The sequence below is a fragment of the Solea solea genome, chromosome 1 (assembly GCF_958295425.1).
Source record: "Solea solea chromosome 1, fSolSol10.1, whole genome shotgun sequence".
Lineage (NCBI taxonomy): Eukaryota > Metazoa > Chordata > Actinopteri > Pleuronectiformes > Soleidae > Solea > Solea solea.
The window spans coordinates 12451562-12554516 of record NC_081134.1 but is presented as its reverse complement, the minus strand read 5'-3'; the positions used below and the strand labels follow the sequence as shown (position 1 = coordinate 12554516).

The 102955-nt window shown below is 39.9% G+C and overlaps 11 protein-coding genes across 22 annotated transcripts; 7 read left to right on the top strand and 4 right to left on the bottom strand.

Moving 5' to 3' along the window:
- Nucleotides 1–822: 822 nt before the first annotated feature.
- LOC131455442 (uncharacterized) lies at nucleotides 823–5429 on the top strand. Its single transcript, XM_058623109.1, has 6 exons — nucleotides 823–1248; nucleotides 2886–3068; nucleotides 3164–3421; nucleotides 4249–4347; nucleotides 4605–4622; nucleotides 4875–5429. Exons 1-6 carry the CDS (start codon nucleotides 1182–1184, stop codon nucleotides 4958–4960), a joined length of 711 nt encoding a protein of 236 aa, XP_058479092.1. The 5' UTR covers nucleotides 823–1181; the 3' UTR covers nucleotides 4961–5429.
- A 1598-nt stretch (nucleotides 5430–7027) lies between these two features.
- On the top strand, nucleotides 7028–12020 carry cdc20 (cell division cycle 20 homolog). Its single transcript, XM_058626384.1, has 11 exons — nucleotides 7028–7125; nucleotides 7569–7767; nucleotides 8924–9057; nucleotides 9179–9275; nucleotides 9651–9776; nucleotides 9949–10145; nucleotides 10565–10659; nucleotides 10758–10995; nucleotides 11106–11231; nucleotides 11341–11458; nucleotides 11559–12020. The coding sequence occupies exons 2-11, from the start codon at nucleotides 7578–7580 to the stop codon at nucleotides 11732–11734; spliced, it is 1497 nt and encodes a 498-aa protein (XP_058482367.1). The 5' UTR covers nucleotides 7028–7125; nucleotides 7569–7577; the 3' UTR covers nucleotides 11735–12020.
- A 1665-nt stretch (nucleotides 12021–13685) lies between these two features.
- elovl1a (ELOVL fatty acid elongase 1a) lies at nucleotides 13686–18540 on the bottom strand. The gene is made up of 8 exons (XM_058650898.1): nucleotides 17973–18540; nucleotides 16723–16817; nucleotides 16023–16213; nucleotides 15841–15921; nucleotides 15660–15716; nucleotides 15424–15529; nucleotides 14924–15063; nucleotides 13686–14815 (listed from the first exon to the last, which is right to left on the bottom strand). Exons 2-8 carry the CDS (start codon nucleotides 16781–16783, stop codon nucleotides 14507–14509), a joined length of 945 nt encoding a protein of 314 aa, XP_058506881.1. The 5' UTR covers nucleotides 16784–16817; nucleotides 17973–18540; the 3' UTR covers nucleotides 13686–14506.
- A 4489-nt stretch (nucleotides 18541–23029) lies between these two features.
- On the top strand, nucleotides 23030–32016 carry LOC131472283 (bcl-2-related ovarian killer protein homolog B-like). 2 transcript variants are annotated; one of them, XM_058649287.1, is made up of 5 exons: nucleotides 23030–23391; nucleotides 24207–24513; nucleotides 25464–25592; nucleotides 28888–29051; nucleotides 30434–32016. In XM_058649287.1, exons 2-5 carry the CDS (start codon nucleotides 24291–24293, stop codon nucleotides 30557–30559), a joined length of 642 nt encoding a protein of 213 aa, XP_058505270.1. In that variant the 5' UTR covers nucleotides 23030–23391; nucleotides 24207–24290; the 3' UTR covers nucleotides 30560–32016. The 2 variants fall into 2 exon arrangements, with proteins under 2 accessions (XP_058505270.1, XP_058505279.1); XM_058649296.1 differs by having other exon boundaries at nucleotides 24177–24513.
- A 644-nt stretch (nucleotides 32017–32660) lies between these two features.
- thap4 (THAP domain containing 4) lies at nucleotides 32661–35487 on the bottom strand. Its single transcript, XM_058638725.1, is given in 6 exon segments — nucleotides 32661–32863; nucleotides 32865–32906; nucleotides 33062–33165; nucleotides 33285–33394; nucleotides 34480–34636; nucleotides 35346–35487. Coding segments are annotated over 6 exon segments (516 nt in total). The 5' UTR covers nucleotides 35371–35487; the 3' UTR covers nucleotides 32661–32785.
- Nucleotides 35488–37000: 1513 nt separating this feature from the next.
- On the bottom strand, nucleotides 37001–39671 carry LOC131445782 (peroxynitrite isomerase THAP4-like). Its single transcript, XM_058616481.1, has 5 exons — nucleotides 39544–39671; nucleotides 38663–38819; nucleotides 37817–37926; nucleotides 37592–37695; nucleotides 37001–37436 (listed from the first exon to the last, which is right to left on the bottom strand). The coding sequence occupies exons 1-5, from the start codon at nucleotides 39566–39568 to the stop codon at nucleotides 37320–37322; spliced, it is 513 nt and encodes a 170-aa protein (XP_058472464.1). The 5' UTR covers nucleotides 39569–39671; the 3' UTR covers nucleotides 37001–37319.
- Nucleotides 39672–40255: 584 nt separating this feature from the next.
- agxtb (alanine--glyoxylate and serine--pyruvate aminotransferase b) lies at nucleotides 40256–43568 on the bottom strand. The gene is made up of 11 exons (XM_058633658.1): nucleotides 43276–43568; nucleotides 42622–42814; nucleotides 42465–42529; nucleotides 42263–42363; nucleotides 42088–42158; nucleotides 41913–41997; nucleotides 41692–41790; nucleotides 41539–41608; nucleotides 41305–41400; nucleotides 40973–41101; nucleotides 40256–40635 (listed from the first exon to the last, which is right to left on the bottom strand). Exons 1-11 carry the CDS (start codon nucleotides 43534–43536, stop codon nucleotides 40528–40530), a joined length of 1278 nt encoding a protein of 425 aa, XP_058489641.1. The 5' UTR covers nucleotides 43537–43568; the 3' UTR covers nucleotides 40256–40527.
- A 3028-nt stretch (nucleotides 43569–46596) lies between these two features.
- On the top strand, nucleotides 46597–71612 carry kif1ab (kinesin family member 1Ab). 11 transcript variants are annotated; one of them, XM_058626625.1, is made up of 51 exons: nucleotides 46599–47009; nucleotides 47427–47520; nucleotides 47652–48028; nucleotides 49151–49339; nucleotides 51235–51308; nucleotides 51525–51704; nucleotides 51840–51908; nucleotides 52409–52587; nucleotides 52722–52833; nucleotides 53036–53113; nucleotides 53226–53291; nucleotides 53382–53399; nucleotides 53499–53577; nucleotides 53888–53966; nucleotides 54194–54336; nucleotides 54489–54527; nucleotides 55665–55795; nucleotides 55941–56020; nucleotides 56715–56790; nucleotides 56880–56959; nucleotides 57055–57161; nucleotides 57281–57364; nucleotides 57495–57675; nucleotides 57759–57831; nucleotides 57925–58033; nucleotides 58148–58296; nucleotides 58752–58930; nucleotides 59447–59584; nucleotides 59687–59805; nucleotides 59980–60065; nucleotides 60416–60551; nucleotides 60901–61084; nucleotides 61268–61358; nucleotides 61483–61601; nucleotides 61701–61756; nucleotides 62511–62619; nucleotides 62703–62769; nucleotides 63400–63484; nucleotides 63575–63680; nucleotides 63831–63854; nucleotides 64014–64128; nucleotides 64213–64346; nucleotides 64508–64569; nucleotides 64682–64827; nucleotides 65374–65562; nucleotides 65676–65747; nucleotides 66451–66560; nucleotides 67195–67314; nucleotides 67399–67591; nucleotides 67711–67829; nucleotides 69227–71612. In XM_058626625.1, the coding sequence occupies exons 4-51, from the start codon at nucleotides 49234–49236 to the stop codon at nucleotides 69282–69284; spliced, it is 5109 nt and encodes a 1702-aa protein (XP_058482608.1). In that variant the 5' UTR covers nucleotides 46599–47009; nucleotides 47427–47520; nucleotides 47652–48028; nucleotides 49151–49233; the 3' UTR covers nucleotides 69285–71612. The 11 variants fall into 11 exon arrangements, with proteins under 11 accessions (XP_058482599.1, XP_058482589.1, XP_058482564.1 ...); XM_058626665.1 differs by having other exon boundaries at nucleotides 46601–47009; nucleotides 55596–55795; nucleotides 57925–58015; XM_058626641.1 differs by having other exon boundaries at nucleotides 46605–47009; nucleotides 57925–58015.
- Nucleotides 71613–75994: 4382 nt separating this feature from the next.
- Nucleotides 75995–80065, top strand: LOC131472411 (espin-like protein). Its single transcript, XM_058649558.1, has 6 exons — nucleotides 75995–76009; nucleotides 76396–76510; nucleotides 77068–77186; nucleotides 77661–77827; nucleotides 78457–78841; nucleotides 78959–80065. The coding sequence occupies exons 1-6, from the start codon at nucleotides 75995–75997 to the stop codon at nucleotides 80063–80065; spliced, it is 1908 nt and encodes a 635-aa protein (XP_058505541.1).
- Nucleotides 80066–80894: 829 nt separating this feature from the next.
- LOC131462817 (ras-related protein Rab-6B-like) lies at nucleotides 80895–87649 on the top strand. The gene is made up of 8 exons (XM_058634355.1): nucleotides 80895–81096; nucleotides 83050–83108; nucleotides 83481–83534; nucleotides 83989–84094; nucleotides 84193–84304; nucleotides 84457–84550; nucleotides 85568–85634; nucleotides 86469–87649. Exons 1-8 carry the CDS (start codon nucleotides 81027–81029, stop codon nucleotides 86531–86533), a joined length of 627 nt encoding a protein of 208 aa, XP_058490338.1. The 5' UTR covers nucleotides 80895–81026; the 3' UTR covers nucleotides 86534–87649.
- A 1355-nt stretch (nucleotides 87650–89004) lies between these two features.
- Nucleotides 89005–93654, top strand: aire (autoimmune regulator). The gene is given in 13 exon segments (XM_058641801.1): nucleotides 89005–89151; nucleotides 89228–89402; nucleotides 89744–89887; nucleotides 90200–90265; nucleotides 90350–90478; nucleotides 90560–90656; nucleotides 90692–90919; nucleotides 91012–91081; nucleotides 91355–91480; nucleotides 91578–91699; nucleotides 92051–92129; nucleotides 92527–92625; nucleotides 93201–93654. Coding segments are annotated over 13 exon segments (1563 nt in total). The 3' UTR covers nucleotides 93282–93654.
- The last annotated feature ends 9301 nt before the right edge of the window (nucleotides 93655–102955 follow it).

The following is a 102955-nucleotide window of genomic DNA, read 5'->3' as shown; positions in this document are numbered from 1 at the left end:
TGTTGTGGTCTGCGTTGTGAAGAATTCGCCATGCGATGAATATCTATCCATTATTTCTGACACAATTTGACAAACAAGCATACATACAACAGCTTCCTCACCAGTATATCATTATACAAAGATTATGAACCCAAACACTTTCTAACAACATAAATTTAAAAAAGGGAAAATAAATAAATAAATATAAAAAAGACAAAAAAAGAAAAGAATATAAAAATAATTTAAAAAGAAAAAAGAAACATAATATATAAAGTAAGTCACATACAAAAATTATACAAGGGGAGTTTTACAGATCTAATAATTGTAATAAATGATACAAACTTATTGCATGACATTTTCAATTTTTTTTAAACATCGTTGAAGCAAGGAAACCTTAAAGCTAACCATGGTGTGTGTGTGTGTGTGTGTGTGTGCATAGCTGCACTTGATTATATTACTTTGTTATTATAATAATTGATTGGCCTACCTTTTTTTTGGAATATAATTTATTTTTTATTTGGAACACACCAACTTGAATAAATAACACAAGCACACATCACGTACCTCTCCAGACACACCCTTAAAACCAGGTGGTCACCCCAAAAGTGAACAACTTGACAACATGACAACTTAAACTCCCGTGTCAGGGCAAAGATATAAAAATAAAAACTTTTAAGGAAACGTAAAATAAATATCAGTTGTGTAATAAAATGCAGTACATTACAAATATGCTGCAGTCACTGAACCTGTTACACACACACATACACACACATCTGACCAGTATGTTTCTTGTTTCTTGGTAAATAAACCCTTCTTGTTTCAGTTAAAACCCCCTGAAGCAGTCACCGCAAACCTCAGGAGGAGCTGCTGGATCCACCTTCCTACACAGGAAAACAGGATTATAATATCCGCGCCATCAGCCAATCAGAGATGAGAAGGATGTACATTTAAAGACAACTTCGTCGACGCGAAGAGAGAGAGAGAAGCTTCAGCACCGACTGTTCCGTCATTGTCACGGTCTTTACTGTTGTCCAAGCTTTCGCCTTCTTCTCTTCTCATGTCATTTACTCGTGCACTAGTCCCGTTTAAATGGCTTAAAATAATCCCGGCTATTTCTGCAAACTGAGACGGAGGCGTTGGTCTTTTACCTTCCTTTGACGGCGGAACATTGGCTGGAGTAGAGACGACAAAAGACCCTGGAAATGCATTTTCCTTTCACTTTTGTGCTTATTTTGTGCCAGTTATCAAGGGCTTTTCTCGCACCACTGGGTAAGAAGCTCGCCTCTGTGCCTGTGCATGACTACGTCGCTTTCAACTTAGTCCTAGAGTAAAAACAACGTAAACAAACACACATTGACATAATGTATGTTATTTAGATGGTGACTTCTTGTTTCAACATATGTTTATATTTCAGTTACGTATTTTACCCTTGCTTTACTATTTTAATACTTACTTGTTTTAAAGACATGACACTGAATTCTTTCGAAAGTTTTGTATTTGTTGTTATGGAAAGTGGTTTAAACTGCACTGTCTTGTTCATACTGTTCCTTCACTGTATAGCTTCTGTCATATTCAAATGTATCCTTTTTTTTATACCTTATTAAAACTTTAGTATTCAGTATTTCTTTTATGTGTAACCGTTTATACAGGAACACTAACAAGAGAGTGGAACCCTAACCCCAGTCTTTGTTGACACTATCTTACATTTGTTGTGTGAGGAAAAAAAAGGGAATGATTTACTGTTTTTACATGAGATCTCATGGGTGTGGCAAAGCTGGGACTGTTTTTTAAATATTTATTTAGCTGCATTTATTTGACAAATGCCATGATCGCATGCTACAACAGTTAATTCATTAGTTATTGACTACTGAATGAATTGTTAGCTATACTGTAATTGATTAATCGGTTTAAGTTTTGTTATGAAAACACCTTAAATGTGAAGATTTTCGAGTTTCTTTGCTCCTCTGTGACAATCAATGGAGTGTTTCTCATGCCCTTATCTTATCATAATCATGAGCATCTACAAATACTGATACAGCCTTTTTTTAATTACTTAAAACTATTCAACTGTTGATGAATTTATCACGTATGTGGCAGATGTACTTCTGGTCCCATAAAGATGGTGGCACACGTCTCTCTTTACAGCATGTTGCTTTGTGCTTAAAGGTTTAGAGATCATATGTGGTTCTTACTTTTTTCTGTTTGTGATCGAGTGATGTTGACCAGTATTAGACTGATACCGATTTTGAGTATCAGATCTGCTCATGCCTACAGACAACTAATTGATTAATTGAGAAAATAACTGACTAATTATCATCTATAGCTCTGTGTTGGACGTGGCCTTTTAGAAGTAACATCTTCTAAGGATCTTGTTAGTATGGCCTGTATACTTCTGCACTTTCCTTTATTATATCTCTAAAAGGAGTTTATTAAAAGATAGCAAAAAAAGCTATCTTTTTAATAATCTCCTTTTAACTTTTATATCTGAAATTGTCTTGTTTCTGTAACTATTTTTACTATCTATGCTGCTATCTTGAGAGCTTGTATCTCAATGGGACCTTCCTGGCTAAATAAAGGATAAATAAAAACTGCATTCAAGTTGCACCATGTAAAGCATGAACAACCTTTTCAATAATGTTATGTAAAGACAGGAACATTGGGTAAAGGGACAGCTTGTACTTTTGGCTCTCCGGTTGTATATTTACCTTTCCTTAAGTGCCATGTTAAAATAGAGCAACTTAACACCGTGCCAGACCCACAGCCTCTTTTACTGAACTTTCATGTGACTAAAAATTCAGATTCATGTCTCAAAAGCATTCCAACACAGACTCAAAGTCTAGTGCTGCATTTTGAGTCTCCATTCTATTTCGTTCCTCACAGTCTGTGTTTTGTTTTTCTCCCATTAGAAGCTGTCATAGTTCAGGCCCAGCGATGGGGAATGCTGGGTTCTCAGCGTTTTGAGGAACAGGTTCTTCTTAATGGAGTCTCTCTTACTGCCACAAGCCAGGAATTTAATAGCATAATCCAATCCATTTCAGCTGATGTACACCTTCCAACTCCTAACAGCGTCGGCCAGACTTCAGTGCTGAGTAAGAAAATCATAATGTGCTAAAAATGAATATGAAATGATCGAGGTCAGATGTTGTCAGAGCTGAATGCTTCTTGTTCATATCTTGCTCCACAGGGAACCACACTATTCTTCGTTCCCGTGAATGCATACTGGAGGGGACTCAGCTGCAGTGGAAAGACCGCGTCTTTTGTGACGGAAAGGTCTGTCTCACTCTGGACCACACCGACACATGGACGGCTCATGTACCTGAGGCCGTGGACCTCAAAGTGTTGTGGGACCAGGAAGAGCAGCGCATCAGGGCAGAGAGGCTCCGTCTTCAAGAGGGTTGCATCAACTTAATGAGAGAACTGAAGCTGACGGAGGATCAATCAGGTTTGTGTACTTGGTGGCATTGAGAGTAAACGCAATTTCTGTAATCGAGTTGTAAGAGCAACTTGTGCAAATAATGTTTTTGAAATGTAATGATTTATTAACTGTAGATTATGTATAGTGCTGCAGTTGTACAAATGTGCAGAACAGTACACCCGTTGTCTCTTATAATGGTATATTTGTATTTTTTGATCAAATATCATGGTGTGTAATAGCAACTTTCAAACTGTTTTAAGAGCATATACAGTACTTATGCCCAACACGTTTTAAGTGCTCTTGCCAACATACAACTTAAATATGTTCAATACTTTAAACATATTATCTGAACTCATCAACAACAGCAACTGTACACAAACTGAACTAAGGGTTCACCCCTAGAATACCCGTGTTTATTCACAAAATCTGGATCATTATTTGAGCCGTGCCTAATTTTACCCATTCATATATTTTATCACTCTACATAAGCCTGATTTTTTTTCATAATGATTTCTGCAGTATTTCTTAAGAAATTCACTGCTCTTTATTCTCACTTGAGCTTCAGTGATTAAAGAACCACTATGTGTTGGGTTATGTATTTCACAGGTCGAGTCCTGTAGCTTTCTGGTAACTCGGGCTCTGAAAGGAAAATGCTTGAATGCCACTGCTGGCTGAGGATTGTGGCAGCAGCTGATAACATTTGACTGTTAGTCACATGACAAAATGCACGCTTTAAAAATTTAAATGGCCTGCTCCAATGATTTTAGTCCATCACCACACACAGTCCTACATGTTTGACAGTTACCAGTTTTTCTTACAAGCAGATAGTTTACATATTTGTAATGTTTTCTTAGTTTCAGGGATTCCTGTGCCTCAGATTCTGATTCCACTCTTGGCAGTACTGGCTTTTAGTGGCCTAATCTTAATCAGCCTCCTTCTTACCAAACACCGGGGTAAGTAAAAAGGAATTGTTCATTTGAAAACTGAAAGTGAAGTTGTACAGTTTCATTTTCAAAAGCACTCTGCAGGATGCAGTTTTATTTTGATAAAGGTTTGCCTTTCACTGCAATTCCCCAGATGTCCCCATAAAATGCAGTATAGTTTGCCGTTATAAAACATGTCACATGATGTATTTGGTATAAAGCCTCACAGTTTTATGGGGAAATATGAAGCATGGTCATGAGTTTTGTCTTTCTCACCCTCTGCCTAGGTTTGAGGCACCCTGGAGGTAAGAAAACAGCACCGCCTGTGTTTTATTTATAGTCTGTGTGGACTTGGTTTGAAAGGACAGAATAAAAGATTGACTGAATTGAACGCAACATGCCCTTTTGATTAGCATGATTTTAAAGCAGTTTTTGTGTGTCGGTTATGTGGTTTTGTCCATCTTGATTAGCTAAATGATAATAAACCATTTAATATACAGTATACATAAATAGAACATTGAAACTGATCTGATCTCTTTTCTTTGATTTCTTTGTAGGTGTTGTTGGCTCACTTATACATTACCCCAAGGACATGGCTGAAATGGGTCCAGAGCAGAAAGGCAATGGTTATCAAACCTTGTGATTCAAAGCTCCAGATTAAAAGCAGCCTTATATTTGAGCTACATCCATGTACTGAATTGATCGTATTTGTTTCTCTGCGAGGACAATGTCACTAAATGAATGTAACCAAAACCCTTGCCACACCAGCAACTGTCTACCACTGTAATGAACCAGTCTGATTTTCGGACCACATCATTACATGCACTTTAATATGCATGTTTCCCACTGATCCTTTTGCTGTTTATGTAATTTGTTCTGTACATATATAGACCCACAGAGAAAGAGAGGGAGATAAATGTATGTCCACTGCCTGCTGTAAATACATTTTGCACACTTATTGTATTGTACAGGCAGATGTCTTCACTTGTCCGAGACATTCAAGTGCAAAAAATGTGTGGAAATATACAGGGAAAATGAAACTCTGGGATTACGTCCAGTTCTCCAAAGAAGCTGTTGTTCTTGAGAATAAAATTAAAGATTTCCAAAATGTACCTGTTTTCAGTTACCTCAATATGCTGTGTGACAACACATTTGAGAAAACGAATAAATCCACAATTCACACTGTTCATGATCATATATTGGGATGTTAATCTTCTCTCATAGCCAGTTATAGAACATTAACTGTATTATATGTCGCTATTCATTAGAGATATGGGTCATTTAAGTTATCGGTGAGTAAAAGTTAGTCTTTTCAGTGGGCTATTGTAAAAACGTGGTCTGTGGAGCTGATCAGGTCCCTGATCATGTGTTAATGAAAACCAATCAGGTTATTGTACTTTTCCAAGTCTGCCAAATTAAAATAATTCCACTTATATTTCACACACTGGACTGTCACATGCACTTTCATTGTAAGGTTTTTGTTACTCCAGTGTCTAAACTTATATATTTTCACCTCATTGAAGAGTTTTGTTACCTGTTGAAATACCTCTGGGTTCAGTTTTTAAGATTTTCATTTTCATAATTTCCTCTCAGGTTTCCATAATAAAAGGAGGGGGATGTCTATAGATGAAAGTGACATTTTCTTTTTGAACACAAGCAAACCCAGCTCTTTCATTTGACTATCTTCTATTTGAAGGTAGCATTAGCATAAGCACCAAATGTATGTGGATTAATGTGGGATTAAACTTTTTTTTTGTTATTTTTTTTGCTTAATTTCCCAGTTTATTTTTGCTACTTGCATTAAAAAAGCAGCTCAGAAAAGCAGTGGCCATTCTTATTCATTGGGCTTTTATTATGTTTTGCACCACATTGATCAACAATTAAATCACAATCCATACATCTACACCTCTTTAATTAACCTCTGCAGGTGCTTGGACTATGGGAGGAAACCCACACACACTCTGAGAACAGGCCCCTGGTCGAACCAGGATTTGACCCTCTTGCTGTCAGGCCACAGTGCTAGCCACCATTCCCCTGTGTGGCCCCTACAATCACAACTTAATAGTTAATCACTATTTAGCCTTCATTTGGCTCGCAAATGAATGAATCCATCATCATTATCTAGATAAGATTGCAAAAGTGTTCAATAATATCAACGGAATAATTGAAAACAAATAAAAGAAACAAACATTTTATGATGCTCTGCTGAAATCTCAGATATACCTTTGTATTACATTATTCAGGATCTCTGATCATTGGCTGTGAACCCTGAAACTTGCAATGAACAAAAAAAGGTGAAAGTTTTGCTGAGGACAAGCCAGGTTTGTGGACATGATTCCCCACTATATGGAATGTATCTGTGATATATAAATGGACAACCTGCAATAAAGGACAATTCTATTTACACTGCACTATAGCGGCAATTTAGTACAGCAACGCACTCACTCACTGACTCACTCACCAAAAATCATAATATTGATCAAATGTTCATAATTTTAAGGTGGACCAACAATGTGTGTCAGAAAAAGGTTAAGAAAAAAAAAAGGGTTGGCTATAGAAAATAAGAAAATACTGTAGATTTCTAGTTTGTTGACATGAAGACCTACTATCATGTTTTTCCTCTAGATGGCGATGTTTATTTTTGTGGCAGAAGAAAAGTTGTTTTCAATCCACCAATCACGCCGACGCACACGCAGCGTTACCATAGCAATGCGGCAGTTCCTTAAATCAACCAATCACAGTACGAGATACAAGCATTTAAACTGTGTGGCGTTGTTTCTCACCAGATTCAAACTGTTGCATATTGAGGTAAGTGTAAATTCGGCGTTCTCCTTATTTTCTGGAAAATGTGACCGTACGTGTTCGTTTTGAGACAACAGCAGAGTCACTTTCCATTTAAATATGACGAATTAAATGGAGGAATGTCCGCGTAGTTAAATTTTATTTTTCGACTCGACGTAGACTTAGCCGTTGACGATTTAGAGCTACAAACTGCGATGTAGATTTGCGCTCAGGTGACTTTAATTAGTATTAAATACAGTCGCTTTAACTAATGGGTTGTGTGATTACAGCACATTTTGTTTTAGCTGCAGCGTTTTTGTCCTCGACTGAAACATTTACTGGCTCTAACCAGCTGCTAAAGTAGTGCTAACGCTAGTGTTAAGCTAACAGTGCGCAGCCGTAACTAGCTTGTGTTGTAAGTAAACACTGTAGAATAAAGTTTACAGTTTTATTTTCTTTCGTGTAAACAGTTGGACAAAATGGCGCAGTTTGGGTTAGAGAACGATATCCACAGTATCTTGAAGCTGGACATGCCCATCACAAACGCTCCTGTGGCGAGGTGGCAGAGGAAGACCAGCTCCTCCAACAACTCTGGGCTTAGCTGTTTGACTCCGGGAAAATCTTCCAATGTGTCGCTGAGTTCCTCCAAAACACCGAGCAAAACTCCAGGTAATGTACTTCACACAAGAGCAATGTTACCCAAACTTTAATATAATTGTCATGTAAAATGTAACAGATCTGTGTGATTATTGCAGCTCTTCAAAAGACCGTATAAGACAGATTTATTCTAAATCTCCATCCCCACCCAGAGTCTGAACAACAGATCAAGAAAGCAGTTGTGAACAGGGAAACTATTGTACATTAAATTGATGAATTACAAGCATGCACACTGTACATAGTGCTTTTGTGGTCATTTGTTTATAACAGTCTCTTTTGTTCTTGAGTAAACCTATCAATCTTAATATTAATTATTTGATCTTGATGCTTGTAATTGTTCAACAGTATGTACAACAGTTAATTTGATTTTTTGATAATTTGTTGTTGACTGTGGGTTGGATGGAGATTTACAGTGGCCATTTGTAAAGCTGTATTACTCTGTATAGTGGGATTTAGGAGAGAACAGGCTTTTTTCCCTGATGTAAATGCCCCTTTTAGACATTGCAGATTGGTCCCATATCAGTTGCAGGGTTTCCCCCAGGAAACCTGCTAAACCTGGTGCAGGCAACCCGCTGTGTTTTTATTTAAAAAAAAAAAAAAAAAAAAAAAATGTTGACAGGAACCATGAAATTACGACTTGTGTTATTATAAGACATGTATTAACAATACACTAACTATACAAAAAGGCACACTCTTGAAATACTGTTTTGACAAACACAGAAAAATACAATTGTTTTTAGTTAAGTTAAACCGTAAGGCCCTCTTGTCAATCTAAAAAAAGAGGGTAACATAACACATACCAAGTATAGCCTCTTTTTTTTTTTTTTTTTTCTTTAGATAATTTAACTGAAGTTTGGTGAAGTAGTCACAGCCAAGTAATTTTGGCAAGATCAAGCAAGGCAATTTCATGTTTTAGTGACCAGTAAAGGCATTTAAACCCATCAATTACTGCCATGTGCTCAATGTTGATCACTGGCTGAAAGGCTTCAGTGATTGACAAACCTAGAACATGAAAAACGTGAAATCTATTGGATATTTCAGCTGGTCAGCTGCCTTCACCACAGGTCCTTCCTACCGTATGCAGAACAGTTTCCCATTCTATCACACTGCACCCATAGGTCGCCAATCTCTCTGTACAGTCTTATAAATATGTTTTTTTGTTTCATAGGCAAAGGAAAAAAAACACCTTCCAAGGTTGGTGCTGACCGCTTCATTCCCACCAGAAACAGTAACCAAATGGATGTGGCAAGTTTCCTGCTCACAAAGGAGAATGAGCCTGTGGACCCAAACAATACAACATCAGTAAGCTTTACGTGTTGTAGTTTTTCAGTGTGTCGTCCAGAACAAGTGGTCTTTTTTAGATGCTGTCTATGATTCATTTTGCAAGTTCAGGACTTTATTGTTGCTTGTATATCACTAACAGGAAAACCAGAAAGCCTGGTCCGTCTCGTTAAATGGGTTCAACATTGAAGACGCAAAGATCCTGCACCTTGGAGGGAAACCACTGAATGCACCAGAAGGTAAGGATGTTGGGGATAGGACAATATCACTTTTTTGTGTCTGATATATCACAAACTTGTATCTACCGATACTGTCATTTTAGATCAACTATGAAGCCCGTATTTCATTTGTGCTGAGTCATTTCAAAGACAATTTTTCAACTGTGTAACAAATATTATTCTCCCAAAAAAGAGCTGAGCCCAAACATGACTCGGCTGTGATTTTAAAGGATTTTTGGATTGTATCAAATTATATATTTATCTGTTCGACATCCGATCCAGTAAACGATATTGACGGGTACAGATTCCCATCCCTTGGGGATACTATGCCAACATGCTGCAAAGTATGAATAAATATGGCGAGGATTTCAGTGTGTTTTTGTTCTGTTTTCATAGGCTATCGAAACAACTTGAAAGTCCTCTACAGTCAGGTTGCGACTCCTGCCTCAGTCAAGAAGACAAGATACATAAGTTCAACTCCTGAGAGAATCTTAGATGCTCCTGACCTTCGAAATGATTTCTGTAAGTAATTTATCAATGTGGAGTATGTCCAAAAGAGATGTTTTATACATATAAACAACAATCAGACGTATGGTTAATGTCATTACGTGAGACTACGGCACTAGATCAAAATATTTTTAGTAAAAGCGATCCGTGTAAATCAAAGTTCTCATTTGTACATTTTCTTCTTCAGATTTGAATCTGCTTGATTGGAGCAGTCGAAATGTTCTAGCTGTGGCTCTTCACAACAATGTTTATCTGTGGGATGCCACTCAAGGAGACATCACTCTTCTTATGAAAATGGAACGGGAAGAGGACTACATCTGCTCATTGTCCTGGACCAAGGAGGGAAGCTACCTGGCTGTCGGCACCAGTGATTCCACAATTCAGGTCTGTGTGTGTGTGGTGATGTACACATGGATCTGGAGTTCATGAGGTCTGGAACTTAAAGTCCCAGTAAATTGCTAAAATATCACTTCTGACTTTGTTGGCCCACCGGAAAATGTTAATGACCACCATACCATATTTGAGGGATTAAAAAAATGTCTAGGTGTTTAAAAAAGGGTTTTTAAATCATGTATATTCTACCCACTCAAAGTCTTAATGTCAGTACATCAGTGTTTAGTAAAAAAAAAAATGAAAAGACTACTGGAGAGAAACTATTCTCAGTTTTGACTCCATAATTCTTTACTCTACACATTTTGTTCTCAGCCACTTTTTTCTAATGCATAAAAGTGAAGAATTGGAATGCTGAATTTGCTTTGCAGGATCTTTTAATGACTGGTTGTTTTTGTTTTCTCTTTCCTAAGTTGTGGGATGTCGACAACCAGAAGCGTTTACGTAGCATGGGTGGCCACACAGCTAGAGTTGGTAGCCTGAGCTGGAATGACCATATTCTTTCCAGGTACAGTTGTTTCCTTGTCTCATTTTAAGACCACTAATTCAAATGGTTTTGATTTTTGATGGACTAAAAGTCTTGTTTCCTACCCCCCCCCCCCCCAGTGGCTCCAGATCAGGGAACATTCATCATCATGATGTGAGGGTTGCAAACCATCATATCACCACAATCAATGGTCACTCACAGGAAGTGTGTGGGCTGAAGTGGTCTCCAGATGGGCGATACTTGGCTAGTGGGGGCAATGACAACTTGGTGTGTGTGTGGCCCCGTGTGCAGGACGGAAGCGCCAGCAACGGGAGCCAGGCGGTCCACTGCTGGAGTGAACACCAAGGAGCCGTCAAGGTAGACAACTACAGTATATACTTGTTTCACTGAACTCTGATGACACGAAGATACTTGTCGTGAATATTCTGTTGTAGGTGTGTAAAATCTATTTGGATGTGTTGTTGTAGGCTTTAGCCTGGTGTACATGGCAGCCAAACATCCTGGCATCTGGAGGTGGTACCAGTGATCGTCACATCCGAATCTGGAATGTAAACAGTGGCTCCTGCATCACTTCACTTGACACTCAGTCCCAGGTACTGCCCACTGATACGTTTTTGTTAACGTTGCTTTTATTTTGGTTTTGAGAACTAAACTCAGAACAGCTAACGTGGCTCTTGATTACATGTTAACTGTGCCTTTTAGATCTCGTCACTGGTGTTTGCGCCCAACTATAAGGAGCTGGTCTCTGCCCATGGTTATGCCCACAACAACGTTGTAATCTGGAAGTATCCAACGCTCACGAGAGTCGCAGAGCTCAATGGTATGTAATTGTTTTGAGGAGACAGATTCTATGCTGGTTTCTCATATTTTACATTAACACCTAGTGAACTATACTTGAATGTAATTTCTGTTTGTTTTAGGCCACGAGGACAGAGTTCTCAACTTAACTCTGAGCCCAGACTGCTCCACCGTTGCAACTGTTGCAGGGGATGAAACCATTCGCCTGTGGAAAAGCTTTGAAGTTGACCCTGTTAAGAAGGCCAAAGAAAGGATGGTTAAATCAACTGGTGGTACATTTCATCATTCAATCCGATAAATTATTTTTTTTAACTGAGGTTTTTTCGGTCTGTTCTTAAATGAAATTGCACAAATATTTTATCTAATTCGCAATAAAGATTTCCACCCAGTGTTTTAGCCATCGACGTCTTACTGCTCCTGTCTGTATTATTTATACAGGTGTTAAACAAGTGTTGTAAAGCAAAATTGGGTGTTCAACTTATGTGTTCTGCAACTGTATTTATAACCTTCATTCAGCTTGCTTTGTAATGGGATACATTTTTAAATCCTGAACTGGGCTACAAATAAATTGTTTGATTGCATAACTAATTTTGTCCGTTGCTTATACAAATTTAAATGTGTTTTGTATTGTTAAATTCAGTGCTTGTCAGTTTGACATTTTAGAGGAACATTTCTTAGCTGGACTACGTTGCATTTAGTGTTTCATGCCTGTGTTTCATTTTTAGTCTGTGTGGACATGGTTTGAAAGGACAGGATGGAAGATTGAATACTAAGTCAATTGAACAGGACTGCAACTAGTGATGATTTTCATCATCGCTTAATTGGTCAATTATTTTCTCCATTGAACAAGAACTTGTTTCTCAAACTTGGACATGATGATCTCAAATGTCTTGCAAATTCTTCCATTTTAATGATCTCTCTGTGATATGGAGCAAAGAAACCAGAAAATATATATCTAGTAATTGACAATCGTTGACACTGATGTTAGGACATGACTGAAATGGGTCCAGAGCAAAAAGGCAGTGATTATCAAACATTGTAATTCAAAGCTTCATTCTTAATAGCAGCCGTATATTTGAACTATTTACACTTACTGAATTAATCATCAAATGGGCAACCTGCAATAAAGGACAATGCAATTTACACTGTGCTATAAAGGGTATTTCTTGCTGTTATGTCTACGGTATTTGTGGCTGCACTGATGTACATAACTGCATACATTCATGGACAGGTAGTTAACAGGGTTACTGACAGACAACATTACAATTCACAGCAACACAAAAATCACCATATTCATAAAATGATCATTTTACAGAACTGGTAATTAAACAGCACGTAAAAGCTTACTGATGTGAACCAACAATGTGTCAGGAAAAAGAAGAAAAAAGGTTTGGGTATGGAAAACTGTTTTCTGGTTTATTTTAATTGAGTAGATTTTATTCTTTTTGAAGATCTACTATCATGTTTGCCCACTAGATGGTGGTATACACACACACACACACACATATATATATATATATATATTCTGCCATACAGCTATATTGTTTTGTTTGTTTTTTAATTGACCAGTTTAAAATACAAACACTCATTGATGATAATGACACAGGTGAAAGTTAAGAACAATATTAAATGACACTGTATATTAGGCATTTTAAATTAACATATAGTGTTGCTATATATATGTGGAGCCGGGGGATGACCGTACCCAGACCTTTCGTCTGTGGAAGAGCTTTGAGGTCGACCCACAGCCAAAAAAAGCATGGTCAGACCAACAAGCAGTGCATTATATGATTTAATTAGACACATTAGCTTTGTTTTAATTTAAAAAAAAAAAATGCAAATAAAAATCTGTAACATTTTAGCTGAGTCATGTTTTGGGCTGTTTATTTCTTCTTCACTGTATGGGAGAAGAATATTTGTTTGACACATTTTACAGCAACATTTCTTAGCTCGAGTATGTTGTATTTAGTCTTTGCATGATCTGACATAATTAAGTTCCCATGTTGCTTCTCCTAGACAGCTACATTTAAATAGAAAAACATTTAAGTCAAAGGACAGCGTTTTTAAACTTTATTTTGGAGCTTTTTAGCCTTCATTAGAAGTGAAGACACCATGAATTGGGTAAAATGGAAAAATCGTTTTCTAATTAAACATTTTAATATTTTGAACATAATCAGGGTAAAACAACCCAATTTAAAAAGGTGAGAGAAGCGTCAAATCAAAAATCAAAACACTGGTATGCTAATTAATGAATTCATACAGTATTTTGTTTATTTCTTTCTAATGAGAAAGAGCACTCTATTGGTTTCACTCAGACTGTGTTGAGAATACACCATCCCATACTGTTGCACAACATGAATAATGAACACACAGAGCAGTGGAAGTCACCACCTAGTTATGCAAAATAAAATGCAAAATCACAATGCTGTAATATACAGTGTAACATTTCTTTTCCACAATTCTTAAAATTGAACATTTTCAGTGTGGCTTTTTTTTTTTTTTTTAGTTAAACGTGTGCACACCACAACTGCTTTCCAAACGAGACAGACCTTTATCTAAAATGTATTTTATTTCAAACGATAAATAAATACAAGGGGTGGGGGGAGAAAAAGACAACAACATTCACATTTACAATGAAAACCTAATTTTGACAAACTTTTGAGCGGTTATTTACATCATGTGATAGTCTTCAGTGGAAACGGTGCAAAACGTCCAAACAAACAGGGTCATGCCGGCCAAACAGTGTAGGTCAAGCTCGCGTGGCCTCAAGCTCGAGTTGAAGAACACTAATCAGTGACAAAATGTGCACCAGCTCAACATTCAGTGAGTGTCAGAGTTAATGGTTACTCACAACTAACAATCACAATGTCACCAGTAAGGCATTCATATCCCAAGAGGTGTGCATATAGTTTCAAAAAGCATGAGATTTATATAAAAATTACAAAAGTTTAGAAGTAGTATATCGGAATGTGTGTCACTCCAATCCACTACTGGATATGAATCACAAAAGGACAAATTCAAGGTGGTCTTTATAGAGCGGCCTTGTTCCTCCTCATTTCCAGTCACCACATTAGACCTCCTTTACTTTGCCCATGAGGATTTTGCCATTGCTATGATGGGAAGCATTTCCATTCTCCAGGTGCTTGCCATTGGCCACTGCAGTTATTGGTTCACCTGCAGAGCCGTTCAGTTTTGGGGTGCTTTTTGGCCCAGGAAGTCGATGGCCCTTGATGTAGGCCTGCACCCAGAAGTGGGAGAAAAGTATGAAGAAGAAGACGCCGTACATGAAGATCAAATGGATCCACATGGGAACTTGGTAGTCACACTTCTCCATGAAGTAGTACTGACTGATGTGAACGGAAATCATGATAAACTGCGTCTGTAAAAACAGGGGAAAGGACATACAAAAAATAATCAGTTATTCTGGATAGTAAAGATCAAAACAAGAATATGTTTGAAATAATTCTAAAATAAATAAGGCATGTACCAGCTGGATGGCAGTCATGTACTTCTTCCACCACAGGTATTTCTGGAAGCGAGGTCCTGCAGCAGAGAGTCCATAGTAGGAGTACATGATAACATGCACTCCTGAATTCAACATGGCATGGAAGCAGGCCATGCCGGCAGCTTGAGGAGAAATATACAGGAAAGCAATTATTAGTTTACAGTTACTCATCTCCTCGCTATCAAAAGTCATTCCTTTAGGTTGTTATCATGAAAAAGAAAAAGAAATATGGCCATGATTCTGGCCATATTTCTTTTGTATTTTGCAAATTATAAGATAATGCGAAGATAAGTAAAGAAATATCAGATATAAAATAGGATGCCATCTGTGAACAGGTGCAATTTAGTGCAGATCCAGACATTTTTACAGGTGTATTGTTGGGGGAAGAATGTGGTGTTGGAGCACTTTCTAGTATTTTCTAAATTAGCCCAACATTCATGTCCTAACACATTTTACACAGTGTAAAGCAGAGTTATCCTCACCAGGAGTCAGAGTGATGCCCCACCACCACGACCAGGGCATGACCGAGTGATGGAATACATGGAGAAATGTGATCTGGCTTTGTTTCTTCCTCAGCACAAAAAAGATCTTAAATAAAAAAAATAAAAAAGACAGCTAAGACCAATGTTATGTGCACATGAGCTATAACTTATCCAACTTGTGTTTTGTAACAAAGGGTGGTTAGAATCGATAGAAGGAGAGACGGAAATGTCCTTACCGTGTCTAGGAGTTCGGTGAATTTTGAAATGTAAAAAAGCCAAGAGGCTTGTATCATCTGGTGGGAGGAAGAGACGAAAACAGCCGTCATCTCAAATATCCAAACATGAACATTCAAAAAGGACACAAAGACTGTACACATTATATAATAGAGACAGACGATGAACCATTTGCTGCCTTACTCTAAAAGTCATAGGGCTGTTGCCAGTATCAGCGAGGTCACATCTCCATGTATAGGTCGTGGCCCATCCAGCAGCCAAGAACTGTGGAATCAAAAAACACATGATCAGTGTTATGTGAACATGATTTGATGATTTGAGTCAGCAAATAACCCCAGCTGTCATTTTTATTTTTTTACACTCACTTCATAGACTATGTAGCCATTTAGCAACACCATGCTTAGGTTGTAGACGACCATGGGTTTCTTTAAGCTGTATGGTTTGCGGTTCACCATAAAACGAGGCCCAAAATACACTGAGAAGAAGACATAGGCCAAAAGGATGGTGGTCATCTCTTCAGGGCCCCGCATCAGAGGGTAGTCTCTGATTCGGACATCTGAGGGACAAACAAAACGTGGACAATCAATCATGAGTGTCTGCTGCATTTGAAGTTTAGATTTAGTTGAGTTTTATTGATTTATTTAACCAAGAGAGATGTGAAATATAGTGGAATACAGCACTGTATTTCACATTATAGGTCAAATTCTCTTTTTTTTTTAAAAAGGGAGTTCTAGCAAAGACAAGGTCATTTAACATCATACCATGGATGTATCATACACACAACTGTATAACCAAATCAACATTATCAACAGAGTAACAATAATTAAAGACGCTATACAAAAGCACAAGGCAGCAATAATCAGGCATGTATGGATTAATCAATTAAAAGAACTCCAGCTGTCAGTGTGACGGCTTCCTTTACATTGTATTTACGCCATTTGTTGCCCCTTAGTCAGCTTATATATCTTTTTAGAAAACATTTTGACCACTCCACAGGCAACTGCTCAGATTTAAACAAAAGCAGAAAACTCAGAAAAATTGTAGACAGAAACAAAAGACACTCACCAGTTCTGGATCGTAGATAACTATGCATTTTTAAAACGTGTGACAGGGCTTCCGACAGCATTGTGACAAATGGCCTTTTTGCTCTTATCAAACCCCTGAGAGAGAGAGAGAAAAAAAAAAAGGAAAGACAAAAAGATTCAGAAACCAGGACATTAAGAGTGAGCAGAGAACAAGGTGAAGTGGGCAGGTAAGGCGGTGAGTGACCTGTCCAGCTGCCTCCTCACTGACTGAACAAATACGAGACAGCTGCTCAGGCTCATCAAACAACTCTCTGTGCCATAAACATACAGTACTGTGCAATAGTCTACTGGCACCACCAGCTTTGTTTTTTCATGTCTGTCACATTGGCATTTGGATTGGAATGATGGGACTGAAAATTGGTCTAGTATGAGTTTGTGTGTGTGAAATCCCCAAACGTGTCTTGAATAAACCTGGCACAATATACCTTCTTCCCAGCAGATGAATTAATGGAACAGACACAGGTTTTACCGGTAACATTAACTAGGGTTCAGCTCCAGTTTTAAGAGAGCCGGGGCCATACTGACGGTTTAAGTGTAAGGGGAGGTCACATACTACATACTTGAAATTTTAACCCGTAGAAGCAGGTTTTCTGTTTGTTTTAACCTACAGAGCCAACATTTCCCGTATTTTCTGGGTGTGTTCCGACATAGGGATTGAGAAAGAAGTATACTGTATGGTCATTATAGCACTGCTCAAACTATCTAATCTAATGGTGGTCTGTGACTCAAACAAGGAATACGAGGAACACAATCTGTACAAAGATCTTGTACCCACAATCCTCAAGCAAGTCAAAATAAATACAATTTACAGCAACAAAAACCAACAACTGACTGACAAAATTTGAAGACATCTGTTCTAAAGACATCTGTTCTGCCGTCAGTCTAAACACAATGAAATGTTCTCATGCTGACTAACAGAGCAAGTCAAACAGGTGAGGCAGAGAACTTGGCCCATGAGGCCAACCTAGCCAAAATGTGCTTTCAAGATCTGAGCTGATCAGGGTTTTTCAGCCGGTGCAACTCCAGAAAATGTTTTAAAAGACGCAGAATGAATGATTTGTTGCCCGAAGCTTGATTAAAAATCGAGCTGAGGGAGTGTTACCTAACACCACAATACCAGACAAATGCATATACTTACAATTAAAGCACAACACACAGTAACAGGAACAGCAAAATTGAGTTTGGCCAGTGAGGTGACTCCCCTAAAACTCTAGGAAGAAAGTGACTCACCTGCTGAGCACCACTCCTCAGCCCTGCCTCCTGCACAGCCAACCCCAAAGATCCCAGAGATCAGCAGCACCAGTGTGGGTGGTAAAGTGGAGACCAGGATACATACACAGCAGCTATGCCGTGGGAGGCTGTTGTCCAGCTGCTGTCCTCAAACAGGCGCGGGATCTCTCATAGAAAAGATAGATAGGAAAGATGTGTGAAGATGGACAGAAAGTAAGAGGGTGATGAGTGGAAGTGAGAGAGGCCAGCTATGATGACTAGGAGAATGAAGTAATTCAAGTCAATTTAAACCCAAGGCCACTACTACAGACCTTGCTGGTTTCAGGACCACACCCTGTTTCAGTGCTAAGCTCCACCTTTCCATCTGCAGTTTGCCTGTCAGTGATTGGACTGTCTCGTCAATGGTGGTGACAGGGATAGGATCAGAGTTGGAGGATGGTCAAAGAAACCAAGACCAGGGGGGTGAAAAGGCCCATTGTTTGGAAAAAAAGGCCAATTAATAAACACAGGGTTAAAAAAAATTGAATTGGTGTAAAAACACTAGGAGACTGAGAGTGTTCTTTGTTAAATACATGTTACAAGTTTCTGACCTCAGTAAAAGATAAAAAGGGTTGCACAAATAAAAAAAAAAAAAAGTCCCTTAAACATTAATTCGGCCAAAGGTAAAATCAATTACATTCACTAACCTTGTGTCACACTGTGAGTTGCCCATCCCTTCCTGCACAGTGGCTTAAAGGCTGGGTTCCTGCCCAGACCCTGCCTGCTGGTTTTACCTGTTCCCCAAGCCCGGCAATAAAGGGTGTGAGGCCAGGATGGTGCGCAAAGTTTCCTCCTCCACATGTTCGTTAGACTGAGACGTTGGCTGGAATGAAAGGAATGGTGTGAATGATGCAGAGAGAGAGAGAGAGAGAGAGAGAGAGAGGGAGGGAGGGAGAGAGAGAGAGAGAGAGGAAGAGAGAGAGAGAGAGAGAGAGAGGAAGAGAGAGAGAGAGAGAGAGAGGGCAAGAAAGACGAAACACCAATGTCACTTTACATTGTTTCATTGTTCAGGCTGAGCACATGCAACTCTGCCACTGAAACATTAAAAGTTGAATGTCGAACATATGTGTCATATCTTTTTTAAATATTGCCTTGTGTGTATTTTACTCTTAAATTATTGTTATTATTTTGTTTTTTACTTTTTAACTGCTTTTCCTCCTGATTTTTAAACACTTGGGCTCAATTTCTGTGGCATTTAAATAAATTAGACAAACGTTCATGTGTAAATGTGACATGGCAAATTTTACTTTGGACATTTGAAGACAGACAACACAAATGTGTCCTCTGTCCTCACTGTCCTCACCTCACTGTGTGTTTGACTCAATTTACTTGAAACTGAATTCAGAATAAGTCATTTTGGGGGGGGTGGTGTGTGTGCATGTTTTGACCGACTTGAGCTTACAGGAATTTAACGTGTGAGCGGCGGGTACATTTCAGAGAAGCTGAACACATGACCAGTGGCTACTTCATGGCTATTCAAAGGTGTGGCACTCTCACTCGCCGTAGGTAAAAACAATTCAAACAAAAGAGACACTGAACGTGTTTAACATATGGAACAGTTCAGTTTCACTTATTGATCTGTATTGGAATGAGGGGGAAGGCTGCTCTTTGCACAAGTGTTCCTGCAATGGAAAAGCTGCATAGAGTCACATCATTTAACATTTTAAAGCTGCTGCATTTGTCTATATTCTTTTCAGAATAATAACATGCTGTTTCATCCTTGAGTAGTTGACATAGACTGAACCCCTGAGGAAGAGCTTCTTCCCTCAAGCCATAAGGTCACTTGTACATATATACTTTTTTCCTTGCTTAACATTTTTTTTAGCTCTTCTTGTATTTCATATTTACACTTGCACAGTATAGTCACATTTTCATTTCACTGTTGCCGTACTTGTACACTACACGTAACAAATAAATCTTTGAATCTTGAATGGAGAAACAAAGCCACACCGATGAGTGTAAACCAGCTCCTACAACGTTAATATGTCACCTCATTTCAGTCATTAAAGTGTGCAAACATGAAGTACCTCCAAAAACAAAATAGTTGCTTTGCTGTCTACATTTTTTTTTCTGGCTCCAAGCACAGACTGATGGCTGGTAGAGATTGAGGCATAAACTGGAGATGAATGTGAGAGTTGTTATCATTGAAAAGATGAAAAACATGCTGCTATCATGACAACATCCTCCCTGTTCTTATGGTCTTGTGGTCCATTTCTCATTTAGTTTAGTCCTGATGTGGCAGCATTTATAAGAAACAACAGCACAGCAATTGTGTTGTCTGGAGACTATAGGTCTCTGCACAACTTCATAACAAGGTAATAGTCAGAGTCCTCGAGACACACCGCTGGTCTTCAATTAGCCAATTGTGACAATTTAGATGGCGCAGATGCTTGTGGATGTGAGAGGACACACGTGGCCATGAGTGTCCTTTATAAACATGAATGTAAACAGCACGGTAGTTTATATTTACTGTCAAGGGAGACTCCCATTGTTTATGAAGTTCATACACTTAACTTTTCAGTGATATCTTTGTCATTTGGAACAGATTCCATGAGTGCTTTAGCAACAATGTCAAACATGCCACGGCTACTGTGTTCCATCATGTGCCAGACTGCAATATTACGACATTGCTGACATACTTGTGCTGAGAGAACCTGCCGTCTGTGTTCACATTTGGAAATTAAGGTTTCTCATTTGAAAAACTGCATACATATTTTCTGGATGTGTTCCAGTAAAGTGAAATTGAAATAATTATCCTCCATTGTCGTTATAGCATTGCTAAAACAACAAATCTAATGGTGGCCTAAAACTTTTGCACAGTACTGTATATATATATATTTATATGTAATATATATTCTTATGTAATATAATATTATATTGACTACTGGTGGTACTAAATAGATACTAAATGTTACCACGGAGAAAAGAATAAAGACGGTATTTTACTAATGTATTATGAATAACAACACAGAAGCAATGGCATTGATAATTAACAGAAACATTTGAATTTCACCTGTAGTATTTATCCTTTGAATCTTGAGAGTGAAACAGCGACACCCAGTGGCCAAACAGTTTAGTTGAAACAGCCTAGATTAATGAGGCAAACAATAGATGAAGGCCATATTAGGTTCAGACAGTAAAATTAAGAGTGGAATTATTTGATACTCTCATAACCCTACACATAATAATAATCAGTGTGATGGTGCCTGATATAATTTTGAAGCCTCACGTAACTTTACCTTGTTGACCACAATGAAATAAAAAAAAAAGTGTTTAAATAAATTTAAAATGTACTCCCAGTAACAGTAATAAAACCACCTCACACAAAGCATCATCGAGTGTGTGTGTGTGAGTGCTGTCAGTGCAGTGTAAGACATCTATATTTATCTGTCTCTGCACAGGATTAAAAGTGTGACACTTTTGGCCTCAGCAGGAACACTTACATAAACTCTGGCGTGACATCACCAGCAGGGTGACACACCTGACCTACCTGGCCTGGGAATCTCCATTTTAATGACTCACAGGTGGCTGTAACTACTACCTCAGTACAGCCACAGGACTTTCCTCAGAGTCCTGAGAACCTTTGCAGCGACACACAGGATTTACATTGAATCCTTTTTTACCCGTGAAAAAAAGTCCCATCTCGGCAGGCAGAACAAGTTCAGGAAGTGTATGGGTTGGCAGTGTTAATACACAAGGAATCACACCATTTTTGTATTTGCGATAGATCTAGTGTCTAATTTTCAAACGTTTGCATTTTTTAAAATATGCAATAAGCTTTTCAGACCTGGATCTTGCTTTTTTAATGTTGCCTTACTGCCTTCTTCTAGATTTAATCATCCATATATACTGTACTGGTAACCATATTCCAGATCTGATTTTCAACCAAAATGACATTTTTGTTATGAGTTATTATTAAAATGATCCTATCTTGCAAGGTTAAAGGGATAGTTCCGTTTTTCTTAAGTGTGTTGTGGGACACATTCGCTGACCGAGTGCACTGCTGAGTATAACACTAGTCGACTCGGCACAGCTCGACTCTGTTTGGTATTTTACATTACTATGGTATCTCCCCACCTTGGGCGGAGTTGTAATAGCGCAGCTGCGTGAAACTGCTATGGCATCATTCTATATGCAACACAAACACACAAAACTAGCGGCTAGTTAAACAGTTGGTTTTGGTGTAACTGAATCATTAGAATCAGTTAATTAAACTGCCAATCAGTGGCCGGCAGTCTGTTGACGTCACGTTTAGTATCAGCTCAGATCACTTGGAACCTCACCAGAGGAGTTACTAATAGTATTGGGTACTATCGCTAATGGAAAAGCAAAAAAAACAAACAAACAGTACAGTTGAGATGTGCCAGGCTGAGCCGTGCTGGAACTGTGTAGTGGAAAAGCGCCATAAGTGGCATTCATGGTAAAGTCAGTGTTGATGTGTGTCAGTAAAAACAAAAATTGGAACTAACGTACATAAATGATATAACATTATTTGTGGCCCGCCAGCATCAGTATCTGGCCGACACATGATTTAACAAATTTGATCTTAAAGGATTTGCTTATATCTTCACAAAAAATGTCAATTTCATATCGCGTTTAGAGCTTTTACTGTGAAAATAGATTATGTTGCTAGAATTGACAGTTAACCTAAACTAAATGTTTGGTTTGAAAAATAAAAACACTGCTGTGTTTTTGTTTCTGAATACGGTTTAAGACACTTTTTCCTGATGAAAATACCATGTTTTGGCCCAATATTCTATTTCTTACAAAACAAAATTGGCCCTCGACTACATTCACTTGCTGATCCCTGCCTTAGGGGCAGCTTTTTCCTTACTGCGCCCCTGATTTGCAGGGTGATCTGCCAGGACATGAATGAAAGTGTGGATGCAGCTGATTTGTCTCCCTCTGTCCGCCGCTGTGTGCTTTGCCTTTTTCAGTAGCTGTGATGCAGTCAGGCTTCTAACTCCTCCCCCCGGGCTCTTCCTGGCTCTGAAAATCAACGCACCCTCTGCGCGCCAATGGGAAGGTGAGACAACAGGTAGGCGTCCTCGCGCTCGGATCAGTCGGTGCCTTTCAAGCCAAGCCAGTAGTTCGACTCCGAGTGGAGCTGGTGAGAGATTCCTCCTGGAAGTCAGACCTGAGGCAGAACTTCGCCCAGACTCTTCTCCTGTGAGTCCCTGACAGTTTTCTCGGAAGCAGAAGAGCTGTTTTTGGTGCGAGAGACGACCATGTTTAGGTGGGAACCAGCACAGAGGTAGAAAGGGAGCTGCTTTGCTTTGAAATGTTCTGTGATTAAGTTTTAATTGGAGGTCAATTATCGGAGGACGCCGCGCATACCTGTGACCTCAGAGGCGTGGATGTGGGCTTTCTCATCTTGAAGGTAAACGTGCTTTCTCCCTTTTCTCCCCCTCTTGCGCACTACGAACTCAATGGCAATAAATTAATCATTTACCGAAACATATAAAACGGTTTAAAAAAAAAAAAAAAATCTCAAATCAACATATAGGTGTTTTGTTGCCTTTGTAGCAGAAACAGTCTGTTGCGTAATCATAGAAAGTGTAGCAATGTCTTGACTATCCCACCATGTGACTCATAACAATAACGCCTCCGTTGTATTTTATCATATACGTTTCTGCTCTGATTCAGACTCTGCTGTCTGCATGTATTTGCACGCACATTCATTTTAAATCTGTTAAAAGTGCTAGTTGAAATACATCAATTATGCTTCACAGGCCCACGTCGAGATTTGTCCATTAGCAAGAGTGTACTGTAGCACAACACAGAGATAAACCTCTAACACTTGCAACATATCATTTCCTAGTGACCAGTAAATATTATAATCTCAATATGGATTGAAATAACTGTGATTATGACCTAATATTTGTATATAAACACAATATGTATCATAAAATATGTGAATAACAATAGCAGCACATCACATTTTCATTAGACATCACATATTTTGGTTTATATTTGTTTTCCTGAATAAAGAATGTATGTTTTTAATTAATTTTGTAAAAAGTACATCCCTGTCTGAGGCCCACCTGCATTACATGCAAGGCCGCACACAACCACACCATTTTAGGGGTGGAAACGTGTATTCCATGTCCTTTAGATCTAACCACTTGTAACTCCAGATGCCTCAAAGGTTTTCTTTCCTCACAGCTGCCATTTTGTCTCCACCTTGAAACTTAGTTTCTCCCGGGATAAAGACCGTCACTGAGACTGAGTGGATCCAAAGAGGTCGCATACGCTGACCCAGATCCTCTGCAGGAGGACATGGACGTTCTGCGGAGGTCGTCTGTGTTTGCTGCGGAGGTCCTGGATGTGTTTGACCGTTCTCTGACCGAGAAGGAGCTGGTGTCCCAGTCCAAAGCCTTGTGCAGAGACTACATTTTGTCCAGACTCAACCAGAACGGGCTGGGATGGTCCAAATCTGAACTCAACCTCTCTCCCTCGAATGCAGCACTCGCTGAAGTGTCTACAGTGCTCCTCTGTCTCGGTAAGAGAAACCTGAACATCTGTAAAAGTCATAGAGAACTATGAGACTAAATGTCAAAGTGGAGAAACTATCCTAGCAACATGAAGTCATCTCCCTGTGCACTTTGACCTCAACTGTGTTGGGGTTTCCTCATATTTTCAGGAGTGATTAGCTCAAATGGCTAGTTTAGTTTATGCTACTTAAAGTCCAACATAAACATACATTGAACATAGTTTTGTTCATTGGAGTTTGTAATCAAGCAAAGACTGGACACAGGTTGTAGAAAAATGGAGGAGAGTTTCACATACATCCAACTCTGATTGATTGTTTAATTGCTTTCAAAAGCAATCACTGCATTCTTATTGTCTTCAGCTGAAAGCCAGTGTGACCTGATTGATTTGTCAGCAGTTCAGTCATTTGCCTTGGGTCTAAAAAGCACAGTTCCTGGATTATAATCTACTTTCCTAGAATTGAAGGAATGGGACTCGGGTGACTGAGCTAACTGAGTTATTGACGTGATGAATACGAATCAAATTACCTGTAGTCTAACTGTAGTTATGTGTACTTTTGTATTTTAAGCTATGATAAACTTGGATTAAATGATGAGTAAATGATTATGCGAGTCTCTGTGTGTGAGAACATCTTGAGCCAGGTGATTATATCTAGAGGACAGAATTCACGTAAAACAGCAGCTAAAATTCTCAAGAGTCTTGAGGGACATCAGCAGAGACATGACTGTTGCTCACCGTGTTTTTATTCACATTTGTACAACTGCTGTCTTTTTAAAAAAAGTGAGACATAAATGTCCATATACTGAATAATATTGCAATCAATCTATTATCAATACTAAACAGAAACGTTGAATGGTTACATTTTTATAATGTAAATGTCTAGTATAACTTGTCTCTCTAACAGACTCTTGATGGTTCTCACCAATGTTTTTTCTCCCGTTCTCTCCCTTTGTTACCTAGGCGACGAGCTGGAGGGTATACAGCCCACTTTGTACAGGAACGTGGCGCGGCAGCTCAGCATCTCTGTTGCCATGGAGAACATGGTTTCGGATGCCTTTATCGGTGTGGCGACGGAGATCTTTGCAACAGGTACGCGGGCTCACCAGAACCTGTGGGTGTTGATGATGATGATGATGATGATGATGATGATGCATTTATGTTGCGTGTCAGTTCATCCATTTACACTTCCACAGTGTTGCACAAACAGCCACTGTTATAGCACGTATCAGGGCCAGCTGGCTGAGAGGTTCTCCCCACTGAGAATGAGTGGGTGAGACTCAAAAAACTAAAAACTTAGTTCCACATTTACAAAGACACTCAAAGTGGCATTGATTTGTTTTAGATCTTCAGACTCTTAATGTACATTTTATCACAGTTCAAGCAGTCTTTGCAGTCTATATATATGTATATGTATATATATATATATATACCATATATACGGTATGGCAGCAGACACTTGGTTAGTCATGTTTTACTCCATAGCAATATTTCACTCTGCATTTATAAATGAATGCAGATGTGACACTTTTAGGAAAGGTTGTGTAAGATCCGCAGACCAGTTTTGTTTTTTTCTGCCAGTCTTTTGCCCAAACTTGCCCTTTTAAAAAAAGAAAAAAAAGAAAAAAGGTCTTTTGGCTTTCCCTTTTTTAGGCGTAATCTCGCTTTCCACTATATAGCTATATAAGGAGATATAGGCAATCCTCGCTGACATTTGGCAGAAGAGACACTGGACAGATCACCAGCTGTAACAAAATGTTTTCATACAAAGTTAAATGAGTCAATATGTTTGGCACACAGTTAATTTGCATTCTTTCCCAAACACCTGTCCAGGGGCTGTGGACAAAAAAAACTTTTATTGTGTGCTTTAGCTGACACAGTGACAGACCAGGTGAAAGAAAGTAAGAAAAACAACACGCTCTGAACTCCTCTCTAAAGTTTTGCACATTAAAACAGGTCCTTGTCTTAGAGATGGGAAGAGTTGTGTGGCACAGCCTGGAGGAGGCTTTCCACTCGTTTGCCTTGTGACATGTTTGGGCAACATCTCATATGAATTAGGTTAATGCATATTTGGCTCTTAAATGTCATGGACCTTAACTCTGATCTTGGTCTTAGGAGAGGATTGGGAGCATTTTTGTCAGTCTGGGTCTTGAACATGTTTCTGTTGGCTCTTGTCTCTGGTCGTCTTGACGACTAATCTGTTTTGTACACTAATCAAAGCGGCGGTGACAGATCTAATCTGCACAGATTTTTTGTGCACATAAATAAAAAGAGTGATTTCCCTTTTGGATAGATAGAATGGTCTAGTATTTAACATTTGGCATGGTTACATGAAAGAGATCAAATCATCATGCCTTGTGCTGTGTTGTTACTAAACTGGTGATTGTTTTGACGTCATGGCGGTATCATTTTTTCTTTGGAAACAGCGTGGGATTCCTTGTAAAGAATAACAAACTGGTGAACCCATGCTGCCCCTGCCTTCTGGGACCAGTCGGAGCCTGGATATAAATAGAAATAAATTATGCAAGTTTGTTTTTTCTGCTGTCCCGGATTTATTTTATAACTACCCTTTCAGCTTTTATGGTATTTGTTATCATGCTCCCAAATACATGAATGCAAAAGCCATACAGGAATCTAATCCATCCTCATATTTCTTTTTGGCAAAGGGTAACTGGCCATCTGTATTGCCGTCTCTCCATCAGTATCACTATTCACCCTTGTCTGCCTCCCACTACTGTTCTCTCTCTTTCCACCCTCCTCTCCTCCAGCTTTATCCTTCACACTCTCTATTCCTGGCGTGCCTCTCATTAGGTAGTGAGTTGTGACGTGTTCTGACAGCTTTCATGGACAGTTATCTTATTTAAGCTGGCCCAGAGCTCTATCTGCTTATAACCCTTGCTTATCTTTGAATCACAGCCATGAACAATGCAAGCCGAACCTAAAGGAGGTTAATGCCATTAGACTCGGCTCTGCATCAGTGACGGTTGTTATAACAATCCCTACTGCCCTGGAAACTGTACAGGTGGCCCGGATGTCACTCATTTTCAGTTTTGACTGAAGTCTTGTCTCATTGTTTCAAATGTTAAAAAGCAAAAATCACTTTTTGAACTCTGCATGTCGGAAAGTGTGTCAGATTTCACCCACGTCTAAAAGCAACACGGCCTCGCCCTGTTTAATTTACAGCTGGCATATGACGCAGTAAGACCTGTTATCAACCACATTAACACAAATGCTCTGTTTGTTGACTTGCACCTTGTATTTACACTTTATTCCAGTACAAGGTCCACCAGCTGCCCCACATCCACACACCAGGTCGCAGAAATGACAATTTATTGATTCTAGTCACTAAACTCTGCCACTTGGAAGACTTGAAGCTCCAGTAGTCCTTATGGAGACCACAACCTGGTCCTGATGAGGTAGAACCTGATTTGATATTGAATGATGACACATTCTCGGTATAAGATGATACAAAGGAAGTTCAAAGTTCATTTGATAACACAAAAGTACTGACGTTAAATACCCAGCCCTATCTGTCCCCACCCTCTCGTTCATACTTGAAGTGCCCTGAAGCAAGGCACGTAACCTTCAACTGCTGCATACAGGTCATCACGTCTGCAACATTATTTAATATTTTAGATGGGATTGTTTGATCAGTTTTTCCATTCGGTCCCAACTGTTTTTGTACATATTACATTTTTTGGACGTGTATATTGTTCATTTCTTAAAACGTGCAAGCATGATGCGTACCACACTTGGATGCCACTTTATTAGGAACAGGGGACACCTAATAAAGTGAGACTTTTGCCTTGTTACATCTTCAGAGTTGGTCTTTGCTCACTGGACATTTTCACTTTTTGAATTTTCTCTATAAACTGCTGGTGTGTTTGTGTTTGAAAATCCCAGGAGATCAACATTTTCTGAAATACTCAGGCACCAACAACTGTGCCACTTTAAAAGTAACTCCTCCTCATTGTGATGCTCAGTTTGAACTTGGGCATTTTGTTTTGACCATGTCTAAATGCATTGTGTTGATGCCATATGGGATTGGTTGAGTAGATATTTGCATTAACAATCAGTTGAACAGGTATACCTAATAAAGTGGCCAGTTGTCATCAAAAGAAAGTTCATCTCAATGTGTTTTGACTTTTTAGACAGGCTGGAAATAAGAAATTGGTTCAATATAATATATAAATGCTGGATAATGTTTTCAGTTAAATGCATTTACTACAGATTTAAGATTAGGAGAGACTAAATGGCCTCTGTACATACATAATTCTGCAAAGTTCAGCCCAAACAGGCACATAAATGAGCTCTTTGTGAATAACGAGCAGCAGTGCTTGTGCAAATAGTCATAAACTGATGCAATGTCTGTCTTTTTTTTCTGTAGGTATAACATGGGGTAAGGTGGTGGCCATGTATGCAGTAGCTGGGGCGCTGGCAGTGGACTGTGTCAGACAAGAACGTGCGACCAATGTTCACATCATAGTGCAGAGTCTGGGACAGTTTGTGCGCAAGTACCTGGTTCCCTGGCTGAAGAGACGGGGAGGATGGGTAAGAGATCGCTGTGGCACATGCTGATGATCCTTATTATGGCTTTGGGCGTCATGATGCATGAGTAACTATGTGGGCGAAGTGTCGAGTTTTCTCTCTGATGGATGTTGCATGATCACTGTGGGTTTTTTTTCCCTTAAGACAAACTGAATAAAAATAGTATTATCTCCGTCTTTACTTTTAAAATAGAGCACCATACTGAAAACCTTTACAGAGGCAAACATGCTTCCGTTTTTCTGTTGCATCATTTATTCATATTGGATTAGATTTTTTACCAAATTGCACAACAGTGTACTGTACATTTATTTATATTTACCTATGGACAATTTCCACTGACATTGCACAACTTTCAGTGACTTACTTGTACTATATATTTGAATTTTTTTTTTGCTATTGTTGGTTTCTATTATACTTACTATTATTATACTATTATATTTTTGTTGCTTGAACATCTTAAAGAGAGGAACCAAAAAGTCTGTTTTGCAATGACAATAAAAGTCTATTCTAGAGCTGCAACTAACGATTATTTTCATAATCGATTAATCTGTCGATTTATTTTCTCGATTAATCTTTTGGTGTTCAGAATGTCAGAAAACCTTAAAAAATGTTGATCGGTGTTCGTCAAACCTGGAAATGATGATGTTCTCAAATGTCTTGTTTTGTCCACAAACCAAAATGATTGACTTTTAATTTCTTTGTTATCCAGAGCAAAGAAATTAATAAAATATTCATATTTAAGAATCTTAAACAATTGGAAATCTTGTTTTAATCGTAAACAAAAGCTTCAAACCGATTATTCGATTATCAAAATAGTTGTCGATTAATTTAGTAATTGATTAATAATCGTTTCATCGATTAATCATTTCTATTCTATTCTATATTATTTTTAATCAAGTGAGGAGTTGTAGTATGTAGTGATAAATTAGTATATATTTATTTTTATCTATTAGGTTTTTTATTTAGTTTGCTAATGTAAATTTACTACATTTGAGTTGATTTTTAATTTCTTCAGGGTTCACAGATTAAGATGGAAAACAAATGATAGAAGATGACATCAGAACAAATATCTTAATTTTTCATCTGTATTGATTTAGTGTTATTGGTACCAAATATTTTCCTTTTTCCATCATCATCCGTTATTTGAGATGAAGTTCTTCTTCAAGGTTGTCCTGTCACTTATATTACAGGACATTAAAAACATACAAACATGGCATATGGAAACAGAAAAAGACACAGATGTGACAGTATAAACAAAATATAGCTAATATAATACACCATACAGACCCGAAATCACATACCTTTGCAGTTCTTAAAGTCTATTAAATGGTTTTAAATGGAGGATCAACTGTCACGTTTTGTAAACTGCGTCTCCTCTTTTTCAGGTGGACATCACAAAGTGCGTGGTGAAGAAAGATCTCACGCCTGAACAGCACTGGCTGTCCTCCATCATCGAGTCCCTGAAGTACTTCCTTTCTACAGTGTATGTCTACATCATGAAGGAACCATGAACTGCTGAGACCAAGCGAGTGCACGAGAGCCATCTTGTGATTGTTTCAAAGGAAAAGACTTTTCTATGGGGAGCCAGAGTGGTGATGGTGACTGTGCTTGACGGGGACGAGGCCTGCCAGCAGATCTCGCTGTGTTGCTGAAGGGCCATCAGGAAGTGTTTTATTAGCATCAGGTTTGCGTTTTCTCCGGGGGTCAGATGAGCCTGTAGGTGATTACCCTTCATCCAAAGAGTTGTCACCATGCTGTCTAAGAGCATACAAGGCAATGAAATTACTCTCTGACTCCAACTGTATATTTTCACGCCACATACAATAGTACAGTAAACCAGGGCTTTTCCAGTGCTGTATCTGTGGCCCCCCTTCAGACCTGGTAGCGACATCGGTCCTGTGAGATCTGTTTACATACAAACGGCACAAAACACTTCACTCCTGGCCTTAAACTGCATCTTGGATGCGTCCTGTGTGACTCATGAGAGAGTGGATTTTTGCATCACCCGTGTTTTATATTTAAATACACAGTGATGTCATAATTCTGACTGCACAAAGGTTTTCGTTGTCAGTGTGTGATTCTGTATCTGTGTGAGTGACAGGTAGATGGGAAAAATGAGGGAAGTAAATCAGTGCTCTACTCACGCTGCTGTAATTATGAGATTTTTATCCTTTTGAAAAAACAAGTTATGTGTTTATCAGTGCTAATATTGCAGAGCTTACTACAATTAAATTACTGTATGGACACTCTTTAGATTGAATGTGGCCCCAAATCCACTTCTGATTGTGGTTTATATGATTAGATGTGGGCGCGGATTAGCTGCGTTCAGACCTGTACTTGGCACCGTCTGCATGTGATCGAAATTCAGCATTGAATTGGGCTGAGTCAGATGTTCTGACATGTGATGATCATTTGCATCGTAATGTTCATCTGAAAGAGTGATGGAAGCTGCGTTTGTGATAAATGATGAAAGAATGAATGCTCAGCGGGCTGGGTCTCTAAATTCTCCGAGTCAGGTGTCACATGTTGAAGTATAGGTGTCTCACTCAGAAGAGCAATATCAGGGGATATTAACTACTGACACTAAATGGGTTTAATCTTTGCATTTGCAGATGAGAAGTGTTTCCTTAATCTGACCCAAAATGCTATGGTTGATTAAACCTTTTTTGCACCAATTTTAGACTAGATTGATCAGACAATGTTGGGTTGTGCTCATTTCTGACCAAAGAACTTAAGGACAGAGGAATGGTGTGTAGTGACAGCACAGATATTGGTTTGTACTGATTTCCTTTTAAATCTGTAAATAGCCTATTTATGATTTTATTTTTTTATGCCGACTATGACCACTGCAGTATGAAAAGAGCTGATGCCACAGCTCTTCAAGAGGATTGTGTGATTTGTACGTGATGGTTGTTGCTTTCAAATGTCTTTTTTTCAAAAATCCACAATAAATTTAAATCTTAACACATTTAAAGTATTTATATCCCTTTGAATCAGTGTGAAAACCTTGAGTTGAAAATGGTGGACTTATAAAAAAACCAAAACACTGTGCCCTTGTGAACTCTATTGCAGTTTGACACCATAAAGACAGAAATAGAGAAAGGCATAATCCAGTAGAAGTCCACATCGGGGGAAAAACATGAAGAATGAAATAACGACAAAGCTAATCTAAAGACAAACTAAACTGAAACTGGGACAAGAATTTGGGCAACTCTAAGGATTATTTTAAGTAGATGAAAATGTAAGTTATTCATGTCACCAAATCTATAAAAGTCCTACTCAAACTCAGACCACTCAAAAGATAGATATCAACTCCAGTACAGACACAAGGACTTCTTACTGTAGTTTTTAAATCAGTGCATTATAAGCTTTACAGCCCAAACATGTAGACAAAACAACAAATCAACATAACACATACTTGGTTTCATAGCATTTATTGGTGCTCAGAGAATAGCAGCTTCTCTGAGCATAGTGCCTTTAAGTGAGACCAGTAACCAACCAGTGAATACAAATATGATAAATAATCCACACTGAACCTAAACACTATAAGTTTAGATTTAGTAGTGGGTGATGCCAGTTGAAACCATTCTACACCATAACACCCAAACCAGACGCCATTTTAATGAATGACATACTTGTGTAACTGTACAGAAGTTTAAATGGGATTATTGATCCAACCTTTCCTTTGCACAAAAGAGCAGCATTTCTATGTATAAGAAGCCCGTCTTCTTGCTGGCTCAAGATGACCGACAGTAAGTGATGTGCAAGTGCTGCGTCATTAGTGGCTGGTTGTCTGTTGTCATGGAAACTGTCTGGCTCCAGCTTCCCATCTGGCCGAAGTTGAAACACTCTGGAAACCTGAAAGATGGAGCAAAGCGCCAAAGATGTTACTTTATTAATTGGATTCATTTTCGGAGAACATTTCTATTGTCATTCCATGGACCTTACATTGGCCATACATTTTGCAGATTTGAATTAAGCGTATGGCATGACACAGTGAATCATGGTTTTACCTGTTGAACATGTGGCTCCTTGGCAAAAGAAATCCTGGCCAGAGCGTGTGTCTTCAGGTTCAGCTGCTTCTGTGTCAGCTCCCCCTCCTCAATCTCCACCAGGCCTGAATTATACAAGACTCTGCAGTCAACACGTGTGAACTGTGCATGTGTAAAGAACAGAAATGCTTTCCTTTAGAAATGAACCTAATGTCAAGGTTGCATCCAGTGACATAAACTGTACCTGAGTTTTGTGCAATGATAAACGCCACTTTGTTGGTTCCCGGCTGCATTCGAATGAAGCCACACTCCCTGTGCAAAGGCTTTTTAGACTCTGCATGGAAGGCATTGAACCTGTCAACACAGAACAAGTTTGTCAACACACAGAGAGGCTTTTCTATTACTCGTTTAGTTTGAATTGGACCTTTATAGGATTTCCACAGGCAAAATGACCGAGTGGGCCATAATCTGTCAGAAATCAACTATTATTAATGTAATCAAGACATTTTGAGGCAGAAACAACCAGTCAGACAAGGCCGTGTCTGAAAGGAATATGTGAGTCTTAATCTCAAGTCAAAAATGACCATTCAGCCACAAGATAGGAGCAATAAACCCTTAGTGGTTCAGCATACTGCAAGTCATGTCTGGTCACACCCAGCACCACTGTTGGGTGTGATAAGAAGTGAAACAGGTTTTAAATGTTCTCCCTGTTACTAAAGCAACATTGAGCTGCACTGTCACATAATTAGGATAATGATGGTTCTTTTATTCTCACTCTGCACCCTGAATGCCTGTTCTTGCACTATGTGTCTTTGTAGAACTGCCATAATCAGGCCCAGCAAGTTAATAATAAAGTTCAAACTGTACATCCATTAAAATACAGAGGAGTCGATTCAACTGAAGGACATTTGATGAAAGTGAATACTTTCACTTTTTATATGAATATAGTAAACAAAGCTGAAAGCCTAACAATGATTGTTTAACATTTATGTTTAGAGACATGAGGAGAAGATCACACTTATTTCCTTCTCTGTTTGGACACAATACAATGGAACATTTCTTTTTTGTTTTAGTTTAGATCCACTATCGTTTGCTGTGATATTGTAACTTGAATATTTCTTCATGATATTGATTTATTTACATTTTCTCATTCATTCAAAACCATTTCATCTTAGATGTTCAGCAAGTGATTATTGGGAATGTTAGATATAGTTTAGCATGTGTATTTTTAGAGGCTGTATTTACTAGTATCTGAGGGCAAGGATTCAGCTCAGTAAGAGGGATGACACAGCAAGTACAGGTTTTGTCTCCTGTACAGGGAAACTTCTATTCTATTCTATTGTATTCTACTCTACAGGGAAACGTCTTAACAGCCCAGGCCTTGAGTCAAAACGCCACTAGTGCACTGCCTCCCCGGGTTAAAAAACAAAGTGTCCTACATGAAGTTGATGACTGGTTGTCCCACATGGCTGAAGTGCAGAGTCTCTGTGTAGCGGAACGGTTTGATGGTTGGAAAGCAGCCTTCCCCATGTTCATCAGACTCCCACGTGCCCAGAAGCCAGTCTAAAGAGAGGATGGCTGGATTCAACGCTGCCACTGGTAAAACACAAAAACACACACTGACATGAAAAAGCAAGACCATGGATCATAGGAGGTTGTTGCAGGTGAAACTACTGATTGTTAAAACCAATTAGTATCAAGGTAGAACTCTTCCAGAACAGAAGCCATTTTACACTGCAGCAATTAAAGCTAAAAAATCTTTCCACAGATTCAATATTGTAAAAGAAAAAGAAAAAATACTGATTGCATTGGCAATGCAGTTGCACGTCTGTTATTTAACCACTAGGGGGTGGTAGTGTTACGCTTACTGTGGCGTTGGCGGCATGAAAACCGGAAGGAGAAGTCTCAGCAAAACATGTAAAGGTGATTTGACTCTTCTGTTAAACTAGTTTAGTAAACATAGTTGTCATTTTACGCACTTTTGATGGTCACAAACACAACAATTTGTTCTTTAGATGTTAAGCTCACCTCGCGTAAACAGCTAAACGCGACTGGTGTCTGCTTTCAGTTTCCTTTCACTTAAGCTAAAGTGGAGGAACGTGAACGCACCACATAGTCAGCAAGAGTATAAAAAAACTACACACACAGACCTGCGAACACATTTGACTTGTTCACTGTTTTGTTTAAAACCTCTTTATAAGAAACGTTAACACACGTTTGTTGTTTACACGACATTGTATGCAGTGGGAGTGCAAACAAACTCAATATATAATGGTTAGAAAATAACAGTGAACGATAAACCTACCTGTTTGATTGACGGGACAAGCCATTAAGCCACGAGGAGGAAATGTGTATTTCAGACAGAAGCTCAAGATTAAATGTCATGCAAATAATTAATCTGTTTGTGTCGATGTGACCTGTATTTATATGGGAAGGACAACAATGGTGAATTATGGGAAATGTAGTCATGTCACAGATTAAGGTCCACTGATTAATATTTGTTTTTATTTGCATTCATTGCATAAACTGACCATATATGTGTATGCATTCATGTTTAATAATTTCCAAATAAAAATGATTTTGGTTTTTATATGTACTTTTAGCAAGAGCTTTGCTTTACAGAGGCTGTCAAATGGAAAAGAACTGCATCCCTTATCCCTAGTATGCAAGGACCACCATATTTCACTGGTGCACCTGGGAAAGGAAGGGTTGAGTGGATGAGTCCTCCATTTGTTACAGTCTGCAGTCTCACCAATAGAAGTCACCAATTCTTACACACTCAACCTTTTATGTGCCATAACGCAGTATTTCCCAACCCCGGTCCTCAGGGAACACTGCCCTGCATGTTTTAGATGTTGCCCTGCTCCAACACACCAGAGCTTGGTAACAAGCTGACCATTTGAATCAGGTGTGTTGGAGCAGGGCGACATCTAAAACATGCAGGGCAGTGTTCCCTGAGGACCAGGGTTAGGAAACACTGCCATAACTTTTTGACTCCTGCAACTGTGTTTAAAAAAACACCAACAAAAATACTGTTTAGTGGTCATCGATCAGTGTGTGTTTGAAGTGGTGGTAAACATCGGATCCAATGCGCTATTACGCACAACCATTGATCTTGAAACACACTCCATATTTATTTAGTGCCTTTATAGTTAAAATATAGTTTTATTGTAATTGAATTGTTGCCATGAGTAACTACAACCTTAAAGATCAGTGTAGTCAAAACAATACAACAAAATAAAACGTATGTGGTGTAAACAAATATTCAAACTATTTTACATTAGTAATATTAGATTTTCTATGCAATGACGTTGTTCCGGTATGAGTAATAATTATGTATTCTAAGTTTCATAGCCACAAGACACAAAATGGTCTGTTCAGACATATGCCTATAGGCAAATTGACTTCAACTCAACTGAAGCAAATCCAGTTTTACCATTAATAATTTGAATAGTATCCAATTTCTCAGACTAAAACATTTACCTCTTTTACCTGTCTTTTTCGAAAATCCACAATAAATTTAAATCTTCAAACATTTATATTGATATCCCTTAAAAACGGTGGACTTTTGGTTTTTGAGATATATAAAAAACACTGTGCCCTTGTGAACTCTATAGCAGTTTGACACCATAAAGACAGAAATAGAGAAAGGCATAATCCAGTAGAAGTCCACATTGGGGAAAAACATGAATGAAAGAATGACAAAGCTAATCCAAAAACAAACTAAACTGAAACTGGGACAAGAATTGGGGCAACTAAGGATTATTTTAAGTGGATGAAAATGTAAGTTATTCATGTCACCAAATCTATAAAAGTCCTACTCAAACTCAGACCACTCAAAAGATAGACATCAACTCCAGTACAGACACAAGGACTTCTTACTGTGGTTTTTAAATCAGTGCATTATAAGCTTTACAGCCCAAACATGTAGACAAAACAACAAATCAACATAACACATACTTGGTTTCATAGCATTTATTGGTGCTCAGAGAATAGCAGCTTCTCTGAGCATAGTGCCTTTAAGTGAGACCAGTAACCAACCAGTGAATACAAATATGATAAATAATCCACACTGAACCTAAACACTATAAGTTTAGATTTAGTAGTGGGTGATGCCAGTTGAAACCATTCTACACCATAACACCCAAACCAGACGCCATTTTAATGAATGACATACTTGTGTAACTGTACAGAAGTTTAAATGGGATTATTGATCCAACCTTTCCTTTGCACAAAAGAGCAGCATTTCTATGTATAAGAAGCCCGTCTTCTTGCTGGCTCAAGATGACCGACAGTAAGTGATGTGCAAGTGCTGCGTCAGTGGCTGGTTGTCTGTTGTCATGGAAACTGTCTGCTCCAGCTTCCCATCTGGCCGAAGTTGAAACACTCTGGAAACCTGAAAGATGGAGCAAAGCGCCAAAGATGTTACTTTATTAATTGGATTCATTTTCGGAGAACATTTCTATTGTCATTCCATGGACCTTACATTGGCCATACATTTTGCAGATTTGAATTAAGCGTATGGCATGACCCAGTGAATCACAGTTTTACCTGTTGAACATGTGGCTCCTTGGCAAAAGAAATCCTGGCCAGAGCGTGTGTCTTCAGGTTCAGCTGCTTCTGTGTCAGCTCCCCCTCCTCAATCTCCACCAGGCCTGAATAATACAAGACTCTGCAGTCAACACGTGTGAACTGTGCATGTGTGAAGTACAGAAATGCTTTCCTTTAGAAATGAACCTAATGTCAAGGTTACATCCAGTGACAAACTGTAAGTACCTGAGTTTTGTGCAATGATAAACGTCACTTTGTTGGTTCCCGGCTGCATTCGAATGAAGCCACACTCCGTGTGCAGAGGCTTTTTAGACTCTGCATGGAAGGCAGTGAACCTGTCAACACAGAACAAGTTTGTCAACACAGAGGCTTTTCTATTACTCGTTTAGTTTGAATTGGACCTTTTATAGGATTTCCACCGGCAAAATGACCGAGTGGGCCATAAGCTGTCAGAAATCAACCATTATTAATGGTCTTTGTAGAACTGCCATAATCAGGCCCAGCAAGTTAATAAAGTTCAAACTGTACATCCATTAAAATACAGAGGAGTCAATTCAAGGACATTTGATGAAAGTGAATACTTTCACTTTTTATATGAATATAGTAAACAAAGCTGAAAGCTTAACAATGATTGTTTGACATTTATGTTTAGAGACACGAGAAGATCACACTTACTTCCTTCTCGGTTTGGACACAACGGAACACTGTTCATTTCTTTTTTGTTTTAGTCGAGTTTAGATCCATTATCGTTTGCTGTGATGTTGTAACTGTTGAATATTTCTTCATGATATTGATTTATTTACATTTTCTCATTCATTCAAAACCATTTCATCTGAGATGTTCAGCAAGTGATTATGGGGAATTTTAGATATAGTTTAGCATGGTTTTTAGAGGCTGTATTTACTAGGATCTGAGGGCAAGGATTCAGCTCAGAAAGAGGGATGACACAGTAAATACAAGAGATGAACAGGTTTTGTCTCCAGTACAGGGAAACTTCTTAACAGCCCAGGCCTTGAGCCAAAATGCCACTAGTGCACTGCCTCCCCGGGTTAAAAAAACAAAGTGTCCTACATGAAGTTGATGGCTGGTTGTCCCACATGGATGAAGCGCAGAGTCTCTGTGTAGCGGAAAGGTTTGATGGTTGGAAAGCAGCCTTCCCCGTGCTCATCAGACTCCCACGTGCCCAGAAGCCAGTCTAAAGAGAGGATGGCTGGATTCAACGCTGCCACTGGTATAACACAAAAACACACACTGACATGAAAAAGCAAGACCATGGATCATAGGAGGTTGTTGCAGGTGAAACTACTGATTTTGTTAAAACCAATTAGTATCAAGGTAGAACTCTTCCAGAACAGAAGCCATTTTACACTACAGCAATTAAGGGGTAAAAAAAATCTTTCCACAGATTCAATATTGTAAAAGAAAAGAAAAAATACTGATTGCATTGGCAATGCAGTTGCACGTCTGTTATTTAACCACTAGGGGGTGGTAGTGTTACGCTTACTGTGGCGTTGGCGGCATGAAAACCGGAAGGAGAAGTCTCAGCAAAACATGTAAAGGTGATTTGACTCTTCTGTTAAACTAGTTTGGTAAAGATAGTTGTCATCTTACGCACTTTTGATGGTCACAAACACAACAATTTGTTCTTTAGATGTTAAGCTCACCTCGCGTAAACAGCTAAACGCGACTGGTGTCTGCTTAGTGTTTCCTTTCACTTAAACTAAAGTTGGCTAAAGTGGAGGAACGTGAACGCACCACATGGTCAGCAAGAGTATACAAAAAACTACACACACAGACCTGCGAACACATTTGACTTGTTCACTGTTTTGTTTAAAACTTCTTTATAAGAAACGTTATCACACGTTTGTTGTTTACACGACATTGTATGCAGTGGGAGTGCAAACAAACTCAATATATAATGGTTAGAAAATAACAGTGAACGATAAACCTACCTGTTTGATTGAAGGGACAAGCCATTACGCCACGAGGAGGAAATGTGTATTTCAGACAGAAGCTCAAGATTAAATGTCATGCAAATAATTAGTCTGTTTGTGACAGGTGTGATGTGACCTGTATTTATATGGGAAGGACAACAATGGTGAATTATGGGAAATGTAGTTATGTCACAGATTAAGGTCCACTGATTAATATTTGTTTTTATTTGCATTCATTGCATATACTGACCATATATGTGTATGCATTCATGTTTAATAATTTCCAAATAAAAATGATTTTGGTTTTTATATGTACTTTTAGCAAGAGCTTTGCTTTACAGAGGCTTTCAAATGAAAAAGAACTGCATCCCTTATCCCTAGTATGCAAGGACCACCATATTTCACTGGTGCAGCTGGGAAAGGAAGGCCATAACGCAGTATTTCCCAACCCCGGTCCTCAGGGAACACTGCCCTGCATGTTTTAGATGTTGCCCTGCTCCAACACACCTGATTCAGATGAACAGCTCGTTATCAGGCTTGTGCAGAGCTTGGTAACAAGCTGACCATTTGAATCAGGTGTGTTGGAGCAGGGCAACATCTAAAACATGCAGGGCAGTGTTCCCTGAGGACCGGGGTTGGGAAACACTGCCCTAACTTTTTCTGACTCCTGCAACTGTGTTTAAAAGTCCCAGTTACGTTCCCCCGACACACAATGAGGCAGCACAAATGATTGATAAAATAAAGCACACTTTATTGACATTATTCAGTGCACTCACCACTCAAACAACACAGTTTATTTATACAAGGGAAACTGTAGATCAGCACCAGCTGGATGCTCCTTCATGGAGTTTATTATCTAGTCATTCGACCGACTACCCCACTGCTTATACAAGAAAGACACATGGTATGTGTTTTATAAAATGTCTGTAATCAAAAGCACACCTGCTTTACACTAACATATGCACTGCTCCAGTTGCCCTGCAGGTGGAGGAATCTGCTCTCTTAGGCTTTGCTCTTTTTGCAGTTCTTGAGAGCGTCTTCCAGAGCGTGCAGTGCCATGTCAGCGTTCCTCTTCTCACAGTTGTATCCCATCAATCCAATCCTCATCACCTATTGTAAAGAGCAGTGCATCAGAGACCACAGTGACTCAGCAGCATCATTCTGACGGCTATGAAAACACCCGCCTGATAACCGTAACTTTTAGGTAGGGTAAATAATAATTGACACATTAGTGCCAAATACACTCTGAAATAGTGTTGAATTTAACTAACTTTTCCTGCTAATTCATTACAAATGGACGAGATGAAGGCAGATGATCTGCTGTGGCGACCCCTAAAGGGAGTTTATTAGTTGATTGTGAGATGGATGAAAGTCTTTGTTGTTTGTCGATTGTGTTTATGTCTATAAGAAATATGTACTGTATATAAAAACAGCAGCCACAGCTCACCATGCCAATGGAAGGGCCCAGGCCTCCAGTCATCTCCATGTTGTGGTTTTTCATCATATAGGCCAACAGCTCCCTCCAGTCATAGCCTTCAGGGATGGCGATGGTGGTGACGGAGGGAAGCCTCAAATCCTGCAGCACGTTTCATGTATTAAAAAACAGCAATCTGATCCCAACAGAGCAACACCTCAGGAAATGCTACACTGCAATTGGTACTAAACATGGCTAGAGCATTTCATCTTTACAATTAGCTTCTTAAATGTCAGATTGTAGCTGTAGTTTTGTATGGCAGCAGCTGATATTTATCATACAGTTTTGTAGTATGTCTCTCTCACCTTGTCAGGAATGAAAAGCTTTAAGCCAAGGTCTTCCAATCCTCTGTACAGATAGGCTGCCAACTCCTTGTGTTTCTTCCAGGACTCTTCCAGCCCCTAGAGGGAGACAACGTGTCAGAAAGATGAGTGGAGGTGCTGTCAGGGGCCACTGAGTGTATAATTTGCGTGGTTTATGTATAAGGTGGTGAAAAGGACCACCACCAATGTCTGGAAAACAAAATGTCTGTCCTTTACCCTCTCAGCAAGAATTGACAGACTCTCTCTCAGAGCAAAGAATCCTGACACAGGACCTGTGTGATGGTATCTAAAAGCCAGAATATAATTGATTTAATATTATCTTTACCAGCAAACATTGGTGTAATAGGTCAACACGTTGGTTTTACTTACACTCTGGCAGGTTTGCCATCACAACCCCAGTAGTTGGCTAAATGTGTCATGTCAAGGAGGTAGGATACTGGGTTTGTTTTCCTGTTAAACATCTTGTGACTATGAAGGAAAGGCACAAAAAGATAACACAACTTTGATTGTTTGTTCACAATTCCACAGGTTTGGGACAAAATGTAGGCCTTGTGTATGGAGACACACGCGGAGATACACACAACACTTACCATGCTCTGTCATTAAAAGAGATGGGAGCTGTGCCAGGAGGTGCATTCAGAGCTTTCTGAGACCCAGTGTACAGGATGTCAATATCTGGAAGCACATATTGGAGAGACATATTATATGACATGGGAGTGCAAGGTGCAACAGGGAGGTGAGTTTAATCTTTTATCATTTTCTTACTTTGACTATCCATAAAAATTGGTGCTGCTCCAAGTGAGGCGACTGTGTCGACCAAAAAGAGGCAGTTGTGTCTGCGGGAGGTACACAGCAGTGGGTGGTGAGAATAATTATTTGTAATAATTAGCCAGCTGTTTGATTTATGTTGTGTTTGTGACAGATACAGGATGAGCCTCACTTTTGGCAGATGTCTCCAATGCCATCTATTGGGTGACAGAGGCCAGCAGAGGATTCTCCATGTGTGAGGAAAAACAGGACTGGCTTGTGTTTTTCTATGGCCTGCAAATAAAGTAAGAATAACGTCAGTTCATGTAATATAGTAAATATTTTCTACTGTTTGACCGCTTGTTGTCTGTATAACAGTATAGAAAATGCTTTACCTGTTCAATTTCCGTGTTAGTAAAATATCCCCCTGGTGTTTTTACCATTCTATGTACATTGGCACCTAAATGAAATACAGAAATATGATTAAATACTGAACAAACACAGACAGAGACATGAATGATGCGTCCGTAAAAGTCTCGCGTAAAGCTGTACCCATTCTGTCTGCAATTTCTGCAACGCGTTCTCCCCAAATTCCGTTAATGGCGACGAGCACGCTCTCTCCAGGCTCCACGGTGTTGAACACCGCACACTCCATAGCAGCATGACCAGAGCCGCTCATGGATATCGTCATGTTGTTTTCTGTCTGAAAGGCGTAGTGGATCCCCTTCTTGATGTCATTCATGATCTGAGACAATGAGCAGGAAAAAAACACCAACAAAAAACCGTTTAGTGGTCATCGATCAGTGTGTGTTTGAAGTGGTGGTAAACATCGGATCCAATGCGCTATTACGCACCACTATTGCTCTTGAAACACACTCCATATTTATTTAGTGCTATTATAGTTAAAATATAGTTGTTTTATTGTAATTTAATTGTTGCCATGAGTAACTACAACCTTAAAGATCAGTGTAGTCAAAACAATACAACAAAATAAAATAAAACGTATGTGGTGTAAACAAATATTCAAACTATTTTACATTAGTAATATTAGATATTTCTATGCAATGACGTTGTTCCGGTATGAGTAATAATTATGTATTCTAAGTTTCATAGCCACAAGACACAAAATTCAACTCAACTAAAGCAAATCCAGTTTTACCATTAATAATTTGAATATTATCCAATTTCTCAGACTAAAACATTTACCTCATACATTTCTGCGTGCAAGTGACCAATTATCGGCTTGGACCCAGCAGCTAAAACACGTGGAGGAACATTTGAGGGTCCTGGCCCGAAAAGGTACCGCAGTGGGACCTCGAGTGGCCGCAGAATGCACGCCGGCGGTGGGATGGAGACCGAGGACATGGAGCGGTCCATGCGCTGCAGAAGTGGTGCGCTCCGACCCTCGAGGGCCGCTGCAGTTTGCTGGGCGAGCAGCGCACCCCGGCTGAGGAAAGACCGCTGCATCACTGCTGCTGTGCGGGTTCCTGAGATGTTTTCACCGTGTGAGATCACCACCGACAGACGGAGAGACTCAGTCCGACTGTGAGTTTTGGGTGAAGATTTAAAACAGGCCTTTGACCTGTTGGCCGAGGGGCGGTGTGTGTCATTGACTGAAGGGATGGCCCAAGGGATGTATCCTATGCCATATGAGGTCATGTTGATAAATGTGTCAAAAAACTAAAGAAACGTCCTGCACAGGCCAGATTTCTCTTACTTCAATGACTGAAGGTTTCTAAACTGTCACAGTTAGAAAGTATAGTTTATGATCATGTGGTTAATGTGGACATTTTCATAATAATAAAATGAACCACAATTGGGGATTTAAATGAACAAATACACATTTCACTTAAATGTTTATGTGTCAAGCAAGCTCACTTTTGTTCTAATCTAATTTGAATGTAAACATCTCTGTTGCAAAGAGTCAATAGTGGATGTTTTGTCACAGATCCACACTATCAAGGTAAGGGAGCTCTATTTGTACAGCACATTTCCTTCACAGAGGCAACTCAATGTGCAAACCCAATGTACTAAAATAAAAACCAACCACAGAAAAATAGGAAAAAGTTAAATTATAGTCCAGCATAAAACAATAATTTACTTTAAATGTATAAATGTAGAGTGCGGTTGTGCTTGAGAAGAGATAATTCATTATGAGAATAGATGTGTTTTCAACCTGGATTTAAAAAAATATATATATTCACATTTGGTGCTGATTTCAATTCTATTGCTTGTCCCAATTTCCAGTCCAATAAACCTGACTGTTGAACTTTTGAGGAAAATGTGAGCACCTTATCAGCTTGGATCCAGTTCTGGTTAGTTTGCAGGTGGTTTTGTTGATTTTGTCCGACTCTCCTGTCCTGCCAGCACTGGGCTTGTAAAGAGGAGTCTCCTCTCAGAGCCAATCTGCTCTCTCCGAGGAGGAAGGGGTGGCTGGTAACTATGTAGATACACACAGCCGCCCCCTAGTAGCCCCATGAATACACAGTTGAGGAAACAGATCAATTTCATTGTCAAGTGCGTCATTAAAAGCTTGTGCAGTTCATTTTATAGACAAATGTTTTGTTATTCAATTGTTTCCATGTGAGATGTCACATAGTGGCTCAATCCAAACACTAGATGTCACATTTGATTTGGTGTGTAACAATAAATAAAATAAAGCAACGAAAAAAAACACGTTTTCTTAATAGCAGGAATCTAAGTTCACTACATTATGCATGAGCACTTTGCCCTTGTTTTGTAGAATTCATTAACACACACACACACACACACAATCATGTTGACCAAGTGGCTCTTCAGCATGGTTAGAAACACAGGTTGACTTCAGACTATCATGCTCTGATCACCTCTTCTCTGAATGATCGTGTCTTCATTTGGTTTTCAGTGCTTTACTTGGGACTTTGTTCCAATGATTTTGTTCTCATTTTAGTGTCAAACAAGTTCAAGTTAGTCCATTCCAGAGGGAGGAATTCCAGAATCAAAAAAAAAAAAGTCTGCAGAACAAGTTCTTCTTCACCTTTTACTGTTACTCACCATATCCTGTTTTCCAAAATTCATGTTCATGCAAAACACTGATATCTTGCAATGATTTATGCTCATGGGACATTTACATATTTGTTTTGCTTACGACTTTGAAAACATAACATCATATAAATAGAAGCAGTATTTTTGTCTGAAGACAAAAAGAAACAATTAAAGCGTATTTTCCTTCAGTAATAATATAAAATGAGTGTAACATTAAAGAAAAAAAAATGTATTATACAGAAACAAAAGTCAAAATCTGATAATGTTGTCTTCTTGTTATGTCATGGCAGGCGTAGCAGAAAGTGCCCTCTCCGTGTCTGTCTTAGTCAATAATTAGACCACCTGTAAATAAATGGGACTTGGTGTTTTTTTTTCCACTGACCTTTGCTATGGATTGTTATTTCAAAATCTACAAAAACACCATAAGAGAAGGGGCACTGATAGATATATTTGTTCACAGAAGACATCATAAAACTGTTTGTCCATAGTGCAGCGCAGTGAAGAGACATTATCTTGTACTAATGAGTTATTTTTTAACCAAGTGGTAGGCCTTCCACATCACTGCTTGCGTCATAGACAGTGCATACAAGACCCTCATGTATGATGACACGTCAAAACGAATCAAAAACTGTTAGTCTCCTCTCACTTAAACATCCGACTTGTTGTGTCAAACCTGCAGGTTATCGGCGTCGTAAAGTTGGCTAGATAGTGGCTTAGGCACGTGGACTCAGGCCAGAAATATTTTACATATTGTTTTAGATGAAAAATGATTAGCCACATGGACCTTCCAAGGTCTGTGAAAGAAAAAAAAAAAAAAAAGGAAATACAACTTTTATACAATCCTTGAGCAACAGGTCACTGGACATGTAAAAGGCCTGCCCACCCCTCGCACAGAGAACTCCCAGGTTAAAAGAGACACAAGCTGATTAATGTGTAATCTTACTGAGTGTGCATTAACTGCTTCTGACTGTAAGTCTTCATATTTGTACTTTTTCCATTTAATTTAACAAATGCTCTGACTCCTTTTAAAGGTCCACTCTGTAACATTTTTCTTTAGTAGAAAATTGAATACGTTGCCCAAAGGTGTATATTCACTTTATAATGAAAATCATATGTTTTTTGTAGCCTTAGAATAAAGCCTTTCTATGTACTTTAGATGTTGCTCTATCTTGCCATGTTTCTACAGCCGCCTAAATGGACAAACTGTAGTCAGAGCATGTGTTTTGAAGTGGCAGCTTACGGTGTATACAAAGGCAAACAACAACCTTTCTTAGACATAACATCATTCTTGGCATATGAAGGTCACCATAGTCCTGGCATGAGCGTGGGTAAAGGGCTGGGTGAGCGGAGTCTTAGCAGTTTCCATTTGTCACAATCTGCAGTTTCACCATAAGATGTCACTCATTTTTTTTTTTTACACACTGGACCTTTAAGCAGCTTTGTCTTTGTGCATAGGCGGAGTTTGACTTTTGCGCTAGAGGGGGGCAAACATTCCTTTTAACAGTACACAGTGCAACTAATGTGTAAATCACATAGGTTTAATCAGTATCTGACCACTTTAATTACACATAAGTGTTTTAGTTACATAAAGGCAGAGTGATGAAAATAGTGAAGCATCGAAGGTCGCCTTTATGTTTATTTGCAAATAATACAGTTTTCAGCATTTCTGCATGGGGTTTGAGTGTTTTCCCTGTGTGTTTTTGGGTTTGCACACTCTAAGTACGTGTGAGAGTGAATGGTTGTTTGTCTGTATTCAGCCCTGTGATGGACTAGCGACCTGTCCAGGGTGTACCTGGTTTGTGTTTATATAGCGCTTTTCTAGTCTTGATGACTGCCTGCTCTACCACTGAGCTACCATTGCCCCACACCTATGACCCACGCAAACTTCATGTGGAGGATAAAGCGGCAGAAGATGAGTGAGTGAATGCAGTTTTCATTGCAGTGCCTATCATTCACATTAAGGAGATAGACAGAAACATGTTTTTCAACCAGCAGTGTAACGACGGGCCCTAATGCACACTAGTACTACTAGCACAACACACACAGTATATATTAAACCAACAAAGTGGATTTTACTTTGGCTATTGTATTACAGAAAGCAGACAGGACAAAAGCAGAAAACAATCCTTTTATCTCACTAAATTACTTCAAAAATATATTATATATTAACAAGAAATGTTTGCATTGGACCTATCTTTGGACTTAAAGTAGTTATATATTTTAGCCATTAGAGGCACTGCCCACCTAATTCTAATTTTGTATTACTGTGTCGTAAAGCCCATTGAAATGACTTTGTATGAAATCTGCTATACAAATGTGTTTGGTTTATATAGAGACTCTGCAAGTCCAGGTGCCCTTCGCTGACCCCTGTGTCTTGTGGCCCCCCGAGTTCTTCAGTCGTCCATCCATGGCTGTGTCCATGATCAAGTACGAAATGTGCATAATTTATTCATTTAATTTCAATGAATATGATTCATCTGCCTCACTTGAGTCCCTGCCCCCTGAAATGTTTGTGCACGCCACTGGCTGTGATCCCTCTCCTCTCTGCTGTGCCTCAGTCTGAGCTGCATGGCTGCTGATGATGCTGATGCTGCTGATGTCACCACCGCCTCCCAGCAGCATCCCTGCCACAGCAACACCGCCATTTTCCCTTCGTTCAGACCGACTTAGGCACAGCGCGCTGGAACATCCACCCTGCTGCTGATCCATCTCGCTCCTCCTCCTCTCTCCTCCTGTCTCCGTCACTGAAGCTGCTACTAAAATTGATGTTCTTTTCCCCGGCGGATTCTCCATGTATGGATGCGAGGGGAGGAAGGATGCTAGACTAACAGAGAGAGAGACACGCACCATAACGGTTTGCAGATTGAGGAAATCTGAGGAGGTTTGAATGGACAGAGGATTGTCCCTCTGTGGTCTTCGAGCCTAAGTTGCTGAGGTAAGACACGAATGTGTGATGTTTTTTCATGTGTCACGCCTAGATGAGGACAGGTGACGCGTAAAGGGCCTGTGTACATTATCTAGAAACGACGGTGACAGGATTGTTAACGTGCGAGTTCTTTTCCGTGAGCCGCTGTATTCCAGCATTTATGTTTTCATGGAATAACGCACTTAACTGCGAGTCAGTGAAATACACGGTTCAATGCCAAAATGGGTGAAAATGTGATTCAAACAACGATTGTGTGAATTGACCTGCTTTCTGACGCAGCGTCTGTTCCGTTTGTGTTTACGCGGCCTGTTTTTGAGGTGCGGCAGGTTTCGCAAGATGGAGGAGACAGTATTTATACACAGGTTATACAAATATGAATATATAAATGTCCGATCGAATGTTACAATTGCCGTCGTCCATATTATTATTATATAATAACAATTATATATATATATATTTGTGACTAAGAGGGATTTGTCATTGGTTGGATGCTGATGCGCCACGATCAAGTGGAGCAAAATGTAGCCTTAAAAACAACAACAACAAAAATAAATAAATGGGTCATGGACAGAGGAACCTATTTCAAATAATGATCAGAGGATTAATTATTGTAAAGATAAACACTCGTCACAAGTCTACTTAGACAAGGGAAATGTGTTGTTGTCTGCGTTGTGTTGAGACAGTTTGTCCACAAGGCCTTCAGCTCATGCTGGTTGAGGTTAGAGGATGATGTCTGCAGAAAAAGCTGCCATTTTACTGTAGAATATGAGGGATGCTGATGATCCTTCTTCACCAGTGATGACCCAGACATTTAGTCAGTGTGAAGTAGGAGCTGTGAGTCTCTGCCTGAAGCAAAACTCACTGATTCAGGGCCTGAAAATGGAGGATCATGTTATTCTCAGCTGTATGGCTCTTATCAAGGCCATGTCCTCAATATGGATCTATCTTTACATTTACAAGCCACGAAAGAATCAGGTGAATCAAATCCTTTTGCCAGATTATTATATACTATTGAGGTGTAATGTGATGACAACGTATAGGTGCTTGACAACAAACGTGGGCTTCTCTCCTACATATTCACAAATGTTGCTGACAATTCTAATAAGTGTTTCTCATTATCTGCCTGTGCAGGAGTACGTTGTCTGTGTGTGTGTGTGTGTGTGTTGCCACAAGGATCTCCAGCTCTTCCCCCTGCTCACACACCCACCTGCATCATGGCAGCGGCGTCGGTGAAAGTCGCTGTGAGGGTTCGACCCTTTAACTCCAGAGAGATCGGGAAGGATAGTAAATGCATCATTCAGATGACGGGGAACACCACAAGTGAGTACGACCTGAAGTGTTGCGTATGATGGCATACAGTATGATGTTGACAGATGCTACAGTATTGATCTGCTGCTCACTTTGTTTTAATAGGAAAATAAGTCAACCTTGAGACCGCAACTGTCTGTAGATAAACAAAAATATGAAATAACATTTATATAGATAGATAGATAGATAGATAGATAGATACTTTATTCATCTCACAGAGAAATTCACACATATAATATGATGTCGTACATGTAGCAATGTACCCTGTATACTTTTTTTAGATTTCATACTATTCTTTGCCCTTACTCACTTATACATTATTCATCAGTTTTCAAAATACTGATTATGACAGATCACAACTTTTAGATGACAATTAAAACCAATTGCTACATGTCAACGTTGTCAAAGCTATAATCTAAATAGATCTTTGGAAAAATACCAGACTAATTGTAAGTATTTGTCAACACTTTCAATTTTGAGATCTACTAGTCTGCTGCTTCAATCCCAACATGTAAAGAGAGTAATTACTAGACACCAATATTCTTTGATCAGCCCGATTAAGACAATAGTCTGAATAAGACACTGTCTTGTTAACAGCATTATCAGATTACCTAGTTAAATAAGGTCCTATTCAGAATAAGCAATCATTGGATTTTGACATGTATTTCAATCTTTTCATATTATGTAGATTACATTATGTTATTATTCAGATTTGAATGTCCTGTTGGAGATTTCATCAGCATTAGACTACGCTTTGCAACATGTTAACAGGAATATGAAACTTAACATTTTATTAGGTACGTCATAATTCATAGACAGCAGTTTTATCTTCATTTGCAGTGTTAGGCAAATCATACGTCATCTGTTTTACTTTCATTGGACCCACAGTGTTGTGACTCTGTGGTTCTGTTTATATTGCAGTCCTGTGACCCATCACTGAGCCAAGTTTTGCATTTCACCTCAGATATTTGTCCGGTAGGCAGCTTTGGCCTCCAGTAGCAGGAGAGAGGGCAGGAAAGCATGTGCCATCTTGGCATTAGACAGGGAAACAAAAGCTTCAGTCAGGCCTGAAGCCCTGTCACTGTGTGTTGGATTCAGTGACCGCCACAGCTCTGCGCTCTCATCACACGAGCTACAGGAACCAAAGAGACCCCATTGTTATGGTTGAGCCCTGACAGGGTCAGCTGATGGCAAACACAGTGTATGTGTGTGTGTGCGCGCGTTTGTGCCTGTCAGTGTTTTTAATGACCTCACTACAGCCGAAGATTCAGATTTTCATTGTTTCAGCTAATTAACTTAACTTAACTTTTAGCTTTACTGTTGTTCCTGGCTGAGTTCATGTAACAGCAGGACATTTTTGCTGCTATGTTGAACTTATCTGCAGGGGGCGACACACTGGATTCAGTTTGCAGCAAGCAGAATCTGCTACTGCTCAGTTTGCTTTTGTTTTTGACTGCGCATACACTGCACCCTTCCTCTGTTTAATAAAGGATGAAGGTGCATTTAAAATGTCTGCTATTGATACTCACTAAAGTCTAATAAGTCCTGTATGATCTGTCTGTAGTTTGACTGTTTACTTTCATTCTACTCTGTCATTAACAATCATCTTAATATTTTTATGAAAAGAAAGTTTTAAAAAAAATCATTGTACAATCATCTTACATGAAAGTAAGTCTAAAATGAGAGTACTTGATTGTAAGCAGTAGAATAATTCATCTGTATTGGACATAAAATAAACTGTGGGTGTGTAGCAGCATGAGTGGGTAACACACTTAACACCCTAGTACATTGTCTTATTCGATGTGCAAATTACTCTGGAAAAAGCTGTCATTTTGCATTGAAAGGTGTATATTTATTTTTGTGTTTAGTAAGTTAATGGGTCTGTGCTCTTCTTTTTTTTTTTTTAGCAATCCTGAATCCAAAACAGCCAAAAGAAAACAAGAGCTTTAACTTTGACTATTCTTACTGGTCACACACTACGGTGAGTTTCATCATCTCTATTTATTTAACATACTGCTGCTGGTCAGATAAGAAAAAATGGCTGACTTGCTCTCAAACTAATGGCTAATTGTATAGTTTGACTATAATTTCATGGTGTAAAACAAATTCTATTTTAGCAGCATGTCATGCTGTGAAAAACCCATCTCTCTAAACTTCATTTGCCAATATTTCTACTCCACTCCCTCCACATCTGCAGCCAGAGGACATCAACTATGCGTCCCAGATGCAAGTATACAGGGACATTGGAGAGGAGATGCTGCTCCATGCCTTTGAAGGCTACAACGTTTGCATATTTGCATATGGCCAGACAGGAGCAGGCAAAAGCTACACCATGATGGGCCGACAGGAGCAGGACCAACAAGGAATCATTCCTCTGGTAACACAGTGCACAATTCTCATTGATCAATATGAGAATCTGAAAAACACAGCAATAGTTGTCTTTTGATTGATGTTTTTATTGTTTTATAAAATACAAACGTTATAAGCTATATATATCCTCTTTATTTGCTAGCTGTGCGAGGACCTCTTCACCAAAATCAATGGCAGCAATAATGACAACAACATGTCTTACTCTGTGGAGGTGAGTGATCTCAAACTCCACCATTTTCTCCCTAAATTTAGTAATGATGTTGTTTTTATTTAGCAGGTTTTGCTACATCAAAGACTGTAAACAAAGGAAACACCACTATTTGAGAGGGCATCATTTTATTACTGTATATCAGCTGTTTCCAAACTTAGCAGCCCAATAATTATGTGTAATTAACACACAAGGATCAAACGTGTTCTTATAAATTACTCGTTATTCCTTGTGCTGTCAAAAGTATTGCACTTTTTTTGTCTGCAGCTGGTTGTTTTTACTCTGTTGTAAAACAGAAGAGCAGCACTTTTAACAATGTACACATAAGAAATAATTTTCTCTGACATACCATTGTCTTGATGGCTCTTTAGTTTGGCCTGGGGCTTGTTTTTCTGTTAAATGTACATACAATGTAGCTCAAACTTAAGGACACAATTTAAACCACTGTATAGCTCATTACAGTACATAGTTGTATGATATGACTTCCTGTTTGCCTCCTACAGGTGAGTTACATGGAGATTTACTGTGAGCGTGTGCGTGACCTGCTGAACCCCAAAAACAAAGGCAACCTGCGGGTCAGAGAGCATCCACTGATGGGACCCTATGTTGAAGATTTATCCAAACTAGCCGTCACCTCCTACAACGACATCCAGGACCTGATGGACTCTGGAAACAAAGCTAGGTAACTGAAGCTTATTTGCTAATTATGGATGAACCTTCTCCAATGATGGTCGTAGTGATGGATGGTGGATATTATTTACATGAGTGATTTGATCGTGGTGAATTTAAGTCAATAATACACTCCTAAATCCACAGGACTGTGGCTGCTACCAACATGAATGAGACCAGCAGTCGCTCCCACGCCGTCTTCAACATCATCTTCACACAGAAGAAATGCGACATGGATACGGACAACAGTTTAGAAAAGGTTCTGACACTAAGCTCAACTCATACACTTTATGAATTATCAGTTTGTGTGGTTATCTAATAGAAGTGCTGTAGTATTGACTTTTAACCACACATTAAGTTTGACTGCCCAGTTATGTGAGTTACAGGTGAAATGTATTTCATTGTTGATTTTAAAATTCAGAGCTTTGTGTTTTTAAATATTATCTCCTACCATCATACAGGTCAGTAAGATCAGTCTGGTGGACTTGGCCGGCAGTGAGAGAGCTGACTCAACCGGAGCTAAAGGGACCAGACTGAAGGTGAGAGCGAGGTTGCTCCTTTATTGTATATAAATTATTATGAGGCATTTTTAAAACATTTGCACATAATAGATGGAAAATAAATATGAATTTGAGGTCTTTGTGTTTGCAGGAAGGAGCAAACATCAACAAGTCTTTAACCACTCTGGGCAAAGTTATTTCTGCTCTAGCAGAACAGGTATGTTTTTACTCATGTCTTATCTTGTTTACTTACTCGTGTCTCATTTACTGTTATTTAAATAACACACTTTTGTCTCTCGTCCGTCAGGACTCGGCACCAAACAAGGTAAGCAACTCGAGCTACCGCAGCTGGGAAGAGGATGTACTCTGTGTTTTTTTTCGTCAGGCTCAATGACGAGTCATTTTGTCTTTGTTTTGTGTTTAGAACAAGAAAAAGAAGAAGGTTGAAAGTTTTATTCCATACAGAGATTCAGTCCTGACTTGGCTACTGAGGGAGAACTTAGGTATGTACTACTTTCTACTACTACTGATTTTTTATTTTATAAAAGTGCTTTACAGGAAAGATTTATAAGACACCAAAAATCAAAAATCAAAAATCAAATATTGTTATAATAATAAAAAAATTATGCTCAGAAACAGCACATAATCAGTTATATTCATAATCAGTTAGACACATAGCATTGCTTGTTGTTTTTCCAGTTGCTAAAAGCTGCAGTTTGATTGCAGAACCATATTTGGAACATTTCAATTGTTGCACAGCCCTTTTAATTATGATTGTGGTGAATAAGCATTGTTTTCTTTTCTGTTTTTTAGGAGGAAACTCTCGCACTGCTATGGTGGCTGCCCTCAGCCCGGCTGATATCAACTATGATGAAACCCTCAGTACACTCCGGTAAGAAACAAATGTCAATGAAATATATTTTTTAAGGATAGTAAGTAATATACATCGTCATTATATAAATGTGCAGTTTCGCTCTGCATACTATGACCACAGATTTAACACGCAGAGTAAACCGATTAGATTTTGGAACAGTTAGATGCATATTTTGCATATTAGCAAGGAAAATGGACTTAACAACAGAGGCCTGTTGACCAATTAGCACTTTTCTGTTCCTCCAGGTACGCTGACCGCGCCAAACAGATTCGCTGCAATGCTGTGATCAACGAGGACCCCAACAACCGGCTGGTGCGTGAGCTGAAGGAGGAGGTGGCTCGACTCAAGGACCTGCTGTACGCACAGGGTCTGGGAGACATCATAGAGAGTGAGTGTCACATGGGGTAAACACAACTTCCAGTCACAGAAAATGTATGTCAGACATATAGGGTGTAAACACACACATGCACATTTATTTTTCATAGTTCACATCCAAGACAGTGTCTCTCACACATTGTCTTCTCTCCTCTGTTCTATCAGCGTATCGCTGTACCGGCCCAGTCATCACTGGTTTGAAATGTGTGTATAATTCTAGCCAGCCTGCGCTTTGCAACTAAAAGAAATGAATCCCAAGCCGGCCTTCCTCCACTATCACACCAGAGACCTGACTAGCAACCCCAAGAGAACATAATGTAAAGTCAGATAAGACATACATAAGCAAAAACTATTTAAATCATACAGTAATTGTTAAGAGCATCACACAAATTACCCTCCCAAAAAAATCCAGATCCAGAGGATGAACTATAAATCTATAAAAAAAAATTCAGCAACATGGCCTCCATTTTTCCCCATTAATTCTTATTTCCATGGTATCACTCATTTTCTGCCTCTCGTTTTAATACAGGAGGCTCTAAACCCTTTTTTTGTGTAAGCAGTTATAAAAAGCTTATAAAGCTTTGTCCTGCAATCTCATGCAAACGTGTTGCATATTGTCTCCAATATACAGCATGAGAAAAGCTGGCAGCATAAAAATCATGGTTGGTATAAAGGGTGCACCTTCTAAAACAATTATTAGTGATCATGGAATAAAGGACTGACTGGGAGGACGCCATTTTAGATCAGTGAGGAACAAGTGTTGCATCCAGGTTCTCTGTGTAGTGAAGCTTTGAGGCCTGCACTAACAGGAGTTATGCTACCAAAGGCTGTGCTAAACAGACAAAACAAACTGAAATGTTTGACAAAACGAAAAAAAATTGCTAAATTTGGTCTTTGCACTGTAGTGACATACAGTATTTTTTATTTCTTTGTCATGATCTCATGCTTGCAAGCCTGTTGACTGGGTTTCTGTGTATTTGAGTGTCAGAGAAAATTGCCTCTAACATTCAATGTATTTTATTTATTGAGTGGTTTGAGTTTTTCTTTTTTCTCCGTCTGTGATGGCTTAAATGACCTCTGCTTCTTTGATCCATTATTTGAGCTCTCTCTTCTTTTTGTTTTTGTACTCCCTGTCGTTCTCCCATTTTCCGCGTGTTCCTCTCAATCCCTGATGTCTTTCCTTAATTACCTGGCATCTGCTTCTACCTTCCCTTCCTCCTGTACTTCCTTCCTTCCTTGCTCTCCTCCATGCAACGCCTCTCTCTCTGGCAGACCTGTGCGATTATAAGAACTTTGTAAATAATCGCCAGGCTGTCGATCAAAGGGGTGATCTCTCCACAGTGACACACACCATGACAGGAATGAGCCCGTCTCCCTCCATTTCGGCCCTGTCCAGCCGCGCCGGCTCCATCACCAACCTTCATGATCGCATCTTCAGCCCGGCCAGTGAAGAGACCATCGAGAGGCTCAAGGTAAGAAAGATGGGTGACATTGTTTAGTTTGATGTAGAGTTTGGAAAAATGAAGTTCATATATACAAATCAAGAGAAAAACTACGAGAAAAAGTAATGAAATCAGATAGAATTGAGCTTTATAAATCCATGTCTTAATTTCGCAGGAAACTGAGAAAATCATTGCTGAGCTCAATGAAACCTGGGAGGAGAAGCTGCGTCGTACGGAGGCCATTCGCATGGAGAGGTTGGTCACGTAGTCTTCAGCTCTCGTTCATATACATTTGTGCTCCATAGCAAGAAGGATGGTCCCATTATTCTTACCTCAACCAAAATAAAAGTCCCTCATTTAGATTAAACCCCTGACATGAATTTAGATTCAGTTTTCAAGGATGTGCTGGCAAGATGTTAGTATCAATCTATGTATGGAAATGACAGATAACAACAGGGATGGCGCGATCACAGCCTGGAGTAGCTAGTAATACTGATATCAGTCTGAAACCGTCTTTTTAGAAAATAATACTTGCCTGTTTTGCTTTTTCGTCTTTTATCTTTAAAGAGAGTGCATATTCAGTAGCTCACATGATCACTGCATCCCTCACTCACATTCTGGTCACATAACATTGGTGCCATATGTTTTTAAACCCGTGGTTAATGAACCATTCATGTGATATTTAAGGTATTAAGGTTTAAGGTTTCAAGTGACAATTCATTCAAAAAAACTATGAGAGATACTATGAGAGGGATTGTTGTGTTTGTCATCGTCATTAGGCCGAAATTACATAAATAGTTAGTTTGACTAAACTCCTGTAAAACGTTATGACACCCTATTGTGACACTCTTTATGAGCAGTGTCTCATGCAACATCCAATAATCACAGGCTAACCTCTCAGCTCACACAACCCAACCACTGTCCTGTGATGTATGTGTGCTCACTGTAGAGAGGCCCTGCTGGCTGAGATGGGTGTTGCCATGAGAGAAGACGGAGGCACCTTGGGTGTCTTCTCCCCGAAAAAGGTACGGCGTTTGTAAGCTGCTTGTTGTTGATGTGTCTATTCTTTCAAAAACACACATTAGATAATAAACATCACGATTTCACCTTTCAGACGCCTCACCTGGTGAACCTGAATGAAGACCCACTGATGTCTGAGTGTCTTCTCTATTACATTAAAGATGGCACTACAAAGTAAGGGTTTTTACATGTTTCTATTTTGAGGTGTAGTCCAGATGCACAGCTGTTTTTTTTTCTTCCCACATTTCGATGACATCATCTTCCCATAGGGTTGGCCGTGAAAATGCCAAGAGTCGCCAAGACATTGTTCTCAGTGGCCATTTCATCAAAGATGAGCACTGCACGTTCAGCAGCACCATAGGCCCTCAGGGAGAAGGTAAAAGACTTGCGGCTTTTTTTGACTTAAGATATGAAAATTGCAATATTAAATAAATGCTCCAACCCACAATTTGTTATATTTAATATATTTAAAACAATTGGTATATCTTCAATTAGGATGTGTCATCCTTGAGCCGTGCGAGGGAACAGAGACATATGTCAATGGGAAGAGAGTGACCTCACCTATTGTTCTGCGATCAGGTAAGATTCTAAAAATGTCTTAAAATTAAAAAAAAAGAAAAGAGAAAGTGAGTTAGTGATATCAGTTTTGTCATTTCTGTGTAAGATAATTTATTAAGATGTTCAACCGTTTCCTAACTTAACTTTACAGGGAATCGAATCATAATGGGAAAGAGCCACGTGTTTCGCTTCAACGACCCAGAGCAGGCTCGCCTGGAGCGAGAGAGGACGCCGTGCGCTGAGACGCCCGTGGAACCCGTCGACTGGGCCTTTGCTCAGAGAGAGCTGCTGGAGAAACAAGGCATCGACATGAAGCAGGAGATGGAGCAGAGGTGAGTTTGGACAATAATACATTTCATTTAATAACATGGCATTGTCATGTACTGTAACTGCAACTGTGTAAATCTTGTTCCAGGCTTCAGGAACTGGAGGATCAGTATCGTAAAGAAAGAGAGGAAGCCAGTAACCTGCTAGAACAGCAGAGACTGGTGAGACAAAGCTCCACAAGAAAACATTACAGTGAATTAGAATTAGAACTCCCTATAAACCATTTCTGTTTCTGATCATCTATTGTCTTTCAGGACTATGAAAGTAAACTGGAGGCTCTTCAGAGACAGGTGGACTCTCGGTACCTGGAGTCACCCGAGGAAGAGGAGGAGCCTGAAGAGGAAGGTGATGCGGTCAAATCAAGTCAAGTCAATTTTTTTTAGGCCAACATCACAAACACATTTTGTCTCTACTCAAACAAATCCGTCTTTTATTTGGTCACATGTGATTCTCACATTAAATGTCTTGCCTCCGCAGTGCCTTGGACAGAGCATGAGACCGAGTTGGCTCTGTGGGCTTTCAGAAAGTGGCGTTTCTATCAGTTCACCTCTCTCAGAGATCTGCTTTGGGGCAACGCCATCTTTCTCAAGGAGGCCAACGCTATCAGCGTGGAGCTGAAGAAGAAGGTGGGACATTAGAAAACATGGTCCTTAATTAGCACTGGGACACATTTGTGATTTGGGGAAAAATGTGACGTTTTCTTTTTAAATCAAAATCTCCTTTTTGCTGCTTAAAGTGGCTTAAATTAGTGCCCCATAAAATAACAGTTCTCATCTTACAGTAATTTAGACAAAAGGAGTCTCCAGAAAAGTAATGGATTGTCTCGACTCATCAATAGCTATCTTATGTTTAATACACTGAAAATGCAGTATTTGTAAAAGTCGGTATCTGTATATAAATGAACAACTACTTCATGTTTTTGCAGTCATCAGAAAATCAAACCTATTTTTATGGTGAAATCATTGTTTATGACCAGTGGAGTTTGCTTTTGTGTGTTGCAGATGTGAGTGGGCTGGGAATAGGATCACAGTGGCATGTAAAGAGTCAGTTTCTCATGTTTTATGTCTTGTGTCATCCTCAGGTTCAGTTCCAGTTTGTCTTGTTGACGGACACTCTCTACTCCCCGTTGCCTCCTGACCTGCTGCCGCCCTGTGGGGCCAAGGAGCGAGAAAGCAGACCTTTCCCTCAGACTATAGTGGCTGTCGAGGTGCAGGATCAGAAGAATGGAGCAACGCATTACTGGACTCTAGAGAAACTCAGGTATAAGCTTATTAACGATAAGTCTGGTCAATGTTTTTTTTTTTTATTTATTTATTATTTGAGTTCATGATTAGAGAGTCCTTCATCCTCTAGTTTTACATTTATAAATATTTAAATAAATACACAAATAAAAAAAAACAAGTGACCTTATAAAGTACCACTGTTTACACTTCATGTGACATATTTCAGTAAATATGACTACTACAAGTGCAACTTTTCCTTTAAGAACATCTTAAAAAAGGTGTTTTTTTAAGATGTTCCCAGGTGCTGTCTTCTGTGTCTCTTTTACAAAGACCTTTTAAGAAAAAGTACTTGACTGAATGTTAAATTCTGAAGAAGTTATAGCACTAAGCATAACATTTTTTAAAACATTTAAAAATATGGTCTGCTGTCTTTGTAAGGTACAGCCAAACTACAGCTAAAACAAGACTTGGGGAGGAGTCTCCTTTGCGTTTTCTGTTATACTGCCATTCATTCATCACAGCTGCGTTTGGTCCTCATTGTGTGTCCCTGCAGACAGAGGCTGGACCTGATGAGAGAAATGTACGACCGTGCTGCAGAACTCCCCAGCAGTGCTGTGGAGGACTGCGACCACGCCCTGACCGGAGGCGACCCCTTCTATGACCGCTTCCCCTGGTTCCGTCTTGTCGGCAGGTCAGACGTCGACTGAACACCAAATGCAAACAACTCCTCTCCTCTCAAATGCACGTGTTTAATATGCTTTAAATGATCACCGTCTTTGCTTTTTATCCTCAGGGCTTTTGTGTACCTGAGTAACTTGCTGTACCCAGTACCACTGGTGCATCGTGTGGCCATTGTCAGTGAGAAAGGGGAAGTGAAAGGCTTCCTCAGAGTTGCTGTGCAGGCCATCTCAGGTATTCATTTTGACCTTGCTAATGTTAGGGTTAGATTGACCAAATCCTCCCCAATTTGATTTATTTTTCAGATATAATCACACATGAAAATGATGAAAAATGTTGTCTAACTGTTAGATACTTTACTTTATGAAAAGGTGGTCACGCATTATCCTCTGTTTTGTGCTTCTCCAGCTGATGAGGAGGCCCCTGATTATGGCTCTGGTGTGAGGCAGTCTGGCACTGCCAAAATCTCCTTTGAAGACAAACATTTTGAGAAGGTAGTGATTCCTTAGAGTTCTTTTAAGTATGTTATGATCCCGCTTGTGAGGAGGAAGAAAATGCCAAATGAGATCAAATGTCTAATTGGAGGAAATTATGTAGTGATGACATTGTATATCTAAAAGGTCTAAGGTCAACTTACCTGCTACATCATAATGTTTTGTAAAAACAGATACCAAGATTTTCTCCATATTTCACATTTGGATTGATAATGTGTTGCTGTAAAAATTAAGCATGCCATTTAAAAGCAAGCAGAGAGACGGTTTCAAGCACTTGAAATTCTTCATGAATTGCTGCCTTTGGATGTTGTTGACTGCACTGAGCTCATGTTTTCCTCTCTTGTGTTTAGTTCCAGACAGAGACGTGTCCTGGTGTTATGTCGCACTCCAACACCTCTCAGGAGGAGCTGAGATTTGTGGAGGGAGAAGGACAAAATTCTGATATGGGAATCTCTGTGGACGAAGTCAACAACAACACTTGTGAAGGTAAGAGGGGTGTGTGTGTGTTTTGTATGTGTGCTCCAACACAACACCTTTCAAAAGGTTTCTGTGTGGCTATTGATCAGTGGTAGAGTGGGTCATCTTCCAACCGGAAAGGTTTGGGGTTTGATCCTTACTTGTTCTAATGTTACTTACTGATGCAAGCCAGACATAGTCCTGGCAGCTGTGCTGGCACTGTGTGAATGGGTATGATAGATTTGTGATCGAAAAACTGTTACACACTCTATCCTTTCAATGCACTTTGAATGGTAAAATGCTAAAAATATACTGTAAAGTGAATGGTCATTAAAAATGGAAAAGTACAATTAAAAATACACACTTCTGTCATGTGCAGCCACACTGGATTCTCCTAGCAGCCCATCCAAGAGTTTAGGTCTGGGTCTGGATCTTCCCCTAGACCTCTCTCCAGAGAAAGCGCTGACCCACCTGAGGATTGGCAGCACCTTTACCTTCAGAGTCACCGTCTTACAGGCGTCCAGCATCTCAGCCGAGTATGCCGACATCTTCTGCCAGTTCAAGTGAGTGAACACTGAACAGAGACACTTGAATCCTTGCAAGTTGTCACAGAAGCTTTGAGAAAAATACTACACTGTTTGTCCAATATTCATCACTTGTGGTTATTGTTTGTGGTTTGAACATTATTTATTCATGGTTAAAATGAAGAGCAGTGTCAAATACGTTCATTTCTGGTCTCCTTTCAGTTTCATCCACCGTCATGACGAGGCTTTCTCCACGGAACCACTGAAGAACACAGGCAGAGGACCTCCGCTTGGTTTCTACCACGTACAAAATGTGCGCACTGAACTCTACACTCTTATTATTATTCACAAATATTAATGGTTAGGGCTGCTGTTTGTAAACGGGTTCTTTGACTAGTTGCATGTAGTCTAATTTCATTCCTTCTGTCCTCTGCCAGATCACAGTGGAGGTGACCAAGTCTTTTGTGGAGTACATAAAGACTCAGCCAATCGTCTTTGAGGTGTTTGGTCATTATCAGAAACAACCCTTCCCTCCACTCTGCAAAGACCTGATCAGGTAATTTACATTCAACTTTATTTCAACTGGTGACTTATTATGAGTTAATGTATCATTCAGACACATTTCACATTTTGGTTTCCTTGTCTTGTCTCTTAGTCCACTGAGACCTTCCAGGAGACAGTTCCCCAGGGTGATGCCCTTATCCAAACCAGGTTTGTAGAGTTGATTAAACAGTAGCATTTATCCATGATTTGTTTATTTATTGCACTCCATGGCCTTTCATAGGTAGCAATTTTAGAAGTTTTATTATCACAAAATCACTGGGAAAAGAAGGAATCAGTCAAACCTGCAGATAATTTGGTCAACCATAAAAGCTTGTATCATTTAAATTGAGAAATAACTGCTCTGCTTATATCAAAGGCAGCATTTAAACATCTATTCAGTGAATTTTTCACCTGAATAACTGAATGTCATGTTATTCCCTAACATGTAAATAAACAGTGATTTTTCGTAGCTTTTATGGTCATCATACTGTAAAGGGCTTGGCAATAATTCATGAATAATATATACACTATAGTAATATCCTTTTCTTCATTATGTAGCAATACAATGTTTATGCACTGTACAAACACACTTTTAGATGTAATACCTAACTGTAAGGTATGTTTGCCCTCAGATTTGCTCAATTTTGTCTGTGTTTTACAAGTGTTTGTTGATTTCGGTCTATTGAAAATTTTAAAACCACAATTAGGTTTCTTCAACATTCCCTGATGAATATAATGTAAATGTAAACGTTTTTCCTGATGTTATGTGGACACTGTGTGTTGAAATGTGTTGGTGAAGCAAAATTCCACATCCTGCTTTGTCTTCCTCTCTAACTCAATCATAATCAGTTCAGTCTGGGGTGAACTGAACTGGTCTGGTCTGGGCTGTCACACATTAATCTATTCTCCTGTCATTCTTCAGTGCCAGCCACAAAGCTCAGCACTTTGACTCGCTCCACTGCGGGACCATGCCACGCCAAATATGACCTCATGGTCTTCTTTGAGATCTGCGAGCTGGAGGCCAACGGGGAGTGAGTCATTTAAAACTAAATTTATGCTTCCTCAAATTATATACTGTAAGTCTCACTTAACATAAATGTTTCCTCTTCTCCAGCTACATACCTGCTGTTGTAGACCACAGAAGTGGGATGCCCTGTCACGGCACGTACCTCTTACATCAGGTCTGACCACCTTTAATTACCTCCATATTTCCCTAAATACACATGAATAGACTCAGTAGCTAATGTACATAATGCATTAAATGAATTTAATTACCTGAAAACACATAACTAATGTTATATATATTGTTGAGTAGTGTACTAAAAATCTTTAAATTCATAGAAATCCATATTTCTAGGCAAAAAATTATGGAGGAGTCAACAACACTCAATAGCGATAACAAATTTTGAATGTTCGTGTATTCCTTATCTAATGGAGTTGTTGATGGGACATAGGGTGTAGTAGATGGTGGGGTGTGGGGGTGCTGGCTGCTGGGACTGCAGCCACCTCCTTTGCATAAAGCACACAGACACACGGGCACATTCTTCAGATCTTAACGCCAAGGTCACAGGACTCCATACATACACACCTACTAATAATTCAGACACTAAATAAATTTCGACCTTTTGCTTTAGATCATCTTAATAAGGCCCAGTGTGTTTAAAGTATTTTTAATATCAGCATTTACGTGTCAATGTCTGAATAAACACATGTGCCACATTCCTTCCACTCATTATCATTGCATGAGATACATTTGTTGCAGTAACAATATTGATTTGCTGATTTGCTGATTTGCTTCACAACATCCACAGGGCATTCAGAGGAGGATCACAGTCACCATTGCTCATGAAACAGGAAATGACATCGAGTGGAAAGAGGTGAAAGAGCTGGTCATTGGTGAGTAATGAGGGAAAGTGGCAAACAATATATAAATCTTTGTCCAATTGGGAATAAATTCATCTGATTTAAGATTTATTTGATTTTTAGGTCGCATTCGAAACACACCAGAGGCCGATGAGACCATCATAGACCCCAACATTCTTTCCCTCAACATCCTGTCGTCTGGATACTTCTGGCCTAAGCATGATGACAAGTATGAATCCGCCTGTTTGTGTGTGTGTGTGTGTGTGTGTGTGTGTGTGTGTGTGTGTGTCACTAAAGTTTTGCTTTATTTAATTTTGCTTGGATCAGTTTCTTTGCCGAATTTCTCACCCTTCTCACTTTTTGTCTTTGTTTACGGCAGCGTCTCATTGGGAGTAGATCATAGGTACAATGACAATCATTTTTTTTATATTTTCACTAATTGCTTTTCTATAAAACAAGAATGCCCTTTACCTCACATGTTTCACTTTCTCGTGGTAAGTTGGATATTTCTGCCTTTAAGATGAAGCAGGTAAAAGATCCCATTTTGTTTTTCTCACACCAGAACGTTCTACCGGTTTGAGGCAGCGTGGGACAGTTCCATGCACAACTCTCTGCTCTTGAACAGAGTCACTCCCTACAGGGAGAAGATCTACATCACACTCTCTGCTTATTTGGAGGTAATATTTCTTTTTATCAAATAAATATTTCTTTCACTGTGTTCTTGTGAATGGATTCTGATGTTTTCTGTGTATTTTAACCAGATGGAGAACTGCACACAACCGACAGTGATCACCAAAGATTTTTGCATGGTTTTTTACTCTCGCGACACAAAGCTGCCGGCCTCTCGCTCCATCAGAAATCTCTTCAGCACCGGCTGCCTCCGTCCCTCTGAGAGGTGCAGATTTTTTAGATTTATACAATCTGAGTTCAGGCTACACTGTGTTTCTATACTTTTATGTTTAAATAAATAATGTTTTCAGCACATTTTATTAGGTTAACTGTCCGACATCTCTTTGTTTAAATGTACTGTGGCAATTTGTCCTCTCTCCATCTCAGTAACCGTGTCACAGGAGTTTATGAAGTCACTCTCTGTCACGTGGCAGACAATGGAAGTCCAGGTGAGACAAAACAAACAAGAAAGCTCAGTTAAATAAAACTAAAACATTTGTTAAACATGACAGGGTATCAATGTTCTAAAACATACATTTTTTTCATATTGTTCTCCATCAGGCATGCAGCGCCGCCGCAGGCGTGTGCTGGATACTTCGGTGGCGTACGTCCGAGGAGAGGAGAACCTGGCTGGATGGAGGCCTCGCAGTGACAGTCTCATCCTTGACCACCAGTGGGAGCTGGAGAAACTCAGCTTACTGCAGGAGGTAAGAATGATGACGTCTACAAAAGATGGCACAAAGAAATGCATTTAGTATTCCATGGGTTCATTCTAGATTAGGAAAAACTGCCTTTACTGCAGCTGACTCATGAAACACAATACAGCCTTCTCAAATTAAGTACAATTCCTCCCTTTGGACAGAAATTTGATCTTAAACCTTCAGGTTGCAACTTTTTTATATAACTGTATTTTTATATCATATTTTACAATCTTTTTTAAAATAATTTCTTTTCAATGTATGTATTTTAATGTATTTGTCTATTAAAGGTTGTACGTATGTTTATATTACAACCTAATAGTATAAATGCAAAATTACGGACAACTCTGCATGCACACAGCCTAATGAAATCACTTGTTCACAGAAAATACATTAATTACTCAACAAGACCTTTAACTGTTGTAGAACTGCAATCATTTAATTTGAAAAGCTGTGTTGACGTCCGAAAATGAGGAGGTAAAGCATTCAGAAAGAATGTAACAAGGTTCTTACCACAACAAATGATGTAAAACTTGCACACGTTTGTTGTTTTAGGTGGAGAAGACCCGACACTACCTGCTGCTGAGGGAGAAGCTGGAGGCGACTCTGCAGGCCGGACAGGAAGTGCTGTATAAAAGCAGTGACATCAGCGACTTCGCAAAGAGTCCCGTCCTCAGCCACAGTCCGAGCAGCAGCCTCACCCCCGAGAGCCCCAACCAGAGGCAGAGGGAGCTGGCGGCCAAGGTGAATGCTGCTCCATAACTTTTGTCTGAGCCCGACTGTTGTTGTTTTTTTTAACTGTTATGATCCCATACAGACATAATTCAGCATGATTTTCTGTCTATTTTCTGTTTTAGTGTTTGCGTCTGCTGATGCACACCTTCAACAGAGAGTACAGCCAGGTGAGCAGCAGTGCCAGTGAGAGCAAGGTGAGCCCCAGTCTAGGCCCTCTAACCCGGCCCAATAATCCCTCTGAACATTTACTACTGTACTGAATAATTAAGCCCCACATTTCACCCATTAACTCATTTCATAATAAGTTCAGCACAGATTTGGGTTTTTTTCACATCCTTTTCTTATCTAATTCCCCATCACCCACTTCTTTTAAACTTTTGTAGTAGACCAAGGGTAAATATTATTCACAAATATTATATATTTGTATCTGGTGGATGAGATATGACAGTCAAACAAGAAATCTTTTTAGGATAATATTAACCAAGGTCTCCACTCAATTCTATCTTTTAAAACCCATGTGTTCATCACTTACAACAGGATTCTCTCCTGACTTCATCCCTCACCAGTTCCTCCTTTTCAGAGATTGAGAGGTTCCCACTAACTCAGTACCCCCCCCCCCCCCCCCCCCCCCACATGTATTCTTTAATATTTTAATCAATGAGGGGCTCTTAGACATGATGAGGATGTGTGTTTTAGTGGTACAGAATAATTTTTCCAATGTATTGCTACATAAATGACAGTTTGTCTGATTGAGTTGTTTTCTGAATGCGTGTCTGTGTTGTTCGTGCTTAACTGTTTGCTGGCATGTTTTGTCTGTATTTGTCCCTCTTGTCTTGTGTGTGTTTCTCCCTGCATGATTTGGTGTGTGTGTGCACGCGTGTGTGTGTGTGTTTTTAGCTGTCTGAGATGTCTGCATCTTTAATGAGGGACTCATCATCGTCTGGACTGAGCACGCTTACTCCGTCCTCTACCTGCCCGTCGCTGGTCGAAGGACACTATGACTTTAGGTATGTAGCGATATCTTCTTAGTGTTAAAATACAGTGGTGTGAATAGGCCGAGCAAAGTCAGCTACAGACTTGTCACAGGAGGCATATTTATTCCCAATAAGATTTGCTCTCTCATCGTCCTCCTCTTCCTCACATAATACTGACGCACTGATATAGTGAAATTAGATTAGGATGGAGCGAGAGATAAGGTTTAATTTATTATTATTATTTGTTATTGTAGTTTCATTTTTTTACGCGCTCCGGTCAAAATTATATATAGCAGAGAAGTCTTTCTGATTTTTCTTCCAAGTATCACCAGAGGAAGCTCACATGCCACAGTTTAAGAACCATGGGTCTAAAAACAAAGGCATCGCAGTCCAAAGTACCCTGACTTAACTCCAGCTCTAACACCTCTGGATCCTACATTTCGCACGATGCATCTCAGTAGCATATATCTTAAATTAGATTTTCCTTGTCCGGTAAATTCTTTAAATACATTTCTACTTTGCCCTACAAGATGAATGACATATTCCCATTTAAACATTTAAAGCAGAGCAGTGAGATGCCTTTGCTTATAGGCACCAGCATTGTTACTTCTGTCATCCACCCCCTTTTTTGTCACATTATTAATTTGTGTTTTCATGTTTTTTGCAGGCATACTGAACCCTGTTCCGAGGCGTCGACTCCAGATCTGGACCCGTACAGCCCAGTGGACAGAAAGAAAGCTCTCAGAGGATACAGCTTTGTACCTGACATACAGGAAATACGTGTCAGGTCAGAATATTCACACACACACGGTTTTCTTTCAGGAAATCAACATCTTCTTAGATATTAAAATGATTATTTCATCACATATAGCCCCATTGTGTCAAAGAAGGGCTACTTGCACTTCCTTGAGCCCCACACCAGTGGCTGGTTGAAGCGTTACGTGGTGGTGCGCAGGCCCTACGTCTACCTGTACCGCAGCGAGCGGGACAGCGTGGAGAGAGCAGTCATCAACCTGTCCTCGGCAAAGGTGGAATACAGTGAGGACAAACAAACCTTACTACGGGTACGACCCAGCCTCCGTTCAAAGCTGAAACCAATTTCTCAATTAAATAAACAGTGTTTTTTGTGAACCTGAATGATCTTCAGATGTCTTAGTAACCCGAGTGTGTTAAATGTCTCCAGACTCCCAACACGTTTGCTGTGTGCACTGAACATCGCGGAATCCTGCTGCAGGCTGCCAATGACAAAGAGATGCATGACTGGCTGTATGCTTTCAACCCTCTGTTAGCAGGGACTATCAGGTGGGTGGAGAGGAACCAACTGAAGAGCCATCGTCTGAAGCCTCGTTTTTTAACGTAACTGTTTAAAGGTCAAGTGTATGAGAATTAGTGACATCTAGTGGAGATTGAAAGGAACAGAGGCCCTCTGCAGTCACCCCTCCCTTTCCCAAGGGCATCTGGGAATGACAGTATGATGGTCCTTGATTATTTGAGGATGTCGTTCTTATTTGTTGGCATTGTAATGCTCACCAAAACATTTTTGGTTTAACACAATTGCACTTATTCTGTCAGCTTTTTAACACTGCTTTCAAAAAAAAAAGAAAATAACCTATACTCATCCAACAATAACTCATCTGGTACCCAGATAAACACATTGTCAATCTCCCCAAGCTTAATAATGAACAGCAGGATATGGATTTGGAGTTTTCTATCTCAATGAACTGAATTCTATGAAGCTTAACTCCTAGAGAGAGAATTTGATATAGTATGTAACTGCAAATAATTTCAGTGGAGCCTGGAAATAATAACTGTAAATTTCATACTAAATACTAGGGCTGAGCGATCTAATTGCGATTATTTTGACAGGAATTGCGATTGCGATATGATTCGCAATATCATTATTCTTCGTTTTATTTGAAAAACGTTTTTAAAAATTATTACAATGAGATATTTGTGCAGATCTGCGAGATGTGTATTAGATTAAAGACAATAATTCATCTAAAATGATATTAAGACACACATTTTGGTTTCAAAACATATTGCGCCTCCTGCGATTGGAAAATTGCAGTATTTCGATAACATTTGGATTAATTGTTCAGCTATACTAAACACAAATGTTTACATTGTTCTCAATAAAGTTTAACTAAACTTTATGGAGCAGAGCAGAGCCAAACCTTCTGGCTTATGAAAAGAAAGTAATGATAACCTGTTAATTGTAGTTTATGGTTTTTAGTGAGGATGGATTATATATATATATAGTTAATATTCATCCTATCAGATTTTTTTTTTAGGATTTTGAGAGAGGTCTGAAATAGAGAAATCACCCTTTACCTCCATTTTCTTTTCATTTATTCCCCTATTCACAAAATCAACAATTGTTACAATGCTAATAATAATTTAGGTTAATATCCAGATAACAAAATCTAACACTATTTAATTTGGATTTCCATATCCCAGCCAGCTTAAAGACAGACATAGCAAAACAAAAACATAACCAGTGTTGCTGCCCCAAATGGCCAACTGTTATCTTTATAACATGGTTCTGTCGCCCTCAAGTGGCCAAAAATGGTTTTGCATATTTCTTTATCAGGAAGAAATTCCTCCCAAACTCAAAAACAATTTACAGGAAAAGTCTTACGTGTACGTTTTACATTTAACTTTTCGCTAACCCATGTCCAAATGTTTTCATGTCTCTGCAGGTCAAAGCTCTCTCGGAGAAAGTCGGTGCAGTCGGTTCCGTGTGCTCAGAGGATGTGAGAGGTGAACCAGCTTGATGGAGAAACAAAAAACAAAAAAAACAAACAAAACAAAACAATACAAACATCAAATCTCAAAATCCTGCTCTTATGAACACTGATACCGTATAAGCAAACATATACATTTAACCATTTAAAACCCGTCTATGTGGAATCACTCAGTCACTCACTCATCCCAACAAACTGTCCCCTCTCTCTTTTTACAGTCAACACCTCAGTCCCTGCATGGTGTGTGCTCCCTCCTGACCGTTACAAATAGATATTTGAAATACTAACCACTCAAACATGTTAGTTAACTTGTCTCTGCTGGACGATTGGACTATAGTTCTACTGTAGTTTATAGACTTTAATTTTATATACATGTAGAAACCTTTGAGGCCATCCCTATAGTTAGTTACTATGTGCTTTATCTTCTTTAACTGAAATAAGGGGCAACACTTTACATGGTACAGTAACATTATGGTGATAGGAGGTAAATAGTAATGTAATAGCATCTTATTTCCAAAGTCACTGCCAAAGAATGTGAAAGAAGTATATGAATCCCCATGGAAAATCTATATGAATAGGTCTTGGGATATAAATGTGCAGCTGTTCACCCTCTGTAAATACATTTGACTGTTGTTTTATATACTCTATGTGTACTATTATTATTTTTATTTTATTATTTTTGTTATTATTATTTAAGTTGGAAGCTTAAGTCTTGGCCAGGTCTCCCTCATAGAAGAGATTTCTGTCTCAAATGACTTCCTGGTTTAAAAAAAAGGGGTTAAAACTAAATTTTAAAAAGTAATGGAATTGTAGTTATTGTTATTATCAAGCTGTAACCTGGATATTACATTGTTAATAGCGTGGCGTTATAGTAATATTAAAGAATTGCTATTGCCATGCTGGAAATGACTTGAGAAATGAGATGGTGTTACCATACTATTACTGCCCTATTACAAAAGGATGAACTCACTATTACCATGTTATTACTATATTTATTTAATGTAAAGTGTTACCAGATAAGGTCCCAACTATATATTCATGTATTTCTAAATAATGACACCAGGAAAAGAGTGAAAATCAAAACTCCAAACTGGATGTTTTTCCTTTTCTGTGTAGAAGTGTGTAGTTCCACATACATCTGTTATTTAAATACTGTATATTATGTCCGTTTTGGAATGGCTTGGTGCTCTACTATAGAGTATTTGTTTGACTGCAGAGGTTTCACAGAGTCATTGTAACACTGAAGTAGCATGAGGAGCAATGTGGGACAAAAAAGGGTAAGTTTGTACCTGTTGTTGTTGCTCTCGTAAGTTCTCGTTTGTGACAGGACCACTGAACCTGTTTTGTTTAATGGCACTTTATTATCTTTATGTCTTGTATCGTTTACGCAGTTATTTTAACCAAAAGCGTTGTCTTGTTTCAAGTCTTTGTCTTCTGCACACAGACAGTTTTTTGGGGGGATAACAGAAAGTGACGCCTATAGTTAGAAATTATGGAAAATTTGGTGTCTTTGCCTTCATCTGAGACTAAGATTAGAAGAGTACATCCCTGTGAGGTCTGTATGCTAACACATGTACATATACTGCACTTATTTTTTGCTATGTTCATTATTTCAATGTGCTTTCAAGGCCACAGTCCCCACTTTAAGTCTTGTACCAAGATTTTGTCTGTCCGGGAACATTTGTTATAACCTGTTTTGTTTTCTAAATTCTACCTAGAAGGCAAATTACTGTTTTTATTCAGGCATAATTTCTTCAAATCACCCGGTTACACTTACATTGAACAACTAGTTCGAATGTTTGGTTCAATCTTTAAAAAAATCTGTTAAGCGCTTATTGTGTCGGACTTGAGCCTGCAGAGTTGTTACATGTATTACATTTACTATTTAAGTCCCCTACTGTAGCTACGTGGAAAGTAAAAAATGACCCAGGACCTGTAATCTGTCGAGGGCAGTTGCTTTGAGTGGGCTTTTGCCCCCATGCACCAGATAGTGCCTCCCTTTCTTCACCTCTTTTTATTTATTTATTTTTTTCTCCCTTCCTTCTTCATCATTGTCTTTGACATTTACACTGACGTTAGTTTGAAAATGTCTGGTATAGGAACCTAATATGTCGAGTAGTAGAGGACGTTATGGGTCTTTTTTTTTATATTGATGAACTACTGTATGTCAAATGTTTTGGAGAGTGAATATTATCAATGATGCTTTCTAGTATGTTGGTACAGTGACGGTAAAGTACAGCATATATATATATATATATCCCATTATCATTTACTGTAAACGTTGCACTTCTTCGCCTATGTACTGTAAATGCTTAATATTTTAAAGCTTGAAACCAGTACAGTATGATTAGCTTTGTTGTTGTCATGACGTCTCTGTCGAGGATGACTCCTGGTTGCTTTTACTTGTTGCAGTTATTTCGCACTGTACCAAGATGACCCCGAATGTTACTTATTTGTTGCCAGACATCATTTAAATGAGATATTATACTTTCTTTTTTTTTTTTTTTGCATTCAGATGATTCATTTACAACAATAAGAGACATGGTCAGCCAGCCATTATTGTCTTCCAACAAGAAGCATTTAGGCCTCTTTATGCCACAGGCCAGCCAACCTGTTGAGCCAAGCAGCCTAATGCTGTAAAAACCAGACTAATACATCGTTTTAGTTTACACTACTTGATATTCTTTCTTTGAGCAACTGGGTCATCTTGGTATAATCCACTCCATTTGTTTGATAAATGGCTAAGAGTTATATAATGTATGCCGTCTGCTGGAACAGAACACACAATAGAAAGTTTTATTTATGCAGCTCCCAAGGATGGATTATGTTGTAGATTATAATATATTGCACTCGGGCACAAAGCAAGTTTATTTCATATGATTTGATGTGATGGTTTGATTGAATGTGAGGAAAAGACCCGGTTGTGTTTAAGTGTCATGAAAGGAGGCGGAGATTCGATACCATCTTCACGTTGACAATATAAACAAACAGCACTGCAGCAAAAATGCATTGATTTATTTTTTTTCGGTTTATAACTGGCAGATGTTGTGCAGTGCTTCCAGCCCGAATTGTTCAAGGGCATCATGTAAAAAAAACAACAACCCACAAACACTTGCAAGACAGTCATCGCGCACTGGCCGAAAATTGAAAGTTAATTGATTATTTCCTATTTTGGCTGCTTTTTAATTGTCATGTGGATCAAAGCATGCCGGTCCACTTATCTTCTGCTGTACTCTGTCCCCTCTCTCCTGCCTTACTACTGCTTGCTAATGACAACAGCCCCCCCCCCCCCCCCCCCCAAGTGCTGCTTGTAAAGTATTGTCATTCATGATCCTTGTAATGACTAACTGGAAACCTTCCTCTTGGCTCTGTCTTGTATATAAATGGAGAATTTCTGTGTTGGGTCTCGTCACACAGATGATATTAACTCTCTCTTCCTCTGTATACCATGATGAATTAGATTAACTGTCCTGATGCTTTTGTTGGGTGTCGCCTCAGAATAAACGGTGCTGACCACAGGTCAGTTTGGCACCTTTCAGTTCAGCGTGGATGAAATGGTGGTTTGCTGATTCCAGGTCTGCACCGTTGCTCTGAGTTGACAAAGCGAAAGCAGTGGCAGGTCCCAGCCTGTGACGACGTCTTGATCTCAGTCCTCACATTTATCTTTTGAGTGTTCCAGAGTTTTTTCCTCATATCTGTGGATATGTAACAAAAATTGCGAAGAAAAAAAAAAAAAAAATAAGGCAAATAAATAAACAAGTGTTGAAAACTTACTCAGCATTGTGTGTTTTTGTGTGTTAAATCATCATAAATCTACTGTAAAATACTTTCTGTGAGACTTTAAATCATTACTAACAGCAAGATTCCTTCGTACAAGGTACGTGTCAAATGTATAGAGATTATTCTGTTTACATGCTTATTGGTATATTTTATCTTTTGAGAACTGGTACTAAACTGCCACCAATTTGGTCATATACTGGAGTAAGTGTGGATAACTTGTTCTGCTATCAATATTTATGTGATGCTAGCATTTTCTGCTTCTCAGCCTTCTCGTGATGGTTACTTTTGACTTTGGCTGTGTTGTTTACTCTCTTGTCATCATGCAGGACAAGTAGAAATCAGTTCAGTTCATTATCCTTTCTATAGAGGAGGTAAAATGACTCCGGAGACGCTGAATGAGAAGGTTCTGTCACCAAATTTATCCTAAAAGATTTACAGCCTCTCACTACAGTGGAGGATTCTGCCCTCTGGTGGTGGGGTGGGAAGGACACTCATCCTCTTCTCTCATGGTGCTCCACCAGTATCACCAGTATCCATATCTGTACCAATATTATCCTCACAATTCCCATCCCTACTGATATTATATCCACATCCAGTAAAGGATTGTTGCAATTTTCTGCTACTCGGATACAACAAAGCAGACACTGTTTGACTGCTCACAGACAAAATGTTTGATTTCTGCAAAGTTGTACACTGAAAATTTAAATATCTTTACTGCCATAATGATTTTAATTAAACAAACCCAACACATAATACATTGTATCCCATAAAAAAAGATGTAGAATGTTCCTAGCAGCAACCATTAGACCGTGCCAGGGTCAGGCACCTTAACAGTCATCATGTATTGGGTCTGGTCTGTTAATTTTGATTCAACAAAGGCTATAATCTACGTTTGCATTAATGTTAGCCCCCAACAAAATGGTGTTTTCGTGTCTGTTATGCAACAGTTTTGCTCGGAGTGAACACACACACGTGTGTGTCTGTGTGAGATTGCTGTGTTTGTGCAGCCGCCTTCCATTATTGATTATGCACTGACATATGCTTTGCTGCAGCAGCAGCAGCAGCAGCACGACCAGTCCGACTAGTAACAGAGGCAGAAATACTGGGCTTGACACAAAGGCTCCAGACTGAGTGAGGGGCAGCTGAGCAGCTACCTCCCATCAAGCACTGAGCTCCAGTCTATGGTTACACAAGATCGCTGAACAATATGTTTGGTAACATACTGTAGGTCTTTTCTCTGTAATGGACGTTGAATATTTAACCATGTGTTGTGTTTCCATATCTCTGTCCTAGCTGTCTACATAATCCTCTCTCTGCATGTGCTGTCTGTGTGCATTGCCAAGCGGCGAGCTAACACACTTCCACCAAAGGTTGATGATAACAGCGATTGCAAAGTAAAAAACAAACATTTTGCATGACAAAAATGCTTAAAGAAGTAAAGAAAATTCACATGACAAGTGTAACACAGTAATCATAAAAAATAGGAAAATACAGTAAAAGTAAACAATGGATGTAAAGCAACAGTAAATCAGCTTAATAAACACAAAACTTTTTTTAAGAACTAAAAGTCAGGAGGTATGTTAAATATTATGCTAGTATAAGCTCATTTTTTTTGCCAGTAAAACAATGTCAATAAAACCATAACCACTGAGGAACCCTGTCAGTGATGGTTGCTATGGCAACAGGATGTTCAACCACTGAGGCCAGAACAGTAAATCAACTCAAAAGAAAACCCAAAACACAATGTCGCTCCAAGGCCAAGTCTCACACATGCACACACACACACACACTTGCTTTTATATCTTAGTGAGGACACATCATTGAAACAATGCACTCCCCAGACCCTTACCTTAATCTTAACCATTACAACTAAGTGCCTAACCTTAACCCAGTTCTAACCCTGACCTTAAAACCAGGGCTTAACCCTGAAAAAGCCCTTTAAAGTTGTGGAGCCCAGACAAAGATAGAAAGAATACAAATATATACACACACACGGTCCCATACAGCTGCCATCTCCCACATACAGTGTGCTATCGTTCTATACTTCCAGGTGCGGGTCACTCTATCCCACCTGTTTAATTATGCACATAAAGAAGGCCCCCCCCATCTGAGGCTTGGCTCCAGCTCCAGCTGATGCTGCTCCTTGGTCTTACTGTATACTGGCTGCTTCAGAGTGAAGAGGGACCGTCTTCTGTTTCATCAAGTATCATTTTGTGCCATCCCTCTGTAAGTACCGAATGCATTGATAAATAATGATTTTCTGAAGTGAAAAGTTAGGAATTAAAAATGTATATAGATACATTTTTTTTTTTTTCAAATGCTAACAATTGTTGTTACAGTCATTATTTGTTCTCTTTCAATAACAGCTGCCTGTCTTTTGGAGCAGTGATACGTTTGCACCTCTATCTTTGTGAAGACCAGATTGAATTTGTGAAAACAAAGTAGTGGTCCACTCGAGGACCTATTTTACTTTATTTTATTTTATTGTATGGCATTCAATATGGACACATGTACTTTTGAAGGACACGTCGGGGAAAAAAAGACAAACCTTGAGGCACTTCTGTGTGGCACCGAATAACATTAAATAAATACAAATACTAAGAATAGAACACTAACTAGTGTCCATCAACCCAATGTTAAGTATTTTTTTGAGTGTCACCAGTTTGAATTACAGAACTTAAAGGGATATGGTCTCTTTCTCTCTCTCTCTCTCTCTCTCTCTCTCTCTCTCTCTCTGTACAACTGCACCATTGGGGGTCTTGGTCACTTAGAGGATTACAGTATGTGAGCTGTGTCATATTTCTCCACTAGTGAAGTTTTTATTGCACTTGGTTTATCTTGTTTCTGTTTTTGTTCATTGCATTTTTTTTTTTCTTAATTTTTCCCCAGAAAGAGGAACATCTGTGGCTTTAAAACACGACAATTACAAAGGGCAGAGTCAACATGGAGAACATCAAGGTGACCACTGATCCGTGCAGAGAATTAAATTACTGGCAGATACACTTTGATTGCTTTTATGAATCAACTATTCATTTTGTTTTAGGATGTGAGATATCGGGTTTTACCTTATTACCCTGAACATGAAAGCAGTGCTGACTCAACAGTTTCTACAGACATATGCAGTTATGACAGCTCTACATCTTTGTCTGTGGTTATAAAAATCATACTGTAGATGTTTTATTGTCACACAGTTTTCCCCAGTCTAGGTCCAAAAGAAACATTTGAAAAAATGTGATAAAGGGGAAGTTTTTATTCACTTACTTTTTTGGTGGGTTAACTGCCCCTTAAATGTGACTCACCAATGCTGTCTCTCTCTCTGTCTCTCTCTGTCTGTGTGTGTCCAGCAGCCAGTAAAAGAGGTGCCCCCCTTGCCTCGGCACCCTGTCGCCGTTCCCGCTGCCTCCATGTCCAGAAAACACACCACAGGCTCCATGCAGCACCTACAATTGGCTTCGTCAGGTGATGAACACACGTTTGTGTACTGTATATTTTTTAATTTATTTTTATATTATCCTGAAAGTGATGACAGTGGTGCAACATCTGTCACCTTATTCCCGCAGTGCTTAAAATGTAAGAAACTGGCGCCATTTGTTGTTTGAGGTTTGTTTCACCCATCTTTATGTACTTATGAATACACATCCTAGGTGGCCCTCAAGTGGTGATCAACAGTTATTTATTTTTTTGCCTAGAAAGAAATAATGCATAATAATGCAATCATAAAAATATTGACTTTATACCCAACACAAATGTCAAATGTAGGCTATATGAAATTAAATATTAATGATTCTGTCCTGTATGTTTTAGATGTTTCCCTGCCTCGACACATCTAATTCAAATGGTCAGCTCATCAACAAGTTCTGCAAAAGCCTGGTAACGATTCATTTGAATCAGGTGTGTTGAAGCAGGAAAGTACCTCAAACACGCAGGACAGTGAGTCTTACCAAGGACCAGGATTGAGAAGCACTGGGTCACGGAAACATTGACAGATATTTATATCATCTTGTGACTTTTTACAGTTGTGACGTCGTTCAATCATCTGAAGCCTCCGGAGAGAGATCTCACCCTCATGTCTCGTATGAAATCTCTCAAGTCTCTGAGGCACGCTGGCTTCACTGCCGTCTTCACTGGACAATCGGTGAGCGTGTCATTCAAGAAAAACACGAGAAGGGAGATTAAGTCGTAGATTTGTGGTAAATATGACTTAGATGTAGTAGATAGTATTCATATAACAGGCTTTAATGGTTTATTCCATTATGTGTGTCGCTTTCGTGGCCGCAGATTACAATAACACAAGCAGACATATAAAACTATCATACACAACTAATGAATAAAACACAGCATGACATGACTTTGATAATAAAGTTTAAAGTTTGACTGGGTATTTTCAAATGCCTGATATCTATTGTATGTTTTATACTGGATGTTGTGATGTTCATCTATCTCTTTTCTGTATGTTATTACCTTCTTAATAAAAGCATATATAATAATGATATGATGTATGCAGAATGGCTGCTCACAGATGTTTTGATGTTATATTGTGAATGTGGCTTCAGACGTGGAGCACAGCTGTGACACTGTGGACTGTCTTGTGTTGCTAAAATGCTGACAGAGGCTTGACAGCGAGGAGGTTTCAGACGAGGTGCCTGTCCTCGATGTGATTCTGGCTGACATCGACTCCCTGGTGCCCACTCATGACGAAGCCGGTCGCCCCATAGCAGAGTGGAAACGACAGGTGATGGTGAAGCAGCTGCAGGTCAGGCTGCAGGGTGAGGAGGAACCGACCACACAGGTACTTTTCATTTGGACTCTGTGCTGTATGAGAACATGTTTGTTCATTTTAGGCTCAGGCAGAAAACTGCATGGACAGAACATTGTGGTAAAATAGCTACTACATTGCTAACTTGTTAGCTATGGTGCAGAAATGTGTCAACCAAAGTGTAAAGAAATCCACAAAAGTCCAACAACTTTGCAACCTTTGTTTAGTTTGTGTGTAAAAGAACTAAAGACTTGCGCAAGTTAAATGTCATGTTTAATTTATACTACATATTTTATCTCTATTTTCCCTGAGTTTATTTATCTTTTATTTTTAGATCAAAACAGATTAGTGGTAAAAAAAAAAAAAGAAGTCAAATGCTACTTTCAAAGTTGTTTTTTTTTGTTTTAAAAGAACAGTGTATATTCAATGTAATTATAGGACAAGAGGCTGGTTTACAAAGGCAAAACAAGATTTTGTTTATTTGAAATACATTAAATAGTTTTCTTGTTGATACCACTATAATGACTGTCCAGTTAATATAAGGCTACAGCCAGCAGCTAGTTAGCTTAGCACAGTAAAAACACGGAAAAAACTGACCCTGTCCAAACTTTCATTAAGTTTCTCTTAATGAAACAATCAAGAACAGTTCTTCATCTGTTCGACAGGAAATGACTAATGGCCATACAACAGTGGATAGCTGGAAGTTCTGCCAAGCCCACAATGCAGTCTTGGGGCCTTTCGGTGAGCTCCTAACGCAGGACGACTTGGTTTACCTGCAGCAGCAGATTGAGACTCTTTCCCTCCAGAAACACTGTCAGGCCTACGAGCTGGAGCTGGACAGGCTGACCAAGGAGCTGAGGGCCATTTTACCTGATCCTATTGTCAACATCTCCCTCAACAAAGACGTCTTGCAGCAGATGAATTCAGAGGGGGAAACGCACCTGACTTTGCCTGCCTTGTGCAGTCGTATTTCAGAGATCATTAAGAGTATGTCTTTGCTTGTGGCCAATCTGACCCAAACCAGAGATTCGAGGGTTGAGAGGAGAATAGTGGGAAGCATGAAGAAGGAGATTGAAGCTTTTCAGGGTGTAAAAGATTTAGACCAGAGACTCATGCAGCAAGGCCAGGCGATGGTGCCAGCACATGTGGAGACCTCTAGTGGATATAGGATACCTCACATAGGTATGGCTTCTGCTTTCAGCCATCGTTTGGAGGCCAACAGCTACAGCAGAGAACGGAGAGAGAGGGTAGAGAGGGAGATCCAGCAGTCTGGGGTGTCGGTCAGAAACCTCAGATCCAACTTTGAAGGTCAGATCGGTGGAATTTTTCCCTTCGCTGGAGATGTGAAAGGAGGCCATGGCTTAAAGAGCCAGACTATGGTTGGGGCTTCAGCAGTTAATTGTGACAAATCCAGCACAGGCCCCAGCTGTGAGGTGAGCTGCTGTGAAGCTGCTAAAACATTTATACCTGTTATTGAAACAACCAGCTTGAGGAAAGAGCGCATAGTGGTGCTGTTCCTGAGCCACTGGAAGAAGTCTGCCTACGCCATTTCATTAAGAGCTGCAAAGAGGGCACGTGAGGAAGAGACAGGGAGACGAAGTAGAATCACCTCCATGTTTCAGTTCTGCCAACAACGAAGTGCTGTGAACAAGATACTCAACACCTGGAAGAAGAAGCTTGAACTAAAAGAGATGCAAACGCCCTGTTTGTCCACATCAATGACGCCCCAGTCTAGACTGGTAACCTACTCCCCAGAGCAGTTCCTGCCTGATGTGAATGGTGTTGCTGTAAGCCATGACTGCTTGACCCTCAACCTCTTCATGCTGGGATACTTCCGCATCTTAGAGCAGGAACTGTCACCCGAGGAGAGGAAGATGAGGCACCTCCTCTGCTTTGAGGTCTTTGACCGTGTTGGCAATGTCTCCTGGGAGAGACTGCTGGATTTCCACAAGGCCGTTCTCCAGGAAATCCAGGCTGGGAGGCGACAGTGGAGCGACGGCTTCGAGGACATCACAGTTTGTTTCTTTGGGGCCTCGAGACCCTGCTGCGGTCCACCATCGCAATCATTATCATCGTCGTCTTTATTGCCAGATTCTAAACTCGTACCTAAAGTTGTAGTTCAAACTGCCTCTCCAGATGAGAGCAGCAATAACACAGACTTCTCTGGTCTCAACAATGAAGACATCTGTAAATACATTGACCGCAGCTTTGCTTTTTGGAAAGAGAAGGAGTCGGAGCTCTTTGACCTTGAACAATAGTCCGCAGTTAAATGTGACAGTTTGTGTTTGTGTATATTGGTAAGGGGATAGGTACCAAAATAAAATTCTACTGAAATCTATTGTTGGTGTACTAGTATTACTTCTACCATAGAGGTGATGGTTTTAGCCGTGTTTGTCCTGTTGTCTGTGAGTGAGCAGCATACATGAAAAATTAAAGGATGGATTTTGATAAAATTTTTTGGGTGTGTATGTCAGGCCCAAGGAAGAAACTACCAGATTTTGGGGTGATCTGAGGACAGCTGCTCACCTTATGTGACAAAGTGAGCAGGCTTGGCATATGATCGACCTCTTACAGTGTTCTTTTTCTTTTTTAATTACATATATTTATTGGGTTTATTAGGTTGTGTGTAGATTTTCTCTGTTTCCTCACACAGTCCAAAAACATGCATATTGGACACTCTAAATTGTGTGTGTGTGTGTATATATGTTTATATATGTGTGTGTGTATACATGTATGTACTGTATGTATATATATATATAGATATATATATATATATAGATATATATATATACGTATACACAGTGTATATATGTATATACATGTATGTATGTACAACAGATGAAGGCCATGTATATATGTGTATATTTGTATATATATATATATATATATATATATATATATATATACACTATGTATGTGTATATGTATAAATATATACAGTATATTTATACACAGTGTATATATACTGTATATTCTGTGTATGTAGACACATACATACATGTAAAGAAAGGTAAGGGACAGAAATAGGTGAGGTCGCGCATGCGCAGACGCTCCCTAAAGTGACAGGAGGATGCTGAGCTGCATTCCCATCATTCTGTGAGGAGAGGAGGATCCCCTGCCTGCGCAGCCACAACACAGAAGGAGACGCAGAGGAGCCATAAGAGCAGATCCTAAAAAAAACAACCAAAATAATCCACGCTGAGCTCATTATCTGCCACCATGTCCGCTGGAGGAGATCTAGGGAACCCACTGAGGAAATTTAAACTCGTGTTTTTGGGAGAGCAGAGCGGTGAGTCAGCCGGTGCTTGGGTTGGGGTTGTCCTGCCCTAATGGCAAACGTGCGTATTCGCTGTATGATGAAGGCCATGTATGTGACTGAGCTAATTTGGAAAGTTGTGGCTGAATTTCGAGGTTGACTGTGGTGGATGTGGCGCTCATGCTATGCTGCCCCTGGCACAAGGTGTGTGACTGAAGACAATTAGATTAACCGAGGATGGAAAAAAAAGCCTGCATGCACATACATTACAGCCTTGGACTGAATATAACCACCGTAATCACTTGGAAATGATACTAATCGCATTAAACATCCTTATTGTATCCTCACTTGTCGCAAAATTGTGATATTCCGTATCATAGTAGGCGATATGTACTCAGGGTGTTTTGATGTGCTGCAGTGACCGACAAATACGCACAGTCTGTCTCCACATTACTGTTTTATTTAACTCCCATCTCTTCCTTACAAACACCAACAGTCTTTAGTGTGGCCTCACTCTATAATGTGCGATCTATATCGTGTATTTATTTACCACCCCTGGTTGTTTTTTTAGAGAAGATAATAAACAGTCTCCATGTGTCAGCCCGGGACACACCCAAGGCTGGCGATGTCGGCACAGCATCTCCAAAGCTCGCAGTGTCCGGTTCAGTCTCATAAATAATCCAATAAAGAAGGAAAAAACAGACGGAACTGACGGTGACAAGGCTGTAGTTTATATTCAATAATGTGTGTATTCAGGTTTGGAATGTGTGTGTGTTGTTTGGGTGTGATGACACGCATTTAGGAGGTGCAGATCGATAGTGGTTTAGTGCTGTAATACGTGTTCAGACATGAGGTGTGTGCGTGTGTGTGTGTGTGTGTGTGTGCGTGTGGCAGCAGCTGATTTCTTACTATAGAGCAGCAAAGAACAGAATGAATATCGTTAGGCCTGTTGTGACAGCAGCTTCACACCGTGTGTGTGTGTGTGTGTGTGTCGACTAAAAGCCTCCATGTGTGTTTGCGTGGCCTGCGCCGCAACGGAACTGTCCATGGTGCTGAATCGAGGCCTGGCCACTGCCCTTATACTGTAGAGCTGGCTTCAAAGAATTCACTTCTTTCACTCTGTGTCCGTGTGTGTGTGTGTGTGTGTGTGTGTGCTGTCCCCCACTCCTCTGATGTAAAATAGTGCTAAAGATGGTGCTGGGGTGGGATGTAAATAAAAATGGAGCTGACTAGGCCAGGCCACCTCACCTTGATCCTCGGACAAGTAACCATCATGGCTTTTAGAGTCACCAGTCATCATGGGGTTTTTTTTTTGTTTGTTTTTTTCCATCTGCCTGTTATGGGTGAACATTTGATCTGTGGAAGCATCTTCTGTTTGATTGAAATTGTTGACACATAGGCTTGTTTTTTTTTCCTCCCATCCTCATCACATCTTCCCACATGAAATACATGTTCATGACTCATGTCATTTTACAGCAGTGTTAACCAAATTTCATTTTTGTAACATTTTCTTGAGTATAATGGACTATACAGTTCCACAAGATGTGTTTGATAAACAAACGACATCTTCTGCATATGTTCTTTTTTTTTTTTTTAAAGTATAAGGCAGTTTTTATCTTATTTTATTTTAAAATGTATGTGCTGACGCCAGACAATCTCTGGGAACGACTGCTTTACTGTATCAGCATTGTTGTCACCATAAATGTACACCATGATATATTAGTTTAAGGCTGCAACTGACAACTGAGGGTTTTTAGTGTGGCATAAATGATTAATTGATCATCACATCTTTTTTTTTTGCAGATTGACTTGCTTGTGGGGAAAAAAATATTGACAGTAGTGAAGTCAGCCACATCTGAGTCACTATTTGACCAAATTCCACTTGACCCTTTGAGAAATGAACCAGATTACACATCACTGTTTATTTTTACTCTTGTTAATTTGTTTACTTCACTTAAAGACTATATGTGTCTGCTCTGTTTCTAGTGGGGAAAACATCTCTCATCACTAGATTCATGTACGACAGCTTTGACAACACGTATCAGGTAAGACCGGATGCACAGCTTAAAATATTTTTGAAACCTCAGGGGAATTCAGTGCTCCATATGATATCGTACGTTATATGATAAGTGATGGTGGTTAGAAACGGCTAATCATTTCATGTAATGTGCAAATATGTATCCCTGTCCTCAAATGTCAGATTTGTATGTAACATATTAATGGGATGAGTCAAATAACGATGACTACTTCGCAAGAGAATCAGTGTTAGAATAAACACAGGGTTCTTGTGCCATATTGAATACAATCATTCAAATAAATGTTATGTTTTCCTTTTATTTAACATTATATCTCTTTTTGTTTGACACAACAAAGCTTGTGCTTTCACTGACGTGTGTAACCTCCTTTCTCCACCACAGGCAACCATTGGAATTGACTTCCTATCAAAGACCATGTACCTGGAAGACCGAACAGTAGGAAACCTTGATTATCTTTGTAATTTCACATGTGTGGACACAAAAAGACCAATTCCTACCCTTGTAGTCAGTCATTCAGTATCCTATTTGTATAAGAAGTGCCCCAGTTTCCACTCTGTTTTGACTAAGCCTTGATTTGATTTACCTCATTACTGCACTCTTCATAGACTAACATGATTACCCCAAGATTATTTATAAGAGGCAAAAATAAAATGTGAGGATTCTTTTGGCTTTTGAAGCCCTAAGAAGTCAAATCCTGTTCTGTGGATCATCCTGGCTTCTTTAGCTGCTATTAATACAGCGTCTTTGTCAGGATATTATGTTCAGTCGGCCTGCACGCCAGCTGATACGGGCTTATCTCTTTGAAAGTTAACTTCTCTACAGTACATAATGCAGTATGATGTAGAAACAGCTGCTGAATGTGTGCGTTTCAATGTGTCTGTGTGTGCAGGTAAGACTCCAGCTGTGGGATACAGCTGGACAGGAGCGTTTCAGGAGCCTCATCCCAAGCTACATACGAGATTCTACTGTGGCTGTGGTTGTCTACGACATTACAAGTGAGCAGCAACATGCTAACTTACCTTGTGCATGGATGAATTTCACCTCGCTTATATAGTAGAAATGTGTTTATTTAATGAAATTGTGGTTTCCACAGATGTGAACTCATTCCAGCAGACATGCAAGTGGATTGATGATGTCAGGACGGAGAGAGGAAGTGATGTCATCATCATGTTAGTCGGCAACAAAACAGATCTGGAGGAGAAGAGGTGAGTAAGTCGAGTTAGTCGTTGACATGGAGGTATTTTTTGTTGAGTGAGCAGAAAGCAAGCATGTTGTTAAACAAGCGACGTGATGAATAATTAGCCTTCACCGTCATGATGCAGTGATGAGTGTGGCCGGATTTTTTTCTTCCCTGCAGGCAAATCACGATCGAGGAAGGCGAGCAGAGAGCCAAGGAGCTCCACGTCATGTTCATCGAGACAAGTGCCAAAACAGGCTCCAATGTCAAACAGGTGATGCCTGCAGTTTCTCCATATTTCACAGCATTTTGTGCGCCGCTTGCTCTCAGATCCTCTGTCGTCTCTGTGTTGTCTCCAAAGTGATTGAGTCACCAGTCCATGTAGACGGATAAAATGTTTTCAGAAGGTCCAGTGTGTAAGAATCAGTGACATCTCACTCCTTCATTTTCTAAGCAAAACTACGGTGGCCTTCACGTACCAGAAAGGATGACATTCTTTGTCATCTTATAAAATGCTTGTTTCTAAGGCTTTGAATATCAAATCAAACATTATTGCTTTATAGTTATATGATACACTGATATGAATACACCCTCCTAAATGTTACATACTGGACCTTCAGGTGTAAATAATAAGTAGGCAAACATTGAATCCAGTTGTAGACTGTATGCACAATCGAGCGGACTGAGATTTATTTGCTGACAAACAGAGCTGGTATAAGTACATAAGTTGTATTTATTTCCTACACTTTGGCATTTTTATGGCAGTAATTTTAAAATAAAATGATAAGCATCTACTGCAGTGAAATGCTGCTCACTCTACAGTGCACCAACAATGATAGTCAAGTGAAATAATATGCATTTCTTTAATATTTAATTTGAATATTTTATTGATTTTTTTTCTTCAGACATACATAACAAAAAACTATTATATTCAGAATACATTTACATTACAATACATAATGATATAATGTTAATGCAAATAATTGTATTATGTTGATTGATAACCAGTAAAGGTTTTGTTTTCGTTGTTATGTTTTGCAATTATAATTTTATATTTTCTTAAAATACATTTTGTACATAAAGTACATTTTGGATATTGTTTGCATGTGCAGAACTTCCTTTACTTGGAATTGAATAAGAATGACATGTGTGTTGATGTTATGTTAGGTTTCATACCAGAAACTGACTGTCCACTGTGCCTCTCCTTTCCTCTCCTCTCCTCTCCTCTCCTCTCCTCTCCTCTCCTCTCCTCTCCTCTCCTCTCCTCTCCTATCCGCTTGCCTTCCACTAGCTGTTTCGTCGAGTTGCAGCAGCCCTACCTGGAATGGAAAGCTTGGACGATGCAAACCCTGAAGGCAGTATCCTTTTCCAACAGCTGTGACTCTGACGCTCTGGATGCGGCCAAACGGCAGAGAAACAGGCAGCTTATTTTTAATCTCTGAGTGGTTGCTGGCACCGTTACAAACACAAGTGCCCAGACTACTGTCTGCTGAGCCACAGGCCATTAAATCGTCTTCTGCTTAATAAAGAAGAAATGCACAGAGCCAGGATAATAGTGCTGATGCACAGGTATAGCACCACTCTGTGGCCGTATGTGAAACGACATGTGCTTTGGACACATGATGGAAAATGGAGAGGGAGGGATCGAAAAGAGACATTGATTAGCAAATGTGCAATAAATCAATAAATAATATTAAGTTATTTTACTTTATAGTAGTTTTTTTAATTTTTAATTTTAGAATAGTCATTTACACATTTATTTTTACATTACAGCTTCCAAAATTAATCTGACAGGTATTAGTATAATCCTGCATGAGAACAGCCTTTTTTCTTTTTTTTTTTACTAAACTATTACTAATGTTGTAGAAGGAAAGGCTTATGTGGAAAAAGTATGACACACCAAATAAAAATAAAGCCCCACGTTGAAAAGTCAGCCGATGGGGATGTTGTGGGACTGCAGTTTGTAGTTCTATAGCGTTAAAAGTGCATTTTATTTTATTTATAATCGTGTTAATCCTTAAATATCCATCTGTGTAGATATTGTCCACAAATGAATGAAATGAATATTTGGTGAGAAGAGTGTTTAGTGAAGTGCTATAGATCGTATTATAAAGCATGACTCCATCTTATGGCAGATATTTGACATTTCTTCTCTCAGCCACTTGTCTTTTCCCTAACTTGACAATTCCCAGTGATCGACATCAAGCTGGACAAACCGGCGGAGCCTAGTGTCCCCGAGGGCGGTTGCTCATGTTAATGCAGAGCTGCTATCGGACAGCTCCCTTCACACCATAGGCTTGTTGTGTTGCTTACTACTGGTTAGCTTCCAGTTGACTTCTCTGGTTGGATATAAGATGTCTGGGCCTTGTATCTGATCGGACAAATCAAATGTTATCTCTCAGTCTTGTTCAGTTGTAAAATATTGTATACTTTGTCAATATGTAAGTGACTGGTGGAGAAAAGGGAAGATTAATTTAAAAAAAAAAAACCAAACAAAAAACATTGACATGCAAATGAACAAATAACCGTTTTGGAAAAATGACAAGGGGGAGAAAAAACGTGACAACCAATGACGTTCTTTTCGCTGTTAAGTTTTGTATTTTTTATATATAAAATGGGAAAGCACCAAAAATGATGCCTAAAGATAGAAGGAGGAAAAGGTGGAGGCCGAACACATCTGAATGTCTGCAGCACGCATGCACGCTGATCTGATCTTTGACTTTTGGCCTGCCCTCCAGGGTCTCTGCTCTCTGGACGGAGGTTGATTATCTTAGAATGTTTTATAGCATCTCTCTATAGCATCTCATGACGAAACGTATCTCATTTGATATTCCCACAAGAGTCGACTTCTAGTAGGTTCACTTAACAGTAGCTGTGAAAACGTGGCACTCTATCTCTATGGGTTTAACTTTTATAGAACAAACTGTACTGTGGTTTAAAAAAGAGAAAAAAAAGAAGAAGTAACAATAAGACAACTTACTATCACACCTCCCCCCCAAAACCACTCCTCTCCTCTTTCTCCTCTCCTACTCCCTTTACTCCTGTCTTCCCCATCCCTTCATCCTGGTAATACACATATAACGATCCACTGTAATGCACTGCACTGTATATAATAATGTAATATGTATGTTGTGAACGTCCCTCTGTAGAAGTGGTCCTTGTTCACCAGTATGAATAATGTAATAATGTTTAATGATTAATAAATTACAAATTAAAGGGCTTCACTCTCCTAACCATCAACATTCACCGGGTAGCAAAATGGTCTGCTCTAATAAATGTTACCTTGATTTTTTTTTTTCCTTTTCATGAAGTATAGTGATCATATCATGTATTTTAATTTTTTAATATAAAGAAGGGTTTTGGTAAGATTTCACACATTCTGGGCTTTGTGTCTTTAACCACTTAAGTTTATGTAATTCATTATCAAAAAATGGTCGTACAATGCATCCTTGCTTGTTTTATACAAGGTTAATGTTTCGATGTGTAGCTACAGGCGGTTGGACTTGCTTGAGCTCACATGCAGATTGTTCGCCTCTCATGAAAGATGCTTCTTTAACTCAGTTTTTACTGTTAATAAATAGAATAGATAAAGACAAAGAGCAAATAGCCTGATCTAAAAATGTGCGTTTGAACTAGCATATAAATAGAGACAAAGGTTATTATTATCATTATCATTATTATTATTACTATTATTTTAATTAAGTGTTAAGTTATAGTTTTGTGGTCAACTAATGTAGCATGAAGCCAGGTCTTCACTAGTCGCTTAAACTTTCTGTACTTGGATAGTGACTTACTAGACAGGTTTATAAGATCATTTATTCATTCAGTGAGAAAACTGTGTTGCAAAGTCAGACTGATACTAATGCTGAACAGAATGTCTGCAAACCTGATAGTTCAGGGGAAGTTGAGGTGGAAATAACCTTTTAAGAAGAGAACTGTCACTGTCACTGCCACTGTCACTCACTGCGCTAATGAGAGAGGACAGGTATTCCCCTGGACTGACAGCACGTCACATGATCTCTAAGGGTTTCGGCAGGCAGGCAGAGGCAGTAAGTGCTGCTGCAGTCGACAGATGAAGTCAACAGAGAATAGAGGTCGCGGGGTTGGCCTTCTTAGATGTTCCCCGCGGGTGAAATCTTCAGTGTGGGGTGTCTGAAAGTCTCAGCCAGTCAAGTATTGCACAAGCAGCACAGTATTGGTGTCATTTGTACAGGGTTGGGAATCAAGAATAAGACCAGAAGTAGAACACTATGTCAACTGATGGTGAATACCAATGTATCAATGATATATATGTACAGTATATATATATGTATATATATATACATATATATATATATATATATATATATACAGTACATACATATTTAAAACACTTTCCCAGAATTCCACACCTAACTGCCTACAGGACGTCTTAAAGGGGAAGTAACAACATCATGTGTACTTCCAACAAAGGTTGAGATACAGATTAGTTCATTGTTCCTTACATCTCCAACATGTAGGTACAGTTACATGCAACAAACTTTAATTATCACTCATTTCCTTACTGCTAAAAGGATAATATTTGTATTATCTAATATCTCATATCTTCTTGATCACAAAAAAAAAATCACTTTACACCATAAGTGTATCATGTGCTCTTCCCAGACTATAAGACACACCTCTTCTATCCAACACACCGTATGTATGAGCTCAGGTCCGCGTCACTGCATCTCATTTACGAAGCCGATCATGTCCAGAGTAGAGGCTTTCAGGGACAAAAACCTACGCTCCCTACTGAGGGAGTTGCGAACTGACATTGCGATGGCTGTGGACGACCCCTTCCCTCTTGTCTATGGTCTGGCAGACAAAAACATCATCACTGACCAAATGCTTAAGGTGAGCAAAAATGCACAAAGAATTAAACCGGATGCTACTTGTGTAACTTACTTCTGCTGTCTGTGTGGTTCTGCAGGACACTTTAGAGAAGCAGAGCAGTGAGGGGATCCACAAGGCCATGTACTCACTCCTGTCCTGTGTCCTCGAGCAGAGCAGATCCACCGTCCAGGCTTTCTGGCGCAACATGACCAAAGATTATAACCTGGACAGCTACCCCAAACTGCAGACACTGGTCACTCACCTGCACTCGAGTAACGTTTGTGAAATGGAATAATTATTTGTGCAATTCTTCTACGTCTTTGTCATACTTACAGTAAATAACCAGATTTTACATTTACGTAAGAACAGATGAATAGGAACTGTTCATTACTGAGTTGATTTGTGTAAATGTATACAAAAACTCAACTTTTTATTGTGAATTGTATGTTTTTGCTGTTGGTCATCATAAAAATGGATTTCCAAAGCATCAGTAAAACAGCAGCTTTTATGACAGACTTTGACAGACTTTGAAATAATTTGCATTCCCAGGATAATAGTTTTCAATCTACTGTTCTGAATGTACAATCTTTTCTGCCTTTTTTTATTTTGACAGAACGAGACACTACAGGTTCCAAGAGTGAGAAGAAATCTTCTGGATGTGACAAAAGTCTTCACGTGAAGAAGAGGAGCCACGAGGAGAGAAAGAACAGTTCCAATAAGTTCTCGCAGTATCATGCAAAGACAAGTGATGGTCCAGGTTATGTTTTCAGCCTCATTTGTCTGTTTGTTTGTCTGAGCAGCATAACTCAAAAAAGTCATCCATGCATTTGGATAGAATTTTCTGGGCATTTCTGATTTTTGAGGGAATCTGGACACAGATTCAGGATCCAGGATTATCTTAAATCGGTTGTTAACCTTGTGAGACAGAGGAGTATATTGACACCGCCTGGTAGTGAGCTGCTTTCTTTCGTTTCCCATAAAAAAAAACTTTGTGTTTCGTTGAAATGAAGTCAAATGTTATTATCGTGCATTAAAACATTAATGTGACGTCTTTCTCTTTTCACTCCAGGGGGTAAAGTGAAATTGTACAGAGTGAAGAGTGAAGCTCCAGCACCTCAGCTACAATCTGGAAATAGTAATTTTATATTATTATATATATTAAAAATATATACATTTTACAGAAGTCTTTGATATACATTTGACAAAATTTCTGCCGCAGGTGTGCAGCCAGTGTCCTCCTCAGTCCAGAGGGGAGTCGTCCTGTCCTCCTCCTCCTCCTCCACTGAGCTGTCAATCAGCCACAAACCCAGAGAGACGATCCACATCCAGCAGGTGTTTGGCTCAGATGGTAAGTAAAATGCATCCCTTTTACAAATATTGATGAAACTGTCCGACATAATCAGCGTCGACTTTTTTGACTGAATATCAGTACTGAAGACATCAGCAGGGAGTGCCAGGAAGTGCATCAACATCGGTGGAGATTTTTACTCCCAAGGTCCATTAGAGGAAGCGTGCTCAGCGTCCGTGTCCACTTTTTACCACAAGGTGGAGACAACCACAGGCACAGTGCAGCTCACAGCTTCTGTTATTCTTCATGACACACAGTCTGTATTTGCCTTATACTGTTTGTATGTCGTGTGTGTGTGTGTGTGTGAATGTGTGTTTAGGGCCATTATAATGATGACGAGTGTACTGTATGTAAGGATGGAGGAGAGCTGATCTGTTGTGATGGTTGCCCTCGAGCTTTTCATCTGACCTGCCTTGACCCTCCACTCACGTCCATACCAAGGTGAAAAATAACTGTCTCCACCCATAATATCAGTGTATGTCTGTGCTCATGTCTGTTTGTTTTCACTCTCATATTAAACTTGTAATCTGCAGTGGTTCGTGGCAGTGTGAGATGTGCTGTGAGAACAGAGTGAAACGAGAGGAACCGCTGCTACCTTTACAAGTGAGGTTCAAAATTAGATAAGGAAGTTTACATAGGCTCCTAATGCTAAATCAAGCGTTACTTTATTAGAATGACTAACCTTGAATATTATAACTGATTGCATCGGTAAAGGGATCACAAGCTTCTTGAATTTCCACTTTTTGTGGTGTAAATACACAGAATCCCATGTTTTGGAGCGTATTCTTCCTGCATCTCTGAAAAGCTTTTACAAGAATTGAAGGAAAACTGATGAACACTCAACACTATTCAAAGTCAAAATATCTTGTGTTACAGTCACTCGTGGCCCAGCCTCAGCAAACCAACTCCATCATAGACACCGCCTTCTACTCCTCGCTGTCGTCCTCTTCGCTCACAAGTATCTGTGCAGATTCTACGAATCATCCCACTGCCAGAAACCATGTAAACAACCGATCAGCCTTTACTTCATCTACCTGCAACATAACATTGATAACCCATTGTTGTATTTATTTACTGGTGCATTAAACGTGTTTTGAAGAGCTCAGGTGTGAATCAACTCAGTGTGAGAGAAGTGTGTGGCGTCTGTCGCCTCGGAGGAGGAGACTTGACCCGATGCCTACAGTGTTTTGAGCGTTTCCATGTGCACTGCCTCTTCTCCAAGTAAGACATCCACTGTCTTCTTTTTTTTTAAACAGTATTGTAGACTTGTAATGAAGCAATTTTAGATAGATGGATGGATAGATAGATAGATAGATCTCATGTCTCATTATCCATAAAAGTGTTTCCGTTGAAATTGGAATTATTGGTTATTGGATCCTATTGGTTCATTAGTATTTGTATAGTATTACATGAGCAGCCTGTGTAATCAGTTTAAGTTGTAAAGTTGAAAGTGTCTCTTCCCCTGCAATCCCCTTGAGTGTTAGAAATTGCATATTGATTGACTGTAACACTACACGCTGTAGAGGATAGTCTAAGTCACTTACTGTGTGTGTGTGTGTGTGTGTGTGTTAGAGGGAGATCCATCTGCCTGTCCTGCTCCAGACCCTGGGCCAGCTCTGCCGAAAAAGAGGCTGAATCCAGAGGCACACAGGTTTGCACAGTCTATACAAAGAATCTATAAACCTTAATGTGATATTTCTAGTGTTTTTTATAAATTGTGGTTGAGATACTGAAGCATAGTCAGAGCTGATTTGGCTGTCCAAATCCCAGCCTGTTACTGCTATAGTGTTTACTCTCGAGCACCAAACTCCATAGAGAAAATAATAAGCATTTTAAGCTCTTTGGGACACTGGAGCTTACGGTCTACTGCTGCCTTGTTTGGAAAGTTTGTGTCGCTAAACAAAAAGAATTCATAAACTTACTGTGGCAGCAGCAATGTATCGATAACTCCTCTGTGCTTTGTTTAAAATCACTACTTGGAAAAAACCTGAATTATCTGTTTAATATTCAAACCCTATCTCTTCATGTGTGGGTGTGTTTGTGTGCAGGTCGCCCCAGTGGTTCAGAACACACTCAGCCATGATCACAGCTCTTCAGTCCCTGAGCCCATCCTCCATAAGGACGATCTGGACTCCATCCTGGCAGATGTGAGTGTAGCTCAGTTACAGATGTAGACACTCATACACTCATTGTGGCCGTGCATTTCAGACACAAGGTGGTCACAAAATCTCTTATGACACACATATGGAATTAGCCTTAGTGATGTGTCAGGGTGGGGTGTAGTGTGTGGAACAGAGGTGTAAGTTTCTCTCTGCTGCCGTGATGTGTATTCTTCTTATTTTATTTTATTTTATTTTATTTTATTTTATTTTATTTTATTTTATTTTATTTTATTTTATTTTATTTTATTTTATTTTATTTTATTTTATTTTAAATGTCCTGTGTTTCACATTTACAAGGCTTTATTAGCTTGCTAGCTAGTATTTATATGTGTATATATATATATTTATATATATTCCATTTCTGCCAAATGGGAATCATTTCATCTACATTGTCACACTCTGGACCTTTAAGACAAATAAATGTCAAGGGTAGTAAAGATTGTTGCTCTAACCATGATGATATAATTTAGTGTGTTGACATCACACGCATGTTAACATATGTATGATGGTCTGGATTGATTCTATTGTGTTTTTTCTCTCTGCCATTTGTTTCTCAGCAGAGCTCCATTGACGGCATCTTACAATGGGCTTTCAACAACATATCCCGAACTCTTCCAGACTCACAAGGATGTTACCAGTGACTGTAGGACATACTGCACACATGCATGGGCTCTCAACATCTACAGTAAACCCTTTTTTATGAGCCTGCACATCAGCCAACAAAAATGTTCTAGCATCTTTCTTACTGTGTCTAGTATACTTTTAAATCATAAGATACCAAGGTAAATGGGAGTTTCTGTACAAACTGCAGTAAATACACTTTAAATGTGCCATTATTCCACCACTGTAAGCCTGTTATTTCACCTGCATGTGATTCACATGATTTTATACCGCAGGGGAACAGCAGTGTTGTAGAGGATAGAAGACAACCTCAAATTAAACCACAGACTGCACAGGAACAGTGTCTCATCACAGCAAATAAACATGTGTGTACATACAGTATGTGTAGTTATGGACAAATGCAAACATGTGCACATGCACTACAGAGATGGTCTGTCTCACATGTGTGGGTCTGCTGAAGAATTCACATCTACACGTTGCACCAGATGGTTTCAATACAATGAAGTATGTGCACTGAGAAATGCCTCTGTTAAACAGGAATTCCTTGAAGACTATCACTTAGATGAGGAATGTTGTTTTTGTCATGGGATTCAAGAGTTTGAGCACAACTGCCAGAAGGATGGAGCTTGGCCAGGCAGATTTTTCTCCCTTCGGTATTTGGTTGCCATGGCTCCCAACTCCTTCAGGCCCAAAACAGTGGATGAGAAACATACTTGTTCCATGGTGTGTGTGTGTGTGTGTGTGTGTATATGCATACGTTTATTTATCAGTCCACTTTCTTAATGGTTCATAAAACAGTTGTCTTTGTAGATCCCATCTCACACAGTGAGATCAGTAAGTCTGACATAAAGTTCACAAAAGCAGTAATGCTCTGATTCCAAACTGCAGCAATAATGATTTTTTTTTTTCCTATTCTCCAGATGAGATCTTGCACAAAAATGTGCTTACACCAACCATTACTCCTGCTTTACTCTTGGATTCCTTCCGTTTCTAGTTGCATACCACATGACAGACCACATGGAAAAACTGATTCCAAGGGCTCCCTGTTTAAAAAAAAAAAAAAAAAAAAGAAAGAAAAGGACAACAGCTTCTGGCCACTAGATGGCACCCAACCTTGAATGTGAGGCAGGGACTCAAACAAGCAATGATAAGAGGAAGTATTTCCTTTGATAAAACAGTGTTTGTTTGGAGAGTCTGTTAGTGGGAATTACCCAGATTCCATCAGTACTAAGAATCATTACCGCACAATGAGGAATATGACAGGCATAAAGGAAACAGAGTCGACTAGTGTCAACAGTATGTATTAAATGTACTTACTCAAGTACTGCACTGCAGTTGTATGGACAGTTACTTTATTATTTAAAAAAAACAATTGTATAAACTAGCACTTCCTCATCTAAAAGCAGCAACATCCATCCCTCTGTAACTATAACACTGATCATTTGACAGTTGCAGGAAAAGGTGGAGACAGTCAGGTCACCAGAGACAAGCAACATTCTCATTTACAATCCACTTTTACAGCTACTGGGCAGTTTATCCTAAATTAACCAAACTCCAACCTGCATTGCTTTGGACAGTGGAGGAAACTGGAAAAGCCCACTCACATACTGTACTGTATGGCTAGAACATCGTTGTTCACACAGAAGAGTCCTGGTTCATTTGGGACTTGAACAGAGAACCTTCTGCTGTGAGGCATCACTGCTAACCTATGATTTCCCACTCAACTAACATATTGTGTTAGGCCTTTATTACCTCAGCCAAGTCATTTTTATTGACATCACCACTTTCCTTTCATAATAGGTCAGCGTTAACTTTAACACACATTGTTTGTCTGCATAATAATACAATATGTCTGTTGGAAATGTGGGGGAAAAAAATTATTATTCCCAACGGCCAGTATATTTCCTGACTGCCAGCCTGTTGCCATTTCACAGTGTTATTCTCACAACCCCTTGGACACAAAGCAAGTCATCTATAAATGACTACAAATGCTACAACCATGAGCACAGTAGTTCATATAGAGGCATTAATAATCACTAGTGTCACTAACAGTTGGAGAAATCGCTTTCTTCCTGTTTTTCTGTCTTTCCGTTCTCTTGTCAAGTGAAGTTTGAAACTAATTCTTAAAAAATTTGCTTCTTAAAAAAAGAGAACTTAAGAGTCACCACTGCTTCCTCAGCAGCAGCATCGTCATCATCATCATCAGAAACACACCCAACAAGTCTGAATGAGAATTTGTTAAGATGATCAAAAGACACACAGAAAAGAAAGAAAAACGAATTTAATACCATCCAGTACTGCGTTGTAGTCTCTTCTGTGATTTAGTTTAGTTCAGTTCCTGTCACAACTGGCTTTATTTACCGTACTTTGGTATTATGTCACTTCATCACTCCCTCGTTACCTGCCCTACCCTAATTCGTTTCCTTCCTCGTGCTTGTATGAATACTCACCCTTTTCCCCTTTGTTTTCCATTTGCTTTGATTTGTTTTGTGATTATTTGGATTTTACCTGCATGGACTCCCCTTTGTGTTGTCTAATGTTGTAGAAATGTAATGTACTCATTCCATGAGCAATAATTGAACAAAAATCACAAGTAACTATATAACACAATATATACGCATGCAGCTTTGTGTGTGTGTGTGTATGTGTGTGTGTGTGTCAGTTGAGCAATCACAAGGCTACATTCCTCCAACCCCTACATGCATCCTGTTACTACGCCATTGGTCACATGTCTGGAATTCTTGGGAAAAAAATGATAGGTGAGATTCCCACGCTTTGGGCATCCTCTCACTGCATTTCATGACTGTGGGCAGTTTTCAACTTTGTTTTCCAGCTGTGCCACTGATGGTCTAAGAGTTTGGGAGAGAGGTGACTTCCAGTCAAGAGACCTGACTCTCTCTCTTCAGACTTTTGTTTGTCGGCAGGAAATTGCCAGAGGCCCTGCATTGTCCTGGTGTGAGGAACCAGCACAAAAAGTTTTAACTGCTGAGCACATGGTGCTGAAAGACAGTTTTATAGTTTCCACACCATTATATGTGATCTTATATATATATATAACGCAAGTGATTAAGTTTTCATAAGTTAAACTTACAATTATCCATTATTGTGACAAAAATGATCAACATTCATTTAACTTGTGTCAGTAAGTTTTGAAGCCAAAGAATAAAGAAAAGGGAAATGGAAGTGGTGAAGATGACATCCCCACCTCTTCACTGGGGCTCTACTTAATCGATATACTGTGCTGCAAATAATCCACAGAGGACTGAGAAACATAGAATAAAAAAAAGTTGATTAAACAAGACATTATCATAAGTTAATATATAATTTAACCTTGTGGGTTGAAACAATATGCATAGTCAAGTTGAATGTACTCATGAGCAGATAATACTAATAATAACTTTAATTTCAACAAACAAGAAAATGGAGTTTGATTTTTTTAAAGGACTGACACTAAAGGTCTTTTGATGATTTCATGATTTAAAGTATGCAGAATTCTTGTTCACCGGCCAATCTGTTATTGAAACAGGAAGATATGGGTATATACAATCAAGCACCTAGCCCTGCAGTCACCATTTCCAAACATTTGTGATATAAAATAGGTCAGTCTGAAGAGATCAGTGACTTCAAGCGTTGCAATTTAGATGGTTTATGAAATGACATCCCTTCTAGCTATCCCATGGTCAACTCTACGTGATATTATTAAAAAGTGGAAGTGTTTAGGAGCAACAGCAACTCAGCCACAAAGCGGCAGACCATGTAAAGTCACAGATTGGGGGTCAATGACTGCTAAGGCGCATGGTGCATAAAAGTCCAAGCCAACACTCTGCTGATTCCATAGCAAGAGTTCCGAGCTTCCTGTGTCATTGATGTAAGCACAAAATCTGTGCAGCAGGAGCTTCATGGTCGAGCAGCTGCATGCAAGCCTCACATCACCAAGTCCTGTGCCAAGGGTCGAATGGAGTGGTGTAAAGCACACTGATACTGGACTGTGGAGCAGTGGAAATGTGTTCTGCGGAGTGACGGGTCACGTTTCTCTGTGTGGCAGTCAGATGGTCGAGTCTGGGTTTTGACGGATGTCGGGGGAACATGATCTACCTGACTGCATTGTGCCAACTGTGAAGTTTGGTGGAGGGAAGATAATGGTATGGGCGGGTTTTCAGGCTTTAGGATACACCCCTTATCTCTCTTAATGCTTCAGCATATACCAAGGCATTTTGGACAATGCTATGCTCTACAATGCTGTGCCCCAGTGTACAAAGCGAGGACGATGAAGACATGGTTTGATAAGTTTGGTGTGCAAGAACTTGACTGGCCCAAACAGAGCCCTGACCTCAACCCCATAGAACACCTTTGGAATGAACTGGAACAGAGAATGCGAGCCAGTGTCATATCTAGAAAGTTGTGTTAAGTTATGTTTAGTTTTGCCTTCTATTTTTTGTCTTGTGACTTCCTGTTTTATTTTGACATCTCTCTTTCCTCTTGTTTTAGCTAACTTGCCCTTCCCCTGTAGTTTTCCCCCAGTCTGATTATCTTCCCCGCCCTGATTGTTTCCACCTGTTCCCCATTACATTGAGTTCACATATAGCCTGTGCTTCCCTTTACCCTGTGTCAGTTCGTCTTGTCTGTCATGCCAGAGAACCCACGCCAATCCATGCCACGTCAATTGTTTGTAAGGTTTTTGCTTTTCTTAGTTGCTACTTTGTTTTGTCCCTTTTTGAGCCATCAGAGTTTTTTCCTCGTGAAGAGTGATTTTGATTTGGCACCTTGCCCAGACCTTTTGTCTCCTCCCAGTGAGTGATTATAATTTGTTACTTTTGCCTTTTGCTTATCTAGTGATTCCTCGATAGAGTGATTTTCTGTTGATACTTTTCCTCCTTTTGAGAGTGATTTTTATTTGTTACTTTGTCCAATAAATTGGAATATTTTTGGAAGTTGTCTCTGAGTCGTGCTATTGGGTTCAAGTCCTTGTTCGGTTGTGACATTACGAACTGACCAGCATGAACCCAGCCGACTCAGAACAACTGACAGCGGCTGTTCGCTCCCAGAACACCCGCCTGACTCAGCAGGAGGAGCACATGGCCTCTCTGCACAGTGGTGTGAAGGGAGTGGCTAAAAGTCAGGAGGAGTTCAAAGCCTCTATAACAACCCAAGTTAACCTCCTGGCAAACCAAGTACATCAAGTCCTTGCTCATCTCACGTCTTCCTCAGACACCATGACCACGCCAACTCCGGCGGATGCTAGAGCGTCATCGATCTCAGCTCCCCATGCCACGGCTCTTCGCCTTTCCCCCCCAGAAAAGTTTTCCGGTGAGTCAGGAGGATGTCGGCCGTTTATTGTGGACTGTGATATGCATTATGAACACTCGCCCTCAGCCTTTCCTACGGAACGATCCAAGGTGGCATTCATGATCTCCCACCTCACCGGGAGGGCGAGGGCATGGGCTACGGCTGAATGGTCTCGGAATTCACTGATCTGTGGATCCCTCAAGGAGTTCAAACAGGCTCTGAGGAAGGCTTTCGATCCCCTCTCATCCGACCGAGAGAAAGCACGTGAGTTGAGCAACATCAAACAAAATAGAGACTCTGTTTGGGACTATGCTATCCGCTTTCGCACCCTAGCCACGGATAGCGGATGGAATGCCACGGCCCTGTATGATGTTTTTCTCAAGGGACTTTCAGATCAAATTCAAGACTTGTTAGTGCCCCTAGATTTGCCTTCTGATCTAGACTCAGTAATAACTCTGGCCATAAGAACAGACAACCGCTTACAGGAGCGACAACGAAGCCGAATGGCCTCTACAGCTGGTCGTCATCAGGGTCGCGCTGCTGTCACTACACCCAGTTGGCGGAGCTCCTCACGTGCTCCATCACCCGTTACCCCGAGGCAGTGGCCCTCCGAGGAGGTGGAGGAGCCCATGCAGTTGGGGCGAACCAAACTGTCCACAGCGGAGCGCCGTCGTCGCCTGCAGGAAGGCAGGTGCTTCTATTGCGGACAGCAAGGGCATCTGCTAGCAGCGTGTCCGGCAAAAGGCACAGGCTCATCAGTCGACAGGGGGGTACTGGGGAGACGTTTCTCCTCCACGGAATTCCCTCCTCGAGCTTTAACCCAGACTAAGGTGAGGCATCACAACACCACACTTAGTTTGGAGACTCTCATTGACTCGGGGGCTGATGAAAGTCTCATGGACTGGGATTTTGCCATGAGACTCAAGCTAAAGACAGAACAATTATCTCAGCCTATAGAGGCCAGCGCTCTCGATGGCAGTCTGATTTTTCGAGTGACACACAAGACTGAACTGCTCACAGTTATCATTGATAACCACTATGAACTTATGCAATTTCATTTATATAAATCTGCCCAGTATCCTCTCATTTTGGGTTTTCCCTGGCTGAAGAAACATAACCCACACATTGACTGGAGTACTGGGAGGGTCTTGAACTGGGCAGAAGAATGTAAAACCAAGTGTTTAAAGTCCTGTCATAATGTGAAAACTAGTGATAACATTGCCTCTGTTCATGTCACAGACTCTGAAACTCCTGACCTGACTTCAGTCCCAAGATGTTACCACGAGTTGAGCGAGGTATTTAGTAAAAAGAAGGCAACTTCCCTTCCTCCCCACAGGCCTTATGATTGCCCAATTGATTTGGTCCCAGGGTCCCCTATTCCTAAGGGTAGACTGTATTCCATCTCTGGCCCTGAAAAGAAGGCTATGACTGAATATATTGAGTCCTCATTAAAGGCTGGTCTTATCCGCCCCTCTTCATCTCCAGCGGGGGCAGGGTTCTTTTTTGTGGAAAAGAAAGATGGGACACTTCGACCATGTATAGACTATGCACCACTTAATGACATAACTGTTAAGAATCGGTACCCTCTGCCACTAATGTCATCAGCTTTTGATCAGCTTCAGCAGGCTAAGGTTTTCACTAAATTAGACCTCAGAAACGCCTATCATCTGGTTAGGATCAGACAGGGGGATGAATGGAAAACAGGCTTTAACACTCCTAGTGGTCATTACGAGTACCTAGTTATGCCGTTTGGGTTGACCAATGCTCCTGCTGTCTTCCAAGCAATGATCAATGATGTACTGAGAGACTTCCTGAACCACTTTGTGTTTGTGTATTTAGATGACATATTGATCTTCTCCCCAGATTTAGACTCTCATGTGCATCATGTACGGCAGGTTCTCCAGCGATTGCTGGAGAACCAATTATATGTCAAGACAGAAAAGAGTGAATTCCATGCCGACACTGTATCTTTCCTTGGCTTCATCATAGCCCCTGGAAAGGTGCAAATGGATCCGGCTAAAGTTAGCGCTGTGGCTCAGTGGCCAACACCTGATAACCGCAAGAAGGTTCAGCAATTTTTAGGATTTGCTAACTTTTATAGGAGGTTTATCCGAAACTTCAGTGCCACAGCTGCACCTCTACATGCACTCACTTCTCCTCAGTCTCCCTTTTTGTGGTCCCCTCAAGCTGAGGAGGCCTTCAGACAGCTCAAAGTGCGGTTCACCACTGCCCCCATTCTCACTGTTCCTGATCCCAGCCGGCAGTTCGTGGTGGAGGTGGATGCCTCCAATAATGGAGTGGGAGCAGTACTCTCCCAGCACTCTGAGAAGGACAACAAGCTTCATCCCTGCGCCTTCCTGTCTCACAAACTCTCGCCGGCAGAGAGAAACTACGATGTTGGGAACCGTGAGTTATTAGCAGTGAAAAAAGCTTTGGAAGAGTGGAGACATTGGTTAGAGGGTGCACAGCACCCATTTATTGTATGGACAGATCATAAGAATCTGGAATATATCCGCAAAGCAAAAAGACTGAACTCTCGCCAAGCCAGGTGGACTTTTTTTTTTAACAGATTTAACTTTGTTTTGTCTTATAGGCCGGGGTCCCAGAACACCAAGCCCGATGCCTTGTCCCGTCTGTTTGACCCCGAGCCTACTGCCAAGGAACCGGAGCCCATCCTACCACTGAACCGTGTGGTAGGAGCGGTGAGTTGGCAGATAGAATCTAAGGTGAAGCAGGCTAATGGTGAGAATCCGACACCTAGTGGTTGTCCGGAGAATCGCTTGTTTGTCCCTGTTGATATGCGTCCACAGGTGATCCATTGGGCTCACACCGGACTGCTCACCTGCCATCCAGGAGTTAAGAGGACCATGTACGTCATTTCCCAGAGGTTTTGGTGGCCCTCCATGGAGAGGGAGGTTCGGGAGTATGTGGAGGCGTGTTCCATCTGTGCCCGCAACAAGACCTCCTCCAGAGCGCAGATGGGGTTGCTGCAGCCACTCCCTGTTCCCACTCGTCCGTGGGCTGAGATCTCACTGGACTTCGTCACGGGGCTCCCGGTCTCTGAAGGGAACACCACTGTGCTCACAGTGGTAGACAGGTTTTCTAAAATGACTCATTTCATAGCATTACCCAAGCTTCCATCTGCCAAAAGAACGGCAGAGATTATGATGACTCACGTTTTTCGTATTCATGGTTTTCCCAAAGACATTGTTTCAGACCGGGGGCCCCAGTTCATATCCAGGTTCTGGAAAGAGTTCTGCAAGCTCATTGGAGCCACCGTCAGCCTCACCTCTGGTTATCACCCAGAAGCCAACGGCCAGACGGAACGTCTCAACCAGGAGTTAGAGACATGTCTTCGATGCCTGGTGTCGCAGAATCCGGCTTCCTGGAGCCAGAAGCTGGTGTGGGTGGAATATGCCCACAACTCTCTTCTCACCTCGGCCACTGGCATGTCTCCATTCCAGTGCGTCTTCGGCTACCAGCCCCCTGTCTTCTCGGAGACGGAAAAGGAGATCATCGTCCCGTCGGCCCATGCCATGGTCCGACGATGCCACCGCATCTGGGCAGCTGCCCGTAAGGCCCTCCTACGCAGTGTGGACCGCATGAAGAGGGCTGCTGATCGGAGGCGCCGACCTGCTCCGGTATACAAGCCTGGCCAGAAGGTCTGGCTCTCTACGCGGGATTTGCCTCTCCAAGTCGCCTCCAGGAAGTTGGCTCCACGGTTCGTGGGGCCTTTCCCAGTGTCCAAGGTCATCGGCCCTTCAGCTGTCCGTCTGCGTTTGCCCCGGTCCATGAGAGTCCACCCCACCTTCCACGTCAGCCGGGTGAAACCGGTTAAGGAAAGCCTCATGGTGCCCGCGGCCGTACCCCCTCCACCTCCCCAGATGGTCGACGGCGGTCCTGTCTACTCAGTCAAGGCTCTGCTGGCTGTGCGCAACAGGGGCCGGGGCAGGCAGTTCCTGGTGGATTGGGAGGGCTACGGTCCAGAGGAACGATCATGGGTTCCTGCCAGCTTTATTGTGGATCCTGACCTCATCACAGACTTTTACAGGCGCCACCCTCAGTTATCTGGGCCGTCAGGAGCCGTCCCTAGAGGGGGGGGTACTGTCATATCTAGAAAGTTGTGTTAAGTTATGTTTAGTTTTGCCTTCTATTTTTTGTCTTGTGACTTCCTGTTTTATTTTGACATCTCTCTTTCCTCTTGTTTTAGCTAACTTGCCCTTCCCCTGTAGTTTTCCCCCAGTCTGATTATCTTCCCCGCCCTGATTGTTTCCACCTGTTCCCCATTACATTGAGTTCACATATAGCCTGTGCTTCCCTTTACCCTGTGTCAGTTCGTCTTGTCTGTCATGCCAGAGAACCCACGCCAATCCATGCCACGTCAATTGTTTGTAAGGTTTTTGCTTTT

Bases quoted from the DNA above. Each gene is read 5' to 3' on its own strand.
- agxtb (XM_058633658.1), bottom strand. From the start codon at position 43,536: ATGCAGCGGTCTTTCCTCAGCCGGGGTGCGCTGCTCGCCCAGCAAACT. The intron at 42,364-42,464 runs GTAAAGCATTTT...CTTTATTTGCAG, and splicing joins CTAACACGGAAATTGAACAG to GCCATAGAAAAACACAAGCC. The intron at 41,791-41,912 runs GTAAGTGTTGTG...TTTCCTTCATAG, and splicing joins TCTTTTAATGACAGAGCATG to TCACAAGATGTTTAACAGGA.
- LOC131445782 (XM_058616481.1), bottom strand. From the start codon at position 39,568: ATGGCTTGTCCCTTCAATCAAACAG. The intron at 37,696-37,816 runs GTACTTACAGTT...TGTATTATTCAG, and splicing joins TATCATTGCACAAAACTCAG to GCCTGGTGGAGATTGAGGAG. The intron at 37,437-37,591 runs GTAAAACTGTGA...TCCATCTTTCAG, and splicing joins AGGAGCCACATGTTCAACAG to GTTTCCAGAGTGTTTCAACT.
- LOC131455442 (XM_058623109.1), top strand. From the start codon at position 1,182: ATGCATTTTCCTTTCACTTTTGTGCTTATTTTGTGCCAGTTATCAAGG. The intron at 1,249-2,885 runs GTAAGAAGCTCG...TTCTCCCATTAG, and splicing joins GGCTTTTCTCGCACCACTGG to AAGCTGTCATAGTTCAGGCC. The intron at 3,422-4,248 runs GTTTGTGTACTT...ATGTTTTCTTAG, and splicing joins GCTGACGGAGGATCAATCAG to TTTCAGGGATTCCTGTGCCT.
- cdc20 (XM_058626384.1), top strand. From the start codon at position 7,578: ATGGCGCAGTTTGGGTTAGAGAACGATATCCACAGTATCTTGAAGCTG. The intron at 7,768-8,923 runs GTAATGTACTTC...TTTGTTTCATAG, and splicing joins AACACCGAGCAAAACTCCAG to GCAAAGGAAAAAAAACACCT. The intron at 10,146-10,564 runs GTCTGTGTGTGT...CTCTTTCCTAAG, and splicing joins CCAGTGATTCCACAATTCAG to TTGTGGGATGTCGACAACCA.
- kif1ab (XM_058626665.1), top strand. From the start codon at position 49,234: ATGGCAGCGGCGTCGGTGAAAGTCGCTGTGAGGGTTCGACCCTTTAAC. The intron at 58,931-59,446 runs GTATAAGCTTAT...GTGTCCCTGCAG, and splicing joins TGGACTCTAGAGAAACTCAG to ACAGAGGCTGGACCTGATGA. The intron at 64,570-64,681 runs GTGAGACAAAAC...GTTCTCCATCAG, and splicing joins GGCAGACAATGGAAGTCCAG to GCATGCAGCGCCGCCGCAGG.
- elovl1a (XM_058650898.1), bottom strand. From the start codon at position 16,783: ATGCTGTCGGAAGCCCTGTCACACGTTTTAAAAATGCATAGTTATCTA. The intron at 15,922-16,022 runs GTGAGTGTAAAA...TTGATTCCACAG, and splicing joins ATGGCTACATAGTCTATGAA to TTCTTGGCTGCTGGATGGGC. The intron at 15,717-15,840 runs GTAAGGCAGCAA...TCCTCCCACCAG, and splicing joins ACAGCCCTATGACTTTTAGA to ATGATACAAGCCTCTTGGCT.
- LOC131472411 (XM_058649558.1), top strand. The intron at 77,828-78,456 runs ACCGACCACACA...CAAGAACAGTTC, and splicing joins AGGCTGCAGGGTGAGGAGGA to TTCATCTGTTCGACAGGAAA. The intron at 78,842-78,958 runs GTTGAGAGGAGA...GCACATGTGGAG, and splicing joins CCCAAACCAGAGATTCGAGG to ACCTCTAGTGGATATAGGAT.
- LOC131462817 (XM_058634355.1), top strand. From the start codon at position 81,027: ATGTCCGCTGGAGGAGATCTAGGGAACCCACTGAGGAAATTTAAACTC. The intron at 83,109-83,480 runs GTAAGACCGGAT...TCTCCACCACAG, and splicing joins GCTTTGACAACACGTATCAG to GCAACCATTGGAATTGACTT. The intron at 84,305-84,456 runs GTGAGTAAGTCG...TCTTCCCTGCAG, and splicing joins ACAGATCTGGAGGAGAAGAG to GCAAATCACGATCGAGGAAG.
- LOC131472283 (XM_058649287.1), top strand. From the start codon at position 24,291: ATGGACGTTCTGCGGAGGTCGTCTGTGTTTGCTGCGGAGGTCCTGGAT. The intron at 24,514-25,463 runs GTAAGAGAAACC...TTTGTTACCTAG, and splicing joins TACAGTGCTCCTCTGTCTCG to GCGACGAGCTGGAGGGTATA. The intron at 25,593-28,887 runs GTACGCGGGCTC...TTTTTTCTGTAG, and splicing joins GACGGAGATCTTTGCAACAG to GTATAACATGGGGTAAGGTG.